The 114221-nt window shown below is 32.9% G+C and overlaps 3 protein-coding genes across 5 annotated transcripts; 1 reads left to right on the forward strand and 2 right to left on the reverse strand.

The window, feature by feature from the left end:
- Positions 1-2036: 2036 nt before the first annotated feature.
- On the reverse strand, positions 2037-26051 carry Aos1 (SUMO1 activating enzyme subunit 1). Its single transcript, XM_076502828.1, has 10 exons — positions 25899-26051; positions 17003-17114; positions 15270-15329; positions 14258-14520; positions 12512-12615; positions 11763-11788; positions 8809-8911; positions 7737-7881; positions 5211-5280; positions 2037-2215 (listed from the first exon to the last, which is right to left on the reverse strand). The coding sequence occupies exons 1-10, from the start codon at positions 25979-25981 to the stop codon at positions 2126-2128; spliced, it is 1056 nt and encodes a 351-aa protein (XP_076358943.1). The 5' UTR covers positions 25982-26051; the 3' UTR covers positions 2037-2125.
- Positions 26052-26218: 167 nt separating this feature from the next.
- On the forward strand, positions 26219-56623 carry LOC143251991 (signal recognition particle 14 kDa protein-like). Its single transcript, XM_076503461.1, is given in 6 exon segments — positions 26219-26383; positions 35846-35918; positions 45389-45412; positions 45415-45509; positions 53287-53319; positions 55483-56623. Coding segments are annotated over 6 exon segments (339 nt in total). The 5' UTR covers positions 26219-26359; the 3' UTR covers positions 55573-56623.
- Positions 56624-59119: 2496 nt separating this feature from the next.
- LOC143251992 (Golgi resident protein GCP60-like) lies at positions 59120-109450 on the reverse strand. 3 transcript variants are annotated; one of them, XM_076503462.1, is made up of 5 exons: positions 109054-109450; positions 94363-94435; positions 90175-90379; positions 79665-79949; positions 59120-67930 (listed from the first exon to the last, which is right to left on the reverse strand). In XM_076503462.1, exons 3-5 carry the CDS (start codon positions 90332-90334, stop codon positions 67704-67706), a joined length of 672 nt encoding a protein of 223 aa, XP_076359577.1. In that variant the 5' UTR covers positions 90335-90379; positions 94363-94435; positions 109054-109450; the 3' UTR covers positions 59120-67703. The 3 variants fall into 3 exon arrangements, with proteins under 3 accessions (XP_076359577.1, XP_076359579.1, XP_076359578.1); XM_076503464.1 differs by having other exon boundaries at positions 66809-67930; positions 90175-90391; positions 109054-109395; XM_076503463.1 differs by lacking the exon at positions 109054-109450 and adding an exon at positions 108477-108968 and having other exon boundaries at positions 66809-67930.
- Positions 109451-114221: the final 4771 nt, after the last annotated feature.

Genomic DNA, 114221 nt, shown 5'->3' on the forward strand with positions numbered 1-114221 from the left:
ACATGTAGCCTTTGTTTAGTTTTATCTAAAATCAAACAAAAAACGAACTTTCTAAATTACAAACTACTTGACTTCTGTAACAATTCACAAGTGTTGCTGCACCATTCTTTTTTTCACATATATACAACAAATGTAATATTTTATTTTCATCAATATTCAGCAGATTTAAAAGTTTCGTAAAAAGCTACACAAGAGCTATCTTTGCTAGTCATCCCTGATTTTGAACTGGCAGACTAGGAGGCAGCTAGCTATTAAAAGGTTTCAGCCATCAGTTCTTGGATTATTGCACTATCTAACCACAGTGGGATTTCATCACCATTCTTACAGCACCCATAATCCCATAATTTGGAGCACATTTGTGTCACTAAAGTTGCAAACACAAACCCTTGGATTCACAGTATCAACACAATAATCATCTATACAACACACCCAACCTGTTGTGTTTCATCTTCCCCACAAGACAACTCATATAGTACATTGTAGTGTCTTCTTGACATGAATATAGTGGTTGGTCACAGTTAGGTTCAGACTGAATCAACTTGTTTGATTGCTATGATATAACAAAAATCATTTTATCTATCATTACAGTTGTTCACTCATGCTATATGGAAGCCAACATGTGTATATTGACTAATTAAATGGTTTCCACATTTGAGCTTCAGAAGTTCATACATCCCATTTCTTTAAGTTGTAATGTTCTTAGTAAAGCATTTACCTGACTTAATTTTAATGAATATTTTGATTACAAATGATTTCACTACACATTTACAACTAAACATGGATGTGAAAATGTACCATTCAAAAACTAAAATCCTTAACATTTTATCTAGATTTATATATTTGATCAGTAAGCCACTACATGCCAACTATTATCTCAAATTCTGCCCTTCACAACAACTTAACTGTCATCAAAATATTGATGGAAAGTCTATCTGTAGTTCTTCAGACACAAACATTTTGATTATTGGTACAAATAAGAAACCCTGACTCATTTGCAATGAGTAAAGGTACCCAATATTAGTTTTCAATCCTAATGACCCCAATAAATGTTCAGTGGAGATGTTTGATCAACTGCAAAGTTGAAGAATGACTTCTAAACTCTTAAACCAGACTTAAGGTACCTTCTCTTTACAATTTTTCAGATAATTATTTTAATTGCTGTCCTGAGGTCCACACAGCCTTTAAGCAAAGGGTTGGTAATACCTCCTAGCCATATTGTGTACATCAGAACATAACCTTCCAAAACCTTTTCCAGACCACCCAGAATATAAATCAACTTTCTGATTTCATGTCAAGTCCACAATCTTCCTGTAACATAACTGAGGAGCACCAATATTAAATGAAGACCATTCTTATTTTCAATTTTGACAACCTGAATTTCCAAGTTGTCTGCTCACTAGTATCAGGTGGCATTGTTATACAATTACAGAAATAGAGTAAGATATGGTATGTTGGTACCATATATAAAATGTGTTAAAACAGCTGTGATTTATGACAACAGGATTAATGACATATAATTCTTGGAACTGCTTATAATACAAAGATTGACAATAATAATGTCAGATTTAACTAATTTCAGTGAGGTGGTAGTGTGTAAAACAAGAAAACTGTATTAACTCAAAATACTAGTTTACACCAAATTTTCAACAGCTGTGTCACTCGTTAATTTCACAGAACAACAATCTTCAATAAGGAACTCAAGTGGAAAACTATCTTCTACCTAGTTTTAGGCCAAGAGTCGTATGAAGCATATGGAATTAATCAAGTTTATAACTGTGAAAATAATTACAATATTATTTTGCTTAAAAACTTGCATTTGATGCAAAACATTCAAACTATATAAACTTGTCTTTTGTGTGTTTAGTATGAATAGAAATATTCAGACATTATTACCATACAGGGCTACTTAAGCACACGAATTGTAAATTAAAACTATATGCATGTTTGTATATACTCTGTATCCAAATCTCCAGGTCATGCCTTGAAAATAATAAGTCAAATCTTATTTCATAAGTAAATATACCATAAGCCTTATCACCAAGATAAAAAAAGTTTATTTCTGTATTCAAGTTGATGATTAATGTTGAAGTGAACAAAATTTAGAAACTGAAAGGATCAATATGCATTATCGTCCAAAATGTTCAACCACTCCACTACCATCTTGTCCATCAAATAAGAAGAAATTCTTCAAAGGTGCATCTTTACCAGAAACTGCCTGTAAAAAAAATTGAATCCCATTAAAAAAATATAACCAGATACATGGTTTAAAACTAAAATCCTTTTTTATGGTAACAGGCATCAATAAGTTACTTCTGCATAAAAATACACATTTTTATCACAACGTATAAAATAATAGTATCATGTCTGTATTTCAAAAAGTTGCGAAAACACCAGAAACTAACCAATATTTAAGATACCAAATATGTAATGCCAAAAACATCAATAAAAGCCAAACAAAAGATGTATTTCTTATTTCAATTGCTATTAAGAAGGAAGCATTTTGAAATGCAGTTTAAGATAGACCAGATAAAAAATATTACACACTTTTATTATTAATAAAAATGTGTAGAAAGATGATAATTAAACAGCAAAGGAGAGCTAGACAAGAAATTCATCAAGTAAACCTAACTATATGGGTTTTTAAATAAATATTTATTTCTATTTTTAATTTTAATATCACTAAATATAATTCATTAATAAAAATAATCTCAATTGCAAGAATTTGAAATGATAAAACTTCTCAAAAACACTACTCAAAATAATTAAGGGATAATTAGTTTTCTATATTTTAATTGTGACAAGGCATAAATACTACTATTAAATACAGGCAATGGTAGTCCCAAGTTCAGTTTTATGCAAAAATATCAGGTGACCAGTAATATGACCTGATATGTAAATCTTTACTACTGATGTCCATTCGTACTAGATTCTGAACCGAAAAAATGATCAGAATACTTGTTAAAAAAGTGTATGACCATTTCAAACACTAATGAAAGTCATACATCACTGTAACACACTTAGAATAGGAGAATTAAAGGGTTGCTATGGAAATGTAGCTCACTCCTTCATCGGAGCTATTTCCAGTTTCAGTACTGGTCAGTGGTGAGTCTCATGTTGCAGCATCTTCCCAGAGCATTCCCTACATGTTACAATTAGTTTCAAATCCAGTAAACTTGCTGTACAGTCTATTCACTCAGTACTTTCTTCGTCTAGTAAGTTGTAAATACTTGACCATAATGGGTGTAAGCATTATGATTTAGAAGAAAGTTCTGACTAACTGCACTCTTATATGGTAATATCAATAATTTTAAAACTACATTCCTATATTGTATAAAATCGTAACACATAAAGGTAAATGTGGCCACCAATACTGATCCCTGCTCAAACTACAGGGTGTTCGGAAAGTCACTGTGCAGTTTTGTAATCATATGTCTATTCAGTCTATTTCAAGCCAGCAACTGATAGTGGTGTTTAGAAACAAAATAAGAAGGATCCAAGCCTGTACTGATGCCAACGGGGGTCACTTTCAACATTGTTTATAATTGTCATTCATATTTACCTCCTGTATTCTATAATGAAACATGTCTGTTAATAAATATATAAGTGCACAGTGACTATCCAAACCACCTGTAGTATGCCATCACTATCATATGTTTGTGAAATTGAGATTGGGATCATGTTCTGACCACTCTCCAAATGTATACTAGATTCAGTACAAAGGATGATTCAAACATGAGCAAGGCATTTGTCTTCATTTGGTCAATTCACATGTGTTTGACATCAATAAAGATGGGCTGTTCTATAGTGGTGGAGTAGAAAAACACAAACTATTCATCAATTGGCACAAAGGAAAGCCTGTTTTTGACCATTTACATGTCAACCAGTTATCTAGTTGTTGCTCTGAATTGATATTTCAGCTAGTAGCCTGAGGCCTGCAGTTTAAATCAATCTCAGTGTTAAATAGTGGCTGTTTTGCTGAGTTATCAACAACAGTCAACTGCAATGGTGGACTGAAACAAGACTGCACCTTGACAACCATACTTAATAAAATTCGTACAACTAAATGATAGTTTACTGTATTTGATTGACTCCTAGATGTCCTATTGCTGTCCAGATATTGAAACATCCAAATATCTTCAGTAACATTGAGATTCTGGTATATTTCACTATCAATATAGATTTCTTTGCATACTATACCATTATTCATACTAATGAGAACATACTGAGTTTTCTTCACTGTTATACACTAGTGAAATATGCATATCAAATCACATTATTAGTTACCTAACACATTTTGTAAAAAAATTACCTTTAGTACTAATGACATTACTTAATAACGGTTGTGTACCAGAAAAGACTCCTATGGTCCTTTCTTTTTTTTTTAAAGCAAAAAACACATCAAAACATACTACATCACTTTATGCTATTTATCTCTCTTAATAACAATAGTGCAAACAAGAAATAATATAGTTTTTCAATAGCAAATTTTTTATTTGACAAGACTGTAACTTGTACCAACAGCTGTGAGGCTTAACAACACTGAATACAGTTAAGATTTCAACCAGTATAAAAAGTTGATTATCCAATGCAGATTAATTTTCCATAGTCAAATCATTTTACAGATTTGGAGAATGGGTACTGATGTTAGCTTTACAAAAAAAACAAAAAAACAAGGAGATTATACTAGAAGTAAATGCTGTTGAATAGTAGATGTTGACCATGGGGAACAGAGTTACACATCTGTGACTTAAACATATTATTTGTTTTTGCAAGAGCACATTCCCATTAACATCAATTATGTATGTTAAGTTGGGCAACTGTACCTTGCACATGAAGAAGTGTATACTGTGGAGTTTTATTGTTCTGGAGAAATCGAAATATTTAAAAAAAGCAACAAAAACACATTACTTAAGAAAATTAATAATAATGTGAAGTAGATCATCATTGCTGAGTAGATTTTATTTGTCTTAAAATAAAAAAACAGGAACATCGCACAAGATGTTCCTGGATTTATGAACTAGAAGATCACTAAACACTTTAAACAATTCTTTTAATAAAATACAAATTAGCATAATTCAGTACTCAGCATTTAATAACATATATGTGAAACCACTTTGTACAGTATAATAAAGTAAGAAGATGTACCATGAAATGAGCAATATTTCTTCCCTTGTGCATGAGTACTAACACACAGTTTGGACAAGGCTTACCTTAATAACGTCCTGAGCTAGAACACCACCTACAACAGCACAGATGGGACTAAGTTCTCCAAATGTTTTGCTGCAAATTGATATTTGAACAAAATTAATTTGGAGTAGAAACCCAAAAAGCAAACACTATATCACAGAGAAAAACAACTCGGACACTATCTGCTATATTCCAATTCTGCCTATTCATGTTCAGGTAAATAATGGATAACATACAGATAATCTACAATTGATTGACAACACACATATTTCTTAAGTTTAAATATTTAGCTTTATATCCATATTATAACTCTAACATTGTTTTGGTTTAACACTCCTACGAAAAGACGTTTCTACTCCTGATTTCTCCAAGCCCGTTCCCCTGGCTGTGGTTTCGCTAGATAGTAGATAGAGACAGTGGGAATCTCGTTAATCCATTCATTAATGGATTTAAATGGCAATTTCATTTAAATACAAAATTATTAGCCTAATATTAATAACCCTTCAAGTTGCTCTGGGGCCATATTAGGCCCCACTTTTCGTAGGAGTGTTAAAAAATACTGTTTGTTATTCCACTGAGATGAGTTTCATATTCATTAATGTTATAAAGATAAACAGAATTATAAAACTTTATAGAGAAATTATGTCTATAACAATATGAGTGAAACATTTGGATTTTGTAAGTCTTTGGTACAGCCTCTAGTACATTTAATTTCTATGTTAAGGTACATGGTTTTACATATATTTCACTCAATTACAAGCAGTTAGCTTGAAGTTTATAGTTAAAGAAATACTACAAAGTTCATTTTCCATACAAATAAGCTATAAAAACATTAGTGACAATAAAACAGAACACAATATTTGAACAAATAAAAAAAAATCAGAAACTTTACATTTAACACTTTTGCTACTAGCTCAGTATAACACAAATTCATCAACACATTTGCACATATTAAGTATTTGCAATATAACTTTTGATACAGCATGTGTATCTTCACAAAATATGGTAGACTTTTAATAAAGGTTACAAGTATTTTATATGTAAAAAGATCCAATTTTTTCAATAAAATATTTTCACTCAAGTGCTTGTGAAAATAAGTGTTTCATTATTAGTCTGAGTTCATGTTTAATCATGTTATGATTTAGGTTTTAAGTATTATACAAATAATATCAAAACTTCCTAAATACATTTCAAACATTTTTAGTAAGACTTTGTTATTTTCAAACACACTAACCACGAAGGGTCTGTCACTTGACCAACCTGTAAGCATCATAAAAAAATTAAGAAATAAATATAAATTATGCTTTTCTTGTGTTAGAATGACTACATAATATAACACAAAAATACAAACATTTAGTCTGAGTAACTTAAGTCTCATAACACTATATATATTTATTAATTTTTATAATATTGACCTTCTAGTCCTGCCTAGTTAACATAACCGATAACAATGCAGTGTAAGTTATGTTAACATTTTTTAATACAAGTCAACAAGCATGATGACATGGCTTTTGACCTGTGAACTGTCATAAAAAGATTAACAGAATCAGGCAATGATGAGATAAGACTTGTACAGTTACTCTTTTGCACATAGGGAATTATTTAAAATGATTATGATATTAGTTTATCTTTTCATTCTGTTATAGGTATATAGATAATAAATCACAATTTCTTAGACCCAGTATATAGTAAACAGTAAAAACCACTGACTTATAGAATACCATTACATAACACTTTTATAAAAGTTGTTGTAACATGTTCTTTCATTTGGTGAAAACAAGGTATATCCCAGTCCACATAATAACCACAAACTAGGCAAGTTCTCCCTTACCATTCACTACGTGCCACCATCACTACCACGCAAGTCCTAGTTCACAAATAACATCTATTTCAACAGAAATTTACTCACAAATAGTATTATGATTATTGTACAAACACACTTGTACAATTTCATGTGTAACTGATTGAGTAACTGAATCACACAATAACTAATAATGATCTCAATATTTCAACAACTTCTAAAGTACTGAATGAATTAACTTAAATGCTTCACTAATTTTCATATTTATAATGTAACTTTACTTCAAGATACTTTGAAAATGTTTTCCAACACTAACATTCACAATCATTTTAAGTATTCTAGGACTCATTTTATAAACTTTCTAAATCTAGCATCACCAATGAGACAGTAGATCCCTCTAGCAACCAACCAAATTAAAATGTTAAAAATATAGCTTTCTACAGAGGTTACAAGCCTCTAATATTAAAGTCACTAATTATATATACCAATAAAGAATCATTACTTTGTAATAACAGACATTCTGCCATTGACAGAAAAGTAACAAACACACTACTACACCAACAAATTTATTTTTTTTGTATACTTTGTAAAGTTATATTTTAATACAACCACACAATTTATGGAAAGGTCTTTGCTCTAAAGAAGCATCTAACAGCTGTTTGTTTCTGAAATTTACTTATCAGTAGTAATTATTATTTACTACTAAAAAGAAAAGAAGCTTTATTGTCTTAACAAAGCTTTAACTCACCTTAGAAACCCACCATCGAGTCGAGTTCGGTCAACACCAAGATCATCTAATGTTTCATCTCTTAATTTAATGAGCTCTGCAGTGTCAGTGCTTCGATTCTGTGGTAATGGTGGTCGATTATGATTTGACAGAAACCTGAAAAGAACTGGTCATGACAAATCTCTTGTGAGAAAAAAAATCTTCTTTAAAACTTTAATTATTACTGAAAAGTGCAGTAAGAAAAATTACTCTCAAACTTACAAATTTTCATAAATATCTTCCACGACTTACTGTTAATCATTATACACAATTCACTTTGCACGTTTTTTTACTTATGGCTTGTTTTACTCAAACTAACCATTACCGAATTCACATCAAATCAGATTTCATTGATTAAATTACACCATCAGGTTCAGTGTTGTTTTTTAGTAAAATGTTCCATGATTATGATGTTTTCAATGAAAGGATATTAAGTATGCACAAATGTTACATGATTATGTTTTATGAAAGGATATTAAGTATGCACAAATGTTACATGATTATGATGTTTTATGAAAGGATACTAAGTATGCACAAATGTTACATGATTATGATGTTTTATGAAAGGATACTAAGTATGCACAAATGTTATTATGATGTTTTATGAAAGGATACACAAATGTTACACGATTATGATGTTTTATGAAAGGATACTAAGTATGCACAAATGTTACACGATTATGATGTTTTATGAAAGGATACTAACTATGCACAAATGTTACACGATTATGATGTTTTATGAAAGGATACTAACTATGCACAAATGTTACACGATTATGATGTTTTATGAAAGGATACTAACTATGCACAAATGTTACACGATTATGATGTTTTATGAAAGGATACTAACTATGCACAAATGTTACATGATTATGTTGTTTTATGAAAGGATTCTAAGTATGCAAATCCTTGAAGAAAAGGTTAACTACTTTTATTAATATAAGGTTTTTAAATTGTGACAGTTTATCAGGTTTATAAAAATGTGGTTATCATAAGCAGGCTGTCCTTATACACTAGTGCATCTACAAAACTCCTGAACTATAAGCATACATACCATGTGTAAGAAGAAATACTGAAGAAGTCCGTTTATCTATACCCACTCCAGTTTTTCCAGATTTTACAGCTAATGCCTTTTCCAAAGGTACAAATTCAACAGTCTAAAGTACATTATGAATTATTAGAATATTATAAAAACATTAAAATCAAACACAGTTTCACAGTTTATTTATATTTCTTGTTTTTCAGAATAACATCATTGTTAACTATAATCTTCTACATAAAAATACAAGATACAATGAACAAATGAGCATGATAAAAACTTGTAAATATATTTTTGATACTTATGGAAAGTTACATGAGGGCTACCTATGTTAACTGTTTTTGATTTCGAACTAGATAGAGATAGAGCAGTTATTTAACAGTACCCAACATCAATCCTCTTCAACACACTAAATACTCTTAAAGTGGAAAGTGTGATTTTGCAGCAATGAAATGTAACCCCACAGCTTAATCGGTAATAGTGAATTTTAACTGAATATACATTGGTTTATTATCTGATATAGGCTAGTACTTGGTATAAGAGTATCTATTTTGCTTTGCTAGATCTAACTTATACATAAAAGCAGGCCTGTAAGGCTAAATGCAAGATACATTTTCAATAATCTCACCTGAATTACATATATATTACATAAAACACAAATGTAGAAATTTAAATGTGAAATAAATCAAATCTTATAATGGTTGATTTGTATCATCTTATTAGTCATGTATCCTTACTAATAAAAATGAATTAATTTACAAATCCAGTATGTCCAGCTTTTGTAGTGTAATAAAACATTCATTTATATACCATCCTCTTTGAGTGCACACGCAAGGCTCATAAAACTCATAAGTTGGTAACATTTTTGTTTTATTGACTGTGAGTAGTTGCAACCAAAGATAAGATCATCTCTGTTTCAGTTACTTTAATTATACTTGTTGTTTGTATTTTAAACAGCTTGTATTTATGTTTCTGAATTTTATTTAACAGACATCTCAAAACACTAAAAATATAAAAATGCACCTTCCCATACTGCCAAATAAGAAAACTACCTCTGAATGTCTTTGAACAGTTTCTACACACATGTAAACTTAGAGCTTGAGATTTAAGAAGCTGTGTCATATATATCATGATAATGTTTACACAACAGCATTTTAGTAAAGTAGCAATCCAATGGTAAATAAATCCATATTATCAAAGATATAAGAACATATTAATAACTTCAAACTAAAACATATGCACATATTCATATTGATTTAGCTCAGTAATTTACAGGTCTAAATATTTTAAAGTGTAATTCATATCCTTAAAATACATTAGGGCATTTCAATGCAACAATATTTTTTTTCTAGATTTTTGTTTAACTTCAAAGAAATTTCATGACCTGTTTAAACCTTTCTCACAAGTTTTGGTCTGCTTAGCACACTTATGTTGGGTTTAACTATTATTTTAATCTTTCGAATTGGGTAAAGGGTCAAAGGCTTTGTCATTGCATTTGTTGACTTGCATTCAAAATTTTATTGAACTACTATTTTATGAATTTATGTCAATAAGTTTGGAATAAAAGTGCAGATTATAATTTGATCTATAATATTGTATACGAGTTAATTTCTTAAATTAAAAATAGATATTAAAATAATGCACTTAAAAATAGACTTTAGTGATCCACATGGTATGAATGTATTCTCAAGATGGCTGGGCATGGATGTTAAAACTTTAATTAAAATAAAGTACAGAACAACATTTTGACCTTCTTAGGTCATCTTCAGGTTAACAAAGAAAGTTCACAACTCATCATCATAAGTCACATGGTATGTTGAATGCAGCACTGTTTAAAATTAGATGTTTGTGATTTCAAAATACTAAGTCTGTTGTTTCATAGAAATTAGGAATTTAAATTACCAATTTTGACAAGCTAAAATATAAAATAAGAACATTGTATCTTTTTATTTTACCAAGATATGGCTTATGTACTGAATCAAACACAGTGGCCCCACTCATGTATTTCCATTTTAGAAAACGGTCCCTTATGTACACTTACTTCAATATACGATGTGAATAATCAATGCACAGTTTAGAATCTGATCAAAGTTTCATATTTTTAAACTCAAATACAGCTTAATTTATAAGTTTAATAAAAGTATAGTGGAATTCTATGGTATCAGTATAGTTATTCAACTACATAAATAAATCCTAAACTTTTGTTTGATGTCCTCCATATGCAAAATTTTAAAAGGCATAGCAACGTATGTCCAGCAGCAACTGAGTACAAAGATCGTAGTTAGAAGAGATAATCTGCTTTACTTCTTTATTTATTGTTCTGTATTTTAAGAAAAATAAGCTTCATAAGTTATTTCTAAATAGCAATAATCTACATACATATATAATGTATAATAGCTAAAATGTGGCTGGATATTACAAAATATCCACTAAAACACAGCCAAGACAGATAAGACTAAAGGTCAGTTTTTATTACTGGATCCAATAACATGAGTGCACATACATTAAGTCAATGCAACTTATGTAATGTTAACTAGGCATGACTTGAAGGTCAATATAATAAATACATAATGTTCCGAGACTTAAACTACTAAGACTAAGTATTTGTATTTTCATGTAGTCATTCTAGTATGAAAAAAGAATAATTTATATTTATTTCCTAATTTTTTTATGATGGTTGCAAAGTTGGTCAATTGACAGACCCCACATAGTTACAGTATAGAAAATAACAAAAATTATGAAGTCTTAATGAAAACAAATATTTGAAATGTATTTAGGAGGTTTTACAAATTATGCAAATAATATTTGAGATTTTTTGGGAAGAACAAGAGTTTTTTTAATCATCATATGAAATCACTTTGAACTCAGACCAGCAACAAAACATATTCAGTATTTTCACAAACAAATCTTTACAAAAATATTTACTTAAAAATCTGATATTTTGTGCACAAAAAAATTTCAGTCTTTACCAAATGTCTATCAAATTTTGTAAATGCTGTATCAAAAGTTATGGAGCATATACTTAAAGTGTGCCAATGTGTATATTATACATAGCCCATTGTGAAATGGTTAAGATACTAAAGGAAATTAGTCATACTATACTTGTTTATATTTGTGATGTAAAAATTCTATAGGTGTACATGATATAAAGTGAGATTAAGTCATTAAACTAAAGTAGCAGTCATGTCAGACTGTTTATAATCAACTGAAACAAGAGCAAAGTACCTTAAATAATACAAAACAATTGTACAAAAATTTTAATTACTTCAGCATAAATCAAACAGCCTGTAGTAATACTGAAAGTGGGCCTTCACAGTCATGCCATAATAATTCTACTGAAAGCACCAGTACTGATTTTTCATGCTTTCACTAAACACTTTTCAAAGAGTGGTTGTTAAAAATGAGCTTGTTAAAATAAAAGAAATGACATGAGTATCAAACTTAACTGTTACATAGAGATAAAAGCCTCAATTAAAATATTAAGAATTATGTTTTTAAAAGACAGTGCAAATAAAACACAGATGTATCTAGCATTTAATATTTCTCAAGATAATTATAATAGTGTTCTATAGCAGCTTAAGATGTGTTTGCTATAACTAAGCTCACTCTGAAATATACACTAACAGAAGTATGAAAACTAGTTAACCACAAAACACAACATATGTCAGTCTTTATAACCAGTTATTGTATCTGTCATATATTTACAACTGCCAAATACCTTTTTCACCATTTGTGTTGTTTTTTTCTTCACTGCGAGGTTTCTTTGGCATTGGTTCTCCACTTTCTCCATAGACTTGCTGTTCTACTTTCACCAGTATTTCTCTGTAAGGAAATAAAAAACTAACTTACATAGTAAATAAATATGTTTAAATTTTATCAACACAAACATATGATATCATATCACAATTCCTGATATTTTATTGTACAAAAACCACCTTATTTATTAATAACTGCAGTGAATGTATCAACATATAGAATTTATACCAATATTTCTTTGAAATACTGCAATCATTATCAAGTAAGTACTAACAGTTAATGCACACAGTATATTCTTAACAAAGATAAATAAAAGGAAAAAAACATCATATTAATAATATAAAGCAAAAATATATTGTAAATTTTATCATTTTACACCTAGATATGTCTAAACTACACAAATAATACTGATAACAACCAACCATACAATACTTTAGTTTTATACTTAGAATTACAATTAGTAAACAGATATAAGCAGTTACATATCTTGTGATACCAAACATGTAATACTAGTTTAACCATTAAGATGGCCTACCGGTTACAACAACAGAGCAACTTCACATATGAAGAAATATATCACTTTAAACATATTACTAACTTCTAAGTTATATAATTACTAATTTGACACAAATTATTCCACTTAAGAATTTTTTTGTGAAAATCCCTTGAAACGTTTTGTCTCATGCAAATGAAAAATCAAGCATCAAAATAATATAAATTCACTTTGCAACTCAATTTGAACTTTTAACCACCCACCACCAACCTTTTGGCTTCTTTTTAACCAGTAAATGGTGGGATTAACTACCACATTATAGTGCTTCCACATCTCAAAGGGCAAGCATGTTTGGTGACGAAGATTAAAACCTGTAAACCTCAGACTATGAGTAGAGCATCTTAACCACCAAGCTATGGAAGGCCCAGTAAAGATAAATCAAGGAAAAGTTTGCACTTGGGTTGAACTAACTGAACACAACTCCAATGTTAATGGAACCTTTTTTAAACCTTTCACATAGGTGTCTATTTACAAAAATATTACTAGCAGAAGAATAAACAGAGAAAAAAACCTGGCATACCTCATTTTGTTTGCTTGTTGCTTGTATGTTAAAAAATGCAAAAAGTCTAAAATAACACTAACAGTTTTAGAAGACTGGGAGAATGCAGGTAATGTTTCAATTAATTCCAGTTTTATCAAATATCTGCCTAAAAATTCAAACAAATATCCAGTGAAAGCTTAAAATCATCACCAATTGTGCTATTATTCAAACTTTCCAAAAGATGAAAGTTAAAACAATGTATGACAACAAACTCACAGAACTGTTTCTGAAAGCCTATTCTATTTTTCAATACATGGTGCAGCTCTGTTATTGTGTTACACTACTTAATATAACACAGGTTGTTTCAGAGACCTCTGTAGTAACTATAAAGTTTAGATACTTAAAAACAGCTTACTTGTAAAAAAATAAAAAAATCATAATATGATTGACTTCAGAGAATTAAAAATTTATAACATTTAAATTTATACACTTCAACACAGCAATTCAAAATGTGTAATATAAATAATACAACTACAAAAAAAATTACTATTGTTGTGTTTAGAATCTTATAAAAAGGGACGTATGTAATCCCTTTTCAAAATGGAAATTTTTTCACAGTTATAAGTTGATAAAGCATTAACTTCATGTTTAAAACAAAAAAAATTCCTACTTACTCTACAAACATGTGCTGTTTTCCAAGATCTGTAAACACATAACCAAAGAAGCCCCACACACCTCCACAATAAAATTTGATGTTGTGTTTACGACATGTATTGTTGATGAAAAAAAGAACATCTAGGGAATAATATCCAGTTAGACAAACCACATCAAACATTTTAAAGAATTCTTCTCCTTTATCCTGAATATTGTCTTTATCTATTGCAACATCCACTCTTGGATTCAACTGTTGAGTGTGTGAAAGGGATGACTCTGCCCTCTACAGAGAGAAATAAAGAGAGAGAACAAGTACCACATTGTACATGTATACCCACCAATGTCACTTACAAAACTGAACACTAAGTACATCTTCAGATTTAAAATACAAGAAAATCTTGTTTATTACTTAAGTCAAAACCATAATTTGTGTGACTTCAAATTGAATATCAACAACCTTATTGAAAATTTATTATTTAAAACATAATCATATTTATTATAAAACAATGTGAAAAAAATTTCAATTACCAATGTTTATAACCATTATTTCCTAGTTATGAATAATAAAACATAATAAAAGAATTGTTATTGTTACAAAGAATTCAAAATCTTTTTAGTTGTGATATAATGACACCCTTTAGCATGATATGTAGAACTATTTGGGGTGGGAAGACCAAAAATGGAAAATTAAATGCCCTTCTTTTTTCAAAAATAATCAGTTGTATTTTCCCATTTACTAAACTAATGTCAAAATCAAAATAATTGGCATAAATATGATTAATATTACTTTTATCAATAATAGGTTCTTTTGGATGTAATAAGCTTAGTGTAAAGTTCTGATTATTTAGAGCAATTACATCATTTAAGTAACAACCAAAAGGATATTTATATAACTTGGATCTCTTAGGTCTTGAAACCTATTTCATAAATGATGTCTTATAACAAAACACAAATACAAATTGGCCATGTAAACAAACAGTGGGTATTCCACTGAGAGTGAACTTTTTTTCAAATAGCACCACATATACTTACATTTTTACCAATATCTTCTCTGGACAACAGGAATTGAGAAGTGTAATCCCGTTCTGAGACCTGTGATAGAAATATTGTACATGTAATTATTTAAATAAAACAAAAAATAAATTTTAACATTTCACAGAATACAAATAAGAACTCATAAAATTTTAACATTTAACTGAATGTTAAGAACAACCTAATAAAATAAGAAAGCAACTATGATGCTAATACCAGTAGAATAATCTCAAATCAAATAATCTTTTAACATTTCCAAATTGTTTGTAAAACTGTAATTAAAACACATTAATTTGTGATATAAAATATAAGGTGATATGTGGATCACAATACAACATTGCTTCATTTTGGACAAAATAACAAATTGTAACAATAATCCATTTATTATGTTTATTGAGTGTAGGATTCCACAGACTTGATGTTAAAATTTCTCTACACTGAGTAATATATCAACTGTGCCAGTTTCTAAGAAAAAAGAAGATAATTTGGGGAATTATATCTTAATAAAAAGCCCACCAATGTAGACTGAATGTACACTTCAATAGTCATTATTCTGACTGAGCCAAGTTTAACTCCACACATAAAACAACAGGAATTGTTGACTGGTACTGAAAGACCCATGTAATAAAGGATCTAAATTAAAATGGTCATAATATGATAAGTATATTGTGGGAAAAACCCAGTGATGTATTAGTGCATGAAGTTATGTAATCAAAACTCTTACTATGACGGTCTTTATCTTTTGGATTTTGAAGAGCTAGGATTAGAACCTCCTCTGATGAGCTTGATGCAAAATTTCCATCTGTGCTAAATTTTTATGGTTTTTAAATAAATTCTCTTTAATCAAGAGCTTGAGGTTTTTATGTCAAAATATACAGCATCAAGAACATTTTTAATATAAAGATACACAGTAATCATATACAGGTAGGATAATACATCGCTTAGTGTTCAGCACAAATACTTTTTACTCTTTGAATACATCTGAACTATCATACTCTAGTTTTTGTATGCATATATAAAGGTACTTAAAGATCAAGTAGCGACAAATAGTTTGAAAGCAGCACAAAGCTTTAGGGCAAACAATCTAGAAGTTATGTTACCTTTTATATATAAAGTAAGAAGGACTGTTATCAAAATGAAAATACCTATTAGTAAAACAGAAATAGGATGAAAAGGGCAAAAATGTTAAGTATACATTTCATAAACAAAGTTATCCCAAGAATGTGAAAGTCTGGAAGCCATCAACAATTCAGTGGCTAATGACAACACCACAAAAGTAGTGGCATATTTTGTCTAATTCTGACTAAAGCTCACCCAAGGAGCAAATATCAAATATATAAAAAATCTGTCAATTACCACTTTACTGATTGAATTAAAATGACAGTTTTGAAAACAGTTAACTGAAATGGACAAACTCCTTTGAAATGAATAACAAACAAACAACTGCTTTTTATAGCCTACTAATAATTATGATACAAATGTAAAAAAACAGTTAAGAAGCATCTCTGTAGCTTTTTAAAGGAATATGAAGGATATAATTTTAAGAAATTTGATTTTAATTTTGCTTTATAAAATGATGAATGGTTTCATGAAATTTTCAAATTAAAGAACAGTATCTTTACATGCCCAGAGTACTTTATTTATGAAGACTCACTGATTATATAGACATATGTAACTTGAGGTTGAGAATTCTAATACAAAGAAAGAAAAGGATGCTTTGAATGTAAACTTACATTATTATGATCAAGTAAAGTAACAGAATGGATTCCAGCAAGAACAAGGTTTTTTGTCACCTCAGCTCCAAGACCACCAAGTCCGGCTATTAAGACTTTTGCTGCTCGTAGCCTGTAATTTAGTTTACAATTGATATTACATGCAATGTTCAAAAGTACAAAATAATTATGAATGAATTCAAATAGTTTTACATTTCTATTTTGTATGACACACTTTTACATTAAGATTAAATTGGACTGAAAGTGTGGACTTCTTCCTAACTTGAAAATGTATTTCCTGTATGTACTTGTACACATACCATTTCCACAGAACAGACAGCTAAAACCACATGTTACTGCTGAAAAACGTTTATGCATGTTCCAAGCCTTTGGATGAAATGATTGCCCTAAGTTACATTTTCTGTGACAATCTTTGATATAATCAACAATAGACTATACTTCTTTGTCCACAGAAAGATGAAACATTTACCATGTGCAAGAATAGTACCCTTAAGTACTTTGTGTGTACCAAATTCTCAATCTGGACTCAGCAAAAGTAGATGGTTCTGTGATGGCTGAGAAAAATGTTAAATTTAGAACATAATACTCATCTCTAAAAGAAAGAATAACTAAATCCCACACCGACAAGAGAGTGAACAGATCAGTATAGAGAAATAACTGAAAAAAATGAGCTCCTTTCTGAGAATACAGTGAGAGAAAAGGAAAAGGTGTAGAGCAGGGGTGTGCAACATTTTTCGTCGGTGGGACATATAACCAACTTCATCAATCAAGCGGGGCCACTTAAAAAACAAGCTTATTCGTGTACATGCACAATAAATTAAAAAAAATTCTCAAAATGCAAGCAATAATATTTTATATTTTTGCATGAGTGATCATTTTAGTGCGACACTTGAAATTTAGAGTCCTTGCAGAGCTTGTCAATATCAGCTTTGACAGAAGTGGTTGCCACTCTTAACTGACTGGTCAAATGTTCATCAGTCAACTGACTTCTACATTTGGTTTTGATGGGCTTCATTTTGGAGAAAAATTACTCACAGCAGTAGGTGCTACCAAAAAGGGAGGCAATTCTTTGTGCATGACGGGACAAATTGGGAAACTTTTCACGTACACAGAGTTTGTAAAAGTCTAGCAAACTGTTTTCAGAGAATTTCCTTTTAATGTCCATGTCAGCCTGCAGTTCAATGAGTTCCATTTGGCAATCATCAGGACTGTCTTCCACTGCCAAATCAAAGGTTGAGCGAACAATTTCAATCTAATTTCAGTTTGTCTGAAATCTGGAAATCTGTTTGCAAACTCATCACGCAGCTTTTGTACACTGGTTCCATATTTGGTGCAATCCAGATTAGGAAATTCCAGTTTCCTGGTTGCAAGACATGTAAAATGGGTCAATATGGCTCTTCTCAACTGAACCTGGAAAAGTTCCAATTTCTTCTCAAAAGCACAAATATGCTCAAACAACTTATTCACAAGTTGACTTTTCCCTTGTAGTTTTAAGTTTAAATCAGACAGATGCTGTGTAATGTCTGTGAGGAATGCTAAGTCATTCAGCCAGTTCTCATTGCTCAAGAAGTCCACATTCTGACGTTTGCTCTCCATGAAGAACTTAATCTCCTCTCGCAGATTCCAGAATCTCTTCAAAGTAGCAGCTCTACTAAGCCAACGCACAGCAGAGAAGTACAAAACATCTGAATACTCACTGTCCAGCTGATCTAAAAAAGTTTTAAATTGTCGATGATTTAATCCTCGTGTTCAATATAATTTACGCATTGGACGACATTTTTCATGACTTCTGCAAAATCCAGAACTTTGGTGCACAAGCTCTCTTGGTGAATAATGCAATGGCTTACAACTACGTCTTGTGCTTCAATTGCAGTTAGAAATTTCTTGGTGAATCCATTTGTCCTACCTGTCATGGAAGGAGCACCATCTGTTGTAACACCACATAATTTATAAGGATTCAGTTCAAACTTTTCTACAACCTTAAGCACTTGTTCACAAATATCCTGTCCTGTGGTTGTGGAGGAAAGGCTTGCCATATCTAAAACTCTTCAAAACATCAAAGCCTGCAGTAACAGCTCTGATGAAAATGACAAGTTGGGATGTGTCATTGATATCAGTGCTTTCATCCAAAGCCAGACTGAAAGCTTCACACAATTCAATCTCTTTCAAAGTTTCTTTGATGTCCTCTGAAAGATCTTTTGTCCTCGTGAGACAGTAAAGCGGAAAGGCTAGTTTGCTCCACCAAATATTTTTTCTCTGGACATGCATATTCTGTGAATATTGTTAAACAATTTTAATAAATTCTCCATCACTGAAAGGCTTTCCCTTTTCTGCCATACATTCACAAAGCTTAAAACTCAGTTTTGTCACCAGTTCTGAATTTTTCTTGAAAGTGGTAAAAACACCTTGTTGCTTTTCAATGGATGTTTTAAATGTTCAATTTTGTCCTTTCGGTGCCTGACCAACAATTTCATCAAACTGGGAGGAGTGCTTAGTTGCGTAATGTCGCTTAATATTGTACTCTTTCATGACTGCAATTGTAGTTTGACAGACGAGGCAGACAACACCTTGATTATGTGAAACAACAAGATATTTTGTGCACCATTCACTGTTGAATAACCTTCCCTCATCATCAATTTTTCGTTTCTTAACTGCTGACATTTTACTAGCCCTGAAATCAAAACAAAAATCATTCTCACGAAAATAGCAAAGTAGAAAAAACATAGAATTTATTTACACATGGAACCTCTTATGGACAGAAACACATGTTTCTAAATTGGCATCCCGATCATAGCCTTCCGGTACTTAAATTAATTGAGAATAGCAAAATACAGTGTGACCTCGCCTATTCGCGGTTCGCCATTCGCGGCCCTGCATATTCGCGGGTTATGCGCGAACTGCGTTTTGTAAGTCACCGAGACTGAAAGGGCTTTTCGAGGAGATTTCTGTTGTATTTACTCAATCAAGCCGTTTTTATCAATTGTCGTCTTCACCAAACAAGATTGGACTGCTATTGGTTGACTGCCTCAGCTTCCCCAACAACGCAAACGGCAAAGCACAGCCCGGTAACGCACGGTACAATTTAGTGAAATACATAACAGTATGCAATATTGCTACATTATTACTGCATCAATGAGTATAAGTATCATTAGTGTTTGGGAAGCATTTCATATAGTATATAATCGCATACATATACGTTTTAAAACTGCGTCCAATATTCGCGGTTTTCGCTATTCGCGGAGGGTAAAGAACGTAACCCCGCGAATAACGAAGTCACACTGTACATAGAATCAGATGCATCTGAAAGCAAAATTTTAATAAATTCAGTAAAGTCACAACAATATGCTAAATAATAATCAATTTACCTTCAATCTCTTGTTGTAACTGTAAAAGGTAATAAAATTTTCACCAATAATGAATGACGGACAGCAGAGGTTAGGGAAAATTGTCGCCAGCGGGCGAAGGCGAGGTTCAGGACATGACGTTGAGTCGTAGACAATAGTGCTAGTGCACGTCACCTATTCATGCCCTAAGGAGGTCGACCAAGCGGGCCGCCTGTTGCACACCCCTGGTGTAGAGGGTAGAGATTTAGTGAGAATATCATCAGTAAGAGACCACATCCACCTCAAGCAGAGAATACTCATTGCCCAATACAATGGTAGAGCAGAAAGGTCCAGTCAAAAGAAGTTTCCAAGTGGCACTAAAGTGTTGCAAAGGTGGTTAGAGTGTAAAGAAGGCTCAACCATCTTGTGTATCTCAGAAGTGATGGACCATAAATGTTAAGTGTAATTTTAACAATATGTCATACTGTACAGTTTATGAGAAAAGAATACATGAAATACAAGAACATGCTGGTGCAGTAACAAATCATACCAGACATGCTTCCAAAGAAAAGTTAAAGACTTATCCAGCTGGTCACAACCACCAGGAATAGTCTAGTTCAAAGTGTTAGAGACAGCCCGTATTAAACTTCCAGGAAGATAACCTGCCCTACTTCCAATCAAGTGGTGTCAGCTCAGTTTCAGACAAGATGAAGTACACTGAACAAAGAGAAACTCTCCATTATGACCATCCCAGCAGGTTGGTATTGAGAAATAAGAGCTTTTCCACTCCAACAGTCAAAACTGAAAGGAATGAATTTGCGTAAGGCCGAAAACCAGAGGTACATGAAGAGAATGGAAATAATCTCATCATTTGCATAAATATTCACAATGAAAGACTGTACAGTGGGCTACCACAAATGCAGACTTTTTATGCTGTTATTTTTTTAGTTTGCATGTGCAACACACATTGGAAGGGAGAGGGTTGGGAGTATGAACTCAATAATAAATATTAATGTATTTCTATTTATTGGTTGGTTGGTTGATTTAGTGTTTTATGCCACAAAGCAGCTAGGCTATTTGCACCAAACGTCTGGTAAAAATCAAGTAAATGTAGTAAAATTCATAAAAGGAAATGAAGTTAAAACAGCACTGAAAAACATAAATAGCATAAAACCAATGTTGACATCCAGTCAACAATGTTAAGATAGAAACTACAGTAAGAGAAGTTGTAAAGGACTTTCTGTAGCATAATGGTAATTATCACATCCTGCCAAGAAGACTAACAGGTAAGTACAAGAACCACCAACAGTCACCTGAAGTTGGCCTTTCCAGTCCTGGTTCCGGGTTATGTGTCATTATGGTTATTTTCAAAAAGTAAAGTAATAAAAGTTTTAGAAGACATGCAGCAAAATTGTAATAATAACTCACTAGGATGGCTAAAGGGTAGTTCAAATGGATAGTTCAAACAGAAGTGTCAGTCACCTGAAGTTGGCCTTTCCAGTCCTGGTGTCGAGTTATTTAATGTTACAGCCATTTTCGGCTTTTCAAATCAAATAAGAGATTGTAATTCTTAAAAGGAAACCACATTAAAAAAAATTTAATGTATAAATTTGAAACACTTAAATGACATTAAAAAGATTAATGGCCTTTAAAAAACTAAAAATCTTATCAAGGTGGACAGTGTCATTGGTGATGGTGACACTGTCCAATGTTATGGACAAACCTTGGGTCTGAATATTGTTAAAATGGTGCCATTGTTGAGAGTCATAATGAAGACAACAAAGTAAAATGTGGCTGATAGTGATTTGAGTGTTACACAAACTATACACTGGTGCATCAGTTCCAGATAAAAGAAAATCATGAGTTAAAAACTGTGACCAAGGTGTAGTCTAGTTAGAACAACTTCCTCCTTCCGATCCTTATTGAAGCAAGACGCCAAAGTCCAATATAGGGATTTATTTGGAAAAGCTTGTTTTCACGTTGCTCACTCCAAGTCGACTGCCAGCTAGCATGGCAGTCGAGCCTTGAATACAGGACCTTAGTCCATGTATGGAATAGGCACAGTGGTGATAGTGCCAGAGCAGATAGATTTAGCTGCCGTGTCTACAAGCTCGTTCCAGCGAATGCCAACATGGCCTGGTATACAGAAAAACTGGATAGAAGTAGATGTCAATGAGAAATGGGCTAGTCGGTTTTGAATATCAGCGAGAACAGGGTGTGAACCAACATGAAGCGATTCCAGAGCCAGTAGAGAACTAAGCAAGTCAGTATAAATAGTGCAGTTAGAGTACTGCTTAGCTTCAATATAATCCAGGGCAAGAGAAATAACATACAGTTCAGCAGTGAACACAGAAGCTGTAGAGGGGATTCTACGCACAACCACTGAACCGCAACAAACCATGGCAGAGCCCACAGAGACACCTAATTTGAAACCATCTGTATAAATTGGAATGGAAAAATTATTGGAAAGATGTTCAGTAAATAATAGATGGAACTTCCAAATGGGAGTATCTGCTATTCTCAGATGACTTAAAGAAAGGTCACATTTGGAGACTGCAATAAACCATGGTGGGATGAGCTGACCAGTGGATTCTGCAATGTTATCCAAGGACAGACCCAATTCATCCAATTGTGCCTGGATGCGAAGGCCAAAAGGAGCAATAGCAGATAGACTGTTCTGAAAAAGTATGGCCCAGAAGGAAAACATAACCCCAGGTGGTATGCTTTGGTAAGGAACTAAGTTTCGAAAAATATAGTAAAGACAGTAGCAAACGGCAAAGGTGCAAAGAAGGTTCATGAGATTCTATGTATAAGATCTGAACTGGGGAGGTCAGGAAAGACCCAGTGCAGAACCAAAGTCCTTGATGATGAATGGGGTCCAGCATCATTAAGGCAGAGCCATAGACCAGTGATTCATAGTCAAGTTTCGATCGAACAAGAGCACAATATTTCTTTAACATAGAACATCGATCTGCTCCCCAACTGGTGGTAGAGAGGATACGGAGGATGTTCAGTGCTCTTGTGCATTTGACCCATAGCTGCTTAATGTGTGGAATAAAGTTCAACTTACGATCAAAGATAAGCCCCAAGAACTTGGTCTCAGGGACCACAGACAGCAAAAATACAGAGTTCAGGATCAGGGTAAATACCTCATTGGTGGCAAAAGTGCATGTAAACGGTTTTAGAGAGAGAGACATTAAAGCCGTTTACTGTGGTCCACTTCAGTACACAATCTAGGGCAGTTTGTAGTTGCCGCTCAATATATCTCATGTTCGACGACTGACATGAGATGTGAAAGTCATCAACATAGAACCAGTTTGCAGCAGTGAGAGGGAGTTGTTCAGTGATGGCATTAATTTTTATACTGAAAAGTGTGACACACAAAACACAGCCCTGAGAGACTCCAAGTTCCTGTAGAAAAGTATGGAAAAGTGTTGAACCAACACAAACTTGGAATTTCCTGTCCATTAAAAATTTTTAATAAAAATGGGTAAATGGCCACATAACCCAAATATATGTAGGTCTCGCAAAATGTTGTGTCATAAGCCTTCTCAATGTCAAAGAATATTGATACAAGATGGTGTCATTTGAGAAATTCTTCTCTGATTGACATTTCAAGTCGAATTAGGTGGTCCATGGTGGAGTGTTGTTGTCTGAACCCACACTTATCTATAAAATGATATATAATTTAATATGTTTTCTGTACAAAAAAATCATCTCTTTTGCCTCCAGTTTAAAAACATTTCTCACAGAAATCACATTGCTCAGCTGAATATTTACAGTTAGTAGGCCAAAAAAATTATGATAGTTGTACAACATTATTTGCTTTGTGGAATTTATTATTTTATGTTCTTAGGTGCATTACTCATTAAATAAAATTATTTAGGGTAGTAGTACCACTAGAATAAAAAAAAATGTTTAAGTTTCATCAACCATTGATGGCAAAAAAATAAATTCAAAATCTAAAGCCAAACCCTGACTATATATTTTTTTAAATTAGCAAAATCAAGTTATTCAGAATCATTCAAGTTTTCCACAGTGGCAAATTTTTTATCATCTAGTGTTATATACCATCAGTAAACCTACCAATTGCTTCATCTCAGACACCAAAGAGAAAACTGATGCCAGTAAAACATGTTATAGATTTTTCACATGACATCAAATCTGGTATCCAAAATGAGAAGAAAAAAAATTTAATTTATTCATCCTATAGGCATCCATGATGTTCAAAATGAGACTGAGATAAACAGCACAGTTTCAGCCATATCAGATCATGGTAGATTTCACATGTGACATCTCTTCAACACATTGAAAGATCATGACTATCACAAACTGGATTTTGCAAACTGTTCTGAAATATAAGTTCTAAAGCACAGTAAATAAACAGCCTAAGGGATCAGGCATCACAGACTAAAACAAACAAATTCAGTTACAAAATTAGTATGAAAATCAAAGGAGCATTAAAAACATCACTCAAATAAAGTTCAAAAAAGTCCAAACAATAACATAAACTTATACATGAACTGTGATGCAAATATGCAAACTTTACAAAGGGAAATAAGCTATCAATCAGCTATTTGTCTAACAAATTCATTTAATAGTGAAGACAATGCCTGTTTTTGTACTAGACTTCCAACTTTTACTGCATATAATGATTTGCTGGAGTATTTTCATCTTAAAGCAGAAAGGCTAACCTAATGTGCAATTAAAAAAAAAAAAAAACTATGTTGGAATGCATGAACTTACCTCCACATTACCATCATTGCAATGTAATTTGGCCCTTACTTTACTGGAGTCTCTTTTGTTAAGATGTGACTTGGAAATTAAACACTTTAATTGATATGTGATCAAGGTTAATTTTATGTTTACATAAACTGGTTTATTAAGGTAAAGTGTCATACTCAAGGACCTCACAGCACACTGCCAGCATATTATGCATCAAATACAACTACAGTTTATGCTAAGTTGTATGTGTAATTTACATAATAAACATCTAGTTCGTAAGCATCACCCTGGTACTCACAAGTTGGCTGAGAAAACATACTTATTCATTAATTAAATGTACGTGACAATTTATTATCTGTCTTTTGTTTCATTAAATTGCCTTTTCAGACTCAAGTTATAATTTCCTTGGGCAACAATACACAGATGAAAGGACCGAGGTTATGCATTATACAAGTTTCACAATTATACTGCAGTGTTACACTTCGCACCTCGTATACGCAATCATCGCATTAGACCTGCAATTTTCCGACTACGACTAGTCAAAAGCATTAACTGACTGCTAGAAGTAGTAAAAGACCACGTTGCACCAGTTAAAATATTACTACAGTTTAAAATAGTGATAATGACTTGTTAGAATTTGGTCAGGTCTAACATTTTATTTTGAGCATAGAATATATTGTACAGTTATCACTATACACTGTGACTCATTGCTCTGTTCAACTACATATGACAAAGAACAAACAGTGAAGACAGCAATGTTAAAAACGTATATATATAGTCCATGACATTTACCACATTATACAATTGTATATGAAATAAAAACCATGTTTACGTGGCATATTGTCTACCTTTTTTGCGCATCCAAGCCCCAAAGTCTTATTTGTCTGTCATACAAAGCAGCTTCTTCTGCAGTAAACTCATTCTCAACCATTTTGACAGTGCCGCCTCTTTAATTTGCTAAGCCCGCATGTTTGCCAAAATGTGGTTTTAATTTATGAAAATAAAAACGAAGTAAATTCATTCATATCTATAATTTTACTTACTAATAGATCTTATCAATAATATATTGTTTTTTTAATATCAATATTACAATGCTCGAGAAACTTAGTGGTCGTATTAAAATGTGTTTATTTTAAAAATAAATGTGTGTCAATTTTTGCGCTTCGTACATTTCACCGCATGGGTATGAGTGATAGCACGAACATAAAACTTAAAGCTTTACTTTGACACGTGAGCTTTCATAAACTTATTTCACGAGTTTAGTGTTAATTACTATTGGAGTATTTAAAGTAAACGAAACCCGAAAATAATGGTTTTGTTAGAAAATGAGACGGTAAGAGATATTATTGTATAACTGATGTATTAATATTTTAATACTGACCCACTTTTATTTAAATCATAAATTAAATATAGAAATATTGCACATAAATTATAAAGTAGTTTACTGAGTAACCCATTTAGGTTTTACGTTTACACATAAGTTACAGATAGCAGTGATTGTTGGATTTATTGATGTTAAAAATATATATCAAATTCTTACGCTAAAGCGATTATGCGGTTTCAATACTTTTTACAACTACTGTATTTTCTAGATTAGCTTTTTACACCATTTCTTCCTTCCTGTATGTACATAATACTACTATACTATCAGCAAATAAATCATAAGCAAAACAAAATAAAAGCCTATTGGAACTTTATTGGGTTTTCTTAGAATATAGATAACTCCCAATTATATAAAGTTGTTACATTGACAGTACCGTTTACCTTATACGTACGTAGGCAATTCAGTTTACCAGTTGTGCTACTGTCTTGTACACTTGAGCTTGGAGTTTTTTAAAGCTGTGAATATTTGTGACATTGTAAGAGAAGATGTTATTTCAAACCTTACAATGAATAAAGAAGTTTAATTATGCTGACTTACAAGAATTGGAAGTTATTTTGAGAGAGAAAGGTTAACTAGCTAATTTGAATGCAAAAAATGCTGATGAAGCTTAGTATGATTTGTTAAAATTAGTAAAGAATTGTATTTTTTCCTGACTCTGTATGTCCCATCTGAAAGCTGTTTTTTTTTTTTTTTTTACAAATGAATGATTATGAAACTGAACCTCTTAATAAGTAAAAATAAATAGTTATAATAATGTAAATTCATTTGTTAAACAGAAAGTATTTTAAAGTGTTTGGACCATTTCACCAAATTTGACTCAGAGGTTTTTTTATGTCTAGTTAGAAGTTAGAGCTATCTTTATTTCCTGCTGGATTATCTTCAGATACCTAAACATCACAATTTTACACTTTGTTGGTAAGCTATATATATATATTTGTTACCTCTAGTGAGTACTAGGAGTCTTTGAAAACCATGAATTATAATTTTGTTTTTAACTGAGTAGAGAAGTCACATGGCTTGACTGAGCATAGCCTTTTGCTTTTCTCTTTGAAGTTGACTACAGGGAAGACTGCACTATATAACATTACATCACTATTTCATAAGTTATTGAGTGAATGATTTTGTACCTGTCAAAACACAAAGATAGCTGTATGTAAATAGTAGATTCTGTTCATAATCAGTTTTTATCAAGAAGCATTTATTTAAAGTAAATCGAGAAGGAATATCAGTAACAATTGTCCAGAATTTTGACAAATTCCTGACCAATAAAAAAATTGCTGAAAAGTACAGACTTTAGTTCACAAAATGTTTTTGTTAGTTTGTCTGACAACATCCTTTCATATGATCTTTCTTTCTATGGCATTGTTCCAGCTGTTATCACACCTCCATGTAATCTGCTGAGTTAGATAGTGTTCCTTTTTTCCTAGGAGATCTATAGTGAATTTTTCAGTGTGTATTATTCCAGGGACAATACTCCCTTAAGAAAACTGAAAAGTAGGACAAAATGCCATTTAAAAGTGGAAAATAAAACAAAACTTTCGACTTTTTCTATTTTTATATACAGCTGCCACATCTGATCTGAAGTATCAATTTCACTTCAGCTATGGTATTACCATGACTATTGCATGATCTACACTGTATGCTGGTAATACTGTTTTTGTGAGCTTTGTAGTGTTTTTAAAAATTGTTTATACTCTCCGAGTTACTCGAAAAATTTGTCTCTCTTCAACCACCATGGAGATCATGAACAATATAAGAGGTTCCAAACTATGCAGAAGGCTATTTATATACCAAAAAGAGTTCCAACAGTCCATTGGGAATGTTTTCAGAGTAATGTACTGTCTTGCAAAGGTTGTGCTCATACATATTTGTAGGTGAAGCAACTACTTTCTGTGACTGAACACAGCCATGACTTTAAATAAAAAAAATTATAACTTAAAAATTTCATGTTATTATTTGTCCAGGGTTTTTTTTTTTGACTAAATGGGTTTGTCCTAAACTCATACTACTCATTCCCAATAGGTGTACTCATGTTTATTGAGTTTGGATGGACTTAATTTCTGTGGTTGATAATTTAGGTCTTTTATGCTCAATATTTAGTAAATTCATTTATTCTAATTCCTTTACCATCTAAGTTACTTTAGTTTAAATATACATGTAATTTGATTATTAGTTGTTTTTTGTGTGTGTATATATATATATATATATATATATATTATATTCTGGTTTTGCATGATCATTACTATTTGGGTAATTTTGGTTAATTTTTTGGGTATATTGGTTCATTATTTTCATTTCTTTTCACAGTTTGTTAATTTTAAGATACTTTTTATTTTCTACTAGTCATCTAGTTGATTATTAGATCTGAATCAAAATTTGTTATTGTTATCTAGGTACCTTTTTATTCTAATGTTCTTCAGGATAGGTTTTATTTTCATGTCCTTTGTGTTATAGGTTCTTTGGGTTGACTTCTTTGTTTGATATTTAAGAGTCTTTTATTTTCTAAGTTTCTTTAACTAAGTTTAGCTTGTGCCTCTTTTGACTAAACTTTATGCCAGTTCTGTGGGTTATACAGGTTATGTCTGAAGATATCTGCCTTCATTTCTGCTCCTTCATTATCCACTTCCCTCCTCCTCCAGTTGTCTTGCCAAGTCTGGTCGAGACCTTTTACTCAAAGAAGCTATCAAATGGGTGGTTTCCATTGAACTGTGATTTTACTCCCACATATATTTTCTTTCCCAAACCACTGGAAATTGGAGATTCATCATAGATCTGTCTTGGCTGAGCACCTATCTGGAGACACCTCACTTCACCATTGAATTCTAACTCTCACTCCAGTGGGTTTACCATGGGATTTTGGATGCCCAAGTGTCACATTAATTTCTTCTGCTCATTCAAGTGAATTCTGTCTCCCAGTTCTGGGTACTGCCTTTCAAGGTTTAATCAGCTCCATATGTGTTTTATTGACTGATACCCTTTTATGCATATCATCTTGACTTGGGTGTTCAGACTCGCCATTATATGGACAACTGACAACCACTCACTTCTTCTTATACTAAGTGAGTTACTTACACTTGCTTGCTTCTTTAAGAAGCTGCTCAACTGGGAGATTTCCCATCAAGTTGGAGAAGTCATACTCCTATGCAGTGTCTTATTCATTTGAGAGTTCTCTTCAATTTCTGTTGCAGTCAGGCCCATCTTTATCCACTTTAGTTCTAAGATGTGAAATGGGCAGTCATGAGGGCTCTACCTCCTCCTCTCTCTCTCTCTCTCTCTCTTACATACGAAGTTCTATCTCTTTTCAGGATGTGAGCTTTCTTGGAAGTTCTCATTTCCTTAGATCAGACACACATGCATTTCCTTCATTGGATGCTCTTAACCCATGATCCCTTGGAACATCTAATCACCTTTCCATCTGGGATCAAGGCTAACCTTGCATGGTGACTTGGCCATGATGGGAGTTCCTATTCCTTCACCTTATCTCAAGTATGTTCACAGGTGCCTTAGTGGATTGAGAAGCCTTCCTTGATTCCCAAGAGATTTCAGGTTGGTAGTTAATTGAGGAGGCTACTGCAATAACATAATATTCTGAATCCAGGGTGCTCCTGCCCCCTAAATTTTTTTTTGCTCTTGCTGACTGCACTAATTGATCAAAAAATAAATTTCTTATGCAAGACACTTCCCCCTGATGTTTTCTGTTCATACGGACTGAACTTGATATACTCATTAGTGTACCAAGGCATTTCTCATGGATGTTTTTGTCTGGGCAGACCACACTTGGCTTTTATACTGCATATCCAAGGCTTTTCCACTGGTTATTTTAACCTGGATGGACTGTGCTTGGCCTAATTTGATGTATCTCAAGGTGCTTGCCATGTATGTTTTTGCCTGAGCAGACCATATTTGGCCTATTCATATATAATTTATCATCCTTTAGCTCTAGCCATGCATAATTATCATATTAACAGGCACCTTACTATTACTCTATCATTGCAAATTCTTGCTAAATATCTTGATGAATTATGTAATATCTGTTGACAATGGGCTAATTTTGAATTACCTGACACTTTCCTATCAGACTACTTATTCAAGAATTCCCCTGGATATTTTTTATTTTATTTTTTATGAGAGGAATCACTCTTATTGCTCACACTATTCTAGACAAGGTGTTTTTGCTGGATGTTTTGATTGGTTGGACAGTTAGCATTAGATGTTCTCTGGTGTGCTCTAGAACTCTATCCTTGGCACATGTTAACATTTTATTACATTGAAAATGTATTTCCAATAGATACTAGCCTCCTTTCACCCACTTCCCATCTTTCCTTTCCAATAATATGCTAGTGTTTCTAGTTTGTACTTGTCAGCTCTCAAAAGTGAGGATTATGCTAGAATAGAAGAGAGGCTAGTTGTACCTAGTATAGATGGTGCAGTATGGTTGGTGGAGGGTAGTCACATCATCAGCACATGTTCTGAAATTGTGCTAAAATAAAGAATAAAAGACTGGTTCACTGTGATAGGAGGTAAGTGCCTATCAGAAATACATTTTTCAATGTAAGAAGATGTTTATAAGTAGCATACAGATTATTGCATGTGATTTTGTTTTATTACTTTTAAATGTTTGAGATTAATAACTAGATGGTTGAGTACAGGATGATTCAATAGTAAATTGCCCCCAAACTATGTATTAATTTTGTTTAGTTATTTTGGAGAGTAACATAACGTGGGCAACAAAAGACCATTTGTTACTTCAAGGCTGTCTTTGCACACCCACTCCTGAAAAATGTTAACATTTGAAATTCACTTTTTATTTTTCAGGAAATCATTATATTCCTTATAATATCTTGTGGAGTGTCAGCCTTCACTATTGCCTGAGATAACTCAATCCATAAGCCAATCACCTCGTTGAAAGAGAAAACTCTCTTAACTGAAGCCTAGTCTATCTTTTCCACATGTTAAAACAGTGTTCTCTAATTATATTGTGTTTGCAATACAGCACAAAGAAAACAAAAGTATTTTTCTCTCAACTCCTCATATAATCTCTTATCTTTCTGCTCTCAAGAAAAAGAAGAGGTTATTGTGTCTCTTTAAGATAATCATTTTGTCTATATATAATCATTCTTGAAGCCTTGCTCTGAACTCTTTCCAACAAGGCAATATCATTTCTTAAATAAGGAGACTAAAACTGTATAAAGTATTCCAAGCAAGATCTAATATCCACCCCAAAATGGTATTGGCTTTATTACTAGCAAAAAAGCACTGTTTTAATGGCTTAATTGGCTTATCTATCACTATGCTACAATTCTTTTCTACAGTCCCATAGTTGAGTGGGTTTACATAAGTGTTAAACATGGGACCTAAATTATGATAATCCAAATGCATTCACTTGCACTTTCTATGTTTAAGTCATTTTCCAAATATTTGTCCAATGTTTTGATTGATTCAAGTCATTCTGTAATATCCCAACAAAATTGTGAGCAAAATGTCAGGATAGGAGTCGAACCTTTGAAGTATGATAAAAGAAGGCTTATATGTGATGATTATAAATTACTTAAATTTGCTGATCATATTATAGTATTAGATGTAGCTGACTATGAGGATGAGGATGCTGCATTACAATGGCCCTCCACTGATAGGAAGGGCAACTCAAACACCTTGTGCAGAAACTCCCCTTAAGTACTTGTGCTCAAAATAACTTCATTCTTTTTCTCAGTATTGTATCAAATGGACTTATTTTAAACCTATTGGTTAATTACATGAGATTTATGATAGTTTACAAAATGTGAATTTTATTCAAGTTTAACTGTTTCTTTTTTATTTAATATAACAATAAATTACCCATTGTGAATTCTCAAGTTATGGTAACATTTACTTTGTTATTTGATAATGATGATGTTACTAACATGGGACCTGTGTCAAATGTGGCTACTGGAGGCTTGTCTGTGGAGAACATGTCAGCCATTGGTCAGTGAGTTATTTGTTCTTTCATACATACAGGAGCTCCTCCTTCCATCTATTTGGCTGATATTCCTTTTCTTCAGTTTGAGCATGTCCAAGATGACAATGATTACAACCAGCTGTTTCTCCCACTAGGGTTTACTGATGGAGGAAAATTCTCACCTTTCTAATCTTTTTCTTGATATGATTTTGTAGGTATGTCCTTAGTTATCTTTCTCCATTGTCTTTTGATTCCTCTTGTTCTTTACTATATAAAACCAAGACTGAAGATTACTTTGTCATCTCTCCTTCTCTTGACATTAGGGTCCATTTATACTCTTTTCTTGAACAACTGTGGAACCATAATCATATGCCTTGTCCTCCTTATCTATTTGACTATTTTGTCCTGACTTACAGCCAATCTTCATTTCTCTTCTTTGATTTCCATATAGAATATATTTTACCTTCTTATGAGGATGGGAGACTCCTTAACTTCTTTTTTGCTCCTTAGTACCCAATTTTCATGCCTTTGTTTCTTTCTTATCATGCCTCTATGTTACATTTCATCTCTTATTTTTGAGGCACTTCATTATGCTTCTAAAATATTTTCTGGAAAGATGTATTCTCTTTTTTTCACCACTATATCATGTTCTATATTATTTTCACCCTCCATTTTTACTTGGTTCCTCTGCTGTTGGAAGTTTTTGGGTCAGGATGCTCTGCTAACTAATTTTTACCTGCCTCTCTTATCTCCCTGATATTTGTCAGGACCCTTTTCTTCACTGATATCTTCAGTGGTGTTCCTGATTCTCTGGAAATCCAGACTTATGGTAGCCTGGCATTAGCTTTCATTGTATTTTCATCTTTCTCAACCTTTCTTTCTTAAATTAACCAACTTTTCTGTTCCTAGGCCTGCTCAATCTACATCTCTCATTCCTGTTTCCATTCTTTTTCTTCCTGTCCTTCTATTTTACAATGCCAAGGTCATTACTCATTTTATTGGTGATTATCCTGTCATGTGTAGCCCAGAAGCCCTGTCTCACTTCATCTCACTGTGATCTTCATTTTCAGGTAACAGGCTCTTCAAGTTTTCACCCAAGCCCATTTTTCCATATCTCTTCCTCTACTCTCTCCTTTTTACTTTTCTCATCCATGTGACCCCATTTATCTTCAGCATCTTGAAGATGTGGTCTTGGATTGCTCAGCCAACAATTCCATCACAAGAGTATTTACTCCCACTCAGATATTACTCTCAACCTTTGTGTTCTCCAAGAATACCTGGGACTGGTATCTTGTTATTGACCTGTTTTCTCTCAACCAGTTTTAATTGTCCCATAATTCCAGATACAGGTTTTATTTTCTTTCTGGTGATCCTTTTCTTCTCATCTGTGGATGACCAAGGTCAACATGTCAGACATTTTTTACACATTCCTACAGACATTTTCTTTAGTTCATCTATTGTAGGGGTTCCCAACCTTTTGGCACTTGCGACATGAAAATCTAATTGATGAAATAAAATTAATGTTATCCCAAGCTACTTCTAACAAGGCTTTGCAACTCCCCTGCCAAGGCTTTGCGACCCCCCTGCTAAGGCTTCACGACCCCTTGGGGGGTCATGACCCACCGGTTGGGAACCCCTGATCTATTGGAATCAAGGTTCTTCCTTTTTTAATTGTGTCTGCTTCTTACATCTTTAGTTAAGCCATGGGGGCATTTACTCACCATTTTCATGGATTAAACTTGAAGTTCCTTTATTAAAAGGATGATTGGCTTCTCCTCACCCCTTCTAGGATGGACTTCTGCCACACTTCCATTTTTCTGTCAAAGGCTGCTCAATTGGGATGAAATATTCCAGTACTTCAAGTTATTTATTATGTCTGAGCATGCCTTCCAACTCTCGCCTGACTAAGGTTTAGCCTTCATCTCTTCTTCTGTAAGACTTGTCACGAAGATTTTTTCTTCTCATTTATGTCCTTCGTTTGAGGTTCTTTCATTTCTGATGATTCTGGCTTCACTAAAGCCATTTATTCCTTTAAAGCTGCATCTTTTCCAGTGGACATTATAAGTCCAATAGAATCTTTCTTGGAATCATTAATCCTCAATAATGTGCCTGCCTTCTCTTTATCTAGAGGACTTGTCTTGATGGTTCAACTGTGTCATTGCCTTGCTATGTATCCCCCCTCCCCCCAGTTGGATCTCTGTCTTTTCACAGATGCTCCTCTCTTGGGCTAAGGCACTTGTATAAATTATAGCGTAACTAAGCAAGTGAACATGTTCCCATTTCCTCTCTTGATCATGATCCATGCTAACCTCCTTATAGTTTGTATATATCAAGTATTAGGGGTGGGTGTTTATACCAAGACTCTTTACTTCCATGTTTTAGACCTGCTATTTTGAGTTCACTCTCATTGGTTATGTCTCATTACTTGTCATGTTCTAAGGGCTGTGAACCAGTTGTTGGACTGGATTTTACCCACATGGTAGTCTCTCCACCATCAAGTTTTTCTTTGGGTTTGCTTTTAGTTGGGCACACCCTTTATTAACACCTTTGTCACTTCTTTCAATACCAAACTTCCACTCATCTGTTCCCCAGTTATTCATTCTTCAGTTCTGGTGGTCAGTGTTTTCTGCTGAGAGTAGTCTCTTTTTTTTTTTTTTCTGTCCTCCTCTTTATCTCTTCCCTCATGTTGTTGCCTTGATCCATAACACACCTTGTTAAGTCCAGTTTCTTTCCAGGTCCCCTCTCTTGCTCCAACTTCTTCTTTTGTTATATATCCATATATCACATTGATCACATTCAGGGCTGTTCTCTCTTTCCAAGTAGCCTTCTAATTCCATTCCTGTTGTCCTTCAACTTAGTCTGTCTATCACTGCAAGTTATAAAGTTTTTGATATTGATCTATCTGCTACTGCCTTCCTCTGGGCCATTTTTCTTCAATGGCTCACCTTTTAGTCTTTTTTTTAGATTTTTGTCTTCATGATACCCAGCTATCAGGTGGCTTTCTCAGCTACATTTCACCTTTTCTATAAATATAAATAATCTATCAAAATTAGGTTTCTGATTATTACTGTTTTTGATTATTTCAGGTATCCAAGTAATTTAAATATTGCAATTATAATTTTAGTTTAGCACAAAGCTACACAGTGGTTTAGTCTTGAAACAGTTTGTAGATTGATTAATTGTTGTTTTTCTTGGTTATCTCATGGGAATAATCAAATAGTTGAGTTTAATCAACTAAAATGCCTTATTATTATTCAATTAACAAGTTACACTAATTACCTAATCTTAATCACAGTAGCATGTCCAGTTAGTTTTTTTTTTAAGGAGATATGAAAAATCATTTGGCTCATCAAGATATTCCCTCATCCACATAAACAAAGCAGTAAAATATTCATTGAGATATACAGATATTTATTTCAGTTTTAAATTGAACTTTACAATTTATTTGAGACTTGTTAATTTTTCTTTTTTTCTAGTTTCTTACAGAGTTGACTAGAATGTTCCAGAAAGCACGACATTCTGGGTCTGTGTACATAACAATGAAAAGATGTAAGTGAAATTTTGAAAGAAAAATTATTTAAATACACAAATACAAACCTATATGTTCATAATGTTTGTTTTGTAAGTTAGTCAGTGTTTTACTAAATTATGTAGTTAAACAACCTATAATTACCCAAAAATACCTTTGTTGAAAATATTATACATGTAAATTAATTTTAAATGTGTATCTTTGTGTGGAGGTTTCTAAAATTGTTAATATTTTTTCCATAATGATTTATTAATAAGCAAGTTCAAAGGATATTGTTTAAATATTTGTTTTGAAAAGATTATGTGATACAAGAGTTGCATTAATAAACTTTACATTTGTTTGAGGTTCTTATTATGTTTTAAATTAAGTGGCTGAACATGAAAAGTTGATACACAAGTCTTTGGCCTTTGTCATAGTCTTTTGCATGCTGTCATTTTAGAGAGATCTGAAGTTCTCTTTCTACATGAGATTTATAATCATCACAGATGTCATTTTTCCAGTTATTTGAAGTCTAAGGATATTGTTATTTTCTGAGTATAATTACAAAAGTTGAGTAGTTTTAAGGACACAAAAATTGGCAACAAATTTACTCTAGATTTGTTATAGTAATTTATACAGCCAAATCACTGATAATCAAATGGAATAACTACAACATGGTTATAAGTTAATAGCTAATACAAAATAACAAGCTTTATCAGTCTAAACTAGCCAGGTGTTTTTATATTTTGTTAATTCTTTAACCCTTTGGACATTATCTGATGTGAATACTTGTTTTCTTAACACCTAAACTATTGAAAGACTGAAGTAAAACAAAAAAAAAGACACATCAGTGAACAAAGCATTCAATAATTCTTCATCATGTATAGTCCCTAAATATATCAAGTTTTCACTTTAATAACAAGTAATAAAACGGTACATTTTTTTTACAAACACTATGATTTGGTCAGAGGTAAAACTACTCTAGCATGTAACTGAATATGATTTATCAAACTTATTTGAATTTGCTAGTGGAGAAACAAGGCAATTTGTACCTCATTGGCTGCTTATTGGATAATACTTATTCACACTAATTTTCACTTTTATTGTAACTGAGCAAGGATTGGACACAAATACATTGTCCCCTCAAAAATAAGCGAGGCAAAAGTTGTGTATGCAAGATTTTAAGCAAGATTTTGCTTAAAAGTATATTCTATAATGAGTGAAAAATAACTTGCAAAATTTAAGATTTAATTTAAAACATTAAGAAGCAAAATTTAAAAAACTGTCGTGAACACTCACAAAATACGCTTTTTAGGTCGCCTTATCCATGCCATCCCAGATAGTCACATGACTGCCAAACATTCTCGACGATCTGACCATGGTATCTCATAGTAAAAAAACAGGAAAGTCTCACGATTTATTTCAGTTTGGCTTCATGAGCAAGACTAATGAATCAGAAGACAATACTACAGAACCCCGAGTGAAAAACCAAGCTTGTTGACCCAAGCCCAAGTATTAAAGCAAAAACTGTTACTGCTAGTACTGGCGCTAAGCCTACTCGTCATTTCCAGGATGAATGGAATAGAGGCCGACCATGGCTGGAGTATAATAACTCTACTGGACTGATGTTTTGCTCAATTTGTCAGGAATATGACCAAAGTAGTGGAAGGCAGAAGAACACCTTCATAACAGGATCTTCCAACCTGAGAGCAAGTGCTGTTAAGGAGCATGAAAACAGTTGTGCCCACAGTCCAAGCTGTCAAGCTAAGACAGCAGAAGAAACACCTGATTTAACTGCCATGATGAAAGAATTGAGCAAACTTAACCAGACTAAGAAAGATCGTTTGCTTGTGCTGTTCAGGACTGCCCATTATATGGCTTTGAATGCCAAACCATTCAGTGATTTTCAAGAGCTTTTGTTGCTGCAGGAGCACAACTTTAGTATGAACATAACAGAACATTATGCCAATGACAAACAAGCAGTTATCTTTATGAAGTATATTGCTGAACCAATTAGAATTAATGTCAGATCTTGTCTGCACACCTCATTATGACTGACAGCTCAACAGACACTGCCAACATTGAGAACAAGATGGTCTATGTAAGATACTTTGACAGTGACTGTTACCCAGTAACCCACTTCCTGTGTCTGCATTCAGTTGAGAAGGCTGATTCTGAACACTTGTTACAGGCACTTAGTTTAGGTAAAGGTTTCTTAATTACCTGGGATGAGAATTTTCTGGATTTATCCTGAATTCCTAATTAAGAAAAATTAAAATGGTCAATATTTCATGTACATTTGTGTTTTAATTCAGGTTGACATAGTAATTCCATTATTAATATACATCAGTGAAAACTCGAGCATTTTTCAATTGATTTAAACCAAGAAGAACCATGTATTTACCACTGACAGAATTGGAGCTTAACCTAGCACAACTAGCGTAATAGGTAACGGAGCAATTGAATTTTGCAAAGTAGAAATGTACTTTTTTTTTAAACAGAAAGTAACTAATATTGGGTACTAATTTTTTGTACTTGCAGCATTGTCCATATAGGGCAAGTTTCCTGACTGGCTTGAATCAATTGTATGCCTGACAGTTGATGGGACAGCTGTTAATTTTGGCACAAATAAAGGACTTGTCAACAGATTGAAGGTGCAAAAACCTTATTTGATAGGGATCCACTGTGTTAGTCACAGATTGTAACTTGCAATTAAGAAGACCATCAAGGACATCCCTTACCTTGATAGTACCCAAACCTTTTTAGAAAACCTATGGAAGTTTTATGACAATTTGCCACAGAACTGGGCTGGCCTCAGAGAAGCTGGTAAAGCCAACAACATTGTTGTTAGAAAGCCAACAAAAGGGACAGGAACCTGGTGGGTGGCCTACAATGAGTGCTCTCTGGAGTCAGTTTCTCATAACGGGCCAGCTTTAGCAGATCATTTGTATCAAATAAAGCTGCATGACAAAGGGGAACATGGACAGAAAGCTGCAGGATTATACAGTACTTTGACAAGCCTTAAATTCATCTTGTACATGGACATACTCTTGGCAGTTCTGCCTGTTTTGACATCTCTTAGTCTCAAAATGCAAGACAATTCTGCTACTGTGAACATTGTTTCTGACAAATTCACTGTTTGCAAAGAGAAGCTGGGTAATCTGAATCATGTTGAGAGATTCCAGAAAATTGTTAAAGAGCTTACAACATGTGAACAAACTGGCAAGTGGTTACTTAAAGGAAAGGTGATTGCTATTAGTGGTCAGACAAGGGCCAGAGGCTCAAAAAGTGCCACAAAAGAGACAGTTGCTCAATCTGTGGCTGAAGAAACTGCCATCTTCATAGGTAAAATTGTCACATATCTGAATAAGAGATTTGAAGAATATGATAAAGATTTTATTGGTGTCTTTCATATTTTTGAACCAAGCAACTGGCCTAAAAGCAAGGAAGCATTGTCATCTTATGGCCATAAATGAACTCCAGATAATATTAGACCACTTTGGTGCTCTGCTAGAAGCTAAGGGTTTCAACATTGCAGCTGATATTTGCCAAGCTGACTTACACGAGACACTGCTCAAAGCCACAAGATTTATCAAATCAGATGAGTCCCTGGCTAGTAGTGCAAGTGGATTGTGGGCCCACATGTTAAGTCAAATTACTGTTGAGGACGGTAAACCTTTCCCTGGATCAACAATTTTGGCCTTGGTATGCCTGATGCAGGTGATTTCCATATCATCTGCTGAACCAGAATGTGGATTTTCCCAGATGGCAGTTATTAAGGTTGACTGGTGGTCCAAACTAATAAATGATTCTCTTAATGACTTGATGACAATAAAATTAGCTAAGAATAAGACCTGTGATCTTGCAAGCACAGAATTACTGTGCAAGTCTGTAGAATCCTGGTGGAAGGACAGTAAGAAAAACCAGACGATTTGTGTGTCAACATGGAACTCGCACACGTAGAGACAATAGAGATACTGAGTCCACATCAGCTGATGTCTTAGTGCTGGATGACTAAATCTACCAGTTTGATTAATATGTCATTTTTAATGGATACAAGGCTTGTTGCCACTTGCTTTGAAGTAATGTTTCAGTGCCATAAATAAAATGATTGTTTTATATAATAATTGTCTCAACTTGATTTCTTGTTTTCGGTAATGTCCGGTGACAGTTTTGAGGTGTCCTGCTAAAATGTCTGGCAAGTTTAACTATCCAGCAGGACATGTGTCCTGCTAAAAATTTAGAATATTTTTACCCCTGCTGAGACTATCCATTTTTTTACAACATTAATAATGTTGTATAGTCTATTATTTTCCATTTTTAAATATTTTCTCAGTTAACTGCTTACACTCTGCCTAATTAAGTACTTTTCAAAGAATTGTTAGTCTTGTGAATTAGCTTTATAGTTTCTAAAGAAATTTGTTTTATTTTAGAACTAAAAAGTGATAAAAAGAATTCAAAAAACAAAATTATATTAAGATGTCACAATAGTCTTATTTATAATTGCAATTGTCCCTTAAAAACACAAAATTGTCCCTAAAATATGTAATATTGAGACTAAAAATTTCAGTCAAAGTATTTCTGCATATTTTGATCAGTGTGAATAATGATTGATCTAATCAGGAATAAGTTTGTAGGCTGCTTTTAGTAGCAAATATTTTTACTATTTCTTGCACTGCAATTAAGTTTACGACACTTATTCTTTGATAATGTTGCCTTTTACCTTTGCACATCTCTCTGTATCATTTTATAAATGAATTTTATACAGTAACTGATGAAGAGCTCAGGCTAGAAACATTGTTAATTACTTTTGAATTATTTATTAGAAAAACTAATAAAATGTCTATTATCTTATCCCATCAACAATTTTACAATTTTAGGGATCCAATCAAACCAGTTTTTAACTTATTTTCCACTAATGAGGTTCATTCCCACAATAGTCATGTGACACATCTTCATTTGCAGATGAAGGTACATGTATATAATTCAAAACCTGTTAGTAATCAGTGTTTACAAGTCAGCATATCTTACATTTTACAAGTCATATTATCTATGGTTTTCATGAAGCTGAAATAAACACAATGGTATTGCTTGTTGTCAGTTAAAACTTGGGTTGAAGGAGTGATGTCATCAGACATTCAAGAACTTTTCCATGATTTCCAGTATTGAAAATTTTGCTTGTCTTTATGAAGTATTTATTTTCTGTGAAATACTGATTAAATAATTCTCTTCTTTATTTAACTGAAACAAATCTCAAAGAAACTGCCCTTATAACTTTTATAAAAAGGATCTGAAGTGCATTTTGTTGAGAAATCTTGCCCATAAATACTCATGAAGTCTTGCAGTCTGCTTTATTTACTTCTTGAGGCAAAAAAAAATTTCCAGCTCTCACTTTGGTTTGTGTAATTTGTTATCATGAAAATACATTGAATAAATATTGAAAAATGGTTGGATAACATGTATACAATAGTTTCCTTTCCACACATGATGTCATACTAAAACTACACTTTTCCTTCTAACTTTGTGATTGGTTAGAATTAACATTCTTATTTACCTAAAGTATGTCTCATATCATGTAATGGAAACTACTGATAATATGATTAATAACAATGTTAATAAAAACAACCTTTGTCTCCTGCTGAAACAGGACAGCTAAGGCCTAATTGTTGATAAAATTCCAAAAATTCTTATTTAACTAAAGTATGTCTCATATCATGTAATGGAAACTACTGATAATATGATTAATAACAATGTTAATAAAAACAACCTTTGTCTCCTGCTGAAACAGGACAGCTAAGGCCTAATTGTTGATAAAATCCAAAATTCTTATTTACCTAAAGTATGTCTCATATCATGTAATGGAAACTACTGATAATATGATTAATAACAATGTTAATAAAAACAACCTTTGTCTCCTGCTGAAACAGGACAGCTAAGGCCTAATTGTTGATAAAAATCCAAAAATTCTTATTTACCTAAAGTATGTCTCATATCATGTAATGGAAACTACTGATAATATGATTAATAACAATGTTAATAAAAACAACCTTTGTCTTCTGCTGAAACAGGACAGCTAAGGCCTAATTGTTGATAAAAATCCAAACATGTCTGTTTGTAATGTTGAATTCCAAAATTTTTAAAGCACATTGTAAAATGACTGATGCTATTCATTTCTATACTTAATGAAACCCCTTATAATAGATAAGACATGGAAATGTGGAGTCACATTACAAAATGTACAAAGAAAGCACTGGCAGAAATGTTTAATTGGTTACCAATCAAAACACCAAGAAAAGAGATTTAAGTTTTTCTTAGAGGACTGAATTGAAACTTGTTATTTTTGTACTGTAATATTTTCACAATGGTTTTTTCTGTACATTTAGAATAGGACTTACCTAAGTCTGCCTGCTATAAATAGCTGGGTTCACACTTTTGCATTGCAGTTTTTCCCTATGCACATTTCCATTTGGAATACACCCTTATGAATGAATGTGTCAATTGAGCTAGAGAAATGCATTTCTGTCTTTCTTTAAACTGTTAAGTTCTTAAATGGCAGAGACTAAAACTGTATAGATGAGAAAAACATTTTCTTCACATTAGTACATAAATATGTACAATTTAATCTTGGAAATTAACAACAATAGTAATTTTACCCTAATTACATGAATCTATGAGCCTCCATAATTTTCTTCCATGGAATATTTGTAAAGCAACAATTACAAAAATTATGTGTATATATGAGGTAACATGTTAACTTTAAAACTGATTTTAAGTTTAGCAGTTCACTATTTCATAAGATTTTTTTCTATGGATATATGTATGTATGTATGTATGTGTATTAATGGATATAGTGTTAAAAACCCTTACAAAATGCTCTGGTAAGGAAGAGGTTAATGGTGATTCTAATTAGTGTAATTTAAATTGTTTGCAGTTAATCAGTAATATTATCATTACATTTTTGATTATTAGAATTTTTAATTCCACATGTAAACTAAATCATATCTCCTCTTGCAGTAATTAATAATAATTTTAACTGCTCTAGAACAGTGGTTTCCAAACAATGTGCCTCGAAATTTTGTAAGTGTACGGAATCAAATATGCTTTTTCGTTATCGTATAAAATAATCAAGTTTATTCAGGTCAACATGACCATATTTTTAAATTGAGAGCATAATTCTTTATTCAAAATAGTCCCAAATTAGTGTATTCCATGTTGTTAATCAGAAAAACTGCCCTCTTTTTGGGTGGGGTCAGACAAGTGTGCAGCAAAGTTAACATTATTTTTCTAGAGTACCATAAGCACAAAAAGTTTGGCAACCACTGTTCTAGAAGAAACATACAACAGTTTTCCAAACCTTGCACTTCAGATAACTAAATTTAACTACTCTTTTTCAGCCTTTATAAGTAGTTGGACATATTTGCTCAGTTTTCCTGAGCTGTACCAAACATGATTTTTATTTCCATTATATTCATGCCACAACACTTATCATTAGAAGGCTTCAGTCACCTAAATGAGTATTATTCATAATTATCAATTTTTACTCATTTGTGCTTTTTTTCCCATTATATAATATTTATTGTACTGTATCAGTTTTTTGTATTCTTTGTAGGTGTAATTGTGTTTTTACTTAATGTATTGTGTTTAATAATATATTTTTTTGTTTAATGTAGTGTGCTTTTGAACATTTCTCTGTTTGTTATGTAATAATGTATATTGTTCTTTGTATGTAGAACAATTTAAATTGTTTGCAGTGTTACAAATTCTAGTGCATTCCTAAAGAAGAATGTAGCTCAAAATGTCAAATAAATCAATTGATAGTATCAGATTTTTTTCAACAACGATTAATCATGAATTACTTGTTGCATAATTAGTTTGTATTATACTTAGTAATGTGTTGATTCTCTTCTGCTGAGTACCTGTTTAAAGTTTGTTAATGTTTATTGCATCTTTTTTTGTACAATACTTTTACAGTACTATATGCATTAACACTTCAGTGTTTTAAAGTTTCTGTAATACTTGTAATTACAGTAAGTATATATTCATTTTGCAAAAGATATTTTTATGTTACAGTCTGTACTGATTTCATGATAATTCCTTTTTTTTTATGAAAAGAAATTCTGGTCTTGGTTTTTATTTCAGCTTTTTTTATAATTGTATACATTTGATTTTATATGGAACTCTGTTATTTAAAATTTTCATTAATGCATGATGTACACAGTACATATGGATGTAGTGTTTTATCTTATGTAATGTAACTTAAATAGTTATATCTTAATTACATAAAATTTTTTATCACAACTTTGGATCATTATAGCATTTGTGTACACAAACGTTATTTTGAATATCTAACCCCAGTCTTAATTGTTTATTCTCTAATGCTGTGAAGAGACAAAATTTAGGTTCTGGCAACAAGGGGCTTAAAAAAAACTTTTTTTTATATCTGTGAAGCAAAGTCACCAATGACTAGCCAAATTAATTATGGCAAGTTCTGATACTAAACTTTTTTTTTTTAAAAAAGTGGGTTAGCTAGAAATATCTGTTATTGAATTCAGATACATAATAGAAAATCAAGAAAAAAAAACTGTAAAATATTTTTCTATTAAAGCCTTTTTATTACAGCTTTTTTAATTCAAACTTCAAGAAAATATATAATTTAATTTTTTGCTGTCTTTTATATAAAAAAGAAATATTTTCTCCAGCTACAAGTTCAAGGGAAAAAAAAAGTTGTATACTTTTATTAGAAGAGACCAAATACTAGTTTGCAAAAGAGAAAGGATACAAATTTTATATTGGGATACATTTATTTATTACTTGTAATAACATTTTTATAAAGTGCACAATTCCTTGGATTAAAATCAAACTATAGTACTTATCAATTTACCATTAAAGTGTTTATCACAAAAGCTGGGCAATTAGTGGAATGTATCTTGGTACCTCAGTAGACATATAGGTTGTTTAATATAAGCAAGGACCAAATCAGTTGTGTAACTTGGGCTGAAAGACTATTAGAATTTTTTTATTATTAATTATTCATTGAGCTCATTAATGGATTACATTCAACTAAGACTTGGATAGCTGGAATAATGAAAAATAATCTAAAAAGAAAAAGTAAACCCTAATTTTGATTAGTTGATAATTTTTGTGAGTTGTGATTATAATTAATTAAATTAGCATGCTTGAATTAACTACAAATGATAGTAAGAAATCACAATAGCAATATTTTGATTACTTCAATAGTTGGAAGAATAAATTTTAATTTAGTTAGTTATAATGTAGATTAATCAGTTATTTTACAGGGCTCTATCCAAGCTAATTGCTTAGCTATAGTTAACAAGTTGACAAACTTAAATCCATTAATTCTTTATTAGGGTAAATGATGGAAAGCATCACAGTACACTATATATCAACTTACAATTGAAAAAACTACTAATTTTTTGATAAATAACTAAAAGAAAATTAATCAAGTAACGTATTTAACAACATAGGTCTTGATTTTTTTTTTAATTTTCAGATGATGGTCGAACCAAACCTCATCCTCGCCATCTAAAACTTTAGCTAATCCACCACCACAAACATCAGAGTACAAATGTCTGGTTCGGGCACATCTTGGAAATAAGAAAATAGCCACTGTGGTAAATTTTGAATGTTTTTAACTTTTAATTTTTATAAGTTGTAAATTTAAATATTCCAAAATGATAGATTTATATCTCTACATACAAGTTGCTATTCCTTGCATGTCTGCCTTTGAAATATTGTGCATGCTGCTAGCTTGTGCTGTCTTCAGCTGAAGACACATTATAATGTAAATTGCACTGATAATAGCCCTTCAACAAAAGGAAGGCAAGCCATCCTCCAGACACAGTAGATCCTCATAAGCATTTGCACTCAGAATTAACTTCATTCTTTTCCTTGGCACTGTGTTTTAACAGACATGTTTCTGTAAGGTTAAACTTGACCAATTTCACAAAATTTGTCTTGCTTTTTCAAATGTTAACTTTTAAAACATTTTGATGAGAAGAATTGCTCTGACAACCATTAATTTCCAAGTGTGGTGGTTACTACTTCCTTCCATAAGGGCTCCTCGCTAGTACAGTGGTAAATCTATGAATTTACAGTACTAAAATCAGGGGTTCAATTCCCCTCGGTGGGCTCAGCAGATAACCTGATGTGGCTTTGCTATAAGAAGAACACACACATACCTTACATAAGGAAAATGTTAACTTTAACAATTATAATAACATTAGCAACTCTTCAACCAACAAGAATTGAAAAGAGTCTTGCATATCTCATTACTTTATTTGAAACCATGAGAAAACCTTATTTAGCCTTATTGTTTTATCTACTTTTAATTCCTTTTCTAATCACTATCAAGAGGTTAATATACCTACATGATTCAGTATGGCTGGTTCTTTACAATACCTTGGCGAGGATTTCATCTTCTATTTTTACCCTGCTTACTTAGTTCCTTTATTGTTAGGATTTGTGGATTTGGTTTCTCAAGTTTGTTCTTTACCTTCACTTTCCTCTATGTCTTCTAATTCATTCTGTTCTTTACTGCATGACTCACACTGAGGATATTTTGGTTTTTCTTTCTTCTCCATACATACATGCCCCCTTTTAACACATTTTTGGACCAGGTTCATTCCTGCTCTCAAATGTTTTGTCCTTCTCAACTCCACATGGCTTACAGCTGCCCTCTTTTTCTTTTCTTGGATTCCTAATCCCTGCAGTCTATTTTTTTTTCACTTGGAGGGCTGACTTCCTGTCTCCATTAATGTTCTCAAATGCTCAGTGTTCACATCTCCATTTTTTTTTCTTATTTAACTTCTTTTTCTATCTTCTCTTTATTTCTTGTCTGAAGTCTCACACCATGACCCTGATAGTTTTTCCTTGGGATTTATGGTAGGCCCTTTTTAATACCTTAGCCAGGGTTTAATTTACTATATTGATCCTGCTTGTGTGGTTTCTCTATTATTGAGACCTTCTAGGACGAGATGCTCTTTTCACTTCTTCTGTGACCTCCATTTGGCTCCCTTTTTTCTTTTTTTTTCCTTGAAATCTTTGGAGGTACTCCTGCTACCTTGGAGCTTGAGCTGAAGCTATTCAACTTCACTCCTCCTTTTCCTTGGTTTTTTTCTCTTGCAAGTTTGTGAGTGTATTTCTCTTCCTTGATCCATGAACCCTCCATATTTCTCCATTTCTCATCTTTATATTTCTTCTTGCCATTCTCTTTTCTGTCAGGTTGGCTATCACACATCTAGCTAGTGACTCCTTACATTTATTCTTGGTCATTCCAATTTTTTAGAGACGTCCTTTTCTGATCACAGATGATTGGACCAATTTTGAGAGTGACTGATAAGTCATTCAGATTATTTTGTGTGCCTCTTCTCTTAACTTCTTGTATCTTTCCCCTCTGTCTGTTTTTTTCTTCTGACCTTCTGCATCTCAAGGCTATGATATTAGAAGTTTTAGACATGGGATCTACTGAGAGGGTCCTTTATCCCTCTCTGTGGTTTTAATATCTTTCTGCACCTCCCAAAATGAACAAATTCTAGTTCCTCATCATTGATATTTTCTTTCTCAACTACTACTTAATGGTTCCTTAGGACAAGATGGAGGGTTTTTTCCCACCATTTACCCATTTCTTGGATGAGCAAGTTCACAATCTTGCACAACTTCATGCATGTTCTGATTGCCCTGTTCTCCTATCATTTCCTTCATTTGCAGGAATCAGGTGTACCAGTTTCAAGTTTTCCCTTTTGGAATTGCTTCTAATTTGTTCATATGAATTCAAGGTTTAATGTGGCAGATGATGAAGTTACCATGTTAATAGCCAATGGTTCACACACAATTCCCTGGGTTTCAGGGTCAGTGATATCTCCTGAGAAAGTTCTGGCTCTAGTTCAAGGGGAGTTTGTGTCTTATGTTCAGCTGGAGGTGCAGTAACAGATGGAAATTGCCATATAACTTGCTGGATTAGGTATTGTTATTTTTTTCTAGAAAACTTAGAAACATTATGCAGTTCATTGGGCTCTATATCATTTGCACTGTGTGGGCAGGTGGATGTGGTTCATTATGACCATTTTTCTGTTGAAAACTATATCACTAAGCAAAAGAAACCAAGTTCAGATCTCTTTCTTCAGACCCTGGAACTTATGAACTAGGTCAATGAGCAGAACATGATGGTTCTGGCATGTCATATTCCCAGAATTATGAATTTTGTGTCCAATCACTTATTTTGTCCCAACCAAGTTCTCCTGAGGCATTTCTATGGGTGTGTTCTCAACTGACTGGAATGTCAAATGTTTTCCCTTTTTTGCTTCCAGTTCCTTACTTTTTAGCTCTTGGTGTGGATGCTTTTAGTTGATAATGGAGAGGGTCTTTATCTGTATGCCTTCTCTCTGATCAGAATCCATTCCAGTGTCATTTCCCTTAACCAGACTACTCCTTGTCATGTTTTGCTGATTGTTGTATATTGATTCACTTAGGTATAACTCCCTCTCTTCTGGTACTTACTGAAAAAACAGCTCCTGCCCTTTCCTCTATCTGATTGCTTCTTCAACAACCATAATGGCTTTTGTCCAGTACCTTGCCTTAACTTGGAGATGCAGTCCTTGTCTAATACTGTTCCTTGACTGAACCTTTTGCCTTTCCTCCTTTTGTATGTAGCAGAGGCATTGGTCTTACTTAGACTTTGGTCCATTTACCATAGCTACAGTTCTTCCAATTCTTCTGTTCTGGACATGTTCCAGTTCTTCAACTGGTTATTTGATCAGGGTTTGTCTGTTTCAACTGTTGTTCATTATAGGAGTGCCCTGTCAAATAACTTCTGTTCTTCCACTTGTTGAGATAGGTATTTTTGTAAGATTACCAGTCACTTATGTGTGTATATGCATTTATATTACTGTTTCATATATAAAAGAACATCACACATGGAATTCATGAGTAAAGCAGATGGGGATTTTTGCCTAGTTATACTGACCCAGGATAGTTACAATCTGGGTCTTTCTGCTTTTCAGAATAAGGAATCACAGACACCCATTGCACTGTTTCCAGTATGTTCTGTCTGTGGACTCCCCAATACATATCTCCTCTCCTTTTTTTTCAGATTTTTCCTGGGTTGATTGCATTTATTGATTAAAACATAAATTTTTTATATAAGGTGCTGCCATATGATGTTCTTTGCCCAGGTGGACTGCAGTTGGCCTAATCCTATGTATCCAAGGCACTTCCCTCTATATTTTTCTTGAGCAAACCACATTTGTTACTCTCTGTATCTTATGCAAGGTTTTTCTCTTGGATGCTTTTGGCTGGGCAGACCACACTTGGTCATAAAACTATATATCTAACACACTTTCGCTGGATGTTTTTTGCCCAGATGGACTGCACTTGTTTATGTCAAAAACTTAGACAAGTCATTTTCACTGGATGTCTTTGCTCGAATGGACCATACTAAAAATTGATGTTGAATGAGTTGCATGTTGATAGTTTAGAAGGTTTAGAAGGTGAAAATAGTCAGACTTCAAATTTCAAAATCTGGTTATAACAATGAATCATCACTAGCTAAAATTTTAGTCAAAATTGATACAGCTGTGTGCTTACGACAACTGTTTGCCATTATTTCAGCAGTAAAAACTGCTAAATTCCACCACCAGTAAATAGCCACATGACCAAAACATCCAGTAAAATAACATAGAATAGCTATAAAAGAAGAAGTAATTGCTCAGATGAGATAAAATGGCCTCCCCATTTACAAATAGGGTCAAACAACATCAGGACAAGTTAATTCGTCTTTACCAGGAGAAGCACAACATGTGGAAGCCAAATTAAATCATCTCTCCCAGTTAAAGAGTTAAGATATTATTTTTACATAATAATATCTTACTGTTTGTAGAAAGTTGTTGGGTATTTCATTGTGATGTGTTTCAAACCATATTGGAGCTCCAGCAAGTAAATTTTTCCCTGTTACCATTTGGGTCTATGACTGTTGTGTATGGTAATCTAGGTATCAATATACGGATCAATACTCCTTTTACAATTATATAGACATCTGGTGTTGATATATTCAATTTCCAAAAAAAAAAAGACCATAAATGGGCACTATAGTTTTATGTATACATAGGCAACTGAGTTAGTTCAAAAAAGTAAGTTAGTGAATGTGAAATAATAGGTAAACTGCATTATTGTGAATTTTGCCATAAAGAGCATATAATGGTTGTTGTATTGTAACAACAGAGTAGAGAATAATAACATGTCAGTTGCGTTCTAAAGTAATTGAACAAACCTGTATGGGTTTTCAACAAAAAGAAACAATTATTTTAAAGCTTTCAATACAACTGTGGTAGCCAACAGTTATAGTGGCGATTTAAAGTGAGTATTATACCCTTGTATTGTAATAACAAAGTAAAGGAGAATAATTTGTCTTGTCAAAGGGTGTTCTGAAGTTATTTAACCTGTCTGTGTGGACTTTAAGGAAAAAAGACTATTTAAAGCTCTGGATATAACTTATAACAAGTAATATAAAGAAAGTTTTGTACATTTATTTGACTTGTTTTGAATGTATTATTTTAAAACAAGTGGATCATGTAATGTCTGTTTTTTGTTGAAATTTATTGCCAAAAAGTAACAGACACTTGTAAAGAATTGCAGCCCCATACAAAACTGATTCTGGTAAATGGTACCCTTCAGAGAAGATCCTAGAGGTTAACTTGTGAACAAATTCAAATACATTGTTGAAATCTTACTTACATCACATTGTTCTCTATTAACATCAGGATTCTGTATGCCTTCATTGTAATGCTTCAAACCAGATGGGATCTCAAGCAAGCAAATTTAAGTGTTACCTGTTGCCATTTGTGTCTATGACTTTAGTAATCCTGGTATAACAATACTGACCAATACCTCTTTTGGCATTGAGGTATTCAATTTCCAGAAGAAAAAGACCAGTGTGAGATTCTGTGTTTTAATGGATTTGTCCTGTTGTGTCTCTTGCATGTTATATGTACCCCTGTAATTGTCCTATACAAATTTTAGCCTTTATCTGTGTGCTTCTTCAGAAGATTATATCATCTGGTGGCTGATGATGTCTCATCTTCTACCCCCTCAGTGTGGATTTCTGTACATAGTGAGGGGACCTCCCAAGGGAAGGTTCTGTTCTTTCAGTTTACCTCCTATGGGATCTAAACATCCACTCACCTGTTTGCCATGCATGGTGACCTGTGAAGGGGAGGAGAGGATCCTGGAGGTTGAGGGGTCCAACCCTAACACACCACTTTGGCCTTGAATTCCTGTAGATAGGCAGCCTTTTGGTGGCCCCCCTTGGGTCATTTGGCTGGTCCACTTGGGCTAGGGTCAACCAAGTACCAGTGTTAGATTTTCTCAACATTAGACCTTTTTTAATGCGATTCCCTTTAAAGAATCAGAGTACATCTAGTTCGATTCAAAATTAGAAAATGGCCATAATGTCAAATAACTCGAAACCAGGACTGGAAAGGCCAACTTCAGGTGACTAACGCTGCTGTTTGAGCTACCCGTTAGTCATCCTGGTGAGTTATAATAATTAAAATGTTGCTACAAGTCTTTTAAAACTTGTATTACTGTGGTTTTTCTCTTACTGCTGTAGGCTAGATGTGAAAATTGGATTTAATGTTATTTATGTTTTTAATTCAAAAATTAAACTTTGACTTGCTTTATCTAAATTTCCTTTTATGAATTTTAACAATTTTAGTTTAATTAACTTTTTACTGGAGTTTTGGTACAGATAGCCTAGCTGCTTTGCACCATAAAACATCAAACCAACTATTTTCTACCTTTCCCATCTCCCTGTACATGTCCTTGTGTAGCATTTGAGGCATTAGATACAAGATACCCATTTTCTTTAGTCTTGTAGCTACAACCATGATGAACACTTTAGTCTTACTTGCATCTTTTAACTTTATTTGGTATTTTCATTGCACTGTATGAGAGTAAGTTGTCAAGTCCATCTTATGTTAATTTTGAATTTTCATGAGTGTCCATTGACTAAGCTGGTTTTATGAATTGGCCAGCCATTACAGATGAGAATGATGGGGGGTCTTAGCTCTCAAAGCATGTCTAGTCATTAGGCATTATTGATCTTCTTCTCTGAGGTTCAGGATAACACATTAGAATCTGACTTTGCATAGTTGTTATGCCACCACTTGTGACTACATCTGAAAATGTGCATGACTTCACAGGTACTTACATACTGCCTCGTATTAATTAATTAAAGGGAGTTTAGTACACTGAGGTACCCTGCTAAGAAGAATGCTTTTTTCTTAGTGTCCTTATTTGGTATAATCTCTTATGATGGTGGTCTGCTTCACTCATTTCTTCTATATATCCAGTCCATTGACTTTGATTCTGGTTCTGGATTCTCCTCAACCTCTGATTGATCATTGGTCACTTGTTTTAGATTATTGTTTTCCTGCTTAAGAACTCACCTATTGGTGATCTAGTTGGTCTAATTACACAAGGATTTTCTCCTTTATTTCAATACCTTTTATTCATATTTTAGTGATTAAAAGGTAAAACTGTCTAATTTAAATTTTATGTTTTTTAGAATTGAAATAAATTTAAATTACTTATTTACTTCTGAAACACATTTCACTTGTCACTATAACTGGGAGAACCATACTATACAATCCTGACTGTAACTAAAACTGGTTTTCCATACATTTTTAATAATGTAAACTTCATCTGAAAAAGAACATTTCAAAATAATCTACAGTATAGACATAATTTTTGACAACTTGTGAATGAATACAAACATTGTAGCATTCAACTACAGTAGCTTTTAGATGATTTCACAACATTGCCAAAGCAACAATTCTTAAAATTAGTAATTTGTCATAAAATTATAGTGAATAGGCCACAGCTGAAATGATAATAAGAAACCAAAGTTAAAAGTTTATGCTAACTAGAACAGCCTCATACAACACTATAATCAGCCTTTTCTCAGTTAATACTATTACATGAATATAGAAATGTCTTCAGTCTTCTAAATGTAAAACAAGTCCAATAACATGGGTACATCATGCACTAATGATTGAAATTTTCAAAAAATAAAGAAAAAATAGTACTTGGTAACATTTCACAGTTCTTGTGTAATACAACTAATTATGCACATTTTTTAAAGTCTGTAAGAATAGTATTTTTTATATGTATATTTCATGATTCAATTTAACATTCACCTGAGAACATTCATGATACTGGCACTTGAACTGAGTGCCATCTTTCTTGCTGTTTATACTTACATATGAGAATGCCTATGCTATAAAATAAACTTTTTTTATCATTTATGAAATAATAGTTTTGTTTGATTTGTTATGTTTGAGTTGTAGTTTTTTACTTTACTTACCCAAAGTCTCTGTGTTTTTGTTGTTTTTTCAGATTAATGCTAAAGATGTGAACAGATTTCAAGTGGTAAGTTTTAATTTCATACTCTGGTCAATGTTTTGTCTGTAGTATTATTACAGTACATCATGTTAAGGGTTTAAATATTTGTGAATGGTTATTTTCTGTCACTTTAATTTATACAGTTCCTGCATACTCCTAATGTTTATCAGTGGCATACAAAAGAAAATGGCTTAGCATAGAACATCTGACAAAACTTTGATACATATTTCCCTGTTTTACTAGATGTTTGGTTAAATAAACATCCTGTAAAGTTTTACTACTGATTTTGCTGGTTGTGCTGAGAAGGCACCTGCAAGTATGGCAGGCTCTTAAAGTTTGGTATTTTATCAAGGTTTCAGGTTTTGATGAACCTTAATCCATAGTTTTATTCAAAGTTATAAATCATAGCCACTGCAGATACAAAACAGTAGGACAAATGAGTCTCTCTGAGGTTGTTTTTTTATTATTCTGTATTCTTGTAACTCCTAAAGATACCTCAGGAGTAGACAAACTACTTTTTAGATTTGGGTCATTTAATATCCATTCTCAAGCTTTTGTAAATCATTTAAAAGGATAAACTATTTATGATTTGACATATCATCTGAACCATTATTACTGTACTCGGCTTTGTGTTTTATCCCTTGCTTTAAAAAAAATGTCACAATGGTTTGTTTCTATGTTAACCATCATTACAATTAGAAAAAAAAAAGACCCTTAAAATTGTGTACATCACATTTTTCTGTTAGCTCTTAGCTGTCTTTGATATACATGAAATAACACTAAATATAAAGTGTTCACTGTTTTAGGTCATTTTCTGAAATGCTCTTTATATTAAAGGAAACAATTGTACATAATTTCTCTGAACACTAAAAATTTAAATTGTATTTGTTAATTTCATTAATTTGACTTTCTTCAATTAATAATAATGTAGTGTACTATCAACTAGATGATTCTTTGCTGGTGATCTCATTATTTCTTTCTAAAATTATGGGCAGTGTTCTCATAGTCCATGGTTTATTTTTCTAAGATGTTATGTTTCATGTGCAGTTCAAATGATTTTTAGTTTTTAGGGTGTTTTGATATATGTACTTCATTGTGCTACTAAAAGTAAACAGACTTTAAAATAGAGTGAAGAAACTTTGATCAACTTTCTAAACTATAGTGAGTCTACTGTATTTATTCTTATAGATGTACTAGTATTACTTTACATATTGTAAATTTTAATTGAAAACTGGACATATTATTGTTGTCAGTAGTTTTTATGAAGTTATTTTTTATTCTTTGCCCCCCCCCCATTCTATGGCTTTTTTTTTGTTTGTTTCTTTTAACACCCAGTCTGTGAGTCATGGAAGATGTGTTTGGTGGATTGCTTCCAAAATAAAGCTTTCCAAGACTCCTTTTTAATACTTAATTTAAAGTTGCATTGTATCTGGAATCTGAATTGCTCACCAATATGGTAAAGTTTATATTATTTTCTAGGCTATGAAAAAGTAAATATCCCTACCCCAATCAAAGATCTTGCACAAGCAAAAAACATATTAGTGGCCATACATCTTGTGCAATAAAAAATCTGGTTCCCCAGCTCTATAAAGCCATTTTCTCCATGGTTTTAATGACTTCTATATAAAGTGATGGCCAAGGATGGCCTAACAAAACTTAGCTGACACTGTAATGTATGGTACCTACCAGATTTGAACACCTATTTTGTGCAAGAGGAGCATAGTTTGCCCAATTTTACTTATTTCCAAATCTTTATAGCTGCACATTATTGAGAGGTAAATCCTTTTAGTATTATTTTTTGCTGTTTGAGTTTGACAGATAAGTCCTTTATCAGAGTGCATTTTTTGGTTCTAAGTTAAATATCAGGAACTATAATATCCCTATGTAGTCTACCAACTTGTATAAAGTTGGTTTCACTGACCTGTAAAAGAAGTTCAGTACTTCATGGACATGTTCCCAGTAAGAAATGAATAACTTTCTTTAAAGACCTGTGTGATTTCTTGTAGTTGAAATTTACTTTAAAAGTTTCATGAACCTTTAGCATTGTTTTTAAATTGAAGGTAAATTCATTTATTGTAAATCCTACCATACTGTAATAGATAGTATTGTATATATCTATAACTGATAACTCTAAATAGCTTGAATACAATGCACATTTTAATTATGTATATACACTAATGTTTTTTTCAGGCATATGCCAGTCTTTTGAAGGGCAACATGGATGGGTTGAAGAAAAAAGATAAGAAGAAAACTTCAATTAAATCAAAAGCCACCCAATAAATAACTTAAATCTTTTATCTTACATCACTTTGATTTTTTGTTTCATGAAAATAGCTTCAGAGGTTGTCAATGATTCAATAGAGAATTACTTCTATTTAGGCACCATTTCTAAAAGAAAGCAAACTACATTTTGACTTCATTTTAGCAGTATTGTTCTCTATAACATTAAAAAGGAAAATAATGTTTATTTCTGTTTATGTTGTAAATATCTACAAATAAAAGATAATAAAAATGTTCTCTTATTTTTACCTTAGTATCTCTGGGTAAAACTTTCAAGTTTTCTAATGGTATACAAGAAATTTATTAGTGTTTACAGAACTCTTTACAAAATATATTTTATATAAATACATCTTCCAGTCATCATTTGACCCTCTCTTCATGTATTTGGAAACTGAATAACTGTCTAAAGTCATATGTTATGAAAATTAAAAAGCGATATAAGGGTTCTACTTTAATGAACACTGATCTAATTTAGGGTCTGAAATAACTCTCACAGTATCCCATCCAGTGTCTTAACTATATAGAAATAAGCTAGCAAGGAGCTAATGTATTATACCAATATATGCTAGAAGAAATCAAATCAGTAGCATTACACATATAAACCTTCATAAAAACAGTATTTATATATTAAATTTTACTGTCATGCCACGGCCTAAAAACGTAGAGAATTGTCAGTAGCTCAGAGTTTGCATAAAAGCTTTACTATGATGTTGGACTCTCAGACAGATTGCTACAGACTTGAAATGCTTTCCAAATAATGTGTTCTGGCCAGAGATAAAGCTTCATCTAGCATGTAACCAAATGGTATTTATAGAACACATTACTTGAACTTGCCAATAGAACAGTAGCTCAACTTGTACTTCACTGGTTGCTGAACATAAAACAGATAAACCACCATGCCAAAAAAGCAAAACTTCACACTCATATTGCTGCACAACATTTATATTGTGGTGTATCTCCTCATGGTTTCAAATATTTTCTGTATTTACTTTTACAATTCCACTACTAAAAACTGGAAACTTTGTGATTCAATAAAACCTTCATATTTCAACATGGTGTTTATTTTGTAAATTTTCTTTTATGATAACACATGTTTAAATAATACTTAATGTTTGTTCTGAATGATCTTGTTTGTTTTGAGTTGGTACAGTTGTAAGTTTTATTCATTACAGGGACTGATTATTATAAGTAAAATTGGATCCATTTACTTAGAACTTCATATGTTTTACTTCTGAAAGAATAAACTAATAAGAAAACAGGGAAAATAATAACCCTCACCATAATCTTCTACTTATAGCCTTGACTGTCCCCAGCTTAGATCAGTTATTAAGTAAAAGCTGATGGGTTGTCTTTCATAAAAGGTATTTCAAATTTCATACACAGTAGTCAGAATGAATATCCTAAAACTATCATTATAACTTGGATTTGCATTTCTCTCTCTCTCTAGTTATTAGCAAATTTTAAGCAATAACTAATGGTGATTTTTTGGAATTAAGCACAAAGCTACACAATGGGCTGTGTTCTACCCACCACAATTATCAAAACCCAGTTTCCAGCAGTATGAGTCTGAAGGGCCTGGCATGGCCAAGCGTGTAAGGCGTGCGACTCGTAATCCAAGGGTCGCGGGTTCGCGCCCGCGTCGCGCTAAACATGCTCGCCCTCCCAGTCGTGGGGGTGTATAATGTGACAGTCAATCCCACTATTCGTTGGTAAAAGAGTAGCCCAAGAGTTGGCAATGGGTGGTGATGACTAGCTGCCTTCCCTCTAGTCTTACACTGCTAAATTAGGGACGGCTAGCACAGATAGCTCTCGAGTAGCTTTGTGCGAAATTCCAAAACAAACAATGAGTCTGAAGAAAAGAAAGTATTTAAATAGAATTTTGAAACATCCACATCTACTTTAGTTTAGATTTCTGCCAAATGAGTAAAACATATTTTGTGCTAACAGTCTCATTCCAACAATAGTAATAGATCTGTTTCAAAGCCTGTTGCTGATCAGTGTTGACAAGTTGGCATATTTCTCACTTTGTAGACTGTTTTTCATAAAACTGAGGGAAATATAGTGGTGTAGCTTGTCAGCAATAAAAATGGAGGATATGGGAACAATGGGTTTAGACAACCAAAGACATATCTTGTGATAAAAACCTTTGAATTTACGGTATCAAAAATCATATTTACAATTTTCTTTTTTTAAGATTTTAGTTACCAGTTCAAATCCTGTATTGATACCAAGCATATACAATGCACTGTTTGTATGTTGTACATCAGTTATGTTTGAAAATGGAAACTGCACACAGGATTCTTAAATATGCAGCTTTGCTATAGTTATAAATATTGCACATTAAGAAATAAAATTCCTCCATAATTGTTAACAGTTGTAAAGTCTTCCTTTCTTTAGCTGAAGTAACACAGTCAGTATCACACTTGCTTTAAATATTAGAATTACATTAAAAATAACTTTTGTACAATATTTAAACTAGAATTAATGAAATTCTGGCTTAAAATAATTGTGATTTCTACCACAAGAAGAGTAATTTGAATGAATTTTTTAAAGTACTTGACTGTAATTGTTTGGAATAAACGAGTTTTAACAAACTTCCATTAGTGAAAAATAAGTTTTCTTTTTGCATTATTCAATCAAATCGTTCTTCAACTTGCTGTTTAATTGAAGTTCAGAAAGCTGAGAGATTTTCATCTCTTAAATTATCACGATTGCTTTATCAAAAAAAAAAAAAAACAATTACTATGGATTTATTAAAATTCAGAGCTATGAATCACTGTTACTGGTTTTTCAATCAGATATAAAGGGTAAAGTAGTCATTTTAATGCTGCAATTGATTCATGTCAGAGTTAACTACCTATTTTTTAACAGTATATAAATAATACATCTTTTGACCTGTAATTTATCTGTGGGTTACAGTAAGTATTGATTGAATTTATCCTTTACCTTGCATGTGCACATGAAAATATTACTTTACTTCCAAAAATGACAGCAGTTTGGATGGGCAGTTAAATATTTATTCAGATGGAAGTATGGTCTGAGTAAAAAAATACAATAAATGTTAAAAGGTTTCTTGCAGAATAAGAAAATATTTAAGTTTGTGAGAAGCAAAGGAAATGGAATGTTTAAAAGAAACAAAGTTTATGGTCAAAGGGTATTGAGTTTATTACCACAATTTTTGCTGGTATTTCCATCAAACATCATCTTCATGATGGATTAAGCTGTGATATACTCAGTTCTTGTTCATGCTTTTTCATTTTTATTTTCACACAGTTTTTCAATACCATAAAGACTGGACAGTATTAACAAAAATAATTCATTCTCCATTTTGAATTCACTGGTAGAAACACGAGTATTCTCGTAGTAACTTGTAAAATTTATGCTAAATATGAACATGTTATGATGCTGAGAGGTATCCATGCTGACGTGTGTCAATAATTACTTCTGGTAGTTCACAATGAAACCTGCAGTCAATCATGCTAAAATGTTTTATTTCTCCCTGTCTTTCCATTTATAAATATTCTCACAAATGAAAACTAAGAGTAAGTGATGCAAATAAAACATTTATTTTACCTTCAACAATAAATACTGGCCTATAATGATACATTGCTTTTAGCTTTATGGAACCACTAAGCTGATAGAAGTATGGTTATTGGTAATAATTTAAATACACATAAAAGATGGACTCGCGTGTTATAAAATCAACACTAAATATCACACGTTCCTCAAAAATAAAAAAAAGCCTTGTCTGAGTGATAAATCGTACAAATTTGTTTTGTTTAAAGTAAACTCAATATCTCAAAATTATTGATAATTCCTATTTGTTGCAACTCTGTGGTGAAACTGTTTGTATAGGAATATCCATAAATAACTTCATCCTCTTACTTTACTTCCTAAATTCATTTCTCGAAATCTACACAGTTCCTTAGCTTCTTCATGCAAACAAATAGGTTATTAAAACTATAAATTTCAGTGTTGCAACAATTTAAAAACTTAGTGACTGAGGAAAATAATTCAAGATAAAATACATACTTCAATGACACTTACATACATTTATATAAATATATCCCTAAATGCACATTATTTCAAGGAAAAAAACAACACATTTTTGATAATTTTAAGTTCTTTGGCACTTACAACTTGTTTTCTTAATATGTATATATTAACAGTTCATTGAATTATGTTTTTCAGAAACAAAAAGCTACACAAAATAATTAACTTTTAGCAATGATAATTGTTAGCCAAAAATACTTTAAAATATTGTTTTCATTTATTACAATGATAATTCAGGAAATGCAATATTTTAGACAAAGTTTAAACTGACTGACATCTTGAAAATCAATTAATTCTGCAACACTAAAAGGAACGTGTATGGTTTATATCAACAATAGAAACAAGTAATTGAAAATAATCCTTTTTTAGCATAACAAAAACAACCTGTTAAGTTCCAATTGACTAGAAGCATTTTTTAATGCAAATATACATGAAAAATGCAATTTAGAATGCAAAGAAATTGTTAAATAACACAAAAAAATGAAATCTATACAACAGGATATACACTTGTCCAGTTTACATATATCTTTTAAAATATAACAGTATCAAAATATAAGTTAAAAGTTTTAAATGAATCTAATTTCTAACTTTCTGATGCTCTTTCTTTTGCATATATAGGATCACAAAAATAAACTGTAATCACTTCCAGACAAGCAAAATTCAATCTTGACAGTGAATAAACTATTAACTATACCAATATAACATTAAACTGTTTCAGATATATGTAATCACACATTGCATTCACAAAAAAAACAAAGCAATCTGCAAGTTTTTCACTAAGAAATTTGTTATACATGTGCTGTTAATTAATAAAGGTATATTATAAGCAAGAAAATATAGATGCTACAAAACTGCTGCTGATAGCTAATGAAAAACAACAAATACAGAGTTCTGACTGCTGCCAAGTTTGTTTGTTTTTGGAAAAGGAGTATAGCTTATTTAAAATGGTCCATGGATTTGTTTTGATTAACAAGCCATATCTGTACTACTACCTTTAAGCTCTGAATCCATTTATTCTAGTTTTAAATTCAGATTGTGCTTGGCTTGTTGATCCTTATTCTGACAATTCTATTTTTAATTTTAGGCTGTATATAAGATCTTCCACCAATATCAATATTTTCTTATCCTGCTTAATAAAAGTGGCAAGTTCAAAACACATCATAAAGGAGAAACAAACAGAAGGGTTTTGGAAAAAAACATGGCCAATAAACTGAAATGGACAAGTATAAGCACCTATAAGTTACAGGAGTGATGGTTCTAAAACAATAAAAATTATTAAATCAAAGAAGTTATTATCTGAACACCTAAATTACAGTACTTCTCAAGCTACAAACTCTACAGCTAATGGCAAGAGGTAGATTGGGTTAGGCATTTATTTATTAGTAGTATCACCTCAAAACAATGCAGAATATAATTTATAAAATACTAGAATATAACCCACAAGAAAATAAAGTGGTAAGTACCACTAACTCTACCTCATAGTATACATTATCCTCACATTTCATAGCTAACTTAAATAAATATTTTGTGAAATCAAGTATAACCAACAAAGAAGCAGAAAATTGCAGTTGAGTCAATCAAATGTTGGTAAATTCTTTTGTGAGCCAATCAAAATTAAGATCATTCATGAGAGTAATTCAAAGCATATTCACAGAGTAATTATAAGCAAAAATCAGTTAGATTAAAACTTGTAATATATAGAAAAGCCAGTGCACTTCAGTAACACCACTTTCAAACAATGGCTTTTTGTACATAGACTAACAAAAATATTAGGTTCTACTTTTATGTTAAGTGTCACACATACAAAACTACAAACCTATTTATAAATTTTTATAAATTTAAAGTTTCTGTTGATTTAAGAAGGTTGTTTTTTGTTAAAAATGTTAATGTATCAGAAAATATTTTAATTCAGAAATGATTTAAGCTTAAAACTGGATTATTTTCATGTTCATGATAACTTGTATGCACTTGACTCTGGTCTAGGTGCTCCTACATTATGTCTTTACTTTAGACTTATTATACCAACACTTACCACACTTAGGTTTCACAGCACCCTCTTTCATGGCCTCATGCACCTCTAGCACTAAAATTGTATTAGGAAACCAAAATCAAAATGTTCTATCTTCATAAATATATTTTGGCTTTTATGACTTCTTTCAATTTTTGAGAAATTAAGAATGAAGTTACACACACACACACACTGGCTTTTATGTAGGTGAAATATTAAAATAATATTATTATTAATAATAATACTATCTTCTGGAGTTTTATTTTAAAATGTCATGATAGTTATAAAGATGCCTCAAATATATGTTCTCTTTATGACTGAGTAAATTCTTTACCCTAACATTACAAAACAGACAGGAATATTTAAAAATATTTAAAATTTGATGCAATGATATGGTAAAATGCAGTTACCAAATAGCCTGCCTCTTGAAACAGATACATGCAATATTATATAATTGATACTTGAACTGTCAATACTTGGTGAAACTCTATAATCATAAAATAGAAGAAAACAAAGACAACTAACTTTTACAAATATTTTATTCACTGCAACCATAGTTTCACCAGTAAATGTATCATCAGCTACTAGATGATGCATTTACTGACAAAATCATGGTCATAATAAATTTGTGAAATATACAAATGTCTTTGTTTTTTTCAATTCCACATGTGATATATCAAGAGGAAAATAAAATGTACATTCCAAGAAAAACAGCCACACTCCAGCTGAAAAACTTTGAAAATAACTTAAATTCTATTATCCTGTTTTTACACTTTTGTATAAGAACTACATTCATTAAACATATTTTGAATTACAGATTCTTGTGTTCCTACTGTTTTTTTTTTACAACTTACACAGAAAAAGAGATTACTGCATTCCTTAAAAGTGTTATTTCTAACACAGTGTAGTGTTCTCAATTACTAAATGTTTTTTTTTCTCATTTAGTATATTTTTATTCCTTGATAAAAACTTTAACATTCAAAAAAATTTTTCCATTTCTGTAACATGAAAGGTTTGGCTAGTATTTCATGATGAAGAGGAAAATTAACTAGTTAAAAATTTTGTGATTTCTCTAACTCAGTTTTCTTTTCAGTAGCTTGCTTTTTTTTCCTAGCTATTCTATCATCTTTAACCTTTATCATCTCTACTCATATACATGTGCCAAATGTCTCGCATGCCATTTAAGTACTTCACGCCTTGTTTGTTGTGGTTAGTGTCACTATGGTAATGGTAAAAACCCTTCCATGGATGATAAGGGATTAATAAAATTCTGCTCACCTGTATCAACAAACTCTACTGGATTAATCCTATGTCTGTAGCCTTTCTTAAAACATTTTTCTATCAGGGAAAAAGTTCATCATAAAATATAATGAGTTGTCATGGATAAGATCTATTGCCTTTTTCTTATGTTCTGTAATCTTTATAAATAATTTATATGTAATTTTATAAAATCTTTCAACTCTTTGACATGCAAAGTTTTCACTGACTGTAACTGACCACACCACAGTGAACAACATTATCTTTCAGTTCTCTTCACATACTCGCACACACACATTCAAAATATGGCGAAATAAAAAACCTTTGATGTTAATACTAATCCTTTGGTCATTATACAAAGAAGCTTGGTCTTTATTTTCATTTAAAATGATGACAAAACTATCTTACAAGATTTTAACATAATACATTCTATTCAAAATAGTTTTTAGAACATATCTACTTGCAGAAAATCCATTTAGTGTGAAATCAACATATGCTTTCTCTTAAATTCTACTCTTGAATTAGTATTATGTCAGCTTGATATTTCCCTGTGGTGCAAAAGATCAGAAAGATGTGGTTTCTGCTGAATATCACATATACATTGTATGATAAAAAAAAAAGAAAACCAATTTTTAAATAACAAATGAAACTCCATATTTTCAAGCTGTAGCCTCTATTTGTAGTCCTATTATGCCATCAATCATGCCAAGAAATCATTTCCATTTCAATCAATCTACAAATTATTTTTGAGATAAATACTGGCAACTAATTATTGTTTCTAATCAATTAACATTCTGTCTGCTTAACAAAGTTACTACATTCCATTTATTTCCTGGATACTTAGTAAAATTGTTATGGTTAATAACCTTTATGATGAAAGGTTTATTACCAGTTAATTGCCATTATTTATTTCTATTCTCAAAAACTTTTGATCAAAGCAAGCTATATAAATAGATCAGAACTAACAATTTTATTAACTTAGTAAATAATGCAACTAGTTTCTTAAACCAATATAACAAGAAGTATAGACTAGAAGATAATGGTTCACATCAAAGATTTTGGTTATTCACCTGCTACTGTTCAAGAAATTTTTGCAAAAAACCATAATTGGATGCAGGAGCTTAGCACGTTGGTTCCGGCAAAACCCACCAGCAAGTTGTGCTCCCTTTTCTTTCTAAATGACCACTTATTAGCTAAGACACAACAGCTACATATACATGACTAGTGGGACCCTGTAAAGTATTGGCAAAATAGACTTGGAAGCCAACGTGTTAATGGAATGTTATTGAACATTTGAATCATTTCATTTTAAAATATTACATTACTAAACAAGCGCATTGGAAAATAAGCATATTTCTAGGAAGATCACAAAGATAATTAACTTTCTACATAAGTTTTCCTACTTTTATAGAAATGAAATTTTCCCCATCTAACTTTTATCATGAAACAAATATCCACCTTCAATGTTTCAATTTCAAAATCCTTTTTTTTTTCCCATTCATCACAAATATTCTAGAATTTAAAAAAAGAAGGTTGTGTATTAATAATCACTATGAAGGTTGTGTATTAATAATCACTATTTTAAAAATACTTCAATTTAAATTATGCCTATTTGCTTGCCCATCTTTTCTTCTAAAAGTTTTCTGTATACCCAAAAAAACAACTGGTTTTCAGGTTAGTCAAACTACACAAAATATGGGAATAAAAATCTGCTAGGAAAGAAATAGTGTTCCATTTACACAATCAACTGAAATGTAACTGAAATAATAAACTGTATATAAATAAGCATGTTGTTGTTTATACAGAGCAAGTTTAAACAAAAACATAATTCCAAATAATCATAAATTTGTAAGTACTTTGTAGAAAAGAATGTATGTCGGATTCCAAGCTTATCTGTATGTACCATACAAAGCAATATCTTTATGATTAATACATAATGATAAATCACACTATTTTACTGTTGAGGATAACATTTCTTTCCTGAGAGTTATTTTAAAAGTACATTGTGCTGTTACTGAAATTTAATGAGATTGTCCTAAACCTGTTCCCAATACAATTCTTTCCTCTGATGTAGAGATAAAATGAAACATTATTAAGAAAATTGGTTTTTCTACACATGAAATAGCTTACTCAAAAAAGATTTTTCACTTCAACATTAAGCGTATTTTTACTGACCAATAAAAATAAATTAAGATGTATACTGTCATATAAATATTTGTAAAACAAAACAGCTATGAGAATTTTATTATATGAAAGAAAGAGGATGTAATACAACAGCATTTTATTACTTCCATGAAATATCATTATTTCAATGGAAAGTCTGAAAATAAGAAATGCCACACACACGTAGTACGCAAAGATTAATGTTTAGATACCATACACATACAGTACACACAGGTTAATGTTGCATAGTAAAAACATTACAATATGTCCTGGTGGCAAAGGTTTCTTTCTGAACACTCTTCATAATTAAAAAAATATATGTAGATGTTGGCACTTATAATAGTCAGATATGTTACAAGTAACTAAAATACATGCATAAAAATTAATTAATTGTAACCATTTGAAATAAATCATTTCTAATATTATTGTTCAGACATTTATTGCACAACTTAATATTTGGGATAAAATCATTTTAAAGTTCAATAACTTAAAATATAACAAACCTTTCTTAAGTTTAATTCTTATGACCAAAAGCCCACATCTAACAAATTTAATATTTTATTTATATATATGAAATAATCTCACTAGTATTGATAAAGAAACATCGGACTTGAACAGTCATGTAGAAATTTTCATTATGTGCAGTTTGGAAAGAGAAAATAGTTACAATTGTTTGTTTTTGAATTTTGTGCAAAACTACACGAGGGCTATCTGTGCTAGCCTTCCCTTATTTAGCAGTATAAGATTAGAGGGAAGGCAGTTTGTCATCACTACCCACCACCAACTCTTGGTCTACTCTTTTATCAACAAATAGTGAAGTTGACCATCACATTATGACTCCCCCCATAACCGAAAGGATGAGCATGTTTGGAGTTATGATTTAGTTAAACGAATAGCTCAAATCTAAACAAGTAAACGCACTGTATTTGTGTTTTCTGTTAAAAGATTTGCATTAAACGTTTTACATTGTGTCCAGTCAAGTCACGTTCTTTTCAAAAACTCTGATATTCTGAGAAACTCATGACTACTCTGTAATAGATATCGTGTCAGAACCCTTGTTATTCAGTAGACTTATCTCAATGTTCAGGAAAATCAGTTTTATCTGAATATTACGTGTAATTTATTCATAAACTACAAAATTTTTAATTGAAATTTGTACTGTAAACTAAAAAATTCCCAATGTGGCAAGTTATAAACTTAATCTTGGTAACTTACATAATTTCATAACAAGCATAATTAACTGTACAAGGTTACATGTTCAAACAACTTTTAATTTATTTTAACATTTTTTAGCTGCTAAAAATAAGTTTACTAAACATCCAAGTAGTCTGTTGTTAACAATGTATGTATTTAACTTCTTTTCTGTAATAACTATTTTTAACAACTGTGTACAAACAGGGAATAGTATTTCAGATATAAACATTTATGGGTTGGAGTTGCAACATCCACTCTTAATTTTAAATTCACACTTAAATTAATTTTTATAGATGATGTGTCCCTACTTTTACAGATACTGATCTAATTAAAACCATTTCATTGTCCTCACTTTGTAACTTAAGCTTTAGTTTTGTTTTAATAGGAACTCTAGGCAACACTCAAACAAGAAGAAATTCTGGTGCCAGATGTAGCAATTAACTACCAACTCATCCTGACAGGTAAAAAAATCATAATTAAAAAAAAAGTCATTTTACCTTTTTTTGTTTCTTTTAATTTTGAAAGTAACAATTAGTTCTAAACAATTATTAATCACAATCCTTATGTGAAAGTAAAACCTGGTTCTAAACTTTATTTTTTTATCAATAATTGCTCTTGCCATGGGCATGAAAAGGATCATACACTGTATCTTAAAAAATACATACATTTTTTTAATAATGCTAAAACAAATTTAAATTGTTGACTACTACAGCACAATATATGTCAGTGCAACAAAAATGAGTGTAATAATGAAAAGTGACCACTATAGATAGTAAAAAGTTAATACAAAGTGACAAAGGTAAATATCACTAAAAGTAACTTAACAATTTCTATGCAACACAATTTGTAAAGTGTGGATAGTATCAATGTATTTTAAAGAATAGGACATTTTTTTAGCTTTTGCAATTTAAACTAATTTTAGACTACATATGAGAATCTGTAGAGCATAAATCATCTGGTATGGTACTTGGGATTAGAATTTTAATCATTTAAGGCATTAGATTAAAACACTGTTAAGAAAATTGAATACATTGTGTGTGCACATATCTGCCATTAAGAAACTGTTTATTGATATAGATATTAGTACTGAATTTGAAATACAGTACTCTGTACTGTTTTTAAAATCAAACACCAGAAAATAAAGTTTTATCACATCAACAGTTGCCTTTCTTGAAACTTGCATTTGTAAACTATCTCTAAATATACTGTTGTAAGCTACATTTCAATGTTCTAATTTAGTTTTCTGTTTGAGAAGCTGCTACAACGAAGATGGTACTACATTTAGCTGATGATGTTAATGAATTAAGTACATACCATTTAATTATTCATCCAAAACTTAATTTTCATTGACATTCATATAAATAGCTGTTTGTATCAACATTCCTCCCAATGTGCTTATACCAAACATATAATCCCTGCTACCATAGAGACACACAAAAAAACCAACAAACTTAAGTTATTGAGTGTAGTAAACCCTATAATATAAAGTCTTTGATCTCCACAGTGAATAAGAATTGTCAAACTTTAGCTGATAAATACCCAATCCTGGATACACATGGCTACCCATAAAAACTTCTTCATGGCAATCCCGTCTATACACTGGGATCACGACACTGATAGGCAAGTGTCCTTGATGAGAAGGTCCCCTTTCAATGTCTTCTCTACCAGAAAGATCATCCATCTCTAAAATAATATATATCAAACAAAATTTTAACAAACCATAAATTCAACAGACAATACTGTGTTTACACCAACTGAAAGACTGTTCACAGAAGTAAATAAAAATTTGATGCTTGGAAACTAAATTTGTCTGTTATATTTTTAAATGTGTTTTTGTTGTTTTTTAATACAGAAAGTCAAGTACCTCAGTAGTAATAATATAACAAAACTGACTATATTTACATCTTGTCACCATATTGGAAGTACTCAAGTAGTTATGATGAATACAAAAGCAGGCTTCAAGATCAGTCTTTATTATTTCCTTCTAAAGTCTATCACAGGTCTTTGTTTTTGAAGTTAAAAACAAAATGTATTCCATAATCAGCTTTTGATCAAGATGGTTTGAAAGCATATGAAAGACAGGAGATACAACAGTAAAATTATGATTTTGGTACAACTGATCATGTGAAATGGATATCAGCTTTGCAAAAAACAAAAATTATTGTCAAGCCTAACCCACTTGAATACTATAAATGATCTTATTTGCTATCCAAGTCTTCATTCTGCACAAATTAAATGATCCTAGATGTTACATGGGACTGTTGTGGGTGGAATGTTTAGAAATTAAGTGTCCTTACAGAAAAATAAAAATAAAAAACTAAAAAAGAAGCTGCAAAAAAAAGACTTTTGTCTTGAGATACCAGGTGGTTTAGAGTTAAAATTAAAAACACATTTATTAATATGAGATTTAAGCTTAGTTTGGTGAAACAAAATGTGAATTTTAGATATTCTGTATAAAAAAAAAGATTTGCATTCAGGGACTGTTTTATTTGATAGTTAATTTTAGACAAAAATCTATGAAAAGATAAGGCATTTCTTACGTACTACAATTTTGTCAGAACTAGTTGGATGATTTTTGTCCAGACTGAATTACGTGTAACCATTCTTCAAAGTATATAGATATTGGTCAAGATTATTTAAAAATGGCAAACTACACTGCTACAGCAAGGAGAAAAATGATAGTTCTGAAATAATTGAATGTAATAACCAAAGTTGCATAATAAAATTATTTCATATGACATTTTTAAAACTGAAATATGAACCTTAAACCATATGGTTCTGCCTAGATTGCATGAAAAATATAAATGTTTAAACCAAGAAAAAGGAAACATTTAAAATAATTTAATGGTGTATACTATAAATACGTGTAAATGAATACAGTGGACTTCAGTACCCGAGTGTAAATAACAACACGTGATAATCTCATCTTTTGTCAAGATTAGAGTATATCTTGCTTGTAATGTCAGGACTGATAGTTAATTTCCATCAGTTATCACTTCAAGCATTTTTGTAAAAATATTAGAAGAATAAAGTTTTGCAGCAAATAAAAAACAAACAAAACTATATATAATATTTTTGCACTTTATTAGCAAAAACAAAATCAAAATGTTAAGTTTCTCAAATATTATTAAAAGATAATTAGTAATTAATAAGAATGACAACTTTTATATTTAATTAGGTGCATTTTGAAACACTGAAAAAATAATTCAAAAATGTAACTACAACTGAAATATATATTTCAATATTGATGTTTGTTTTAGTTAAATGTATATTTAGAAATGCTTATAACTTGTACAGTTAAATCTGCATCACAAAATTCCCTCCTATTCATTAAATTTGTAGAAGATTCTCAAGTGTAAGAATCATAAATATACAATTTACAAACTCATTAGCATATCATCCATATTGTCTGGCCAACTGAAATTTGTAGAACCTCACCCAATGTTTATAAACCAATGCCAAGATACAATATATTTTGTTGATTTGTTACAGCTGATACTCTGAACCTCAGAAGCTATGACTGTGATTAATGCTTATTAACCAAGAACTTCAGATACTTGACTAGGAACATTTATAAATTTTGAACATTACAAACCATTTAACTTCAGCAGATTAACTTTGAACATTAGTATTTTTATGAAGACATTGCGCAACTTCAGCTGTGAAAAGCTTGTGTGATCAGGAAAGAGCTAGCTAGCTCCCCATTAAGTGGAGTGTACCCATATCAACTCAGAATTAATTCACTCATCATGAACCATCAACAAAATATTTAGTTCTGGACCAGGTACAATAAAATTGTTTTATTGTGAAAAAAAGATGACTTAGGGGTATCTGACTGTTTAAGATTGTTAAGAGGATTGATTGTGTTTATGCATTGTATTTTATTGTACTTAACAATGAGAATATTAGGACTAGAGGATACAAATATACTTTTTGGAGGATAGGACTTATCTTCAGCTAAAAACATTTTAGCTTTCTGGCAGAGTTGTTGGCCTTTGGAATGAATTGCCTCCAGATGTTGTGGAGGCAATAAATTTAAGTGAGTTAAAGATAAAACCTGATATGTACATGAAATAAAATGTCTAGTTGATTGGTTGGTTTGGTGTTTTATGGCACAAAGCAGCTGGCTATCTATCCCAAACATTTGGTAGAGTTAAAATTAAAGTAAATTCAGTAAAATTCATAAAAGAAAATTATCGTAAAATAAAGTTAAAACATAAATAGCATTAACACCAATGTTTACATCTAGTCTACAGCAGTAAGAGAAAAACTACAGTAATACAAGTTGTAAAGGACTTTCTTTAGCATAATTATAATTATCATAACTTGCCAAGAAGACTAACAGGTAAGTTCATAAACAACTGTAAGTCACCTGAAGTTGGCCTTTCCAGTCCTGGTTCTGAGTTATTTGATGTTATGATCATTTTCAGAAAGCAAAGTAATAAAAGTTCTAAAAGACTTGCAGCAAAATTTTAACTCACCAGGATGACTAATGGGCAATTCAAACAGCAGCATTAGTCACCTGAAGTTGGCCTTTCCAGTCCTGATCAAGTTATTTGACGTTATGGCCATTTCCTAATTTCAAGTCAAACTAGATGAATTTGATTCTTAAAAGGAAATCACATTAAAAATGGTGTGACGTATAAATTAAAAAACTTAAATAGCATTAAAAAGATTAATAGCCTTTAAAAAACTAAAAACATTTCCAAGGTGAACAGAGTTACCATCACCAATAATGCTGACTAACATTATAAATAAACCTTGGGACAGAACACATTTAAAATGGTGCCATCGTTGAGAGTCAGCAGTGAACATAGAAGTTGAAGAGGGGATTCTGTGGGCAACCACCAAACCACAACAAGCTATGGCAGAGCCCACACAGTCACTTGATTTTGAATCATCTGTATAAATAGGAATGGAAAGATGGTTCACAAGATGTTCAGCAAATAACAGACAGTATTTCCCATTGGAAGTGTCTGCTTTTCTCAGATGACTTAAAGAAAGGTCACATATGGGGGCTGCAAGAAGCCATGGTGAGATGGGTTTACCAGTGGATACAGCAATGTTATCCAAGGACAGACCCAATTCATCCAACTGCACCTGGAATAAGAAGGTCAAAAGGAGCAATGGCAGATCATCAGTTTTGAACAGGTATTGCTCACAATGGAAGTAAAACACAACCCCAGGTGGGATGCTTTGATAAGGAATGAAGTTTCAAAGCATATAGTAAAGACAGTTGCAAAAGGCAGAGGTGCAAAGAAGGTTCATGAGACTCTGTGTATAAGCTCTGAAATGGGGAAATGTGGCATGCCCCAGTGCAGAGCTGAAGCCCTTGATGATGAACAGTATCCAGTATCTTTAAGGCCAATGGTTTGGTAGACCCATAGTCAAGTTACAATCAAATAACAGCACAATATATCTTTAGCATAGAATATCAATCCACTCCCCAACTTGTGGAAGAGAGGACACAGAGGATGTTCAGTGCTCTTGTACATTTGGCCCGTAGCTGCTTGATGTGTGGTATAAAGGTCAACTTACAGTCAAAGATAAGCCCAAAGAACTTTGTCTCAGGGACCACAAACTGCACAACTTCACCAATATAGAGTTCAGGATCAGGGTGAATACCCCATTGGCAGCAAAAGTGCATGCAAATGGTTTTAATGAAAAGTTTGGCAATCAAATCACAGCCTTGTGGGACTCCAAGCTCCTGTAGAAAAGAATGGGAAAGTGTCAAACCCACAAGAACTTCGAATCTCCTGTCCATTAAAAATTTTTAATAAAAAGGGCATATAGCCACACAATCCACATATAAGGAGGTCTTGCAAAATGCCATACCTCCATGTTGCATCATAAGCCTTCTTAATGTCGAAGAATACTGATACAAGATGTTCTCATTTGAGAAAGCTTTCTCTAATTGACATTTTAAGTCGAATCAGTCCACGGTGGAGCGCTATTGTCAGAACCCACACTGGGTGGGCGAGAGCAGATTGTTTGATTCGAGGAACCAAACAAGACAAGCATTAACCATCTTCTTTAAGGTCTTACAGAGACAGCTCATCAAAGCAACTGGACAGTAGTTTGAAGGAATCTTGGGATCCTTTCCCATTCTCCTGCCAGATCCAGTTAAAAACAATCAGAAGAATAGCAAAAGAAGCAGAAGATAGATGGCACAGCATTTCTTAGTGTACATCATCAGGTCCAACTGATGTACTGCCGAACCGATGAAGGGCCAGTTTGAGTTCCACCAGTGTAAAAGTACAACTATAGTCATAGAAACAATCAGCTCAAAATGAAAGAGGTGATAGATCTGCCCAAGTCTTGATGGCTAAGAAGGTGAAGGAAGAAGCAGAAGTGCTAGATAGCCAGCAAAAGCTTTCACCTAGAGTATCGGTGATGCTCCAGGTATCAGCTACTTTGTGGCGATCAGGGAGCAAGATCAAGAGAGGGACTGAATTATATTGCCCACTGGCCTTTTGAATCTTGTCCCATATGACTTTGGAACTAGTGGTAGAAGATATGCTGGTTGTGAACTTAATCCAAGGTTCCCACACTCTGAAACCACATTGCTTTCTAGCAGGGCCCATGCATATGCTCTGTGGGATATTTACAGAAAGTATCCCAGGCCGTTTTTGAGCCTTCCATGCCATGTAGCAAGCAGGATTCCACCATGAAAGGGGTGACATGGAAAACGTGTCAGGTTTTAGGAATACATTGAGCAGCTGCTTGTATGATACAGTCAGTTACTGCTGCCACATAGTTGTCCATTGATAGCTTACAGATGATGGCAGGATCAAGTTCTGTGAGAGCAGTGAAAGAGGACCAGTTTGCATCATCCAGCTTCCACAGGAGCATGCAGGTTGAGTGGCACTGACCACGGCCAATCTCTCTCAAAGTTATAGGAAAATTATCACTGCCTTGTGGATTATTGTCAACCCTCCACGAAAAATGGGAGAACAGTGAAGGGGAGCAAATTGAAAGAACAATAGCAGTAAAAGACTAGATTCATGAAAATAAGTAGAAGAACTGGTATTGATAAGAAAAAGGTTGTGATCAGAGAGCATGTGCTCTACAGAGTGATCCCTCCTATCAATATCAGCACTTTCCCAGAGAGAATAATGTCCATTAAAGTCCCCCAGGATTAAAAAGGGGGATGGCGGCAACTGTTCAATGAGAGCATCAAGGTCTGATTGATCACAGGTCTCTCCAGGAAACAGGTAGAGAGAACAAACAGTGATGGTATGATCCAAGGAAACATGGATGGCTACGGCCTCCAAGGGTGTGTCGAGTGGCAAAGACAGGGTGGGCACATGCTGATCAGACAATAGTGCCACCCTCCCGTGCACTTGTCCATCACACAGCCTGTCATTTCTGTATAAAGAAACTGCTGAAAGGTGACTGTATCAGCAGGTTTCAGAAATGTTTCCTGTAAGGAAAGACATACAGGATGGTGGGAAGCAATGAGTGTTTTAATGTCATCCATATTAGAACATAAACCTGAACAGTTCCATTGTATCAAGGTGGCCATTTTTATTTGTGTGTAGGCAAATTGGGTGGAGAACCATTCTGTTTATGACCACATCTTTTTTTCCTTACTGTCTTTATTCGAGGGAGGTCTATCGACCTCCATGGATCTTGCCCCGAGTCGACTGGGCAGCTCTTTGCTGTTGGAAGAGAATTACAGTGACTGAGGACGGGAACGAATGATTGTTTTGCATCTTGGGAAAAAAGATGTATCCAAGAAAATGCTTGTAGCCAGAACCAAAGGAAGTGAAATCTGTTAGAATGTATATAGAAGACAGAGATGGGTGTTGAAGCTGATTTATCAACTATTTTAACCATGGAGGTCAAAAGACTTTTCATTTGGTTTGAGAAAATTTCTTTTGGAGGTACAGAGAGATCCAACTGCATTCCCACTATAGTAGTGGAAAGAAATGCAGCAGCATACATTTGAGATGGGGTGGTGGACAGCAACTTTCAAGCCTCAGGATAAGTAATGTTATGAATCGTTTTCAAATGCTGCACCTCTTTTTCTTCCAACCGTTTAGGGTAAGAATGAAAGTAGGATGGGTGGGAGCTATTGAAGTTGATGCAATGAGGGTCTGTTTCACACTCACAGGCACCGAACTCCAACAAGCAAATGTCAAGGAACCACAATATAATGTCTTTGAGTGACTGAACTATTGATGCTGGAAACATCGGAGAGGGTTTGGAATGTATGACCGTACCCTGCTATTAATATTACCTGCCTTATGGTGGCAGGTGGGCATGGTGATGTAAATGTCAGAATAAGGATATTGGTCAGCATCGTAATTCTATCTTCGCGAGTGGGGATAGTCCTTACTGCAGAAGCTCCTTGAGTGGAAAACCAGCGAGAATCTCTGACTCAGGGATGTTCTTCAAATCCTTTCAACAAGAACTCGTCATGATGAATTCAAAGTAGCATGAGGTATAACCTCAATATGTATATCCCCAATTGCCTTAAATGAAACAGATTTGCAGAAATATTTTACACCACCACCTACAAAACATTTTGTCTATTAATGTCATACAACCTCTATTTTTGAAATAAGAAAATGCATAAGTACTATCCCACACAAAATAATATGTATCTGATGCACATTGCAAATTACTCTTTTCACATGAATTCTGATGTGCAGTTTTAAAGGTTTCCACAATGTCAAATAATAAAACTTAATCTTTGTTTTCTGTAAATGCAGGGATATTAGCCTCTGCAAATAAGCATTTAACAGTCCACTAAATTTATAACATCTTATTCTCTATTTTCAATAATTAGATCTCCTTGGTTAATTTGTCTAAAAGTCCACAATTCAGGGTCAAACATTTGTCACTGACCTTAAAACCCTATCCTTTTGAAGTGAATGACATTATACTCTATGAAATACATACATCAAAAATTTAACTGTGTTGCAATGTTTGTAGGAATACCACATTTTTGTGTAAACATCAGAGTTTGAGGGATGGTCACATAAAATATTATAACAGCCAATCATTACAGTTCTTCCAAAATTTCATTGAAGTAATTTTCATAAGATCTTCACTTTATGGCCAGTGAAGAAAAATGGAGTTATGCACATCATGTAAATCACATATACACAATGTTTTATATATTGTAGACATGAATATATTAAACCAATAATCCAAATCCTGATGTGATAAATTAAAATCATAAGTGGCATCTAGCCATTACAGTGACAACATGGTTGATTAATAGGGTTCAGAATATCCAAATGAATAATGTACAAGAATATATTAGTACTCATCCCAAAAGATTAGAGATTAAAGGGATGTTCACATCCCCAAAAAGAAAAAGAACTGTCTGTGCATTAAGAGAATAATACATGAGTAAAGAACCTGACTGCTTGTTCCATTGCTTGGAACCAGATGATAGTCAGCTGAGCAGACTTTAATACGTGTTGAAAGAGACACCCAAATGAACAATGTATTGAGTTGGCAAAAGAATTGATTTTTCAGCTCTGATAAGAAAGCCAATCTTGATGGCTTCTAAAAAAGAATCTGAGTATGTTGTTCCATCAACTGACAAGATGATGCCAGAAGTAACCAGTCATCTATATAATGGTGTGTACACAAACCCAAAGAATAAAGGTGATGAGAAAAAGTTCATAGAACTCTGCAGAAAACATATAATGCAGATGTTAGACCCTGAAGTGCATAACCTGACCCTTGTGCACAAAACATAGATGGTAGCAGGATGACTTTGCTATGGGAATGTGGACATATGCATCGGCAACATTAAAATTTATCATCCACAGACTTGGTAAAAAATGTCAATGGAGGTTGAGAAAGAACCCCACTGTAAAACTGGAAGGATCTAAGAATTGATTGAGATGAGAACAATCAATAATTAAATGCCAATATCCTGTCTTCTTCTGAAGCACAATAAATAAATAGGAATAAAATCTTGAAAAAAAGTGGGATTGGCTTTTACTATTGTCCCCTTCACAAAAAACTCTCTAATAGCCTTGGAACAAAGCTCTACACTGAACAGATCTGTCAATGGTGAAAATACCACAGGTTTGGAAAATAAAGGGGATGGAGATGTGGACTAAATGACCAACCCCAACAACAGAACCTGAAGTATTTATGTATTTGTAGTAAAAGAATTCCAGATGCACAGAGAATGTTGTAAGTTTACTCCCACAGACACCACCCACAAAGTGTAATAGCAGATACTGTTGGTAATGATCTTTTTTGACTGAATAAACCTCTAGCATAAGGACAGAAACTATTCTGAGTACCAAGAGAACGAGGAGCTGAAGTCAAGGGTCAGGACACACAATAAGCAGTCAAGCAACCACTTTCAGCAGAAGACAAAAAACTCTAGATGCCAGTAATGACAATTAAGAATGCAAACAGGTGTTATCAGTTTCTGATTCTAATGCCTCTGGAATGTCTACAAACATCATGGAATGAAGAAAAAGAGCCTTACATAACTTATGAGGGTGCAGCAGGTAGATACACTCCCTCTAACAAGGTATCTCTATCCAATAAGTCCCAACAACATACATGCTAGGAAAACAAAGAAAGAGTATAAGCTGTCAATCTTACTGAGGCAGAAGTCAGCAAAGAACCTAATTATCAAATGGATGTGAGGAATGCTGAGAAACTTCAAACAAAATCTGGAGGGAACATAAACATCTCACAACAGTAGTAAAAGTCAGACGAATCCGAAAAAATTGTAATTCGTTCAAAGTTATCACTAGGTCCAGTCTAGAACCTCACGTGGCTAACAAAGGAACGAGTCTTTTGGAATTAAAATACATATCCTCCTGGCAGTGGTAGACCAAAGCAAGCCAAAACTGAGTGACAAACCTTCTTACATGAACAGCAATATTAAATGAATGATGAAAAGCTAAGTAGTTGCAGTTAGACTTTTCCACCATTAAGGAGGAAGTAGATTCATAAACAACCAGGGAAAGCCCCAAAACCTCAACTGATTAATTGAAAAATGGAACAGGAGGTGGCTCATCCAAATTTGCCTCATGCAAAGCTAGTCTACTAAACAAAGATGTCAGGAAAAAAAAAAAAAGTCCACATTCTCTCCACAATGTCTTGAATAATCAGCAAAAGCAGCCTCAAACCTCCACATAAAGAGATTCCTGGACCAATATGCTTCCACCTCACAACAAATCAGATCACAGTCACCATCAACTGAGAATAACCCACCCCAACCACTGAGAGGTGGAATAGGGAAGGCTGATTAGCCTCCATGCTGGAAACAGTAACCTAGGAATTCATTCCTGAAAGTGGCAGTTCACTTCAACAAGTTTTTGTTAATGAATTATTAAAAATAAGTTGTATGGAAATCAGCAAGGTTACATGGAAATTAGTTGGTTGATTGTTTTGGCATTTTATGGCACAAAGCAACAAGGCTATCTGCCCCAAACATCCAATAAAAAGTTAAAATTAAAGTAAAATTATTAAAATTTGTAAAAAGGAATCAAGGTAAAGCAAAACATAGTTTAATATTTGAATTAAATACAAAATAGCACTAAATCCAATTTTTTTTATCTAGTTTACAGCAATAAGAGAGAAACTACAGTAATACAAGTTGTAAAAGACTTTCTGTAGCATAATTTTAATTATCATAACTCACCAGGATGACTAACAGGTAAGTTCAAAAATCAGTGTTAGTCACCTGAAGTTGGCCTTTCCAGTCCAGGTTTCGAGTTATTTGGCTTCACAGCCATTTTCTAATCGAACTAGTTGTACTTTAATTCTTAAAAAGGAATTGCATTAAAAAAAAGGTTTAATTTATAAATTAAGAACTTAAATAGCATTAAAAAGATTAATGGCTTTTAAAAAACTAAAAACATTTGTAAGGTGGACAGTATCACAATCAACAATGACACTGTCCAACGTTATAGATAAACCTTGGGCCAAAAAATGTTTAAAAGACAACACATTGGTGCATCAGTCCCAGATAAAAGAAAAGGAGGAGTTAAAAAAATTGTGACCAATGCATAGTCTAGTTAGAAGAACTGCATCTCTCCAATCCTTACAAAAGCAAGACGGCGAAAGTACAATAGAGGGTTTTATTTGGAAAAGTTTGTTTTCATGTTGCTCACTTCAAGTCGACTGCCAACTTGCACAGAGCCGAGCCTTGAACACAGAACCATAGTCTATGTACGAAACAGGTATGGCAGTGATAATGCCAGAACAAGCAGATTTAGCTGCAGTGTCAACGAGCTTGTTCTCACGAATACCAACATGGTCCGATATCCATAAATACTGGATGGAAGCAGATATTAAAGAGAAATGTGCCAGTTGGTTTTGAATATCAATGAGAATGAACATGAAGCAATTTCAGGGCCGGTAGGAAACTAAGGGAATCAGTATAAATAGTGTAATTTGAGAACTGCATAGCTTCTATGTGATCTATGGCAAGATAAATGGCATACAGTTCAGCAGTAAACACAGAAACTGTAGAGGGGATTTTGTATGCAACCACTGAACCACAACAAACCATAGCAGAGCCAAAAGAGTCACCTGATTTCGAGCCATTTGTATAAACAGGAATGGAAGGATGGTTCAAAAGATGTTCAGCAAACAACAGACAGTATTTTCAATCAGGAGTATCTGCTCTTCTCATATGACTTAAAGAAAGGTCACATTTTGGGATTGTAATAAGCCATGGTGGGATGGGCTGACCGGTAGATACAGCAATGTTATCCAAGGACTGACCCAATTCATCCAACTGTTCCTGGATATGAAGGACAAAAGGAACACTAGCAGATTGTCTGTTCTGAAAAAAGCATGGCCCACCAAGAAAGGAAAACACAGCCCCAGGTGAGATGCTGTGGTAAAGATCAAAGTTTTGAAGCATACAGTAAAGACAGCTGCAGATGGCAAAGGTATAAAGGATGTTCATGAGACTCTGGACTGGAGAAGTGCAGAAAGCCCCAGTGCAGAACCGAGGCACAGAAATCCCAACCAAAGACATTAACTATCACAGCACTTCTTTGGATAAACTTATGTTTAAGCCCTTTGTCAAGAAAAAATGATAAAATTATCTGAATGAGGTGCTTATATACAATACCAGGATGGACAGTGCACTGATCTAGGTGGAAGGTATCATGAGACAAATATTGTCAAGAGCAACTGAGTGAGGCATTAAAGGAGCAAGCAAGAAAAAAATCAGACCATTTCTTAGACAAGCAAAGAAAAAACCCTGACAATCAAGTAACAGCCATAAGTGGCAGCAGAAGCAAGCATGTTTTGGAAAGGGAGTACTTCCAACATGGCAGGCATAAGATTTGTGACAACTTAAAAAGTCTCAATAGCTGTAAAACTGTAATTGAAGCTATTTATGTTGAATGTACTGTTTTACAAATTACAAAATGATGAAGACTACAAGTCAGAATTCACCATTTCTTACCTTCATCTTCATCTTCTTCTTCATCACTATCACTAATATGTACAGACACTTGTGTTCCTGGAGTATTTGTCCATTCAAAATATAAACCAAATCCAATGTCATATCCATCGGTAGCAAACTCCCAAAAAAGGCAAGTACTGTCTTCATGTGTCGGGACTTTAACAGTCACAGTTTCTCCATGACCTACTCTAATAATACCCTCTCCACCTTCTTTACGCACAGAATCTTTAAAGGCTTTAATGTCTCTCTGAGTCCATAAAGATGCTGCAGCAATTGGAGGCAGTTCTGATGAAAAAATATGGAGTGTAAAACTTAAAAACAAAAATAAGCAGAACAATCAATTCAAAAACTCGTGAAATTTGTTAGTGCTTTTTAATTATCTGGTTAATAACTCTACAGTATCACTTGAAACAGAAATTTTGCCTTGATATCACAAACAGAATTTTTTTTTTTTACCAGGATTCATACTGGATCTAGATTTCTAAATAATTTCACTGTCTGAATTTTTTTTTTTTTTTTAGGTATGAAAATAGTGCTTGCAAAATGACTTAAAACATTTGGTTATACAGCAACACTTGTGAAAATATATTTTGGCTATTTCTACAAGAAAAACAAACAAACCAAAATTCAAATGCTTCTACTTAAATACCAACATGCAACAAAAAGTCATCACAACAACTTAACACTTTTATATGAAGCTATAGGAAAAAATCTACACACTGCAACATAAAGCTTGGAGGTTAGGGGTATTTGCTAATTAATTAGTCAACAAGCTCATTAATTAGTTACATTTCACCCTACTTTCCAGACTATTAGGGAGTAAAATCCATACAAAACATAGCAGTGACCAAGACACCTTAAGCAATACAAGATTAGTTCCTCAGCTCTAAAAAGCCATTTTCTTCACAGTTTTCACAAGTTCTGTGAATAGAGATGGACAAGGAAAGCACAACAAAATTTACTTGCTGCTATAAGGTGGTTAAATATGATACCTACCTCAACACAACCAGATAAACTATTTTGTACAAGGGATATACAGTCTAGCCAACCACCTAAACTACAAACCTTCATGGTCAAACAGTACTTAGAAGTAAGTTCCTTTAGTAGTAAAGTGTGCTTTTTGAAGTTAATATATCAAACCCTTTATCAGAGTAAATTTATTTTAGTCCTAACTTGAATACTTGAAACAACAACACTATCATAGGTAATCCAATTCCCCAAATTCAGTCTCATTCACCTGCAGACTGAATGTTAAATATTTGGTGTACATTTAAAAAAAACAGTGAAATTTAAAATGAGCTCTGTATTAACAAAAAAGCACAGAACCAACTCAAGCTTTGGAGTCCTCTAGTAATTATGGTACATTTCCTAATTTTCACAATCCTCAAGACTAAATGATTCTTCATGTTACCAGATATCACACTATTATCATAATACTGGAAGTATATCTAGTTAATAGCTGAATAAAGAGTGGATTTATAAAAGTTAGTAACAAAGGTGACTGAAATAAAAGCAAACATTAAAATGTATCTCAGGATGGCTCGCATGAGTATTAAGATTTTTATTAATAAAGTAGAGAACAACGTTTCGACCTTCTTAGATCAAAATGCTGTTCTCTGCTTTAGTAGTAAAAGTGTTAATACCCATACCAGCTTACCGAGATATATCTTTACTTCAAGTGGGTTTCTCATCATCAGGAAAAAGTAAACATAGTTCATTGACATTAAGAATAAACAAAAAAAGCAGAAAATGGATTTTCCAACAATTATTCACTGTGATGTTTTAATATGAAACTCTTTTTAAATATAGTTTAAGACATGAGAATATCAACAGAGACACAAAGAATACTTTCATATTAAAAAAAATTTAAATATTATATACAGGGTGTTCAGAAAGTCACTATGCAGTTTTGTGATCATATTTTATTCAGTCTATTTCAAGCCAGCAACTGATAGCAGTGTTTAGAAACAAAATAAGAAGGATCCAGGCCTGCATTGAAGCTATCGGGGTCACTTTCAACATTGATTATAATTGTCATTCATATTTACCTCCTGTATTCTATACTGAAACATGTCTGTTAATAAATATATAAGTGTACAGTAACTTTCTGAACACCCTGTATAACACATGTACTTTCTTATATAACAAACTCTCATTACATATAAAAATATACAATATTTTTTTGTACCAATCACTCCAGAACAATGGCAAACTAATTCCATAAAAGTGTTACAAAAGTTAACACTTTTCTTATCTGAAAATGTATTTCAGATAGGTACTCACTTCTCCACAGTCCTGAGAGGTATTACCTTGCATCACTACTGAAAATGTTTTTGCACATGACAAAACCCATCGAATGAAACTCCCATCCTTAAATGTAATAAAATATACTGAACTAATCTATAATGCAATAAGCACAATACCACAGCCCTCTGCCAACATGGTGACATCCTCCATGTTCAGTACTTACCTTGGGTGTGTTTCATTTGCCAATGGTTAATTCATGACAAGGCAAAAAGAGTCACATTAAAAGTAGAAGGGTGGTTCTGTGGAGAAATATTTACCTACCTGAAAATGTATTTCTGATTGATACCTCTGCATGCAGAAAGCTTTCCTCTCCTTAAATATTTGCAGGCTACTAATCTTTAGGTAACTCCCACCTAAACTGATGAGATTTCTTGTGATTTATGCCACTGCATGATGATGTTATTATACAGCAAAATCCTTTCACTAACAAGAGGAAGACACAGCTTGACCATGCACTAACTCCCTCTATGCTTTTCCACTCATGATCATCATTGCATGATTGGTTAAGGAAAACTAAGTTGCAATGGAAGTGGAGAGGATGGGTGTGAAGGGTGTTAGAGGTAAATATCTATCAGAAACACACTTCTAGGTAAGACAAATGTTAACTTTCAAGGCAATGCACACCTTTTCACACAAAAAACTAGAATCCCACACTGAAATAGTAAAGGAATCAGTGTGAAAGTTACCTAAATATGCTCCCTTCAAAAATTACCAAAAGAAAACCAATGAAGTGAGATACCCAATAGCACAGGCTCCATAAGGGCACAATTGTGGGAGACTGCATCTCATCCTCTTCAAGGTATGCTCTTTGCCCAGACTGAAGGGGATGAAAAAACAAAAAAGCCCCGATATATATTACAGAGATAGACAGAATAAGAACATGGCTGTCCAAGTGCATGCACATAATAGAACAGAAAACCAGTGTGTAGCATAGTTGAGGCACATTCAGACTGTACCTCAACTCTATCATCAAAATTATTGGACTGACAATAGCTGCAGAAGGAGGGCATAGAAGTTATGACTACATATTGATCTCAACTCTATGTCAAACTCTCAGACTAATACCAGATGCAGAAAAACACATAGAATACATTCCTTTGGTGTATCTTACCACAACTCTACCATCAGACACCAGTTGCAGGAGAAGGGCATAGATGTCATGACATATATAAATAATGCATACATCAATTCAATTAGACTATCATCTGCTGCAGTACATGGGCACAATTTGTTCATAATTACTTACCTCAACTAAACAAGTGATGACTATAGATGTTTGGTGGAACAGCTCCAGTCCAAAACCTAACTATATTCACCTCATAACCAGGACGTAAAAGAGAAAGTGACTTCTGTTCTGACAATGCACGCAGGATATATGAGTTCAGACATAATAAACAACCAACACCAAGCCACTATGAAACATGACATCTCAGAAATGGTAGGAGAGGGGAACAGAAACATAATCAGTCAACTCCAGTTCAAATCCATGCAGCATTGGGGCTTTTTTTCTCCAGTCTGAAGTATAAAAAGGATCCATATAAACCATATGTGTTAGGACTTATATGAGCTGGATATACGTTAATCCAACACCACACTGACAAGGAACCAACATTTAAGTAACAGAAGGATGGAGGACAATGGCATGTTATGAGTATAATTACAAAAGAGGTGAACTGCACAATACTGAGTGTCACCACTACCCCACTGACTGACATCATGTTTTCAGCCCCTAGCTGTTAGATTCTGATCAGTGAGAATTCTCCATGGTTTGCCACTAAATTGGCTAGGAACTGGTAAGTATTAATTGTCTCATTTTCGTAACTAAAAGGGGAAAATAATTTGTAGTGGGTAGACCCATATAAAATGCCTGCCCCACACCACTGGATGTCTGATGGAAAGGTCTTTTATTGGAGACAATGTAACGGGTGACCATGTAATCCTTCTTGTAAAAGCCAGCAAGCATGAGCCAGAGAAGCAGGCAGAGCACCCTTGTTGCTGACTTTCTCCATAATAATCCATAGAATAGGTACAGTCTGGATCAAAAAGTAGAACTAAATTAGATTATACCATAAGAACATCTCAAATGGTTTTGCAGAACACTTCATCTCAACAGTGGACATGTATGGAGCCAGGACTTATGGTATGGGTGCTTTCCACTAGCCTGGCTCAGTGCAAACTTTTGAGAAATAAAGTGTATCCTGTAGCAAACAATCATCCACCTGCAGAATCCAGGAAGCAAGTGCCATAAACCAAAGAGAAATGTACTCACTCGTCTAAAGATGGCAAGTATATTACAGTACAGCAAACAAAGGCAGGCAGCAACTTCCAGGAGATAAGAGAGTCAGAAATAAATGAGAATGGGTGGCAAATTATGCAAAATATTCCACGTGCCAGCCTAAATGATTTTGCCCAGTAATGGTAGGAAATGAGCAGCAAGAGAGCTGATAAATCTAACGGTATGAATTACAGACCATCTATGAACATTAACGTCTTAAATGGAGGGACCAAACAAAGAATGTGGCAGATTATACTAATAAAAGCAGAATAGTTGTCCCTGGAGGAAAAAGATTTCCAAGGAATGAAAAGATGGAGACAGAAACCCCAAAAGTGAGAGATACAACCTAAAGAGCAATTAACAGCACAAACAAAGCAGAAAATTCTGCCTAGGTCCTAATAAACATAAAAGAGTAAAATAGGATGATAGGAGAGAGGAGAAAGCTGTAAGTATCCTTCCCAAGCAGCTGAAGGCTAAAGAAAGATGGGCTGTAAAGAAGAAGAAATAAGGTCAATGGAAGGTGTCTAAGATGAATTTCTAACAGAAAAAGGAAAACAACTGTAACAAAAAGTGAGGAGAAAAAAAGAATATGTCTGAAAAGGTGGTAGAAGTTGCAAGTTGCCAATGGCTTAAATAGCCATAGGTAAAAGCTTGCAGAATGGCACCGAGGTTACAGATGGGTACAGGAATGGAGCAAATGTGTGTATACAGATAAGGTAGGATTTAAATAAGCTCAAGGAAATGGGAGAAAATACCATGTGGTATCAGGAAGGCAAAATGAAGAAGACATGGCTACCCAATAACAAGCAAAGGCAGAAACAGCTGAACCCTGTTGAACAGCTGGATAAAGGGAAGGTAGATATATGATAGTAGGTGAATTAATACTAGAGTGGTAAACTCTGGTTCCATAGGTGAAGAATTGGACAAAACCAAATGTGATGATGGAAGAACAAGATCCAGTGATGGAAAAAAAAAGATATGGCAGATTTACAAGTAATATAGTGTATAATTGGAATAGGAAGAAGGGGTGGTTAACTCATGGCAGAAAACAGAGGTTAAGCCAGTCAGAGGGTACCACCAAGAGGAGATGACAAGTAGTACCACTAGTCAAGGCCATAAAGGTGAGTAATCACTATGACAAGCAAAACAAATAGACAAAGTGGATAGCAGCAATGCCAGGAAAAGGAAGCATGAAAATGAAAGGGTAACAATGAGTAGGGTTCTTAAGTGGAAACCTCCAATAAAAACAGGGGGAGAAGAAACATGTAGGCAAAATATGGTCCAGTAAATAGAGGTGGTCCACAACCTGGTATCTGGCAGGCAAGGAAACCAATTCATTGAGAATTGGTAAAAGAAGAAATATTCAGGGTTTGAAAGCAAAGGATACTGGATTGGATAACCCTATGGTAGTTAACATCAGAAAAACCAAAAAAAATGTTGGAACAAAATATAACTAAGTGATGCATTAGGTATAGCAACAATAGTATCAATGTACTAGAAGTTCAAGTACATGGATATGGAGAGAGGAGTCTTCCTGGTTCTGTGCAAAACAGATGATCAGAAATGCTCCCCAACAAAAGAAAGAATCAAATGTGAAGAGTAGAAGGTCCAAATTGGATGGAGGTAATGGAACACTGATGGTGACAGGTGATCAGTCCACCCACCCACACAAATATTAGAATGGAGAAAGGGGCAGGAGAAACATTAAGTTTAAGTCAAATAATCCTGTGAGGCATCTCACTGGTTGAATGAGCATCAACTGAGGAAATGCATATGCATGTGACCCCAAGGAATAAGCAGTCCCCTCAAAGCCAAGGACACCAAACATAAAACCACACACTTGCAATGATTAAGACGGATATGAATCCTAACAACACCAAGGTCCAATGGCTATAGGTAGATAAGAAGAGGCTGATTACAGTTGAGAATGAGTTGAAAAACAACCCACCCCCCTTAGTGAATAAGATGCTGATTGATAATGGAAAAGTGGCAACAAACACATTTTCAAAGAGACATTAGGCAGAGAGAAAAGAAAGAGGAAAATAAAGGAAGTGGAGAAAACGTCTGCAGGTAAAAAAGGTAGAAACACCCTTGTGTGGATGGAAAAGTCATACAACAGTAGCTGAAGCCATGACAAATGGGGACCTACAGGACCCAACATGCTGGAACATCACTGGTGAGCTCGATGGACTGATAGCAGACAGAAGAGGAAGTTGAGAATATAAAAACAACAAGAAATAAGAAGATGAGATTCAATGGTGGAAGGTAGAGTTGGGGACACTGTGGAAACAATGTAAAAAAGCAAAAATTGATAATGAGTAGTCACAGCTCATAATTCAATCAAATTGGGAATTCCTGCAAACTTCAGGGCTAAGAAAGGGCTTGAATAAAGAAATTTAACTTGGGATACTAAAGTACCTATAATCTTAATCACAAACTAGTAACAAGAAGGCAAATGAACAGGGGAATGGCCACATTAGAGAAGTAGAGGAAATAAAAATCAACTGCAAAATGCTCTGAGACCAAGGGAATGTCTTCGACATGAGGGATAAAGATGTGTGTTAAAAATAATCAGCAAAAGACAAGAATATTGGATACCTGAGGGTAAAATTATGTAACTGGACAAGTAAAATGAGCAATAAAGTATTATCCACACAAACCCAAATCTTTTGTCTCACATGAACAATCTTGTGAAAAATGCTGGATGACATTAAAAGTCAGAAATCCAGTAACTGTCAGAAATTATCCTTTTTACAAGTACTTACCTGAAGAAAACAATAAACCATCTACATTGCATAATCCTCAACATACATTTCCTTATTAGATTTTAGTTCTGTGTATGTATTTGTTTTGCTAGTTTTGCTACATTACTAAAAATCTACTGAGCTCAAGTAAGCATACATTATCATATCAAATAAAATAAGCAGGAAAATATTTTAACCACTAAGATTTTTTGAAAAACCTGTTTTAAAAGAAAAGATAATTCACAAACATTCAGATATTGTGAGTGTGTAAGTGACATATTCACAAGTGAAATCAAATGGAAAGACAATAAAAATTCTGAATTAGCCAAATTCATGTTTGTGAACTTTACGTTATTAGTTTATGTGAATTTAGTATTCACATGCATGAGTGGACTAGAAATCTCAATACAAGGTTTTACCAGTATGATACTACTACATCAAACCCTAAACTATTCAAAAGATAAAACTTATGTCAAAGAATATTCAGTACTTTTCCAAAGACTGTATAGAGCAAGTTGCACAATTATACTTTTGGATTTTTGCACTAATATATTATGAAAAAAACCAAAGTAGATGCACATTCTATTAACAGTTTTATCACATACCGCAAAAGCTTCCACATAGCAAGTTGTAAAAAAAGGACTGAATTGCAAATAAGAACATTAAAAATCATTATAATTATAACTTACCTAATTTAGACAAACCTGGTGCAACATAACAATCCATGAAAACCTTAACTCAATACAACCTAAAAAGATTTCCCACTGGACATTTCAAAATAAGCATACACATCTACATAACACAGTGACAGCAGCCACCTTCCAAAAACAATTTAGTTGGCACTTCCTTTTTCTTTTAGTTTTTGCCAAAGAACCACTGATTAGGAATTTTCATTAGCAGTTTTTATAACTAAAGTACAAGATTGTAGAGAAATATAAATTTTCAAAATCACTTGCTTTTAACACACTTTTTTTGCACACGTACACATTAAATACAACAAATAAATAAATTAAGAAGTATTAGAAGGTAAATGAAAGTTTATTCAATCTTCAGATTAGCTCTATTTTATTTTGTGAATTTTAAATGAAGTTCAGTTTGAATTTACTATTAATTAAACAAAATTAAATAAACAAATCAATTTTATTGAAATTAGTTAACATTTTTATATTATTTACTTGTCCATACATTTTACTGAACTAAATATTAAAAAGGATATGACAGTTCCCAGAGGGAAAAACTAACTTAGAAAGTCACACAAAGTAATTGTGCATTCATTCAGTGCAGTTGGAGTTTCAGTATTTCAAACAGAAATCTACAATTAGAGTGATTTTAAAAATTGAGTATTTTCTACAATTAGCATGACTTATAAAGGTCTTACAAAACATAATTTTAAGACAGAAGCAGATCACAAAGGAAAAGCCCTTACTTCTCAAAAAAGAAGGACACATCAGTTGAAAACATTTAAAGATAGAATTAAAAAACCAATACTTAAAGTTTTTTTGTTTGTTTTTACTCTAATACAAGTTTACAATTTTAATTCAAAACTGATAAGGATTTTAGTTACAATTATTTTTTTCACTGGAGATTTCAGAACCTTTTCTTAGTGATACATTATTATAAACACTTCAAAAATACACTAAAGTAGATGAAAGATAAAAGCAAATGTTTTCAAAATTCAAATTCCATACTGAATACTCAACCACAAAAGTAAATATATATATAAATCTACTAAAACATATGTATACTGTTTTTTAAATTCTGTTGAATTTGGTTTCTCTACCTTCCAACACTGACAAATGAGGATTTGCATTTAACTTATTTGATTATACTTATTAAATACCTTTTATATATTATACAACACTGCTCTTCTTCCTCATTGGTTAGAACACTTGAATAGATCTTATAAGTGTGAAATCAAACAATCTCTGTAGAAATTGTGTATAAAAAGCTTTCCTTTTTCAGAAATTCACAATTTTTTCTACCTTTTCACATAAATTCTAACTACCTTACCTTCAAGCCAATATCCTGTCATCTAATAATCTAAGAACGTTTTCTTTTTTCAAATCAGGTTTATGTTAATTATTTTTGATAAGTTACTTATAGCGTGTAGCAGCTGCTTCATTATTATAAGCTTATACACTTGGCAGTGTGAACCAGATGTTCAAATAATTTACCATATTTAAAACATACTACTTCACAGTACGCAACTACACGAGTTCTTGGCATTTTATTCATTCAACACTTTATCACAAGTTATACAATCAACATGCAAATGCAGGTACAGCTTGGTCAAACTAAATGTAAGAGAAGTAACAAAACTATAGAAAAAAGAAACTGTATGACCTACATTTTAACTAGATGACAGTAATCAGAAATGGTATTTTGTAAAACAGATAAGCATTTCTTCCAGTACTGGTAGTGAGAAACCTAGTAAAGTAATCTAGTATTACCGAAAGTGTGGAAAGACAAATAGAATAAGCTGGAAACACAAGTTAATAAAGATATTGTGAATTATTAGCAGGAAAAGTAATTAAGCATACATTATTACAAGTCCACACAAGACATTGACCAGTAACAGTTAACTTTGTGCTTCCAGACTTTACATTTCAGGAACGATTTCTAATTCCCCATTGGTCCATCATGCCTTTAATGGCCAACACTAACCTTATAGGTTGTCAACCCAATATGCATATAAGTAGATGGAGATGTCACTAACTACATCTAAGAAACAGAAAACCCAGTGGTTTATGTATTACTGGTAAAGGATTCTACTACCTAGAAGATAATGACATCAAACACTTGTCCAACCTATGAAGAAATTAATAAACTAGGAAAGAAGATACTAGAGTCTATAAAATGATGCAATGGTCTCCACAGAGCCCCAATCTCAACTCATTTGAGCAGATACGGGATTTGATAAATCAATAAATCAAACTTGACAAATCAAAAGTTACTTTCAAAAAAACTTTATGGGAGTGTATTAAAAACATTTCAAATACAATTCTAAAGGACCTTTGATTAAATACATTGCAATAATGCCCAAAAGACTGTCTGCAGTTATTAAAATAAAAGAGAGACACACCAAATATTGTTTGCCATATTCAATCAACTCTGTTGTACCAAATATAAAGATTAATAAAATGTTTTGATGTTCCATCTGTAATTTAAAACTAATCATACTTACCAACAGAGTTTTCCTCACTTGTATCTTCACCAGAACTATCTTGGTCATGATCTTCACTACTGTGACTGTGGGTTTCGGTCATTGTAAAGTTATAAGGATACTGATTTACAGTCTGATTCTGCTGGTGCTTGACTTTCTGTTCCTTTATTGGTTCCTGCATTCTTGGATTACCAAGACTGGCTTCTAAAAAGTGGGGATACTCTTCCTATAAAGAAAACTGCAAGTTTATCATAAAAAGATAAGACTATAATGTAATAAATTCCACTATATTTCAATTCAGTAGACATTGTTACATAGATGTACCATAAATTTTCCAAAATTACACTGTTCAAAAATGCAATATATTATGTGCTTTATTTGAATACTACAGTGTATACACTACACAGTTGTTCAAAGCACATGTGCCTGTACACAGGTTCACTCACACAGTCAAATACATGCAACTACCTGTCACTTCTGGTTGATACAGAGGAAAGCCTTAAGTAAAATTCAACATTTCAAAGCAGTTTTGTAACAGTTTTATTGGAATTAAGCACAAAGTTACACAATCAACTATCTGTACTCTGCCATCCAAGGGTATCAAAACCCAGTTTCTAGTGTTATGAGTCCACAGACATACCAATATGCCAGTGGGTAGCCATTTCAAAGCAATCAGTATTTATAAAATGACTATTTAAAAGTGAGCATATACCAAATGTAAAAAAATCAACCATACAAGTTCTTTAATACAACTAGCCTACAAATTCATTTAAAAGTTTTTAAACCAAGAAAATAATACAACAGTTTCTCAGGTATAAAGACACAGTTTCATACTAAAAACACCTAAATGTAATTCTTTGTACATAGACTCAATGACTAGATAGATGGAAACAAACACGTAAAATAAAGACAAAATCAGTAATAAACTAGTATACAATATCATGCATTTCACAGACATGACACATTCGGACTTCAGAACTAGTTTTAACTAATTATTAAAAGACACGACGAGAAAAGTCTGGACATAAATCAGGCATTATTGATTAACAAGACTAAACAGCAACTAAACTGCAGATAAAAGTAATGTTTAAATTCTGTGACAAAACACAAAATATTTTAAATTTAATTCCAATAATTTAAAATTGTTCAAGAGTAATTCATTAAAAATCACACTAAAAATGTTCCAAAATATCTATTTCCTGTCACCAAATGTTTTAAGTGGTGCAGCTTTTCACAAACTCTCAACCTTAGAAAAAGTTCAGTCTACATGTCCAAAATGTTCTTCATATGTATAAGAGTAACAGGTTATTATATACATATTATATTACTACATGAAGCAGGGTAAAAACAATTAACAGTATGATAATTTACTGTCAGAGTAAAAAATTAAATTGTCTATGCTCAATGTTTGGAAATTGATATTATAAATGTTATTTTTCTCCAGAATTTGCAATTCAAAAATAAATCAAACTAAAAGAGTATCTTAAATTATCAGAAAACACTTCATGGCAAAGCCACACGCACACACACAGCAGAAAAAAAAAAGGCTTGACAGAGGGCACTGCCAGCCAGTTGTCTTCTCTCTAATCAACAGTTAAAAATTAGCAGCAGATAATCTACATAGCTTTGACATAACAAAAACAGAGAACCAAGTTTGGTTGTAATAATCTTGACTACTGGAAAACTTGCATAATCAAAAATAGTGATAATGAGGAATCCTAATTTAGTTTATATAAATACAAAAATAAAAAAGGATAATCAAAAATATTAATTTCAATCAATTAATTAGTTTGGATGACATTAAATGATGTAATCTTTGGTCATAGGTTATCAACTATATCAAGTAAATCACCTAGCTATAGTTTGTTTGTTTTTGAATTTTGTGCAAAGCTACATAAGGGCTATCTGCACAAGCCATCCCTAATTTAGCAGTGTAAAACTAGAGGGAAGGCAACTAGTCATTACCACCCACTACAAACTCTTGGACTACTCTCTTACCAACAAATAGTGGGATTAACCATCATATTATAATGCCATCACAACTGAAAAGATGAGCATGTTTGGTGTGGCAGGTATTTGAACCTGCGACCCTCAAATTACAAGTCGAGTGCCTTAACCACCTGGTCATGTTGGGCCCCTAGCTGTAGTCAAAGATGTTTAAAAATTCCTCTTCTTTGAATTCAAGGATGTAAGATGTATTAAAGATTTTGTTACTTTTTCTTATTTAAAAAAGAGAGAAAATAAGGGCAACAGGTATAGATCTAATTTTGGTTATTAATGATATGTGTACATCTCAAAGAAATTACCTTTTATATTACAAAAATACTCTGAGCATTAAAAGTAACAAAATACTATGCTAACTGGTCAGTTATAAAAATCAATTAGATTAGTAACTTTAACATTTAAACATAATCATATTTAACAATCTAATTAATACTCACAGACCTAGTCTAGTAGGATCCTGAAAATGCCTAATTTGGATAATTTTAGAAAGTTATTACTTAAATCATGTTATCTGTGTTAACTTGATGATTTTTGGCTGCCTTTCTGTATTTTTATAAGGTTTTTAATGTCACAATTACAAGCTGAAATATGCTACTTCTCCCTTAGCAATACCATTTTTGCACAATATCTCACCAGGATTTCAATGTTTCCAATGAGTAGCAGTAAAAATAACTTTATACAAAACTAGGTACAGAGTTTGAACCTGGCCCATGCAAATCTTTGTTTTCATTTCAAAATAAATGCTTTCATAATCTGTACATCATACAATCTCTTAAGTCTACTTTTCAATTGAAAGAAAGTCTTTTTAGTAGTGATGCAGCAAACTGACTGATAGTTGTCAATGGTCAGGAGTTCAGGAGAAGACTTAATAAATAATAAATTATCAGACTTGATTTGAGTTGTTTTTTTGTGGATGGGATAGTCTTGATGGACCAAAAGGCCCCTTCTTGTCCTTAACATGTTAAGGTACAGAAAAACAAATAATAGTAATGTCTACATGCAATACTAGAGGATTCTTCAATCAAAATGAGAAAAAAAACAACACATAAAACCTTTTCACTGACAAATGGCAAGGCAGTATGAAAACAGACCTGACAATGTCTACTATAGACCTATCCAACATTATAGGTTAAAATTCCACATGCCGTTTTTATATTCTTGGACATAACAGTATATGCACTGAACAAACAGTTACTCATCAAAAGCTATAACTGACATCATATTAACTCCAATAAATTTATTAAAATGTCATTCAGCTTCTTGAAAAAGCAAACAGGGTAACAGGTAATTCACAATTTTTATCCTCAGCAGCTTTGAGCATAAGTAACAACATTATTATATGAAAAGTTCATGCTATATGATCTTGTGGACTTGACCAACTGATATATATGACAAAGAAAGAGGATTCTAGCAATGAATGTAGTAGTTTGAGTTTTAAAAAGTTGTTTACTAGCAAGCACTACTGGATTAACCCTTCAGCAAAGTTAATAAAGCAATCCTTCGGTGTGCAACAGGTTTCTTGTTTAAATCTGAGACAGCAATGTATAGAGTAAAAACAAGAGTATCTTACTATATCTCACAAACCTTAAGTATTTTCTGGGATAATACAATTTTCAGTGTAATTAATTTGACTCAGAAATGTATGTATGTTATAGGCTAAGACACATACAAGCATCCCTAACATCACTGAATTCATTGTATATTTACTATGATACATAAAACAAAAGTGATACAAATTATAGTTGATAACCATATTTACACCAAAAATTCATGTTTTTATTTTTATGCTTACAAATGTATTGTTTTCAATTTTACCAATTCCATTAGTTTTATGTGATACAGCTGGTTAAATAAAAATGTCATGCAAATACCACTAAGAACACTGTGGTTATAAAACTGTTCATTTCAATGGCTCGAAACAAATATTGATGGCTTAATCTAATAAGCTGTATTTTATACAATACAGTACATAGTCTAAAGCTAAATTCTGCATTTTTTAATATTAGCTTTAGTGTAAATACTTTAGCAATCCTACAGCTAAAAAATTCAACTGATATATCTATCAAAAAGTTATTTTTAAACACTGTCAAAATTGTTACAGAACAAATCCTTAAAGTTACTCATGCTTCAGGTAAATTGATATTCTTGATTGTAGGCTTAACACCTAGATTTTTGTTTCATATATGTGCTCTAGAAAACACTTACCTTCTTTAAATGATTATAAAACACTGTAGTTTGTCACGCCAAATTACTGGACTTTCCCCTTCTCAAATGTTCCCTAAAGTAACAATGATATAACAATTTTAATGGTAAATATGTAGTCAGATATATATATATATATATATATCCAGTGCAGATGTATATCAAAATGAAAATTTATCTTCAAACAAACAGAATAATACCAGTTTCCTTTCTACACCCATTCAAATATTAGAATGATACAGTATATTTATTAGACCATTGTAAACCACAAATCCAAAAACAAGGTATCTTACTTCTTACACACTCAGCTAGAATCCTACATTGAATAGGAGAAGGGTAAAAGTAGAAGTATCCTTTGAAAACATCCAAAAGATACCTTTATGAGGGGACCCTGTAATAAAAGGATCATACATGGAAACTGCACTACTTCTGTACCAGGTATATTCACCATCCAGATGCAGAAGAGGTGTGACAGATTTGAGCAGAAAACTGTGAGAAGTACATCCTAATGGAAGAAAAAACAAAAGAGATAGCCTAGAATCAAGATAGGAATGAAACACTTCCCAAGAAGGAGTACTGAAGACAGAGTCACCAAACATTTTAGAATGGAGAGGACACTCTTTGGGAGGAAGCGTGTCAGGACTGAAAAGATGATCTGCAATGAGGGCAAAAGCACCTAGAACACGACATGCTAGAAAATGTATGCCATATGCGTGGGTTCAAATAGGGAAATCCACCAACTACTACCACAAAGGGAACAAGAATGAATGCATTCTTGGTAAATGATATAAGCCACCACCACTCAATAGTTGTAATGAAACATTATTAGCTCAATCTAGACAAAAGAAGTAAATGAACTAATGTACTTTGGGTGAGTGATCTCCTGACAAATTAAACCCACTAATTTCCTAGTCTAGGACCACTACCTAAAGCCTGGGTAAATGTGCTGATAGAAGGTATAACCTCTAAAGTGGTAACTCAGAATTTGGAAATTCATATTCAAATTTATTTGTAGTTATATATTAAGTTCTGTAAATGGGCTGGAAATATAAAATAATTCCTCTTTATTATAGGTTACAAATATCACTACTGTATTATAAGTATTAAACTTGGTGACAGAAACTGATATAAAGTTGAAAACAAAACAACACTTGAAGAGAGCACAAACTGTCTGAACATGAGCAGTGTCAAATGAGAAGTGCTGGTTAGGTACAATAGTAAAGGGAGTCACACAAGTCATGAGGGAGTGTGCCACTAATACCGGTGGATATCTGCAGAATGATAGTTTGCATGCAAGGATCAGTTAAACCATGTGAACCTATAAGTGCAAAGAGGTGAAAGGTTTGTGGCATGAAAAAGAAAATGCAAATATAAAACAGCACTAAACAAGAATAGCTATTGATGTGATCAGAAGTAAGGTACCTTGTCAGAATTAGTCTTTTTTATAAGAAAAAAGTAACACAAACTGTTCTCCCAAATGACAAGATTTTTTATTATAAAACAAATATCATAAAAATTATAGTAAATTAAAATGTAAAGTTCAGAAAATGGTGGTTGAAATATTCTAGTGCAAATAATATTTAAAACCAAAACTATAACACTTCAAATAGCACTTACATACTTTCACTGTGTAACAACATTTTGTTGAAATTTTTCACAAGTACAAATGCACTAATACTTTACTAGTTTTATATCATTATAATTGTAATTTTAATACGTATCAGAAGATAATCACTAATACATTAACAAATGTAAATAAACAGGTACACACACACATCTCTGTATAATAATTAACCAACATTATACACAATAATATTCATAAATCCAAATTTTATCAAGTTTAAGTGAGACTATCAACAATTAAATGCAATGTGTGTGTGTGTTTATGATTGCATGTATATAGCAATACCACAGTCTGAATACAAATATTGCTGTTCTTATTATGAACATTTAAATATTTTGATTATAAAACTATGTTCATGTTTTTGTAAATAGTGTAAAACTTAACAGAATTTCTTGAGTATGTGGATGTCCAACAAAAATACCATGTATGACATACCAAAGGCCAACAATGGCTCTCCATATAAATACTCCGTATATATTTCATTGAGCAATTAACATTTGATGAAGTAACAAAAAACACTTTTCTTGAGACCTTAAAAACTTTTCCAAATCAAGTAAATTCACAAAACATTCACAAAACTAACCACAAAAAACACACACATATATATTACAATATCATTAAAAAATATTTTATATTCAATAATTAATATATTGTTATTATAAAATATTAAGATTCAGCAATACTAATTTTAGATTAACTCCACATGTTGTTTAATGTAAAAACAAAACTACAACTATTATGAGTTATATCAACTAGTTAACAAAGTCACCAATAAAATGAAACAACTTGCACTTTCTTATCATTAGACTAAATGATTTAAGTACATTAAAGTATATTTAACTATACTTAAATGACAAAATTGAATACAAGAAACTGCTGAGTTATTGAGAATGTAAACAGCTTTTAGAGATAATATGCTTATCATACAGTAAAATGATTCCTTTAAAAATAATAAAAACTTCAAAATTGCATTCACAAAGAAAACAAAGCATGAAGTTGGAAACTAAAAATAGAAACCATTATTTTCTAATGAAAATAAAAATTTATGAAATATTTGAACAGTAAATGTACATTTTTAGCTGCACTATAGAAGGTAAAATATTTAAAAATACTCCAGCTTTACACAAACTACCAACTTTTAACTTTGGTTTACATAACTAGAAGTAATTCACTTTCTGATCATACACAAACATTAAGTCTCAGCTTGTGAATGAGCTAGACCTCTTATTTGTACTTTTTTTTTTAATCATTGGCTCTTAATAAGATATAAAGTATATTAAAACTGACAGTAATATCACACTCTCTTATAGCAAGTTCTGGTATAATTGATTGAATATGGAGTTTTAGAGTAGTATGCTTATTAATTTAACAATAGGGACAAGTACATTTATAAACTACATACTGATTTTAAAGCAGGAATACAGTTCTTAAATATAAATAAGACTGTGGGTAAAAGATCAGTTTAAATGCACATCTTATCTGTATCTGCAAATATATCCTACCAACAACATTAAATTATTTTTAATAAGTTTATCCATTTATGTTAAGGTGGTAACAAAACAGATATTTAAGAACTTCATATATACACGATTTACAAAAACTTTGCTTATTCAAATAATTACAATGTATTCCATCTATGACATAAATGAAAAAATAATTTTAATGTAATAATTCTTTAATGTTATTAACTTCTCTCTACAAAACCTCATATATACCAGATATTTTATATGGATAATGGAACAAAGTTTTAACTAAATTTTATTTAACAATATTTGGAACAAAACCTCCAAAAACAAAGTACAAGCCAGTAAATCTTTTTCTACAACACACTAACAGTGATCTAAAACTTAGTATCCAAAGTAAACTTAAGTTTAAAACTATTTGGGTCATTCCATGTCAAATCAACCAGATTTTGGAAAATTTTCCAGTTGACCCCCTCAGAATGCCTTGAAAAAATTCACATGTACTCATCTAACCACGTAATGAAAAACTGCCAATGATTAGATCAATATCTCTAATAGTTTCTGATGTACAGCCCTATAAAATTTAGTTAACTTTTGTTATTTTTGGCAAATTCATTTTCGGGCAACTTTGGCTGCTTAAAGCTGCAAAGAATAGTGGTGGTAGCAGACTGAAATTTGCTATACTGACTGAATTAATCTCACAGAATTCAAAAATGGTCTCAAACAAAGTTTATCTCTCTTAGGATTTGCACAGTGAGGCTATAAATCACCTGAAAACCCAAAATCATAAAAAACATTGATTTATTTAAAATCTATAGCTCTAAGACTTAATATGAAACAAAGCTGAATTTTGTTTTCAAATTTCCTATAACATATCAGTTGGTAAATCAGCAATTGTTGTAATTAAAAGTCTATGAGATCTCCTGTAAAAAAATGTAGTTGCATGCAACGTTTTATGATTTAGCTAAAAATAGTCCTACTTCAGACCACAGTTTGACCATGTCACCAGTTATTCAGCCTTTTCAGATTTTAACCACATATTCTTACATCTCTGAATATGATCAACAACAAAAAATCAGGATGATGTTGAACCTACTTTTTGAGTTATAATTTTTTTAAATTATTCTCTGACCATATGTTGTTAATTGAAAAAAAAACAACAACTCCAATTCAAGTGTGTTACTGTGTGCAAATATATCCATACAATTTTGAAATAATTTATTGATTGATTGATTTAGTGTTTTATGGCACCAAGCTGCTAGGCTATCAGCACCAAACGTCCAGCAAAAAGGTAAAAATAAATTAAATGTAGTAAAATACATAAAAGGAAATGAAGGTAAAACAAAACATCATTGAAAAACAGAAAAAGTATAAAACCAATGTTGACACCTAGTCTACAATGTTAAAAGAGAAAGCAGAGTAAGAGAAGTTGTAAAGGACTTTCTCGAGCAAAATGTTAATGATCATAACCTGCCAGTAAGACTAACAGGTAAGTACAAGAACCAACGTCAGTCACCTGAAGTTAGTCTTTCCACCCCTGGTTCCAGGTTATGTTGTCATAACAGCCATTATCAAAAGGTAAAATAAAAGTGTTAAAAAGACTTATAGCAAAATCATAATGAAAATTAGCCAAATGTCCTGTAAAAAGGTAAAAGTAAAGTAAATGTACTAAAATTCATAAAAGGAAACAAAGATAAAACAAAACAGCAATTAAAAACAGAAAATAGCATAAAACCAATGTTGACATCCAGTCAAGTTGTAAAGGACTTCCTGTAGCAGAATGGTAATGATCATAACCCGCCAGGAAGACTAACAGGTAAGTACAAGAAGTTGGTCTTTCCAGTCCTGGTCCTGGATTATGCGTCTTTTTGGCCAGTACCAAAAGTGTTAAAAGACATGTAGCAAAACTGTAATAACAACTCGCCAGTACGACTAATGGGTAGTTCAAACAGCAGTGTTAGTCACCTGAAGTTGGCCTTTCCAGTCCTGGTGTCGAGTTATTTAATGTTCTGGCCATTTCCCAATTTCAAAATGAAATAGAGCAATTGTGACTCTGAAAAGGGAACCACAATTAAAAAGGTGTAATGAATAAATATCCAACACTTAAATGAGATTAAAAAGATTAATGGCCATAAAAAACTAAAAACTTATCAAGGTGGACAGTGTCACCATCACCAATAACACTGTCCAATGTTACGGACAAACCCTGGGACAGAACAAGTTTAAAATAGTGCCATTGTTGAGAGTTGTAATGATGGCAAGAAAGTAAAATGTGGCTTACAGTGATTTGAGTGTTACACAAACTACACATTGGTGCATCAGTTCCAGATAAAAGAAAATGATGAGTTAAAAAACTGTGACTAACGTGTAGTCTAGTTATAACAACTTCCTCCTTCCGAACCTTATGGAAGCTAGACGGCCAAAGCCCAATATCGGTTTTATTTGAAAAAGCTTGTTGTCAAGTTGCTCACTCCAAATGGACTGCCAGCTGGCACAGAGCAGAGCCTTGAATACAGGACCACAGTCCACGTACAGAACAGACAAAGTGGTGATAGTGCCTGAGCAGATAGATTTAGCTGCCGTGTCTGCAAGCTCATTCCTGCAAATACCAACATGGCCTGGTATCCAGAAAAACTGGATAGAAGTAGCAGTTAATGAGAAATGGGCCAGTCGGTTTTGAATATCAGGGAGAACAAGGTGTGAACCAACATGAAGCCATTCCAAGGCCAGTAGAGAACTAAGCGAGTCAGTATAAATAGTACAGTCGAGTACTGCTCAGCTTCAATATGATCCAGGGAAAGAGATATGGCGTACAGTTCACCAGTGAACACAGAAGCTGTAGAGGGGATTCTGCACGCAACCAACAAACCATGGCAGAGCTTACAGAATTACCTTATTTGGAATCATCCGTATAAATTGGAATGGAATAATTGTTCGAAAGATTTTTAGTAAATAAAAGATGGTACTTCCAATCGGGAGTATCTGCCTTTTTCAAATGACTTAAAGAAAGGTCACATTTGGGGGCTGTAATAAGCCATGGGGGGATGGGCTGACCAGCAGATTCTGCAATGTTATCTTAGGATAGACCCAATTCATCCAATTGTGCCTGGATGCGAAGGCCAAAAGGAGCAATGGCAGATCGACTGTTCCAAAAAAGTAATGCCCACTGAGGAAGGAAAACACATCCGCAGATGGGATGCTTTGGTTAGGAATAAAGTTTCGAAGAATATAGTAAAGACAGTTGCAAACGGCGAAGGTGCATGAGATTCTATGTATAAGCTTTGAGCTAAGGAGGTGCTGAAAGCCCCAGTGCAGAGTCGAAGTCCTTGATGATGAATGGGGTCCATCATCTTTATGGCTGAGGGTCTAGCAGAGCCATAGACCATTGATCCAGTCGAGTTATGATCTAATAAGAGCACGATATATCTTTAGCATAGAACATCGATCTGCTCCCCAACTGGTAGTAGAGAGGACACGGAGGATGTTCAGAGCTCTTGTGCATTTGACCCGAAGCTGCTTTAAGTGTGGTATAAAGGGCAGCTTATGGTCAAAGATAAGCCCCAAGAACTTGGTCTCAGGGACCACTGGCAGTGAAACGTCACTGGTACGGAGTTCAGGATCAGGGTGAATACCCTGTTGGCAGCAAAAGTGCATGCAAGTAGTTTTAGAGAGAGAAATATTAAAGCCGTTCACCAGAGTCCACTTCAGTAAACGATTGAGGGCAGTTTGTAGTTGCCTCTCAATATATCTCATGTTTGACGACTGACATGAGATGTGAAAGTCGTTGACATATAGCCCATTCGCAACAGTGAGAGGGAGTTGTTCAGTGATGGCATTTATCTTTATACTGAAAAGTGTGACACTCAAAACACAGCCCTGACGGACCCCAAGTTCCTGTACAAAAGAACAAAAGTGTCAAATCCACACGAATTTCGAATCTCCTGTCCATTAAAAAATGTTTAATAAACATGGGTAAATGGCCACGTAACCCATATATATGGAGGTCTTGCAAAATGCCATACCTCCATGTTGTGTCATAAGCCTTCTCAATGTCAAAGAATACTGATACAAGATGTTGGTGTTTGAGAAAGGCTTCTCTGATTGATGTTTCAAGTCATAATTAGGTGGTCCATGGTGGAGTGCTGTCGTCGAGAACCCACATTGGGTGAGTGAGAGGAGATTGTTTGATTCGAGGAACCAAACAAGACAAGCATTAACCATCCTCTCTAAGGTCTTACAGAGGCAGCCCGTCAAAGCAATTGGACGGTAGTTTGAAGGAATCTTGAGATCTATCCCAGGCTTAGAGAAAGGTAAGATAATAGCCTGGCACCAGGCATCAGGAAAAATATTCTCCTGCCAGATCGGGTTAACAACAAATAGAAGAATATCCAGAGAAGCAGAAGAGAGATAGCACAAGGAAAGACATACAGAATGATAGGAAGCAATCAGTGTTTTGATATCATCCAGATTAGAACGTAAACCTCGACAGTTCCATTGTATCAAGGTGGCCATTTTTAATGATGGGTAGGCAAAATGGCTAGAAAACCCTTCTGTTTATGACCACATCTTTTTCCTTACTGTCCTTATTCTGGGAAGATCTTTCGACCTCCATGGATCCTGCCCTGTGTCGATTGGGGAGGTCTTTGTTGTTGGAAGGGGATTCCAGTGACTGAGGATGCGAATGAATGATTGATTTGCATCTTGGGGTGGGAGAAAATGATGTATCAGGAGAAATGCCTGTATTTGAAACTGAAGAATGTGGATCTTGAGGTTTGTTGGAATGTATGGGAAAAACAGAGATGGGTGTAGAAGTTGATTCATCAACCTTTTAACCATGGAGGTCAAAAGGCTTTTCATTTGTTTTGAAAATGATTCTCTTGGAGGCACATAGAGATCTGTCTGCACTCCCACTGTAGTTGTGGAAGGAAGTGCAGCAGCATATGTCCGAGATGGAGTGGTGGACAGCAATTTCCAAGCCTCAGGATAACTAATGTTATGAGTCGGTTTCAAACGCTGCACCTCTTTTTCCTCCAACCATTTTAGGCAAGAATGAAAGTAGGAAGGGTGGGAACCATCGCAGTTGACATAATGTGGGTCCGTGTCACACTCATAGGCATTGTGATCCATGCCACTACAACGAGCACATGTCAGGGAACCACGACGTGACGTCTTTGAGTGGCTGAACCTCTGATATTGGAAATATTGGAGAGGGTTTGGAATGTATGGCCGTACCCTGCAAATTAGATAACCTGCCTTATGGTGGCAGGTGGGCATGGTGATGTAAATGTCAAAATGAGGATATCTGTTGGCAGTAACTCCATCTTTGCGAGAAACGCCTTGAGTAGAAAGACCAGCGAGAATCTTTGATTCAGGGACGTTCTTCAAATCCCTCTCAACAATAACTCCTCATGATGAATTCAAGGTAGCATGAGGGGTAGCCTCACTAGGTACATCCTATGCCCTTGAATTCAAGAGGAGCTCACTGTGTTGGGATGTGGATGTTTCAACCAATATGTCTAAAGATCGAAGCTTCTTTACTAACTTTGGAGAGCCAGCAAGTCCCTCTAGTCCCTTCTGAATAAAAAAGGGGGACATTTGCCCTAAAGGTTTTTCTAAAAGAGAATGTAATATAAGAAAATGAGGTACAGGTGTTACAGATGTTGAAGATTGCTGCTCAGAGTCTTCAAGATATGGTAATTTTCCTATTGACTGTTTTATCACTATTTTATTTAAAATTTTGTTAGAGGATCCATAGGAAAAAAGGAAAATTTCAGTACTCACTGACCCCACCCACCATGGAGCCCTACGAGGGATGCACTACAATGTCCTTGCATGACATTGCAGCTACGCCAGGGTTTCGTGAGCACTATACCCAAACACCAGCATCAGACACAATGTCCACAACACCCGTTGAGAACATCCAACACTGGTACTTGGTTGACTCTAGCCCAAGTGGACCAGCCAATTGACCCAAGGAGGGCCACCCAAAGGCTGCCCATCTACAGGATTTCAAGGCCAAAGTGGTGTGTTGGGGTTGGACCCCTCAACCACCAGGATCCTCTCCTCCCCTTCATGGGTCACCATGCACGGCAAACATGTGGGTGGATATTTAGATCCCAAAGGAGGTAAACTGAAAGAACAGAACCTTCCCTGGGAGGTCCCCTCACCACGTACAGGAATCCACACCGAGGGTGAAATAATTTATGAATCCCATTGAAATATTCAGCCTTTACCATATATTCTTACATCTCTGAACATGATCTTCAAAAAATTCAAGGTTGAATAAAATAATAAATTATCAAATTGTAAGTGTGTCTGATATGTACCATTGGGCAAAGGACCACATTCAGGGCATTCAGTTCTGTCTTGTCAATCAGGAATCAGTCCTGCAGAATTGTGTAAAGTTTGATCTACTTGAGCACTATGAAAAATGCAAAACTGTGGCAGGTATTAGGTCACATCACAGCTTTATTCTACCAACAAATTGTATGTGAGAAGGCTATCAGATGATGATGTGTACACAGTTGTAACTGTTGGTAGTAACAGTGAAAGTGATGCTGCAGCAGCTGAAATAGGGTCTAATGATAGCAATGACAATTATCAGCCAGGGAAATATGTGGCATGCATATACGATCATGAATGGTATGTGGGAAATATAAACGATAGATCAGATGAATATTCCGATGTGTTGGTGTCATTTATGAAGAAATCAAGAAACGAACTGTTCTCATGGCCTGCAAGGTCACGTGAAGATGAAAGCTGGATTCCTTTCCAACATATTCTTTGTCTGATAAGTGCACCTACCATGCAAGGCAGTAGTGCTAGCCACTATGTTCTCAGTCAAAGTGATCTCAACATAATCAAACTCGAATTTCAGAAAATTATTCAAGCTGTCTGAACAAAGCAATGTTTATTTGATGTTGTTAAGGCTAATTTATCACCAAAGCAGTTTTTGAAACATTTCACTGTCAGGATTATTGCAGTTTGGTGTAACTATAATCTTTCTCAGTTATCCCCTGTTGTAGCACTGTGCTTTTTGTGTCTGATTTACCTTTGTATTTATTATATTATGAATCTTAAACTCAGCCATATCTGCATAACTGTAATGCATACACAATATATTTGCATTGCCATGTGATCTAACTAGTTATGCCAATAAACTTGTTCAGAAATGAATTAATTCTTTCTTGTTTCTTACAACTTCATTATTTAACATTGTGAAAGGCTGGTTAGAATATGTCAGTGGGATTCATAAAATTTTGACAGGTATTTTTCAAAATTGTATGGATACATTTGCACACAGTAACACACCTGAATTGGAGTTGTTTTTTTCAAGTAAACAACGTATGGTCAGAGGATAATTTAAAAAATTATAACTCAAAAAGTAGGTTGAACAGCATCCTGATTTTTTTTTGTAGATCATATTCAGAGATATAAGAATATATGGTTAAAATCTGAAAAGGCTGAATAACTGGTGACATGGTCATACTGTAGCTTGAAGTAGAGCTATTTTTAGCTAAAACATAAAAAGATGCATGCAACTAAATTTTTTACAGGAGATCTAACAGACTTTTAATTACAACAATTGCTGATTTATCAACTGATATGTTATGGGAAATTAGATAAAAATTCAGCTTTGTATCATATTAAGTTTTAGAGCTATAGCTTATTACAGAAACCAATGATTTTTTTTAGATTTTGGGTTTTCAGATATTTTACTGCCTCACTATCCAAATCCTAAGAGAGATAAACTTGATTTGAGACCATTTTTGAATTCTACCACCATTACTCTTGCAGCTTTAAGCAGCCAAAGTTGCCCAAAAATGAATTCGCTAAAAATAAAAAAAAAATTAATTATATTTTACAGGGCTGTAAATCAAACTATTAGAGATATTGATCTAATCTTTGGCAATTTTTCATTATATGGGTAGATGAGCACATGTGAACTTTTTCAAGGCATTCTGTGGGGGTCACCTGCAGCCCCTGAATGATTTGACATGGAATGACCCATTTTTACAATGAAAAGTATCAGCTAGTACACTACTTCTAATCTTATACAGTGTATTGTCGAGTTAAAATTGTCATTTGACTTATATCATGATCTGCAGATGTGTAAGAATGTGTGTACCCATATACATCATACAATTCTAAAATATGAATATGTCTAATAGACAATTATTTACAAGGTTACAAACCTGTTTTGGATTATCTAATGAATTTAGACTTAAAAATTTGACAACTTTCCATCACAGCAGTAAAAAGATTTAATGACTATATGTTCCAACCTAACTGGTAACTTAACACTTTACAAATTCACAACATTATTACGAACCATGCTACTAGCACAAGTTATTACTTATAATGTAACAAGAAAATAGGTGTTTTAAATAAAAGTCTAATAATAATGTATTGCAACTAATTAATGCATTAACAGTCTGTGGGACATATTACACACCAAATCTTGTTCAGACAGATTTCAAATACATTTCTTGTATGTGCACAATCAAGTTCCCTACAGGATGGTGAAGTAAAATAAAATGGTTCATATGAAATAATATGATATACTGCTTATTATTTCTATAAATTATACTTAAATGATACACTACAATTAACCAGATAATACTTGTAAAGATGAACATGCACCTAACACTTTCATTAAATAACTGTTAAAACTGAAAATGTTAAATACTTGAGATGTAAATCTACAGACACTCAACTGCACTGTTTATGTACACATCATAACAAAGAAGATTTTTCATTGGCTTAATTTTTTTTTTTCCCCTACAATAACCACAAATTGCAATTTATCCACATTAGGGATTTTTCTATAAGTATGAAATCATCATATTTTCATAACAAATCTTACATGATTACAAAACTAAAAACTGTGAAAACCTAGCAAATAATCTTTTACAACATCTGGCAGTACAAGGTCCTATTCAATTTCTTTTCTTTTTTTTAAAAGTATGATCATATTTCTATAACAATCACAAAGAAGAGGGTTTGATAGAATAAAAATAAGACAATTAAACCTTTAACTAATTTGAAATCTGCAATTTCAAAATGAATATGAAGAAATGCCAAGTTTTACTAAGTATTACATACTGCTAGTTATATATTTTGCAGCATTTCATTATGTTTTCAAAATGTGCTGGGCTTTTTTTTTTGGATTCTGCCTCAATCACAAAATTTAGTAAATGTAAGAGATGTTTTAAAAATCTATTTTCTTACCATTGTAAAGTTTTTATTTGTATATTACATCTTTCAGCATTAAAAAAACTTAATACATTTTGCTTAAATTATACTTTACCTGTACACAAACTAAAAAAAAAAAGATTAATATTTTCAAAAAATACATTTTTAGTTTGTTCAAAAAATGTTCATTCACATGTATGTAAACTTGCTCACAAAGGAAATATTAATCCTTATTTGTAATCCCCTTTTTAATTCTAGAAATCATTCAATAATTGATTTATAAAGTGTGAAAATTTTTAAAAGTTAAAAACAATCTATGTTTATTTTTGAAATGGTTTTATAATATTACACAAAATTCCACCCGTCACAACATATTACTACATACTATTCTATTCAAATTAATAAGTCACTATTGTTACAACAGTGATGTCCAGAGGAAACTGGAATGGCTTGATGGGCTCAAGCTCTTTCCCTGCCCTTACACCTCCAAAGTGCACTTTTCCCTCTGTCATAAATATTATGAACTACTACAAAAAGACACACTTGGTTTCACACCTAGCTAGTTATGAGTTATTAGGAAAGAAAAAAGTGATTTCATCTTCAAAATAAACGAAGAATAGGGTTTTGTAGAACCACACTAAAAAAAAATATTATTCAGTGTTAATATGCAAATACTCATGTTTAGTTTTATTTCATAAAAGTTCTTATACCTTATAAGAACAACTGAATAGAAATGAAAGAAAATATGTTTGCTTTTAATGGATTTACACTATGAGTACCAGTGGCAATCCATAGTCTCCCCTAACACCCCACCTTACCTTCCTCCAAAAATGCTTGCCTTATGCTGCTTGAAAAATGCATTTTTTCTCTCAATGAAACTTTGCCTTTTTTAATATCCATGCACAATGCTGCACTATAATACTCACAACATAAAATAACTTATTTTTCCACTTCAGTTAAAACTTTAAGTTGTAAACAAGCAAGCCTAACAAACGATGACAATATTAAAATGTCTCAGTGATGACAAATAATAAAACAAATTTTGGAAATGCTAATGTGTACAACCATTTTCACTACAAACTAGGAGAAGTTAAAAGTTATATGTTTAATTTATTTACTGAAATAATTTATATTAACTACTATTTTGTTATATGTAGCATCATATACCACATAGGCATATAATTTATAAATAACATTTCAACCTTTCTTGGCTTTAGCCCTAACTGGCCTGAAAAACAAAAGGCACATGTAATGACTTGAAACTGCTTAAAGACTGATATATTCAAATTTCCTGTGGAAACATCAGGCTTTCTATGAACTCTATGTTATATGTAATGTATTTCATGATAATGAAATGGTAGTGCTGAATCTATTATACTTGTCAACTGATGCTAGCATGCTGTTATAAGCATTTTCTCTTGAATGCAACTTGTGAAACATAAAGAAAATTAAACTTCAAAATTGACAGATCCTAAGTAAATACCAGCAAGAAAAGTGACTTTCTAAAATGAGTTAATTAATGTACATGAAGACAATTAATGCTTGCCAATATATTATAAGAATCTACATGGAATGTTAATGTGCAAATTAAGCTTACACACATATTATCAAGGTTACAAAGAAAAAATATACTGGTTCAGTTTATTTTTCAATATATAACTTTATAAACTTAATTAAAACAATGCAAGTTTAACAGCAATCATATATTTCAAGGCAGTAACTTGAACATAAATTTTATGTAAAAAATTTAAAATTATAACAAAGCTTCATCATACTCAGCACTTTCAGTTTACTTTCCATTTATCAACAAATAAAGGATTTTGTAATGATCCCACCCTTGAACAAACAACAGCTTCTTGACAATGAGAAAAGCACGACTGTTTGAGAAACAATCCAGTAAATTTCAAACTTTAATCTTGAATCCATTCAGAATATTCAACACTGCTTAAACTATTAAAGCATCAACTGCCAAAATTGTTTGAGATTAAATCAATAGGCTAGAAGGAATTAGCCTTTCAAATTAGAAATAGGGTTAATTTTAATTTTGACCATCTTAGGACATTCCCCATAGTTCATAGTGTTTATATTCACATTTTGATTGAGATTGTCCCACTAGGCTTGGAAGAGTTGCGGTGCAAACAAACACATTTCATATTTATATCTATATAATTTACAGATTACGCAAAGTAACTAGGTGACAGCGTCAGGAACAAGGCTACACTTCGTACACCTAAAATGTTAAAGCTTTGCCACTATTAACTACACAGAACTACTACCGCATAATACAATTACATTAAAACACTAGCAGTAGTATAAAATTTCAAGCATAACTAGTTTAAGTAGTTACTTATTTCCACAAAACTACTTATATTACAAATGAAAAATAGGTCTCATATAAGTTATACAACTTACGCATTTATTTTGTTGTCGAAGTCAGTGCATACACAGAAGGGCGTGGGATTTATAATAGTCTACTGTATATAACCACTTCTACTACCACTGTCAGGGAAAGTAGTATTGCTTTTAGTTTTAAATTAATATTAGTATGATTAATTACACACCATCCAATGTTCAGTACACCTCGCTCTTAGAACCCAAGCGTCCACGATCCGTTTATGTTGAAAAAATAAAAAGTTTAAACTTGTTAGTTTAAAACTAATGTGAACGTTATTTTTCTTCTTCCCTAAAAAAGAAAATTGTATATTACCGACTACAATGTAAATATTTTCATAGAATAAACCAACTATCACATTTGTTTCCCGATAAAATTTGTCTCAAAATATATAATACATCACACATTACCATCATACATCAATTTTATTGAACAAATTTCGTTTAAAATGCACTGTCGTTTTACCCTATAGTTCTGAAAATGGTACAAGCACCATACCTTCTGGGCACTAAGTAATATATATATATTTCACAGAATAAACCAATTGTTAGAAAAATTAATTTACAAAACCACATAATACAGAATTTAGTTTTCATAAATCAGACTCGTAAAGAAACTTTTAGTGTATTGCACAGTGCCATAAGTAATATAGTAAGGAATACAGAATTACGTTCATATTCTAGAGGCACAATGGAAAGTTTGTGTGCACTCAACTTTAAAAAGTTAGCTTGCGATATCTATTGTAGGCAAAGTATAGATAATTTTATGTATAGTTGTGTTTGACAACACACAAACCAAAACTGTATATTTTTTCTTTTGGTAAATAGATAGGTAAAGTATAAACTACTAATGGTTTAGACCAAAATTTACAAAACAACCTATTAAGGCATCTCAGTGATTACCTAGCCTTTTAGAATGCACTTTTGGTTAAATATTGGAATGAGTCATGCACCTGGTGAAAAGAAAAGGAAGCAAAAATAGTTAACTGCAAACGTAATTAAGATACATAAATTAAATCATAGGTGAAAACATCCATAAGTATCAAATAACACGTGCATTTTTATTTCTAGAAGATGATGTTTTAAGCTATCACTTGTTTAATTGTAAAGTTTATTGCATGATAAACATGAAAATCATCAAAAAACTTTTCCACTTCACTTGAACTTCCCAATTTTACACAAGCCAGCGACGTCGCTTGATACTTAAAAGATTCAGGACTCCAGCCTATATAAGGAGGGAGCGAAGTGTCACTTAGATCTAGATACAGTGCATGTGCCATATATTAAATTTTTGTAGCAAATTCTTTCACAATATGATGCCAAAACACGTTTATTCCAAGCACCAGGGTATACAGAATCCAGGTAGGCTCATATGGAACAATATACAAACAACTACCTCAGACAGACCCCTGACCACATTACTCTAAAAAAAAATGTGATTCTAACAAACACACCCCTTATTGTAATAAATCACTTCTTTGAAGGTCTAAATTTAAAACAAACAAACAAAATAAAATATAGAAAATATTTTTAATAAAATCCCCTTAATTAAGATTTTTTTTTTGCCACTCAATTCCTTTAAGGAACATAGGGCCGCAATCACTGCGGTTTCCGTAACTGGTGTTTAAGTGACTAGATTGTTAGCCCACTGCACCTAGCCGTCCCTAATTTAGCAGTGTAAGACTAGAGGGAAGGCAGCTAATCATCACCACCAACTCTTGGGCTACTCTTTTACCAACGAAAAGTGGGATTGACCGTAACATTATAACGCCCCCCGACTGGGAGGATGAGCATGTTTAGCGCGACTCAGATACGAACCCGCGACCCTCAGATTACGAGCGTATGCCTAAACGCGCTCGGCCATGCCGGGCCTAAGATAATTTTATTACTATAAAATTTTATGAACGTATTTTTGAGAAGGCTAGCACAGATAGCTGACATCATAATTTAGCATTGCTTAAATCACCGCTTGGAATTGTTTTAGATTATTCTATCATTGATATAATACAAGTGAATCACTCCAAAGTGTTCACATATAAAATCTACATGGTCTTTCACCAATCAAACAAAAACCAAATGGAGCTTTTCAAGATTTCTGAAGAACTTGGATTAGAAATTCTGAAGATTGGTACAGTTTTGGGACCAAGATAGGCTGTTTGCACTCTGATATCAATACTTGCTCTATGGCGTGCTTATCCAGCATTATACAAACATTTTTCTTTGCAACAAATTCTTCCTGAAGGATTTAGCAATAATGATAGATATGGTACAAGAAATTTCTTTATTTTTTAATGCCCTTCAAGCCTGAAATTTAAATTTAGCAAGAGCTGAAACATTAGCAAAAAGGGTCATTAAGGCATTTGAAATGCTCAAAGAAAGTAGGGAACCTTTGAAAATAAAATTGATGAAACCATTGCTTCTAACGCCTTTAGGAATATTGAGTTTGTTGAAAGCCAAAGATATGTAGGCATTCCTTGTCAAAAACTACTAGAATCAGTAATAATAAATATGAAAGCCAGCTTGATGGATTGTAATCACTTAAAATGAAAAAATAATGCACAGGAAAATGACAATAAAATTCATGAACTGATAAACATACTTGAGCCAGATTTTTGGAATACTGATGAAGTTGTTGTCCCTTGGAAAACCGCTGAAGAAAAATTGTATGACTTCAGTAAGCTCTTTCACACGAAATCAGCATTAATAATTTCCGTGACTATGGGGAAAGTGTCCTACGAAATCGCCATAATCATGATATTCCAAGAACTGTATAAAAGGTTAAAAATATCGTCAATATTGTTGCTCTTAGTTCCGCAGAGGCAGGAAGAAGGTTTTAAATAATGAATATCATATATTCAGATAAAAGAAGCCGCCTTAGAGTTGAAAATGTGGCAAACCTGATGACAATTAATTTGATTGGCCTCCCACTGGATTCATGAGATCCAACTTCTTCAGTTCAAACGTGGCTAAGAAAAAACGCACAGTTGATGACAACAGGGTCAAACGAGGAAGGAATAAAGATTTTGATGATAATCAAGTGGCGATTTCGAAATATTTAAAGCATACTAAATAAATTATTTCGGTAAGATTTTTTTTTCATTGCAAAAAACGGGGATGTGTAAAGCGAGATAGAACCGATTGTTAAAATTTTTGAATCTCACCACTGCACTACTCAACTATTGTAAAAAAAGGAACAGAAGTTTATTGTATCAGTAAAGATTTGTTGATACTTCTAGAATTCTACTTAATCATCATCATCAACATATGTGCAGCAAGTAATCTTGAGAAAAATCAACAACTGATAATCTATTCACAGATCCAGTAGAAGTAATTTTCTAAGTTTCTACACAGAAATGCATTTTTTTTTGCGCATATATTGTAACTTAAGACTGTTTTCACTTTCCATTACATGTGTCTAATCTTATTATATCTCATACAACTTAAAACTCAATTGGTTTTGAAATTCAGGTTAATTTTCATATATCCTGCTCGTTCCACCAGTTATTAAGTAGGCTTGACTAATGTTTGAAAGCAAATCAGTTAATTTGAGTATTGTCATCTGACTGTTAAACTTAACACCAGCCTATACTTTAGTCCGTCCATTCCATGCAATACCTTGCTTAAAACATTTGGTAAAACAGTCCAGATCCGTATTTGATGTTCCATTGGAGAATGGCTAACTACCAGCTTCGTTGTGTTCTAATTAAATAGGAATTTGATCATTTAAGTATGTGGCACTAAATTTTGTGCAATATTTGTTTGTGTATTTAACAAAGCTACAGAAGAGCTATTTATGCATAACCGTCCTTACTTTGAACTTATAATGACTTAGAGGAAAGTAGTACTCACCGATAATTCTAAGTCTTCTTTCGTCTGGTCAATTATTCAGAATTGATCATCACCCATAACATGCATTCATGGCTTTAAAGTGCGGAGTGTATTTTTACGGCAACTGGATGTTAACCATTAACGTCGATATTCACAATCTTTTAACGCCAACTGTTTGTCATTTCCTGTTCACAAATTGTGCAGTTACATTTTTCAAAGCAAACGCATTAGTGGAAAAGAAAAAAATAATGATATAGTGAAACCAGATTTTTAACATGTATGTCAATATATTTTCGCTAGTTCACAAACGCAATATAAACTAATCGTTCCAATGGTATTTGGGTATTTTGCCCTGGAGGGTCAGGTTCACTTTGACCTCTTCCTCCTTCCTGAACTTATTTTCCCTAACTGTTTGTATGTTAGGTCCTTTTTAGGGCAATGTCCATTTATAGTCTATTATTCACAGTAGTCACGGTAGCTGGTGGCAATTTTTTTTAACTGATTATTATTTTAAAATACATAAATATGTAAACTATAAATATTTTATTTAAAGTTTATATACATACATACTTTACTTTATTTTTCTTTATGTTTAATATATATGTTAATTGGGGAGAGATATTTAGGATTTTCTTCATCATGTATGAGGTACCTATCTAGTTCGCATAATAAATCATTTTCATCCAATTTTTGTTAAAATATCTAATTGTAATATTTAGGAGTCTGTCTGATATGGTTGGTATGTTCGAGTAATTGTGAATGAATTTAGATGATATTGATCTCGGTACTCTGTATGCTGTTGTGAGAGAAGTGTATTTTGTATTGTTTGTAGTTTAGTTTTGATTGTTTTATTACTTACAGTTATCCATGCTGGAGCTGCATATTCTATTACTGGTCTTATATATGTTTTGTATATTTTCAAAATGTTATCTGTAGATGCTCCACTGTGTTTACCAGTTAGACTCCTAACATAGTTGGTTCTTCGCCAAATTTTATTTTTAATTTCGTTGACATGATTGATCCAAGTTAATTTTGAATCATAAGTTGCTGATTGGGCAACCTGGAGTAGAGTGCCATTCATATATATTTCTAGCTGTTGTTTTCTGTGTTTTGTCGATTTCGTAAAGAGTACCAGCTGAGTTTTTGCTGTGTTTATTTTAATTCTATATTTTTCACAGTATTCACTAATTCTATTTAATTGTGGTTGTATGTTTGTAGCTGCTATCGTGGGTGTTGCAGCACTTTTCCAGATTGCCACATCATCTGCGAACTGTGATGAGAATCCATGATTTGGATCCTTCAATGGCATATTGTTTACATACATGATGAAGAGTATAGGGCTAACCACCCCTCCCTGTGGG

This window comes from Tachypleus tridentatus, chromosome 6 (genome assembly GCF_004210375.1).
Source record: "Tachypleus tridentatus isolate NWPU-2018 chromosome 6, ASM421037v1, whole genome shotgun sequence".
Lineage (NCBI taxonomy): Eukaryota > Metazoa > Arthropoda > Merostomata > Xiphosura > Limulidae > Tachypleus > Tachypleus tridentatus.

Coding starts and splice junctions, on each gene's coding strand:
- Aos1 (XM_076502828.1), bottom strand. CDS start 25,981: ATGGTTGAGAATGAGTTTACTGCAGAAGAAGCTGCTTTGTATGACAGA. Junction 17,115..25,898: donor GGCTTGGATGCGCAAAAAAG/GTAGACAATATG, acceptor ACTAAATTACAG/GCTACGAGCAGCAAAAGTCT. Junction 8,912..11,762: donor CAAAATTTGATAGACATTTG/GTAAAGACTGAA, acceptor AATGTACTTTAG/ACTGTTGAATTTGTACCTTT.
- LOC143251992 (XM_076503462.1), bottom strand. CDS start 90,334: ATGCAGGAACCAATAAAGGAACAGAAAGTCAAGCACCAGCAGAATCAG. Junction 79,950..90,174: donor AAGTGAGGAAAACTCTGTTG/GTAAGTATGATT, acceptor TTTTTTCATCAG/AACTGCCTCCAATTGCTGCA. Junction 67,931..79,664: donor AGAAGAAGATGAAGATGAAG/GTAAGAAATGGT, acceptor ATATTATTTTAG/AGATGGATGATCTTTCTGGT.